The sequence below is a fragment of the Acomys minous genome (genome assembly GCF_964271855.1).
Source record: "Acomys minous genome assembly, chromosome: 18".
In the NCBI taxonomy this organism is placed as follows: Eukaryota; Metazoa; Chordata; class Mammalia; order Rodentia; family Muridae; genus Acomys; species Acomys minous.
In genome coordinates this window covers 48,623,017-48,765,850 of record NC_140501.1, presented here as the reverse complement: position 1 = coordinate 48,765,850, position 142,834 = coordinate 48,623,017, and the positions used below count along the sequence as shown (strand labels likewise).

The 142,834-nt window shown below is 48.1% G+C and overlaps 1 protein-coding gene and 1 long non-coding RNA gene across 4 annotated transcripts; one reads left to right on the top strand and one right to left on the bottom strand.

Moving 5' to 3' along the window:
• The first annotated feature begins 42,401 nt into the window (after positions 1 to 42,401).
• GFRA2 (GDNF family receptor alpha 2) lies at positions 42,402 to 134,404 on the top strand. 3 transcript variants are annotated; one of them, XM_084768135.1, is made up of 9 exons: positions 42,402 to 43,523; positions 48,511 to 48,825; positions 54,348 to 54,431; positions 77,708 to 78,062; positions 122,454 to 122,563; positions 123,267 to 123,407; positions 125,345 to 125,517; positions 131,852 to 131,905; positions 132,910 to 134,404. In XM_084768135.1, the coding sequence occupies exons 1-9, from the start codon at positions 43,484 to 43,486 to the stop codon at positions 133,030 to 133,032; spliced, it is 1,395 nt and encodes a 464-aa protein (XP_084624261.1). In that variant the 5' UTR covers positions 42,402 to 43,483; the 3' UTR covers positions 133,033 to 134,404. The 3 variants fall into 3 exon arrangements, with proteins under 3 accessions (XP_084624261.1, XP_084624262.1, XP_084624263.1); XM_084768136.1 differs by lacking the exon at positions 48,511 to 48,825 and having other exon boundaries at positions 42,403 to 43,523; XM_084768137.1 differs by lacking the exons at positions 48,511 to 48,825; positions 54,348 to 54,431 and having other exon boundaries at positions 42,404 to 43,523.
• Positions 63,010 to 77,811, bottom strand: LOC311589613. Its single transcript, XR_014776584.1, has 3 exons — positions 77,678 to 77,811; positions 76,479 to 76,689; positions 63,010 to 63,712 (listed from the first exon to the last, which is right to left on the bottom strand). It is a non-coding gene; the product is annotated as an uncharacterized lncRNA (long non-coding RNA).
• Positions 134,405 to 142,834: the final 8,430 nt, after the last annotated feature.

The window sequence follows — 142,834 nt, the reverse complement described above, 5'->3', positions numbered from 1 at the left end:
GTGGACATCACTATCGTCCTTCTCTGGTTTCAGGTGGGGCAGCTGAGGCACAGAGACATTGAGAGGCTTGTGTAGCTGATGTCAACTGGTACTCAGGGCCTTGAGCCAAGCCCCTCCCTTCTTCCTCTCCCTTAGGGGCTAATGTGCTGGGACTCTTATGAAACAGGACTCTTCGGGCAGAGGGATGGAGAGAGGACCCCACCCCAGGGAGTGAGCAGAGAGTGGGACTGAGAGGTTTGTTCTGGGTGTTCTGTGGGGCACAGGAAAAGGTTAAAGGCCTTGCATTACTCACAATAGAGCCTGATCCTTAAAGTATGGCCAAGGAAATCATATGGAGGAGAGCAGTAAGCAGAGCAGTACAATGGGGTGAGTTGTACCCCCCAAAATATATATGTCTGCAATGGAAGTCCGGTAGCTGGGTACATGGTTTCATTGGGAAACCAGCTCCTCTTTGTAGATGTAATGAAGATGTAGTCATCTCAACAGGAGATCATGTGGGCTTCAGCATGAGTCCCCAGTCCAGTGACTGATGCTTTCATATGAGAAAGGACAGGAGAGATGTAACAGAGAGGAAGGCTGTGGAAAAGTGGAGTGATAACTCCGAGGAGACAAAGAGGGTTGGGTGTTGCCATAAGAGGCAGAGCAGCTCTCCCTGTGAGCTTTAGAAGGGAGTTTAAGCCAGCCTATAACTTGATTTCTGACTTTTGGCTCCCATAACTGAGAGAATACATTCCTACTGCTCTAAGCTACCAGCATGGGAGGATTTACTCAAGGAGAGCTGTAAGCAGGCAGTTCAGGGGGTGCTGCTGTTTCAAGGGTGGATTAGGACTTACCGCTTTCCCTCTGAGCCCCGAGGCACACCTGGGCTTTCCACACATGATTTACACAGTAGTACTAGCCGATAATCCAGCCTCTTGCTCTTTCCTATGGGCCAGGAAGGACACGTGAATCCCAAAATAAGGATCTTCCGTGAATCCGAGGGTGGTACTTTTAGGAGAAAGAGAAAGCAGGTTCTGCTTTACTTAGGTAGTCAGTCCATAGCCCTGGAGAAGAGATTTTTCTAGAAATATGCTATGGTTTTGGATGTTGTTTGAGTCTTCTAAAGTTTATGCATTGGAATCGTGGGCTCCAGTGTGGAGATGTGGAGGGGTGGGGTGGGGCCTGACATGGGGTCAGTAGGTCATGGGGAGTATGCCCTTTGGTGGATGGTGATGCTGCCATGGTACATCTGGAGAGAGAAAGAAAGATGCTTCAGGGTGAGCGGAAAGGAGGACCACCATCTTCAACTTCTACTCTCCCAGAAGTCATCCCTAAGGCCGCTTCCTTGTGCATAACTGTGGGCTAAATAAAGCAAGGGTTTTGCTCCGGGCAAGAAGACTTCATCCAGGTCAGTTGTTCTGTAAAAATGAGTGGATTTTCCAGCTTCACTTCTTCCTCAGCTAACCTTAAATGACAAATAGGACTCGTGCCTCCAAGTATTAAGACCCATTTCCCTGAGTGGCTCTGGGATCCATTTCCAACTTGAACTTAAAGGGCAGAATTAATCAAGATAAGCCTGTGTTTTGTTTCTAGTGCTTAGGGCCGCTAGAAATCTCAGCGGGCACTGCTGACAGTGAAGAGAGGAGCAGTTTAAACACAGGGCCAGAAACGCAGAGCTCTGGGCTTGCTCTTTCTGTTGGAGACTGGGCACATGAACAAAAAGCAGAACAGTGGAAAAGGACCCCATGCTGGGCAAGAAAGGAAACTGTGGCCACCCTTCCTCTTTCTTGTCTGATGATTACAACTCTTTGCTTTTGTTTCTTCCTCTGTAGATGGTGTGATGATTTCCCACACACCCCTGCTCCAGAGACTTTTCCACTCCCAATGCTGGTTGAAATGGGACCCAGGCAAGCTCCTGGAGGCTTCTGTTTTGCTCCCATTTGGTCTTTTGTAGAGCCACGTCCAGCCAACACTTGCTCTGTTCCCCAACCTTCCTCCTACATCTGTTCATGTTCTTCCCACACCTCTCTTAGGACTAATCTATTGTAGCTTCCCCTCCTACAGCCTTACTTTTACACGGGCCTGGAAAGATCCAGCACACCCCTGGTGAGGACACTGAAGCTATCCTAGGTCCCATGGCCAGGACTTGGCAAAGTGAGGGCAGGTCTTGGAACCAGCCTTGATGAGGTGGGCTATGCATTGGGTGTCCCTTGAATAGGCTTTGCTAAACATCTGCTTTACACTTTTCTAGTGGGGCTTGAGCTGGCTCTCAGGAGAAGCGTTGGGGCACGTCTTTTTCACTAGGAGTGTATGGAGGGGAGCGACTAAAGAAGCACAGGTAGAGGAGGCTCCAGGTTACTTACCTGATGCACAATTATTTTGTGTGTCTTGCATATTTGTGTTCAGGGCATATGTACAAACAACCCGCCCCAACAAAGTCTGGTGGTACTGAAGCCCCAGGTTACTACCTCCCCTTTCTCTTCTCTGGAGCTCCCCCTTGTCTCTGAAGTCCCATAGCATCTCACTGTGTTCCAGAGTACAGGGTGCCATTAAGGGCTTCTCCCTCCAAATGTCACAATGACCTGATACTCACTGCAAACCTCCCTCCCTGGTCCCTGGCACCTGCTTTTCCTTCTCTTGTGGTCCTTCCTCCTGGCTCTCTCTGACTTTCTCTCCATCTTTCATCTCTCTGGCTTAGCATTTTGGCACTTCCCTTTCACTCCCTGTGATGCTTACCCCTCAGACCACCTGACTCCCCAAGTGGTGACAGGTATTGGTACCTCTGTACTCGAGGCATTGTTCTGTTCCCTTAGTTGACTCTGGCTGGCCACTGCCCTACTCCAGAGGCAGAGGCTACTGGCCCATTATATGGTTGCTGCTTTCGCCTGAGGTCTCCTCCCTGGAGGCTCACCCCCCACCCCTTCATGTTCAGTGTTGCATGTGAAAGCCTTTGCAGGGTCTCTAAGAACACAGGGCAATTAGTTAGGTCAATCCATTCCACCGTGAGTATATATTTCACTGTCTCCTGTTGCATACCTCAGGTATATACGGTTTTGGTCAATTAAAAAAAAATGATAAAAAATTAGTGGGAACTGAACTGGTGCAAATGAGAGGCATCCCCGTTCCTGTCTGAGCTCAGAGATAAGCTGGCAAGGAATGGCCTCAGGGCTGTCTGCAGCCCTCACCAATTATCCAGGGCCTAGGTCAGCTGGCTTTTTCTGTAAGGTGTCAGACAGGAAATGGGCTCCACATAGTAAAGGAAGCTCTGTAGCCACTTTTGAGGGTCCCATGCTCTGTCACAATAATCTGACTCTGTCACTATAGTGTGAAAACTGTTATGTCCCTCCAAATTTGTGTGGTGAAGTCTTGTTTGAGTACTTCAGAATGTACCTATATGCAGATAGGGCCTTTAATGAGGTAATTAAGTTGAAATGAGGTCACCATGACGGACCCTAATCCAAAGTGACTGGTGTCCTTACGGAGGAGATTATGACAATGGCAGGCAGAGAGGTAGGACCATGTAAGGACACAAGACAAGATTCCTGACAACGCTTTGACCCTGGATTATCAGCCTCCTGAACTTGGAGGAAAATGCGCTGCTAGTCTTCAGACTTCCTCGTCTATAGCATTTTGTTGTAGCAGCTCCAGTCTGTAAATGAGTGAGCACAGCTCTGCTTATGAACACTGAAATCTGAATTTTGTATTCTTTTCTTTTTCTTTTTTTCTTTTTGGATTTTCAAGACAAGGTTTCTCTGTGTATGTAGCCTTGGTTGTTCTGGACTCACTTTGTGGACCAGGCTGGCCTCAAACTCACAGTGATCTGCCTGCCTTTGCCTCCCAAGTACTGGGATTAAAGGCGTGCACCACCATGCCCTGAAAATCACCATTTGACCCTTAAAATAGAAACAAAAAGCACTCCCCCAAAAAACACTAATGACTGCTGTGGGGAAAAAAAAAAGATTTCAGGGCAAAGCTCATTCTTGCTGCACGAGGCAGGGTCTTTGCACTTCCACTTCCATTTTCCTGCCAAAGCTGCAAAGATGTGGGTCCTGCTGAAATTGTGAATGTTTTTCTCAGACACTCAGTTTTTTTCTCCATGGCCAGAACACTGCAATCATATCACTAGAATCTTGTCTCCAGGAACTGTGACCCCTTGTTCATGGACTGCCTCTCCTGTCCACTGTCTGGACACAGGACTAGAAGCCTTTTCTCTAAATGCCTAGAAATTAGGCTCTGTGGGTTGCTTGGAAATCTAAGATGGCACACTCCCATCCCATCTGTCCCTGGATGATGCTGTTTCTGGTCTCCCCTTGGTAGCAGCCTTCGCAGGCTGCTATATCTCTTAGCTCCGAATTGTTTGGGATAGAGGTTGTGAGTCAGGGGAAGAGAGAGGAGACTGCTCCCCTGTTGGCCCTTGTGTGTCTGAGTGCCATTTCTATGCTGGCCTTGGAGGTCTGCGTGAGGAAGCCAGCCTTGCTTGTATGTCTCGAGGCCTGTGAAGAAGACCAGTATCCGGGCCTTAGCCTCTTGAATCATTCATTTGGTTGGATAAAGCTGGCTTGTGGGAATTAGGAGCCAGGTAGACTGTTTCTCACTTCACTAAGGGAAGAAAAACCAGGCCAGAGAAACCCACAGCCCATCTGCTGCATGGCCAGAAGCTTGGTGTGGTCCCTTCTGAGGCACAGGTGTGTGGTTGCTGGATGCGTGGCCTCCTGAAGTGCTCTCAGGAGTGCTTTCCACAGGAGGAAAGGCAGACTACACAGCCAGTCACAGCCTCATCGGGGGATCAGGTATCCTTTCCTGACTATTTTGGGCAGAAAAGGCCTACTTCTTGTTTCTAAACCTTTACACCTTGCTGTTCGTGATGCTTCCAGCTCCTCTCCTCTTCTTCCTTCTGGAACACTGGTAGTTGAGGCCCCACCTGAGCTCTGGTTCTCAGAGGCCTTCCTCACCACTGAGTGTCTTCTTGACCTTATTTCCACACTCTGGGTCAGTGCTAAGCACACACGGTGTGCACACAGGGATCTGATGAAAGCGGTCAGTAATACACGGATCCCTGCAGAAGAGAGTGGGGCAGGAGCTGTCCTGTGTGTGCTGTGTGTGGGCGCTGTGTGGTGACTACTGCGTCTGTCAGGACAGGTGGAAGGAGAGAAAGAGTGACAGAAAGAGGGAAGAGGGAAAAGAGAGGGAAGAGGAAGGGAAAGAGGCAAGAAAGAAAAAAGAAAAGAAAGGGGAAATAAGAAGGGAAGGGAAAGGGGAAAGAGAAGCAAGGAAAAAGAAAAGTGGAAAGGAAGGGAGGAAGGAAGGAAGGAAGGCAGGCAGACAGAAGGAAAGAAAGAGAAAAAGAGGGCTCAATGCTAAGAGTTTATGTTCCTTAGCAGGACATAAGTTCTCTCTGTCTCTGTCTCTGTCTCTCTCTCTCCTTTTGTCTCTCTCTCTGTCTGTCTCTGTCTCTGTCTGTCTGTCTGTCTGTCTGTCTGTCTCTCTCTCTCTCTCTCTCTCTCTCTCTCTCTCTCAGCAGCCAGAGGTTACACTAGCTCTGGGAAGCTTGGCCTGGGAAAGCTAGTCCATGGTACCGGAGTATGTGTGATAGGTGAGGGAGGGCAGGAGAGACAGCCTGTGCCCCAGTCACACTGCTGTCTGTCCTTCTCTCGTATTCTCCTGCGTCTCTCAGTGACGTTGAGTGGAGACACTGGGGTAGAGGAGGCGGGAGCAGGGGCTGGCTGTTGATGCCTGTGGTGACAGGAGATAAATGAAGCCATTGCAAAGAGCAGCTCCCCTTCTGGAGCCGGAGCAGCGCAGCTCTTGACTTCACTGCCTGGGGGTTTTAATTAAATGTCAAATATAATTTCGAGCTGGCGTGCTGATGGGTGTGTGAACACCGAGTCCAATGTCTCGTCTTTGTGGGTCTCCCCTGGACTTGAGGAACTTGGGGAGATTAGTCTGTGCCCCATGAGGTCTTTGGTTTCCTCTCTTTCCTTAGCCTTACTTTTGAAATGATAACTAGAAGAGTTTTTTTTTTTTAAAGTTGTAATTTACATGTATGATATATATAGAGGAAGAGCCAGACTGGGATCTAGGTAATTTGGGATTTACAAAAGTATGTATATTTATCTGCAGTTTTTCTTCCCATATCAGGCTTATGGTGACAGGGCTATTGACCCGTACTTTCCGCAGCACCTGCACTCAGGGCCTGGGATCAATTGGATTCATTCTCTGACTTCCTGCTGGGCATTTTGTGGGACCGAGGAGGAAGGTGCCAAGACAACCTCTGAGGTGATGAGGGCAACTGCAGGGTGAGTTCCTGTGGTGCATATGAGGTCACTGAAGCTGGAGAGCAAGGTGACCTAGCTGAGGACTTAAACTGAGTTGGTGGCAGAATTTTTCTGAGGAATTAATTGTAGCCCCCATGAAGATAACAATGTGACTTCCTTTCAGTTTAATTCAGTAATTCTTAAATAAGGACTTCATTAGATGATGTAGATATTAGAAAATAGTGTGAGGCCCTACTCATGGAACACCATCTGTATCATTAATGGGGTATTCCAGCTTTTTCTTTCTCTGATGGACACAAGAACCTTTCTAAATGGGAATAGGATCATATTTATTGCTCCTTTGCTGAAGCCTGGAAACTTCTCTTTACTTCCTGTGAAACCCCTTTCCCTCTACTCTAAAGCACATACAGCAACCATCACCGGTGTGGAACCTGGCATGGGCTGGGACATGATGCAGCATACAACCATCACCTGTGTGGAACCTGCCACGGGCTGGGACATGATGCAGCATATAACCATCACCTGTGTGGAACCTGGCATGGGCCACAGGCACGATTTACCAGGCAAACCTCTTTTGGCTTGGAATCATCCCAGTGGGCTGGCTAGGGTTGCATTAAGCTTCAAAAACAAGCTATTGTAGTAAACAGAGTTTAAACCTTGGGATTTTACCTCCTCCATGTGAGAAGAAGACATTTGGGAATCTGTCAGGATTCAAAGTCCCCTCAGCCTTTGCAGGTCATGGTTAGTATATTAGCTTTTTGTCCTTGTGCTTAATATGTGATGCCTGTGAGATGGCTATCCTCACTTGAGGTCTCTTGCATCCAAGGCAGGAGCAAAGGAAAGGGTGGAGGTGGGGTAGGGGTGGAGGGAGAGGGGTGTATGGGGAGTCAGGGAGAATCCATCAGTACTGCTCCAGAACTCTTTTGAAGTGGGTCTGCACTTAGTTCTCATAGGTTGGGGTAATGTGTTTCCTGCCAGGTGCAAGAGCAGATAGAAACCTAATATTCTGAGCCGGGTGGTAGTGGTGCACTCCTTTAATCCCTGCACTCGGTAGGCTGAGGCAGGTGGATCGCTGTGAGTTCAAGGCCAGCCTGGTCTACAAAGCGAGAGGCTAACACAGAGAGACCTTGTCTTGAAAAACAAAACAAAAACAAACAAATAAACAAACTAATATTCTGGCAGATGGGCATAGGGTTCCTATGATGGGCATAGACTGGCCCCGGAGAGGCACTTGTAACCCAAGCAACTGTATGAGTCACTTCTTTCAAAGCAGTGAGGACACACTTGAGAGAAACAACTTAAGGAGGGATTTTTATTTTGTTATTTTTTAAAAAAATATATTTTATTAATTTATTCATAGTACATCTAAATTGTTATCCCATCCCTTGTATCCTCCCATTCCTCCCTCCCTCCCATTTTCCCCTTACTCCCCTCCCCTATGACTGTGACTGAGGGGGACCTCCTCCCCCTGTATATGCTCATAGGGTATCAAGTCTCTTCTTGGTAGAGGCAGGGTCTCTTGGCTCAGGCTGGCCTTAAACTTCCTGTGTAGTTGAGTCTGGCCTTGAACTCTTGCTCTTCCTGCCTCTACCTCCTAAGTACTGGGGTTTTAGATTTTTTTTCTTATACCACGCTGGCTCAGGAAGGAAGGAAGGAAGGAAGGAAGGAAGGAAGGAAGGATATATTGTGGCTTGTGATCTTAGATCAGTGGTTCTCAGCCTTCCTAACGCTGTGATCCTTTAATACAGCTCCTCATGTTGTGGTGACCCCAACCATGAAGTTACTCTCATTGCTACTTCATAACTGTAGTTTTTCTACTGTTATGGATCATAATGTAAATACTTGAAACGCAGGACCTCTGACATTCGATCCTTGTGAAAAGGTTGTTCTAGTACTCCTGCTGAGGGGTTGCGACCCACAGATTGAGAACCACTGTCCTGGAGGCTACCCCTCCAGGTGATGGAAATGGCTGGTAGCTGTAGCTGCAGGAACGTGAGGCAGCTGGTTACATCTACCAGCATCCAGGAAGCAATGGTTGACCTTCAGGATGCAGCCTAGATCTGATGTAGTTACCCGGAGAACCTGCTCTGCAGAAAGTGGGATGATGTACACTCTTCCATCTAAGCTGCAGTGCTCTTACCTTGACTGACGTTTCCCTGCATGTTGGTTCCTTCCTTCTCCTGCATGGTATCTGAAACCAATTGTCTGAGGACAATCTATCAGTTCCTGTTATAGCCCTCAGACTTTCCTCTCTCTGAAACCATTCCTCTGGGAGCTACACCAGTCAGGATTTGCATCTCTGTGTCTGAGAGGATTTTCTGGATGCTTCCTCTGCCAGCATTAGTGGGTGCTGGAAGAGCTCAGGCCATGCTGATGAGAGTGGGTTGATAAAGCCTTAGCTCCCTCCATCTGGGGTGGAGACCATTTTTTAAGGCAGGCTTTATCCTGTTTTCCCCAAGATCCCACACATGAATGTGAGTGTCTTTCAGACATCCACTGAAATAGGTAGTTTGATAATACACATCTCTGGGTCCCTTGTTCTTGCTTCTGGTGGCTGTTCTTGTGCCTCCCACATGAGTTCTGTACGCTTTGGTCTTTGACTCAGCTCTGCTTCTAGTGTGACCCCTGAACTGAGACAGGCGCTCTATCCTTTCTGCATCTCCGGGATCAACATAGAACTCACTGTAGAGCAGACTCCCAAAAGTCCTATAGAATACCCCTTCAAGCGGTTGGAAAGATGAGGCATTTGCAGAGTTTAAGAGAGCTAGGAATCTAGGTGGTGTTGCAGAAGTGGGCTCCTGCTGAACAGAAGCCTTCCACTCTGAGCCCTTGCACTGTCTACTCTCCTTGTGGGCAGGATTTAGAAGGGTAGGTCTGACCAGAGGCTAGGAGTAGGCATGGCATACGTTACCATGGGCAATGGCTGCGATTCTCTTGCCTGCCACAGTTCATGTGACAGGATGCAAGCAGGCTAGAGTTCTGAGCCCTGGCATGAAGGACAAGCCCTTTTTAAAAAAACATTATCAGATCACCACAAACGTCATATGAGAGGAAAATAAATTGTGGTAAGACTTCAATTTCTCTGTTATCGCAGGGTGATCTATTGCAACCTGCGCCATCCATTCGCCAACTCTTTACTTTTTAACTCGCGCTGCTTGGCTTTGATTGCTAGGGAGAGAGGGGTGCAGAGAGCCGCTGCCCTGCCTACTTACCACACCCATGCACCCCTACTTGTTGGCACAGTAGTGAGCAGTTCCAGTGGTGCATAACCACTTTCAGTTTCTTCGCCTGGCCAGCAGTGGCAGCTCCATCTTGACTTCTCTCCTTTGGTGGAGAAGCTAGGCAGACTACAGGTTCGTGGCAATGTTTAGGGTGGAGGGCATCAACACCCGTAGTTTTTAAATTCCTAGTTATGCATATATTTTCCACTGTATTAGTATGCAACACACACATATGAATATGGGCATTCTGCGATTAACATTTATTGCTGGCAATATCTTCTGATATCTTGTACTCTGTTTAGTTAGAGAACGCTCATTATGAGCCATTGAATTGATTTACAGGACCCTGCAGTGATATATGTCTTCCACCACTACGTCCTCCAGCTTGAAAAGAGCCGATACAGACATTAAAGACTTTAAGGAGTTATGTAATGCAGGTAAATATTGTGGGTTATGGTAAAAGGCTTGCGGGAGGAAAGAGCCCTTGACCCGCATCCTGGAGGTTGGGGAACAGGCTGGATCCATAAAGAAAAGCCACCATAGAAGAGAAGACAAGGCTTTGGAGGACACTTATAGATCTTTAAGTCTCTCTGTATAGGAACAGCCAAATGAAGGGTGATGGGAAATACAGAAACAGCTAACAGCTGGAACAGCTTGCATGCCTGGGTAGTGTGGACTCTGAGTTGTCAAAACACACACCCATATGATCCTGTCGAGCCATGGAGCCATTAACTGCCTGACTAGTACTTTGGAGAGGGGACAGGAAAGGGGAGAGGATACTGTGTGAATAGAGGTGGGCGTAGGGAGGGGTGGGGGTAAGAATGGCAGGATTGGCTCTGAAGTCCCTGTAAAACGGGACCTTTGCTCTTCTGTTGCTTCTTTAAAGTGTAGTCGTGGGCCAGTGAGATGGCTCAGTGGGTTAAGGCACTTTCCTCTGAGCCTGACCATCTGAGTTTGGTCCTTGGAATCCCGACATGGAAAGAAATAAGCAACTCCACAAAGTTGTGCTCCGACTTCCACATGTGCACTGCCGCCACAGCAGCATCGCACAGCTTGGGTCCCAGAAAACTGACTGGGAGCAGCGAAGGGATGAAGAAAAGACAGTTGCGTGGACACAGCAAAGCTGAGACTGGGGAGACTGAGGTCCTTGGTGGAGAAGTCTCTACAGCCTGGAAGCTCAGTGTATATTCTGTACAGTTGGATAAAGGTGGGGCTAGAACAGTTTCTGTACAATTGAACAAGGAGGTGGGGCTGGTACAGCTGAGCAAGGAGGCAGGGTTCTTGCATATGGAAAAAGAAGGAGTTAGGGTTGAACAAGGAGCCAGGTTCAGCTATTCTGTGTAAGGAGCGTCTGTAGGGGAGCAGTTCAATCCATAACCATCCTGGTGGGAGAAAGCTACATCTGACATTTTCTTCCCACACTCAGACCCAAGAAAAGCTTTGCTGTCCCTCGGAGCCTTACCCGAGGAAGGGGCTGAGTCACTGGTCCTTGACGTGGCTGTGCCCATGTCAGGCTATACACATTAACCCAGAACTTCAATTGCTATGTACATTGCCAATACAATGTCATGAAAAAGACAAACGTACAGTCTTCGCAGACACATGTATGTGTGGCATGACTTGGGCCAACAGTGAGCCACATATACAGAGATGATCTTACGGGATTATAGTAAGGCCGGGACATTTCCTTTACCTGCTAGCACTGGTACCGCATGTTGTAGAACAAGCCATTACTCTCATGCTTGTGGTAGAGCTGCATCAACAAGCGAGCTGCCATCTATTGAGACCATCTCACAGTTATGAACAACTCAGGGTACTTGATCATCATAACAAGTAGCTACTCCGCCGCCTTGTGCATTTACCATACTCTACTTTTTTTTTTTTGAGTGTTATATTCCACATTTAAGAAATTCACTGTGAAAAAGAGTGTCGGTGTTAGGCCAGCGACAGCCCCACACATCTTGTGATTATTGTGTCTTGATTGCATCAGGAGTCCACATAGAGAGATTGACCTGGGCTGTGTAGGTTTGTGTGTGCGCACTTGGTGGTGCTCCCACAGTGATGATATTGCTGAATGACACACTTCTTAGAAGGCATCCTTGTTGGCAAGTGACACTTCACTGTAATTTCCAGCTCCTTAAGGTGCTGAACATCTCAGCCTTAGCTGAGGGTCCTGCCAAGAAGAGCCATGGAGAGATGCATTACTCAGCAATGAGAAGTGGTGGCTGGCAAAGAGGACCCACTGTGTGTTCCAGGCAGCACACAGGCAGACAGCCTGTTTAGTAGTCTGTGCTCAGTGTCATTGGTGCAAGGGCTCTGAGGACAGTCAGGACATGCATCTTCATACAATCCCACAGACTTCTTTTACCGTGTGTTTAAAAACGTAATGTAGTACTGGGCTGGGGAAGATAGCTCAGTTGACAAAGGGCCGAGCATGTGGATGTGAGTTTGATCCCTGGAACCATGTTAAAAAAAAAAAAACAACACAGGTGTGGTGACGCACACTTGTAATTCCAGCTGTGGGAAGATGGAGCTCACTGGTCAGCCTGCCTAGCTTAATTGGTGAGTTTCAGGCTAATGAGAGGCAAAGATGGATGGCATTTGAGGAATGACAGCTGCCTTCTAGCCTTTTACTACATGAGCACACATGTGTACACACAAAATCGAATGAAGGAACTGTAACGGTGTCCCCTCCCCCTCCCTCAGTGGAGTCAAACCCTGAATGCATGCTGTGGAAGCAGGGATGTCCTAGCTAGATTTCTGTTGCTGTGATGAACACCATGGCCAAAAATAAACTTGGGAGGAGAGTGTTTCTTTGGTTTACATGTCACAGTCACCATCAGGATAAGTCAGGGCAGGAACCTGGAGGCAGGAATCTGGAGGCAGGGACTGAAGCAGATGCCACAGAAGAACACTGCTTACTGGCTTGCTCTCCATGGCAGGCTCATCTTGCTTTTTCACACAACCTAGGACCACCTGCTAGGACTGGCACAACCCGTGGGTAGGAGCCCTCTTATATCAATCATCCACCAAGAAATGCCCCCACGGACTTGTCTAGAGGCCAGTCTTATAAAAGTGTTCTCAATCGAAGTTCCTTCTTTCCAGAGGAACCTTGCTTGTGTCAAGTTCACAGCTAAATAACTAACTAACTAACCAGCAGATAGCGAGAACCACGTTGGCCTAGGAACTTGTGAATGGGCGTGAGCACCATTTGGGGTGCACTAGGGAATGTGTGTTTCTCTCCAATTTTTCCTAAGAAGTTGCATTTTTATTTAAATAACACCAATATAATGGAACTGTCCAAAGGACACGATCTCAGCAATGAAATTTGCGGGATCTAACTTATAGCTCTCTCAGCTTTACGATAGTGTAAAAATAAAAATTTTCATCAAGTAGAAATAAAAACAAAATAATACAATTGTAACATTTACTGTGCGCTGATTACTTGCCAGAAACTCTGCGAGGTACTTCCCATTTCATTTAATTCTCGAGAGCATCCTGTGCCGTGCATCCTATTATCATCCTCATTTTGCAAAGAAGAGCAATGAGAGAGTGGGTATAACTCAGCTTGCGATGACACTGCAATTGTTCCACCGCACAGAAAGAGCAGCACTTATAGTGGCACCCCTCCTCCCCGGAAACACGATAGTGTTGTTGTCAAGTCCCTAATGGCAAGGCATTATGGAACTGGACAATCCCACTCTCCTTGTATTGGTCGGCTTTTCATTACTATAACGGAATACTTGAGGCAAGATACTTATGAAGCAAAGAAGTTTACTAGCTTAGTTTTAGAGGTTCAGAATTCCAAGTTCTGGCTGCCCATCTGGCTTGGCCTGGTTTCACATCATTCTGGGGGAATACGTGCAGGAGCAAGTGGCCCAATTTCTAAGTAGGAAGCAGAAAGAAGAAAGGCAGGGTTACTTTTTTTTTTTTTTTTACTTTTATTGAATGTCTATGATTTACAAGTCATGCACCAAAATCCCTCTCCTCCCCCCCCCCAGTAAAACAAACAAAAAATCTTGTCACAGAAGCTGTAGTGTATCACTCACTGTAGCCTTTGCCCACATATGTTTACCTTCAAATGTTCATTGCTACGAATCATGGGTCTGGTTTGAGGCCTACACGATCATTACTGGATCCTCACTGGGACTGCTGTTGGATATCCCACTGTTGCCGTTTGTCAAGGAGATTCTTAATCTTTGAATCTGCAAGTTCATCCCCTTCATGTGTTCCAGCAGGTCATACATGAGGTAGATGTTGTGGTGAGGGCCCCCTCTCCTGCTCCCGTGTCCTCGGGGCAGGGACAGCTCCCCTGCTCCTGTGCTCTCAGGTCAGGTTCAGGTCTCTTGTTCCCATGTCATCAGGGTGGGGCTGGCTCACCTGTTCCTGTGTCCTCAAGGCAGGGCCAGCTCTCAAGCTCCTATGTCCCCAGGGCTAACTCACCTGCTCCTGTGTCCTCAGGGTCAGCTCTGCTGTTCTTGTGCCCTCAGGGCCAGCTCTGCTGTTCTTGTGTCCTCAGGGCCAGCTCTCCTACTCCCATTCAATTCGCCAGATTGTTGCTGGCCATCAAGGCCTGGATGGCCTCCTACTCCTGTGGGTACTGGATCTTGTGGGCCATCAAGCTGGTGGCAAGTGAGGCCCCTGAAAGTCTTCATGGTAGCTCACAGAAACCATTGATATTGGCCTAGCTCAGCTTCTTGTCCTGGGGAACTTGTGGCTATGTTGATTCGGGCCTCCCAAGTCTGTGGTTCCATAGCTTGCTCTATCCACCATGGGCTCCTGCCTTGGTGCTGTCCCTAGTATCCACTTCTGCATGATACAGCTCTTGGCCCATGAGAGGAGGTCTGTGAGGCTTGTGGTGTGGACAGTAAAGTCCTTGCTCGGGCTCGACTCAAACAGCACCCCCTCCTCGAACATCATCTCCTTGGCCTGCACTGCAGCCATCTTTTCTTGGATACCAAGGAGTCACATAAGAACTACCTTAATCATTGTTAAGGGCCTAACCTTTTTTTTCCCCCCGTTTTTCCAGACAGGGTTTTTCAGTGTAGCCTTGGCTGTCCTGGAATCACTTTGTAGACCAGGCTGGCCTAGAACTCACAGCAATCCGCCTACCTCTGCTTCCTGAGTGCTGGGATTAAAGGCGCATGCCATCACACTCTGCTGGGCCTTTTTTTTTTTTTTTTAAAGGGCCCAGTGACCTAATTTTCTTCCAACAGGTTCCTCCTTTTAAAGGTCTCACCATCTCACAACACTTACTCTGGGGATAAAGACCTCAACAGATAAACCCTAGGGGACACTCAAATCATATCCAAACCCAGAAACACTCTTCTCAACTTGTGTAAGGCTGTCTTCTCTACAATTACCTGTTTTCTTGTCCCACTCCCTACTCCCTTCTCCTGATTAGCCCTCTGCCAAAGCATCTTCCCATTTCATGTGTCCCTTGAATGCACCGGTATGCATGAAAGCATGCAACCCCCCAAACAGCGCGCACACACACACACACACACACACACACACACACACACACACAAAAAAAAAAAAAAAAAAAAAAAAAAAAAGAAAGAAAAAAAAAAAAAAAGAAAATCATTGATCTCATGAGGACTCTGCCTTGGGACCCAAATGCTGCCCCCGAGGTCCACAACCTAACAGTACAGAGCAAATATGTTTCAACATGAGTTTTAAGGAGACAATAAACTTCAAACTATAGTGTTCTCTCAAGTCTGGACAATGCTTTCTTTGGTTCATAACACAGAAGGAAGGTGGGCAGGCATTAAGAGGCTGAGATGAGCATCTGGGCTCCTTTGCTTTCACTACAGAGCCACCAATATTCAAGGGAAGTTTTGACTTGAGTGAAGAATGCCCCCAATAGTCCCAGGCATTTGAACCTTTAGTCCCCAGTTAGTGGTGGTATTTAGGGAGCTTCAGGAGGTGCAGCCTGGTTGGAGAAAGTATATCACTCTGCCTGGGCTTTCAGAGTGCCTTAGTTTGCTATCTATTGTTGTGATAAGGATAGTGACTGAATGCATCTTGGGAAGGAAACAGTTTGTTTTTGCTTATGGTCTGTCAAGAAATGAAGTCAGGGCAGGAACTGAAGCAGAGGGCATGGAAGAACATCTCTCTCTCTCTCAAAAAAAATTATTTATTATGTATACAACGTTGTGTCTGCATGTGCAACTACTCACCAGTAGAGGGCATCAGGTCTCATAGATGGTTGTGAGCCACCATGTGTTTGCTGGGAATTGAACTCAGGATCTCTGGAAGAACAGCCAGTGTTCTTATCCTCTGAGCCATCTCTCCCATGCCCTAGGAAGAACATTTCTTACTGGCTTACTCCTCATGGCTTTCTCAGCTTCCTTTCTTTTTTTCTTCTTTTGAGACAGGGTTTCTCTATGTAGCCTTGGCTATCCCGGACTTGCTTTGTAGACCAGGCTGGCCTTGAACTCACAGAGATCCAACTGCCTTCACCTCTTAAGTGCTGGGTTGACAGGCATGTACCACTACGCCTGACTCTCAGTTTGCTTTCTTATACAACCCACGACCACCTGCCCATGGGTGTAACTGAACACTTTGGGCTGGGCCCTCCCACATCAATTATTAAGAAAATGCCAATTTGGTAGCAGACAAGTTCTCAGTTGAAGTTACCTCTTCTCAGATGACTCTGGCTTGTGTCAAATTGACCAAACCAACCAACCAACCAACCAAAAAACCCAACCAGCTCCGAGCCTATATGGCTTCACCAAGTTCCAGTTTACTCCTGCTTGCAGGTGACGTGTGACCTCTGGGATTCCTTCTCTGGCTGTCCTGTCTGACTGCTGTCATGCCATTTTGCCGTGATGGACCCTTATCCTTCTGGAATGGGAAGCGTTTGGTCACAGTGTTTTATCACAGCGATAGAAAAGGAATTAACACAAAAGCTTATGTGTCTTTCTGTCTTCCCCTTGAGAGTCTGTCAAAGCCAAGGTCTTCCACGCCTCCACCAGCTTTTCTAGCCTCCCCTGAAGGCTCAGCCCAAGGCATTGTACTTGGTGTTCCTTCCTTTCGCACTCTGTTGACGGCTGTGCCTATCCGGTCTTCACTGCCTGATTGCGTGGGATTGTCTCTTTTAGTGGAAGGCAAAGAGACCTGTAGGCAGCTTGAAGGGCATTTCTAATGGGACACGTGCTCACAAACCTACCTGTCTTCCTTACTTTTCTATCGATGTGAAGAGACACCACCAATGAGGCAACTTATGAAAGGAAACCTTTAGAGGGCGAGGCCACGACCACCATGGCCAGGAGCGTGGTGCAGGCAGGGTTGGCGCTAGAGCGGTAGCTGAGAGAGCTCACATCTTATCTGGAAGTTGGAGGTAGAGGGGATGCGGGGAGCTGAGTGGGCCTGGTGTGGGCTTTTAAAGCCTCAAAGTCCATTCCCAGTGACACACCCCCTGCAAAAAGGCCACACTTCCTAATCCTTCCTAAAGAGTTCCACTAACCAGGGACTAAGCATTCAAATGGATGAGTCATGAGGGCCATTCTTAGCCAAATCAAGCACAGCTATCAGACTTGTCTCTTCCTCCTGGGCTTAGTGGAGGCTGACAAAGAAGAAGAATGGGATGGGTGTTTCTATCCCTCCACTGTCTCAGCGCAAACTTCAGATAATGATGATGGCTGTGAGAATTACACGGAGTGTATGTAAAGTGCTCAGCACAGCGCCAGGTGTGCAATGTAGTGGGGACTGAGCTCCTATCCTGGCTTGGGACCTTGTGGCTGAAAGGAAGGTTCCACTTTGTCCTGTCTAGTATATTAGTTTCCTCATATATAGAATTAGCAGGTATGTCTGGATGGAATTTGAGCCCTTTTCATGCCCAGGGCTGCTCTTGTCTCCACAAGTCAGGATGAAACACTTCCTTGTTCCCCCTCCCAGACTTGGCTTAAAATGCTAAGAACTAGAGTTCACCAGTGCTCATGTTTCTAAGGAACTCTAATGAACGGGGAACTCCACATTTATGAATGGGAAAAACAAGAGCCTTGAGCTCCCTACGGCTCAAGAAGAAGAGGAAAAGAGCTACAGGAGGGAAAGAGAGAGGTACCTTAAAAGCAGGACAGAGTGATCTTGAAGTTTGACCTCCCTAGCTGTCAGCCCAGAAATGATGGGTTATAGAAGAGGGCCTGGTGTTCTGCTCTTCCCAATTTTAATTACTATAATTCTGAGAGGATTCAAGTCTAGGCTTAGAATTCCTCCATGTTGGGCTGTGGCTTTGCTGCATCCACAGGCAAGGATGCTTGGAAACCAGTAGTCAACATTCCATCAACTCACCATGCAGGGAGGGCCACGCTGACAGACGGAGGTGTGTTCATGGCACGCCTCAGAGCTTCCCTGAGCACCCTCCCTGGTGCCAGGGCTCCTCTTTGCTGTTGATCCATGGCTGCTTAGCCAGTCTCAATTATATAGCTGGGTGGAGAGCAGAGGGAGGGAATAGGAGGGCAGAATTATTTTGAAAGAGGTACAAAGAAGGCAGATTTGAAAATACTGGGGAATGTTGGTTTTGGGCATCTCTGCATCCATGTTGGAGGGCACTTGGGGGTTCTATGTAATCTCTAGGGGGTACTGTGTGTGTGAGACAGAGAAAGTATGACTGTGATTGAGGAAGGCTGGTATCATTGGTAGGATCTACAGAAGCCTGGTGTGACGCCTCATCTTGGTTGTCAACTTGACACATCTTGGAAGAGGGGTCCTTAGCTGAAGATTTGCCTCCATGAGCTTGGCCTGTGGGCATGGCCATGGGGTGCTCTTGATTGATGATTGGTGGTTCTGTGGTACTGTGGACCTGGTCTGTATAACAAAGATACCTGAATGTGAGCCTGGCATGAGTCAGTAAGCAGCTTTCTATTCCTCTGTGGTCTCTGCTTTGGTTCCTGCCTCCAAGTTCCCATGTGAGTTCCTGCTCTGGCTTCCTTCCATGATGGAGTGTAACCCATAAATTGAAATAAGCCCTTCCTCCCCAGTTTTTTTCCTTAGTGTTTTATCTGAGCATCAGAAAACAAACTGAGGTACCTGGCTGTCACTTAATAGGACCCTTATCCACCCACTGGGCCCAGATAGCCTGCTACCTTCTTGAATGGGGATTCTTGGCGAAATTCGCAGACAGGACTGAAATGGGTGATCTATGAGTTCTTGGAGAAGAGAGATGATGGCTAGAAGCCAGCACAGGTCACTTAGAACGAAGCGGATCAGCCCAGTGCCTTTTCTTCTTTCTCATGGCTGTTTGATTGGTAAATCAGTGGAATGGAAAGTGCTCTGCAGGGGCTGCTGGGGGTGGTAGATCAAGACACAGTCCTGTCTGGAGGCTGTCAGTGCATTTGCTCCGTTTGTTCTGACCTCAGTCGGGAGCAGAGGGATCTATCCTTACACTGAAATACGACTGTAATGGTGGCTGTGGCTGAGGTCTATAGCAGGAAAGAACTGTGTCCTCCTTATGAGGTAGCATACAGTGGGAGGAGGGGCATTGATTCTAGCATCAGGGCTAATGTGGAACTCTACACAGGCCTACGGGGGGGGGGGGAAGCTACATATATCTGATTAAAGGTACATACAATATTTGGGTCCTGGACAGACTTAATGCCCAAACTTTCCCACCTTTGAGAGACATCCTGACCCCAAGTTGAGCAGGAATCTATAGCAACATCAACTAGTGAGGCTGGCATCTAAATGTCTGCTGTCTCTGTGGCTAGGAGCCAGGTAGTGTTGAGGAACTTACTGTGTACAACCCTGGGATTCCTCAGAATACCCGTGAATCAGGCCCTTGGCGAAATATGGGGACCCAAGACCACTGTGACTTGCATCTGAGAGGACATGAGACCTCTTTTTCTATTTTCAAGCTCACGAAGCCTATCGGGGTTAGTCTGTTCATGAGCAGGTGGTGTAAAATCACTCCTGGCAGCCTTGTGAATACGTGAAGAAGGGAAGTGTAGCTGTCAGCGTGCTTGGGTGGACTGAGAGCTGCAGAGTAATTCTCCCTAAAGGTTGCACCTCAAACCTCAATCTCCTCCATCGAGAATGGCCCCTCGCCTTATAGCTCTCTGCCCTGACCCTATTCAATTTCTTGATTCCATCTATGACGTGGATGAAGGCACAGAGAGCAGGATTATTAAATTTTTAGATGACAGTTAGAAGGGATAATTGAAGTCCAGAGAGATAGCTGAGTGTTTGAAAACATCCTGACAAGCTGAAATGAAGCCTGAAACAAACACGATGAAATTTAACAGGGACCAATATTAAGCCCTATATTTAGGTAATAAAAATGAATTATGTAGGTACACTATCGGGCAAGTATGACTTGGGAGAATTTCAAATGAAAATCCTATGGCTGCGCTGTTTGTAGTGTAGTTTGCCTGATGGGGGCAGCAGAGAGAGTGTAGACTGAATCACGCAGAGCGGGAGGGCTGGAAGGTGAGGAACTTAGCGAACAGCAAGGGACAAGGAATCTAAATGGGACAGGGCATCTGGCAGACCTGAGATGGGCAGGCAGAGGACCGGGCTGTGGCACTTAAGTATGTGAGTAACTGCGCCAGGATCTCTACACTAAGGGACACTCTGTCCCGATAGCCTGGACCCACCTTGGCTGTGAGGTGACTTTCAACGGCCACAGCTTCATGGGGGGGGGGCAAAGGCTGTTAGTAACTCAGTGAAAGGGAAAACAGACTAGAGTGTAGAGTGGGGAGGGTGAGAGGGAGGGTGTAGGGAATCTTCGACAGTTTTGGATTTGTTACATGGATGTGCCTGTGAGATACCCTGGCACAGACCTCACATGTACATTGTAGCCTAGCTAGTTCCTGGTTCTGATACTATAGTTCAGCTATGTAAACCGTAACTATTCCCGGAATGTGATCAAAGGGTCCATGACACTGCTTAGTACTATTTTTTTTTTTACAACCTCTTGTGAATCTGTATAGTTTTAAACGTTTAATTGAAAAAGCTAAGCCCTCCTCTGCAATGTCTGTGGAAGTGGTGTGGGGATGGAGGCAAACCTCCAGCCTCTTCTGGGGAAAACTGATTGTCAGGGCAGTCTGGATTCTGGGGTGGGGATATGTTTGTATCCAGGGACCCCCTGGCTCTTAGGTATTTAAAGAATTGTGACAAAGGAGCTTGGGCCTTGAGGACTCTGAAGACTCACTAAGAGGGCTGGGTATGGTAGCCCGTGTCTGTACTACTAGCTTTCTAGATACTGAGGCAGGCTTTCATGTCTGAGGCCAGCCTAAAAGACACTGAGTTCCAGGTGAGTCTAGCCTATATGGTGAAACCCGCCACAGAAAACCATCCTTCTTGAAGTCCACTGTTGTGGTTTGAATAAAAACGGCCCCCAATAGGCTCATAGGGAGTGGCACTATTAGGAGGTGTGGCCTTTTTGGAGTAGGTGTAGCTATGTTGGAGGTAGTGCATCATTAAGGGGCTGGCCTTGAGGTCTCAAATGTTCATGCCAGGTCTGGTGTGATACTCACATTCTGCTGCCTGTGGATCCAGATGTAGAACTCTCAGTTACCTTACCAGCACCATGTTTGCCTGCATGCAACCATGCTTTCCGCCATGACGATAATGGAGTAAACCTCTAAAACGGTAAGCCAGCCCCAATGAAATGTTTTCCTTTATAAGAGGTGCTGGTGGCCATGGTGTCTCTTGGTAGCAATAGAAACAAATCCTAACTAAGACACTCCCTCCATTCTAACCCCCTCCCCCCAAAACAATCTCAACATACAAACAAAAAACAAAGTAAGGAGACAAGGACTGTTTCCCCGAAAAGGCCAGAAGGTGCCAGGTGGGGAATAGGACGCAGAACACATTCTTGGGTTCCTGGCTCCTGCTGGGGGTGTTTGAAGAGGTGCTTTGAGAGTGATTCCTGGGAGGGACTGGTTCAATCTTGGCAAATTTTCCCAGAATTCTCTAATAAGAGCTCTTAAGACAAAGCTCAGGTTTAGGCTAAGGAACCCAGGAGGGTTCAGTGTCCAGGCAAGCAGCTCATGTATGTCTCTGCCCCTTCCTGCAGCGTCGTTGGCCGAGGTGAACCAGCTAGCAGGAGTCCTCGAAGGGAGGCTAAGCCTGGCTTCCGCTTCTGGGCGGCAGAAGATAATACGGAGAGACGCTGCCCGCTGTGCCTCCACTGGCTGAAAACAAAAACAAAAAACAAACAAATGCAGGAATAAAAGGTGCCTGCATTACCTTGCTGTGCTCTGACCCTGCCAGATGTGGCTCTCTGCCTCCGGGCAGTCATTTCCGTTTCCTCCTGAGCCCTGCAGAGAGCCGTCTACAGGCCTGTTTGCCAAGCCAGCGCAGTTAGAAAGTAGCTTTCCTGGAGAGAACGGAAGTGCCGGTGATGGAGAGGCAGCCCACCGCTAAAGCCAAGGTCCTGGCTGTGAGCCAGGCTGCTTTCCAGTTCCCCTTCTCTCAGGGTTATTTGGCCGGAGGACTGGAGCAGGGGCTTCTCCGGTCACCCTAGTCTGACCCAGGGCGTACATCTCACTTATGTACCTCTCACATTCTAGGGGCCTCTTCACCCTGTCTTTTTTTTTTTTTTTAAATCAAGTGTTGTGTGCGGGGACACACCTGTGTGTGCATGTGCCTGTGCACATGTGTGCATATGAGTGTGGAGGTCCCAGACTGACTTTGGGACTCTTTCTCCATGAATTGCTGTTTATTTTATTCATTGAGGCAAAGTTAATCAATTGGCCCAGACCTTATGAATAGGCCTACTGCAACCAAGCCGCTTTCTTAAAGGGGTTGACTTGTTTCTGTCTCCTGAGGACTGGAATGAACACACAGCTGGCATTTGCTTGGGATCTGAAGAGCCAAATCCCAGTCCTTATACTTGTTCAGCAAGCACATTAGCTGTCGAGCTGTCTCTCCACGCTCCTTTCCCTCTGCCCATTGTGTTCGCCACAGACTCCCTGAAGAAACAGGTCCTAAGCTGACATCCTAGTTACCATGCCACTGACCCATGATGATGTTGGTTTGGTCATGGCGAGCCTGGCTCTCTATAGGACAGCTCCTTTGACACTTTCATTTCTCTTAGTTCTGGCTGAGTGAGGCCTGCTGTGTCTTATTGTCCCAAGGCTCAGCTGTTTTGGATGCTCAAAATGTCAAGGAGCTGGTACCAAGTGCTGGTACAGTTTGATCTCTCCTGGCAGGGAATGTACAGAAAGGACTCTGCCAGGGGCTTGATGGAGGGATCATGTGAGGCCCACCTCCCTTTTCAGCTAGAGGGAAAAACCAAAGAAAGAGACACTGACCATACCCAAGCTGAGGCCTGCTGAGGAGGGGCTGAAAATGGATTGTGTGTAGGGTGACATTTCCACACCCAAAGTCCAGAGTGTTATGGATGGAGTTGAGTTGGGCTTAGCTTTGGGATACCTGTGCTCATCACAGAAGAATGCGGAGGTGAGACGGTAGTGGCTCAGGCGTGTGTGGAGAGCTGGGTCACAAAATTCTCTTCGTTGAGCTGAACTGGAAAGAAACCATGGCTAACGTCTGTAGTGTAGTTCAGACTCTGTGTTAGGGCTGGGTGGGGCAGCATGTGATCTAGTCCTGCTAGGTCAGGGGCAGTAGCAGCTAAAGGTTGAGGGCATCAGACTCCATCCAGTGGGGGCAAGGTGCTGCTGCTGATGGAGGGTGCATGAAAGTGTGGTGTGAGGTTCTGGGTCCCTATCGCTCTCCCACCCCTAATGCTTCTTGACTTCTGAAGGAAGGTGTTGCTACACCACACTTCCTGGGATAATGGGTTATAAACTCAGAGGCCATTGATGTCTAAACAAGTATGTTAACGTGCGGGTACCAATTCTGGGCATAACACAGAGGGCCATAGGGCCTGGAGGGAACTGTGGGAGTGCTGTGTCCCCCGAAATTGTTCAGGTACAAATTGTTCCAAACTTTGCTGTCTTCCCAAAGAAGTCCGTGTGCAGATAGAGCCCACCTTCTTCTCCTCTGGACATTTAAGTGATCTCTCTTGGTCCAGGTCCTCAGGGTTTCTCTGTTCTCCAAATCTAGGAATTTAAGAGGACAGAGTGCACTGAGCATCCCTGAATAGTGTTGGATAAATACTGGCCCCTCCCTGTCTTCTTTCACTCATCTGCCAAATGGGTATAATGTCTTTCTTAACCACTTTGAAGCATCTCTCTGAGGGGGAAGCTAGATAGTGCCTTTTTAAAATTCATACGCAGCTTCCTTCCACAATGCATTGGAGGCAGCTTCTAAAAATACCTGTGATAGAAAGAGATAAAAATAAATACTATATGAAATCATCCACAATTGTACTCTAAGCACGTTTTTCTTATTGTCACTCATAGCCTGGTGGAACTGATAATAAGAAGAGTCCTAAACTCGTTTCCAACTTAACCTTGGTCTTTGGGGCTCCAACTGAAGAGCAGGCCACATATGGGAATCTGAGACCCCAAAACTGACTAGCTATGTGGCCTCCCAGGGGTGTGGGTGGCAGACTGGGGCTCAACAGTGACTCTTAGCATCTCTGGGTGAAAGCTTTCCTTCGTTTTCCATTATCAGCAATGTCCAGTCTCTGTGCCTGTGACCTCTCTACCTGGCCCTGGGCTAGGTGCTTGCATACCGATAATTAAAATGTCCACATCTCTCCTACAGGGGACCAAGGGAGTCTTGGGAGTGAAAATCACTGACCAGGTTTAACCTGAGGAATTTGATTCGTTCCTTCTTGCTTTAATTCTTAGTCCATAAAATGGGCATAAAGATCTCCCCTCCTCCTTCCCAGCTCCAGCAAAGCTGGAAGGACCTGCTCAGACAAATTGTTATGCAAATGTGTAGAATCACCAGCACACTCCAGCACAATTGGAAAGGGATTTCTAAAATACCAGGGCCATTAGGATCTGGAGCAGGCAGTGACCTAGAGGCTTTTTCTTAACTGCCCCACCAGGGGTTTTCAGTTTCTTTGCAAGACTGGACATGCAGACCACCAAGTTTGGACCTTTTCATGGAGAACATGGAATGCCTGTCACTTTCAGAGCATGCACAGAGCTAAAAATATGCGCCTAGAACTGAGACTGGCAGTTCAGGACAAGAGCCCATCACAGGATGAATTACACAGCTCACATACGCATGTAGAGGTCTTAACCCCGAGAACTCAGGCTGCGACTGTCTATATTTGAAGATAAAATCTTTAAAGACGTGGTTGAGTGAAAATGAGACTGGACCTGGTGTTATAGGTGGGCCACTAATTCAGTGTGACTGTGGTCCTCACCAGCTCAGGAGACACTGGGGTTATACATGCATAGAGAACGGAATGTGTGAGACCAGGTGTGCTGCTGAATGCCTATGATCCTAGCATCGAGGAGACGGAGTCAGAGACAGAGAGATCAGAGGTTGGAGGCCGCCCTGTGCTCTATACTGAGTTTCAGGCCAGCCTGAGTTACACAGTCAGACTCTGTCCCTCAAACGACGACTACGACGACGATGACAACGACGACGACAACAACAACAACAACAACAACAACAACAACGGAGCATGTGTGGATACAGAGAGGAAGGCGTCTACAAGCCATGGAGTGAGCTCTGAAGAAAAACCAACCCTGTCCACACCTGAGCCTCAGACCTATAGCCTCCAAAACTTTTGTGATTTTATGACAGGTTGGGTAGACTAACATAGACACATATGGGAAAATATGAGCTCCTCCTTTGCTCCTCTAGTAACTACTTATGACACAGGAAAGTCAAGGATGTACAGGAATGATGTGTTTTCTGATCTCAGGAAGCCTGGAGTCCAGGGGAGGCGTTAGCTTCCTTCTAGATGTGGGGCTGGGATTAACACCATAATGGAACAGCATGGCTCCTCACTATGTATGTACATGTAATACAAGATGACTTTAGACTGCATGGAGTAAGTGATGACTTCAAATGATGGTAGCTTAGGGGAAGATGTCCACTCTAGGACACCTGGCCTTTCTCCAGGAGACTGTCTAGGACACAATTCCAGGCGAGGCAGCAGCCACCCTCTTGCTGTTCTGCAGTCGCTGGGGCTTGGCTGGGCTTTCTGCGGTTATTTGTTGCTGTTTTTCCAGGCAGATGGGGACTGCTGGCTGTTCATCAAGTTAGCAATTAACAAGTAATTCATTAGACACCTAATAAACAAATTATTAACCTGGCAAACCGTGTCCAGCCTCTGGCTGGGGAAAGAAATGGCTATTAATGAGGTCTTGGAGTGGCAGTTGTGGTTTAGTGGTTAAGGTACTGGGCAGGGCGACAGGCAATGTGGGTTCTGGTCTCTTGGGCCAAGAAGCTTTCCCTTTCCAGTTCTTATTTGACTGCTCATGCAGTAGGGCTAATAAAACTCAATTAGTGGCCAAATGAAGTGTCAGGAACAGTCTGTATGAATGTAGGACATTGGATTATATAAACTCAAGGTCCTCAGCCCACTCTATGCTATTTCTGAGCCACACCATAACTCCCATCTGGCAAGCATAGTCAGACCTTTGTGTCCTTGGCTTCTACATCCATCAGTTTTGAAAGACTGTAGACAAAATGTGTGTGTGTGTGTGTGTGTAATGTGTGAGCAAGATGTGTGTGCATGTGTGTGTGTATGTGTGTGTGTAGTGTATGTGAGTGCATATGTGCAGAGGCCAGGGGTCAACATTAGCCTTGAAGCCTTGAATGTTAACATAGTCAACAGAGGCCTTGAATGTTATTCCTCAGAAACCATTTATTTTGTATCACACACACACACACACACACACACACACACACACACACACACACATCTATTTAGTTAACTAGGGCCATTGGTGTGACCATTGAATTGAAACTATCCATTGGAGCCTAGTAGGGTCACTAGTGTGTGAACAGCTGAAGGAAATGACTCCCTCTCTCCCTCCATCTATCGGTAGCAAATAGTTCAGGAGTTAGGGGTCTCTGAAACCGTCCTCCACTCATTCCTGCCTAATGACAGGCCAGTTCTGTGCAGCTCTTGTGTATTCATATATAATATAATGTACACACACACACACACACACACACACACACACACACACACTTTTGTATGAAGTTTCTGGGTATGTGTCTGCCATGACGTGTGTAGAAGTCAAAGGACCACTTTCAGGAGCTGGTTCTTTTCTTCCACCACATAAGTCCTGGAGATCGAACTAAGGTTGTCAGACTTGGTGGCAAACACCTTTACCTGCTCCGCCATCTCACCAGCCCTTGTTTGTTCTTTTGAGAAGTGCTGTCTCGCTGGCCTGGCAAGCACTGCTTAGGATAGGCTGGCTGGTCAGTGAGCCTCAGGGGTCTGCTTGTCTCCCTCCTTCTAGCAGTGGGATTATAAGTGTGTACCAATATGCCTGAGTTCCCCCCACTTCAGTTTATATGCTTTATTTATTTACTTATTTAATGTGTGTGTGTGTGCATGTTTGTGCGCGCGTGTGCTCTCAGCATTGAATTCAGATTGTTGATTGGCAGCATTGTAATACATTCTGGTTACTGTCTCTCCACCCCTATCATTGCCCCTCTTCTCCTAACTTGTCTCCAGATGTGTGACTTCTGCTGTGTGACCCATTTAGTTAGCCAGGGCCATTGGTGCGACCACTGAATTGAAACATCATGCAATCCCAAAAAATAAGTGCAAAATGTCTAGCTCTGGCTAAGTTGTTACGTTGGTTATGCTAAGTTAGCTTAGGCTTGTTACAGCAAAGGAGTGCACAGTCTCAGGGGGGTTGTGTATCACGTTCAGTGCACCTTGGCCGACTCTGCTGCTCCAGAGACATCTATGCTGGTTGATGCATGGTCGTGAGTGCTTGTCTACCCAGAGTACGTGAGCTCCTCGATCCTGGGCAGAGGAGTGAGCGAGGGGACAGACATCAGGTCAGATGTGGGACCTATGTTTGATGTGTGATAGCCTGTTAGTCAGGACCCATTACATAGGCCCACTCACTAACATTGAGAGCAGTAGATGTGAGGACACAGAAAGGATGCCTGATGGCCATCGCAGGGGACCAGGTAAGGAGCCTGGTAGGGTCACTAGTGTGTACCCAACTAAAGGAAATGACTCCTCCTCTCCCGCCATCTATCAGTAGCAAACACTTCAGAAGTGAGGGGCCCCCGAGACCCTCCTCCACCCACTCCTGGCTAGTGGCAGGCCACTGCTGGTGCATACCTAACACAAGCACCCACAGCTTTTGTGTGTTCACGATGATAAGGGCTGTATCCCCATCTATTTCCAGCTCTTACATTCTTTCTTCACCATCTTCCATAGCTTTCCTTGAGCCTTAGGGGAATGGTATAAATGTCTTGTTTAGAGCTGGTCACTCATCTGTCACTTATTCTCAGCATCTTGTTGCAGCCACGGCATTCAACGGCATTCACTGGAAAGGGAAGCTCCTCTGACTAAGTAGCATTTGTACAGAAGTATTTAGAAGGCAGTTTGATACTGTCATTTTAGCGAAACAACACTATTCAGCTGGTTTCCTTCTAATGTCTGTGGCCTTCACCACCATGGGTTTTTGATTAGGTTATAGTAGCAGGCATGGTTTCCCTCCTGCAGAATGGACCTCAGATCCAAACCACAGAATGGTTGGCTACCCCCATAACAGTAGTGCCACTGTTATAATGGTACATCTTGCCTGCCTGATGGGTCTTGTGGGGTTCACAGCTGGGTAAAACTGTTGCTTTTTCTCTCTCAGCACTGGGTTAACAAGTGCATGCCACCACACCAAACTTGTTTTTAATGCGTTCTAGGGTTTGACCTCAAGTGCCATGCTTGCAAGACAAGTCCATTACTGATTGAGCTATCTCCCCAGTCCCTAGCAAATAGAATATGTATGTATGTATGTATGTATGTATGTATGTATGTATGTATGTATTTATATATGTGTGTGTGTGTGTGTGTGTGAATGTTCCAGAAGGTGCTGTGAAGGCTGCTGGGGGTGGGAATAAAGGCATTGTTGATTGCTTCTAAGCTTTCTTTTTTCCAAGATTGCTTCCGAGGTTTCAGTCTCTCACTGAACCTGGAGTTCACTGATTTGGCAAGTCTAGCTGGCCTGCAAGCTCCAGGGATTCCTTTGTCCTTGTCCCCCTAGCACTAGGACTGTTGCTATCTTTTAGTGTGGGTTCTGAAAATTTGAACTGAAGTATCCATGTTTGTGTGTAAGTATTTACTGATGGAGTCATCCCTTCGGTCCCACACAGCAGAAAGCAGTTTTTGACGGGGCTGAGAGCTCTAGACTTTCTCAGCAGAAAGAGGACTGTCAGCTAGGGCGGGAGGGGGAGAAGTTCACAGGAGAACATGGACTTAAAGTGTGACTTCATTGCATTTTTCTGATAATAGAAATAACGTGCGTTCACCCCTCCGTTCTGCAAAAAGGGGAAATTGGAAAGAAGAAGATAGAGATAATCTATAATCCTGTCACCCTCAGATAACTGCTGTTGACACTGTTGTGTGTGCCTGGGGAGGGTTTTGACAGGCAGGGACAATGGGAGGCCATTCTAGGTGGAAAGGAGTCACAAGCGAAGCATTATGGGAGGCCAAGGAAGGTGACGGTCACTTTGCAGGACAGATCTATGGACTAGTCAGGCTGGAGTTGAGGTTGTGGCTCAGACCGTGATTAAAGGCTGGAAGAAATGAGCAAGCGAGGAAGTGGTACCAAGGTTCAGATTGCAGGGATAGGAGAGTAAAGGGGAACGGGTGAGACTGGGAGCGCTTCTCTCTTCAACAACACCCATGATATGGTGAACTCATTGATATAGTCATCCCTCTGAGAGGCCCTGCAAAACCTCTGCAGGAAAAACAGACCGATGGAGGCCAGGAGGGCATGGGCCCATTCAGGTGTTCTCAGGGGACCAGAGGTCTGCCCTGTTTTGTTCTGATTCCCATCTAAGAGGTGCGACTTCCCTTCAGATCCTTGCCTCATCTCTTAGGAAGATGCGATCCACAGATACATTTTTGTGTCGTGGAATAAATAGCAGGGGGTTTAAGCTAACAAAACCTTTTTTTCCTATTAGACATCAAAGGGAATGAATGATAGCCATGTCACGTGGCCCTGTTTAATGGGTGAGGGAATTTAGGCTCAGAGAGGTGACACGACCTCCCCAGGGTCATGAGTCTAATGGGGGAATCTAGGCTGAGCATCTAGATCTTGGGTTTGCAAACTGTGTGTCGTCAGTGGACCAGTTCCATGAGAAATAGCGTGGCAAAATGGATGTGTTTTAATAGAATCCCATGTTATTTCCTTTTCTCACTAATTGAAGACCATGAAGAATCTGACACTTGTCCTCCAGTGTATGCACAGATCAAATGACTGTCTGCACAGCATTGTTGCTCTGCCCAGGCTATTGTGAGGCTTAAACGCACTAGTACAGGTGATATGGGTTTGGCACAGTAAATGCTCAATCAGTGTTATGATTATTGTGATAACTCTCTGCTCATTGGAATCTTAGAAGCAGCTGGAGCCTGGTGTTTCTTCTTCAGTTCTCTGCCATGATCAGTTGTTCTGGAGTTAGCAAGAATGCACATTCAGTCCCAGGTCTCAGCAATGTCTGGACCCCAAGAGAGTCAGCCTCAGATGTCCTTAAAGGACACTCTGCTTAATCAAACACCCACGTTCTGTGGGTCATAGAAAACCCTTACCTGGTCCCCTGCGATGGCCATCAGGCATCCTTTCTGTGTCCTCACATCTACTGCTCCCAATGTTAGTGAGTGGGCCTATGTAGTGGGTCCTGACTAACGGGCTGTCACACGTCAAACATAGGTCCCACTTCTGACCTGATGTCTGTCCCCTTGCTCACTCCTCTGCCCAGGATCGAGGAGCTCACGTACTCTGGGTAGACAAGCACTCACGACCATGCATCAACCAGCATAGATGTCTCTGGAGCAGCAGAGTCGGCCAAGGTGCACTGAACGTGATACACAACCCCCCTGAGACTGTGCACTCATTCGATGTAACAAGCCTAAGCTAACTTAGCATAACCAACGTAACAACTTAGCCAGAGCTAGACATTTTGCACTCATTTTTTTGGATTGCATGATGTCTTTATTTAGCTTTCTATTTGTTTTTTGTTTTGTTTTGTTTTTGTTTTTTTCAAGACGGGGTTTCTCTGTGTAGCCTTGACTGTCCTGGACTTGCTTTGTAGACCAGGCTGGCCTTGAACTCACAGCAATCTGCCTGCCTCTGCCTCCCAACTACTAGGATTAAAGGCGTGCGCCACCACCGCCTGGCTTTTTATTTAGTTTTTGCACAAATATTTTGTTCTGTTATATCTCTTTTCAGCTTAGTATAGAGTAGTTTTACACCCCTTATCTTTTCCTATGCTCGGAATAATTAACTTGGTAACCAAAACGTCCCCTATGTGTAGAGATTAGCAAGGTTTGTTTGTTTATGAAAAGTTGTCTCTAAAATTCTCATTTCTATGCATACTTATTCTCCAGTCAGCTTCTTGCCCTGTTGGGCCCTGGTTCGACCACTGGAGCTTTCAGATCAGATTGTGTTTGTTTGTTTGTATCTCTTCGTCTCCTTTCCGAGCTGGAGCCCTGAATCCTGCCATATTGAACACAGAGGCAACATCTTACACGTTTCGTCTCTCTCAGTATCAGTTTCTGTGTCTGGAGTTGAGCAAGTAGGCTCAAGTGTATTGTTCCACCACATACACTTAGAGGAGAGCGCAGGGCCCAACAGCTGGAAGGGAGGTTTGAATGTGAACTCTGACAGACCTGTGAAGGAGGGGGCTGGCAGGGAAGAAAGTGCCGGGGGGGGGGGGAGGAAGGGGGGGGAGGTTCTTCCATGGCTATGTGGATCTCCTGGGCCCTACTCAATGTCTGTCTCAGAGATTTACAAAAATGGCAGGGCGGGGCTGGCTACCCAACAGGTGATATTGTGCCAGGAAGCTTTCTGGCACACCTGCGTGGTCTGCATAAGCCTATCAGGAGTATGGTATCAGCTGGCATGCCTTTCTGCCTCCCACTTCTGTCTGTTCTCTGTGATCACAGGAATGATCTCGTCCCCTTGGCTTCTTAGCAGGGATTTCTTTTAATGAGCAGCCGGAGTCTAATAGGGGCGGTCTTTGCCCACGAACCCCTTACTTTCTTCCACCAAGGATGTGGGAACGCATTGTTGCCGCCACACTGTTCTTTTGTATGGATGGGCAGGTATAACATAGGTCAGCTTGAGTGGCATTTGAAGGATGCAGGGAACTGGTGTATAGTTGCCTCACAGCAGGCCCCAGATGGATGGGATCTCAGGATTCATGGAACTGGCACGCACAAGCGAGGGATGTGAACGTAGAAGGTTCAAGTGCCTTAATGAGGCTATTTTATGAGCCTCTATGAACAGTCTAAACTTGATCAATGAACCTCAAGTGTGTGGTACGGGGAAGGAGCAGCCCGAGAAGGTTGTGGATTCACTTCTTCATCTCATTCCAACCCTTTGTTTCTTTCTGGTGACTGACTTCACCTGCGAGAGAGCTGTTAGCCTGCATTAAGGCCTGGATCTGTTAACATTTCTTCCAACTGCACATGTTTTCAGGGAGAGGAGTAACAAGAAGGCACTGAAGAACCCAGTGATTGATTGCTATTGATGGCCAAAAAAACCAAACCAAAACAAAAAAGGCCCCTGATCAGCTTTGCAGGTTCTGGAGCGCACGCCGCACTGGCAACTCGAACTAAATAGATTATCACTTCGCTTTAGGATCTGTTTACCAGACTCACTCGCAAAGCTGCAGCTGGAGCAGAGGAAACAGACAGGAGTCATGTGATGTAAAGTGAGGTGGTAAACTCAAGATGTCCCTGGCCAAGTTGTTCCCTGCAATGGGGTCACCAGGGGGACATCAGATGAAAGAAGATAGTGACTGCATAACTCTTGATTTCTCTTTTACCTCACTGCCGTGCTGGCTGTGCAGCAAGGGGAGGTATCTCTTGCAGTGAACCCTTGCTCTCTGCACCGTTGCCAGTTTTCTGTGGGCTGTATCCTTTCCATCCATGTTGGGAGACTCATGTAGGCCCAGAACTTACATTGCTGCTTCTTTTTCCTTCTTCTAACTTAGAAAAACAATTATTGAGGTCCCTGGGCCAGAGTGCAGAGGCTGGAGGATTACACCACTAACATGTAAGAAAAAGGGGGCTCATAGGGTCAATCAGGAATTCTAAAGGCTTCAACTCCCACTAATGTGCTAAATCTTTATAGAATTAGACTTTAAAATCAGGAGCATAAGCCAATCTAGTTTGAATTAAAAGAATTTAAACAGTAAAAAGAAAAAAATCCTCTGGTAAGATTTATCAGTTTTTTTCCTATGGAGAACAGAACACGAGGAAGCAAGTACATTTATTGTATGAGTCAGTTAGGTCCCGGAGACTCCTAGGATAGGAAAGAGGAGGTGGCACCAGGTCCAGAAGAGGCATCAAATGTCCATCCATCCATTCTTTAGTTTGTCCATTTGTCTGTCTTTGTCTGTCCATCCATCCATTCATTCATCCATCCATCCATCCATCCATCCATCACCCACCCATCCATCCTTTAGTCTGTCCATTTGTCTGTCTGTCTGTCTGTTCAGCCATCTATCCATCCATCCATCTTTCAGTCTACCCATTTGTCTGTCTGTTCAGCCATCTATCCATCCATCCATCCTTCAGTCTACCCATTTGTCTGTCTGTCTGTCTGTCTGGCCATCAGTCCGTCCATCCATCCATCCATCCATGCATCCATGCATCCATCCATGCATCCATCCATCCATCCATGCATGCATCCATGCATCCATCCAGCATGTCTTGAGTACTTATGTACCAGCCTCTGAGGGTATGGTGATGATGAAGATACATGTTCTACCTATAGAGAGCTTTGGATTGAAGAGGTATAGACAAAACCACGAACCTTTTCATCAGGGTGTGAGGAGTGCTAAGAGGCTGTCACCCACAGTGGGACCAGCAAGCCTCTGTCTCTCCACCTGTAAAAGTGGGGGGCTCTTCTTTCCCAGAGAGACCCAGGTACAGTGAGTGTGTCAAACATCCTGAAACAGATGCTAGAAGGTGGGCCCCAGGACTCACTGCCTAAAACAACCTTCACAGTTTTTTGCCCCTGCAGGGTGTCATACATGCTTCAGAGTGCTGTACTGATCACCATCTCACTTGATCCTGCCTTGAGGTTGACAGGGTAGGCAACTACAATCCCAGAGGACCTAAGGCCACATGGTCAGCTGGGAACAGAGCTGGCTGCAAATATACTTTTCTGGCTCATTTCACAGGTGAATTAGCTGGTAGGCGGATAGAGAGCCTCAAGATGCTGCACAGATAGGCAAGAGGACGGAGCTTCTCAGAGTGCACAGACCCCCTCCATTGTTGTGAAGGAGACCATTTGATGGAAGAAGGAAGGCTTCATTATAGCTCACGGTTTTGGGGGCACACAGCAGTCCATTATGGTAGGGAAGGCATAGTGTTTGGGGTAGGTCTGGCTGTGGTGGGAGTTGCTTGTGGTAAACCTTGTTTGTAGTTTCTGGGATGCTTTCTGGGATGCTTCCTGAAGGAAACATTTCAGTTTCACCCTTCCCTTTTCTGGGAGATCCTTCTGAGGTCTCACCACATCACTGTGTTATGAGCGTTGTGCTACTCACATAGGGTACTGGCCTCCTCCACAGGCTGGCAGCAAGACAGAGCTCAAGCCCTAGTATGGGACTCTTTTCATGGTGCCTCATGGGCTAGCTACGTGTTGTCTCAGGACAGCAAGGGGATAAAGGGCTGGAGCCAATTCAGCATAAAGGGGCACTTTCATAGGGAAGTTTAAAAGACTGCAGGGTGCTGAGCTCCCATTGCTACCAAGAGTGAAGACCATGGTCCAGCCAGTTCCTTCCCCTTCCAGGAGTACGGAGACAACAGTTGCCTATAGTACTGAGACTGCCATCCTGGGGCCTACCTGACAAGTGTGGTAACTTCCTTATGGTAGCTGCAACCTGGAATGGGAGGTGATAGGGCAGCCTCTGTTGAAAACAAATGGTACATACATCAGACCAGCACCCAGGCAGCTGGCCCACCCACAGGGGCTTATATACCTCAGACCAGCACCCAGGCATCTGGCCCACCCACAGGGGCTTATATACCTCAGACCAGCACCTAGGCAGCTGGCTGCCACAGGTATGTATATATCAGACCAGCACCCAGGCAATTGGTCACCCACAGGTGTTTATATACCTCAGACCAGCACCCAGGTAGCTGGCGGCCCACAGGTGCTTATATACATCAGACCAGCACCCATGCAGCTGCCCACCCACAGGTGTTTATATACATCAGAACAGCACCCAGGCAGCTGGCCACTCACAGGTGTGTATATACATCAGACCAGCACCCAGGCAGCTGGCCACCGACAGGTGTGTACATACAGCAGACCAGCACCCAGGCAGCTGACTGCTGTAGGTGTATATATATATATCAGACCACCACCCATGCAGCTGGCTACCCACAGGTATGTATATACATCAGACGAGCACCCAAGCAGCTGGCTGCCACAGGTGTGTATGTACATCAGGCCAGCACCCAGGCAGCTGGCCATCCACAGATGTGTACAATAAGGGATGCCCTCTATACTCTCCTGTTCATTGTGGATATTATTCTTGCTCCTTATATCCCTAGGAGCCTTGGGCCTGAAAGCAGATGATGGTCATGGTTGCGCAATAGTGGTGCATTCTTTTGTGTTTAAACACTCGTTCTCAGGTTTCCTTACCATAGGAAACCCAATAAGATAGCAGGAAAACATCAGTTCAGGGGAAAATGGCATAAGGAGAAAGCTTCTGGATAATGGGAAAAGAAACCCTCAGAACCAAAAGGTCTGGGTGATGGGCTGGCTACGCAGATAAATGTGCTCACTTGATGAACCTCCACTCTGGGCAGAGGGAGGACACTTCTGCTTAGAAAGTGGCACCCTTGCTCTCTCGTTGTGTCCAAAAACCCTTGTGGGTTGCTTTTCAAGCCCTGGATACAGAGCTGGGGCCTTTGAGTGACAGTACATCTCAGACCTAGTGCTGATGCTCCACCTACCTTGCCAGGCTTGGCTATATAAAGACATGGTCCCAGTGGGGAGCCACTGGGGCTGAGAGCTCTCCTAGGGGTGCCAGGCAGCAGGAGCTGATCAGGAGTCTTGGCAGAAGCAGTGACTGCCCCATCTGTCTTAGCCTCAAGTAACCTGGCAGATGGCCAGTGCTTGAGAGAGGCTCCCGGGTTGCTCCAGGCAGCTGTGGCCTGTCAGATACAGCATTGGTCCTAGCACAGGGCTGGGTGTGGTAAATCCATGCCAGCCACAGGCTGCAGAGCAGTCAGGGAAACAGAGAAGGCAAGGTGCTGTCTGGGGTTCTAGCTTGCCATAGCTCTGCAGAAGGGCAGTCTCCACTTTACACTGTGATGGGTAAGAAAACAGGCAGTAAGGACAGACTGGGGTGCAGCCTTCTTTTGGAAGGCTGAAGAAACCAGTTGTGTGTGCCCAGCCTGTCTTGGATGCCATAAAGATGTGTCCCAAAGCACCTTGGGTACTTTTCTTTGCCCCCTTCCCCCAGTAGCTACCTGACCTCGGAGAAATCTTGAGTCATGTAGCACATCCCAGGCTGGAATCTTTCTTTCCTTCCTACTTCTGAAAGACTTACCATAAGGTGAGAAGGACCTACTTTCTGGTCCCAGATCTGAAACTTGCTGCCATTTATCGTGACCTTGACTATACATGACCTTAGCTGTGTCATGGACAGCCTTCAACCCAAGTTTGTCCACTTTGAAGGGAGCTAGTTTTGGTCTTCCTCTGGGATGCCATAAGACCTGGATGGAGAAGGTGTTCTTGCTGTGTAAGGTATGGTATCTTCACAGGCTTAAGACTGCAGTTCTGTCCTGTTCTCTCTCCCCCCCCCCCCCAAGAACTTGTAGCAAGTAGGTTCTTCCTTCTCTAATGGGCTGTGCTGGAGCTTGGGGTGGGGGGCTTCCTGAGCTGGGTGAGGCCACAGAGTAGTCCCTGGGGGCTTGGGAAGAGGCTTAGTAGAGATCCTACCTCTGCAGGGGATGTGAAGCACTGACTGAAATCAATTAGAGGAATCAATGCCCCTGAGTGCAGTATGCCTTTCTCCCTTCCTCCTCTGCTCTCACTTACCCTGCCATGAAGCCTGGTTCACGCTGCTTAGTGAACTGGAAGGTTTAGTTAACCCCCAGGCTCACTCCTTTCTTCAGGGCTGTGCCTTGGGATCCATAATGGCCAAGACAAGGCAAGCTGGGGCTCTGTTGTCGTTAGAGAGCAACAGGGACTGGAAGAGGGCTGGGCAAACTCAGGCATAGTCCAGGCTCAGGACACAGAGCTGGATATTATGAGATGTTTAACATGGACAGGATCCTTCTTAGATTCAAGTCTTGAATTCCAAGGATGAAGCTAGGCAGGTCCAAAGTGTAAGGAAGAAAAAGGATTTTGATTCTCGTGATTAAAAAAAAAACACAGACAGAATAGAGAGAGAGGGATTATCTTAGGTGTCCTTAATGCAGATACAGAATTTATAGGCCTGCAGAGCGGCTGTCACTTTGTTTATTTCCATGGAACCCAGAATGACCAACACAGGACCTTGAATCCCAGCTGCCTGGTTTTATCCCCGATTAGAATAAGAATTGGCATACGTTAAATCACTAACCTAGCCCATGGATTTATCATAAGAATTAAAGGGGTAAGCCCTATTCCCATTTTTCTGAGAAAGCACCAGATAGCTTTCCAAAGTGGTTGTACTAGTTTGCATTCCCACCAGCAATGCAGGAGTGTTCCTCTTTCTCCACACCCTCGCCAGCATGAGGTGTCAGTTGAGTTATTGATCTTAGCCATTCTGATGGGTGTAAGATGGAATCTCAGTGTCGTTTTGATTTGCATTTCTCTGATGACTAAGGAGGTCGAGCATTTCTTTAAGTGTTTCTCAGCCATTTGATATTCCTCTGTTGAGAATTCTCTGTTTAGCTCTGCGCCCCATTTCTCTATTGGGTTATTTGGTTTGGTGGTGTTTAATTTCTTAAGTTCTTTATATATTTTGGATATTAGACCTTTGTCAGATGAAGAGTCGGTGATGATCTTTTCCCAGTCTGTAGGCTGTCGCTTTGTTCTCTTGACAGTGTCACCAGCCTTACAGAAGCTTCTCAGCCTCATGAGGTCCCATTTATTAATTGTTGATGTTAAGGCCTGGGCTGTTGGTGTTCTGTTCAGGAAGTTGTCTCCTGTGCCTATGAGTTCCAGACTCTTCCCCACTTTTTCCTCTAACTGGGTTAATGTCTGTGGTTTTAAGTTGAGGTCTTTAATCCACTTGGACTTGAGTTTTGTGCATGGTGACAAATAGGGGTCTAATTGCATTTTTCTACATGTAGACATCCAGTTAGACCAGCACCATTTGTTGAAGATGCTGTCGTTTTTCCATTGAATGGATTTGGCTTCTTTGTCGAAAATCAGGTGAGCAAATGTGTGTGGATTCATCAAGACCCAGCTATTCCACTCCTTGGAATATACCCAGAGGATGTACTACCACACAACAGGGACATATGCTCAACCATGTTCATAGCTGCCTTATTCATAATAGCCAGAACTTGGAAACAACCTACGTGTCCCTCAACAGAAGAATGGATAAAGAAACTGTGGTACATTTACACTATGGAATACTACTCAGCTATTAAAAACAAGGAATTTCCAAAATTTGTGGACAAATGGATTGAACTAGAAATTGTCATAATGAGTGAGTTCACACAGAAGCAAAAAGAGCTAAATGGTATATACTCACTTATATCGAGACACTAGCCCAAGGTGTACGTCCCCATGAAAAACTGTACCTACCAGAATAATGGGTAAGAGGGGAGGACATCCTATTGAAACTTTAGGTGTGAGAAGCCTGGGAGAAAGAGGAAATGGAAGGATCCAGTGGGTCCTGGAAAACTACAGGCGAGTCTGGGCCCTGGGGTCCTCCGCAAACTGTGGCAACAGCCAAGGAAAAAATAGGCAGTAAAAACCTTGAACCCCTACCCGGACTAGCCGATGGACATTCTCCACTGTTGAGTGGAGAAGAAGATCTAACTCTCACACAAACTCTGGTGCCCCATATTTGATCATGTCCCTTGGATGGAGATGCCTGGTGGCACTCAGAGGAAAGATAATAGGTCACCAAGGAGAGACTTGATACCGTATGAGCATATTCAGGGGGAGGAGATCCCCCTCAGACACAGACATAGGGGAGGGGAGTAGGGGGGGGAAGTGGGAGGAAGGGAGGGATGGGAGGATACATGGGATGGGCTAACAACTGAGATGTAATATGTATAAATTAATAAAAATGTATTAAAAAAAAAAAAGAATTAAAGGGGTATTAATTTGTATTTCACCACCAAGTTAGTTACTTTTTTTTTCCTTCCCCAAGGCAGTGCTGGAGAAATGAGAGTTGGTGTCCTTATTCTAGCGTGGCCTTTCTTGAGGAGATGGTAATTGCCCTCCCTCCTTCACTGTGTTCAAGCTGTCACCACCATCCTGTTGATTCATCTTAGAATCCCCTAACAGCCATCCCCCTGTCCACGCCCACTGCCATCTCCTGTTAGGGACCCTCATTACCTCAGGCCAAGGCTGTCACAACCGCCTCCCAACTGATGTCCATCTTTCATACACTTGTCGTATCAGTATCACTAACATGATGATGTCACATACCTGTTCAGTGCCTTTAGTGGCTCATGTCTAAAGGCTGTGAGAGGTGCCACTCTACCATACCTCCCAGTTGGATCCTCCCACCAGGCCTGATCCACTTGTGCCCTTGGTTCCTCTCAATGATTGGTTGCCTAGGTCCGGTCCTTCCTTACCACAGCAGCTGAACTCATATCCTCCATGCCCGAAATGTCATTCGCCATACCTGTTCTGTCTCCAGAGTGAACCTCACGTCTGTGAACAGTGAATCCAGTGACCCTCTCTTTCCTCCTCTCACTGGAATCCAGCTTCCCCTTTGGGTTGTGCCCCCTCTTTCCAGAAGCATGACTAACTCCATTTCTAAATGCTCTCTCCCCCAAGAGACACCCCAGTCTTACTCCCACAGCCTTTGGCATGGTCTTGAAGACAGATAAGGCGTCGAGTAAGTTTGTTCTGGTTGGCTGATAGCGAACGTCCTGGCTTAGGCTGCTGTCCAATGGAGTACATCTCTGTGGTTCCTCGTGTGTCTTAACATTTTATTAAAAAGGCAAAGCAAAGCAAAGCATAAACAAAATCAAACCTCTTGATTGATTTCCCCTTGTAATGCAAGGGAGCCCCAGCCTTCTTCCTTATACCAAAGGAAGAGATTCTGGATTAAGTGTGGTGGTTACTTCAAGAGCCTCCTTACCCCCTTACTGCGCCTGCTCTTGAGAGAATCTTCTCCACAAGAGGAAGGAGAGAAGGCATTAAGTTTCATGTGTCCTCTTTCTCTCTCCATGCACATTTTGATCTTAGCCTATGTCCAAGGACTGGCCCCTCTGTGACCACCGAAAAAGGACCCAGGGAATCTTAGGTGTGAAAGTGTGTCATGTCTCACTTCCCAAAGGACATTCTTCTTCCGTGACTTCTTGCAAGATCTGCTCCCATCTTCTAGAGAGCAGGGTCGATCATTCTCAGTTTGGATCCAGGAGAAAGGGGGAGGGGGTGAGTCAGCCAGATCCACCAGCAGCTTTACGGGTAACATTCTCCTTCAGCTGATCCTGGTGAATGGACTGTGTGTGTGCCCTATCTGACAGCGGCGGGTGGGCGGCAGATGGCAGATAGGCAGAGGGTGATGGATCTTGGTGCTGATGGGAGGGAAGAGGGTTCAAGGTAAATGTGTCCCGTGGTGGCCACAATGAGCAGAACTGGGTGGTGGTACCCATTATTTCTCCTTGTCCCTGTGAGGCCTGGGTGGTCTTGAAGGTCTGAAGCATCACAACTCACTCACCTCTCACTACCTGAATCCCCTGTCCCTGTTCCCATGGGAACTCAGTAGTGCTTATCCCTGGCTGTCTTCTACTGCTTTCTCAGCCCACTTAACTATAGGTGGGGGTCGGGGGAAACAAAACTGATGTTTCAGAGCCCTTTCCTCCTTAAACTCAAGTAGGGTTAAATGAAGGTAAGATGCAGATATCTGGTCTGAGTAAAGGAGGGATTGCTCAGTAGTAATTTTGAAGCCTCTAGGGTATCCCCGAAGAAGAGGCCTTCGGGGGATACAAAGGAGTGGACCATCAGAAGGTCCTGGAAGTAGGTGAGTGAGTGAAAGAGGCTTTATTTGTTTAATGGTCAGGCTTCCAACTTCTGGCTTCTGGGCTAAGAGTCCCTAGAGGTATAACTCGTATTGTTTTTTCATCTTTTAGCCTACACTTGGTTGGCATCTGATCTTAATGTTCTCCATTTTTGGAAAGAACCTAGGAGACCTTGGGAAGTCATTTCGTAAAAGAGAAGTGGCCTGGGGGAGGGGCTGCTGCTTAGGTGCTGGGTACTGAGCGGTTCCCTACTTTGCGCGGGAACCCTCCACTACCCAGCTACCACAGTGGCGTAGGGCTATTGTCTCTCAGTGAACCAGATGGGACGCCTATTCTGTGCTTCCCAGGGTTGGAAAAAACCCCTGCCTTCCCGCCTAAATCCACAAGATGGAAGTTGCTCCCTCTAGCTTCACCACAAGCAGCTTAAGCCTCCTGGTTTTGTGAGTGACCCCTCTCTTCACACTAAGGAAAATTCGAGCATTTCCTCTATTCCATCGCCTTAATATTTAACAACGTATTTTAGATGACAATCCTAAATAAGCTTTGGACGTTGACACCTACTCGCTAGCCCCTTTTGGCAGCGTGGGAAGTTGATGAGGCACTGCGTAAACCTGGCCTTAGCACTCAGGGTGCGAGGAGCCGCATGTAAGGTATATGAGTGCAAAAAGCCAGGGCAGCCAAGGGTGTGTCAGAGAGAAGCATGGGACTAGGGTGCCGTGTGTGCGTGGGTTGTATGATCCCGAGAGCGCTGGGGTGGTATGCACCGCCCATCTGCAGCCCTGCTACCTCCGTCAGCAACCTTACTTCTCCTAACCAGCCAGATGCTTCTTTTTCGGTGCTTCTGGGCTTTTATTGTAAATTCCGTGACTAAAATATGCCGGTGAGCCGGGCCCAAAGACAGATGGATCAATTGTCCTCTTCCCGGCTTGGGGAGGAGTCCCCATCCGGAGGGGTCCCCACCCGCAGCCTCGGGAGCCGGGAGTGGCCACAGTTCCCTAACTAGCTCTGGGGAGCCCAAACGATCTCTGTCTGCAGGGTCGGGATGGGGAGCGGAGGCATGGGTGTCTTGTGACCTGGGGCTCCCCAATAGGGTGGGGTGCGAAGCCGGCCTGAATCTTTCCCGCGCGGTTCTGGCTGGTTCCCTGGCCTCGGAGGAGGTATTTGGGACGCCCAGACAACCTTCTCTTTGGTCCGGGGGAGGAGAGATCAACTGGGAAAGAGAAGTCTGGAATGGCTGCAAAGCTGGGACGTGTGTACGTGTTGGGTGGAGAGAGGCCGCTAGTAAGCGGGGTATCAGAGTGCGGTGAAAGTTCCCGAGCTCCGCATGCAGAACACACGTGTAGGAGCGCCGGGCTAGACCTAGGCAGACAGGCTGCTCTCTGGTTTGGAGGGCTGGCCTAAAGAGCATCTTTCTTTTCTCAAGTGCTTTGGGGAGCGACTCAGACCGGCTATCTACGAGGGATACATCAGCTTGCAGAGAGTAGTGCTCTCTCTTCTAGACCTGGACCACCAGGCCAGGGTTTGCCTACTGCCCTGCCCCCACGCCTTCTGGATGGCTCCAGCAACCCAGCCTCGGTGTCCCTCCAGCCTTTCTCAGCCTCCTGAGGCTTCCGAAACCTCATGGCCCTGGGGGTCCAGTGCGCGGGGTGGGGGTGGGGAACGGGCTGTGGCACTTGCAGGGCGCAAGCCCTTGCTTAGCAGAGACAAGACATTGCGTGGAGAGGAGGGGGCGCGAGGGTTTCGTGGGTTAGACCGTAGACACTAGCTGGGAGATCCAGTCAGTTTCCGGCCAAGGCAGCAGGCTGGTCCCAGGAAGGGCGGGCGGCTGAGCCAAAGGAGCCAACGGCGGAGCTCACCCCTAGGCCAGTGTACCCTGGCGCCAGCCCCTCCGCCGTGTTGCTGCTACCACCGCCAAGTCGCTGCCACCGCTGCTGCAGAGTGTCGCTGCTCCGCCGCGCTCCCGCGCTCCGCGCCGCCGGCCGCCAGGGAGCCCGAGCGCCGAGCCCCGGGCAGAGGAGAGGGGCGAGGCGCGAGAGCTGTGGCGAGGGAGCCGCGAAGGGGGAGGGAGCAGGCGGAGGGAGGAGCAGGGAGAGAGGGAGTAGGGAGGGAGCGAGGGAGAGCGGAGATCGAGAGCAAAGAGCGAGAGCGAGGGAGAGGAGAGAGGGAGGAGAGAAAGACACACGCAAGCACAGGCACCCTGGCACTGGAATTCCATTAGAAAAAAGTGAACGGAGCAAGGGTTAGCGGGAGAAGATTTTTTTTTTGAATCCTTTTCTTCGTCTTGGTGCCAAAGAAGCGACTCTGGTCTCCCGTCCTAGAAGCTCTTACTGGATTGCTCCTTATCCGTCGGTGGATTTCTTTCCTATTTGCATTTATTTTGACCCCCCTCCCTTGCTGCCTTCTCCCAGCCCTTCACTTTCAGATCTCCTCGCCCCCACCTCTCCAGTCCCCTCCTGGGAAGTGCAGGGAAATTGGACCCACGGGGACTCACGCCTTCCCGGACGCGGGAAGGGCTGGGCTGACCTCAGGACCAAGGCTGTTGGCTTAGAAGGCAGCCAGACACATAGCTACGTGTGTTTGATTTCAGTGGCAAGGGGGGACGTCGAAAGGCAGCCCACCGCCCGCCTCCTACCCCACCCCCTCCAGCCAACAGCGAGAATCCCTGGACTGAGGATCTTCATTCGGCGGCCCGGCGGGATCTCCGCATTGGATTTGGGGGTCATTATTATTGCTTGGCTGTTATTATTATCGTTGTTATTTTATTTTTATTTTTAAGCCTAAGGGAGAAAGACACACACAAACACATACACACAAACTGGGATTTATTTAACATGATCTTGGCAAACGCCTTCTGCCTCTTCTTCTTTTTAGGTGAGTACCTTCAGGTGGCGAGTCTGGGGGCCACTCGGGGCTGCGCTCGTTCAGGCGCCCACTGGAAGCTGGGCACGCGGGGGTGGGGTTGGGGGCTGCAGGCAGGATGCCGCGGGAGACATCGGGAGAATGCGCCGTGCTAGGAGCCGGGGCCCGGGCTCCGGGGATGCTGACAGCTCTGGGGAGCCGTGGGGTAGCTGGCTGGTTGCGCGGAGGACTGAGAAGGAGCCTTCCAATATTCAAACCATCTCCGCACGCACTCACGCGCTGCGCGCACACACTGACACACACGCTTACTTGCAGACCGTGGTAGCGCTCATTTCCCCCAAAATAATGGGTTCAATTTGCAGCAACTTAGGAAGAAAAAAAATTCAACTCTTGGTGTGTACTAAAGGAGGGAGAGGAAAAGCTGGCGCGGGGGGGGGGGCAGCTATCAAGCCAGTCCCTCCTTTTCTGATTGCTCTCCTTGTAGGTGGGTTTCCGCAGCAGGTCCTAGTTTGGGTGTTTGTGGGGGAGCCCCTGTAGTCACCACCCACTTGCCAATCAGCCTTAGGAAAGCACCCCGTTTCCCCACTCCTGGGAGCACTTTGCAAGTTTCTTCCTACCCATTGCCTCACTTTCCACCTAGACTCAAGCCAGATGTGTAAATGGGTGTTCAAGGCCCTCAGAGCAGCAACCCTGGGGCTAGTGGCATGGGGGAAGAGGAGGCCAAACTTTGCACCTTCGAAATGTGTGTGTGTGTGTGTGTGTGTGTGTGTGTGTGTGTGTGTGTATGAATGCATATAAAAGGGGAAACCAGATCTTAACAAACACCACTCACTGTTCATCCTGTAAGCCCCCTCCCTCTGTGACAGGGAGGTGTGGCTGCCTAGTGGCTCTGAGATCCAGCAGTGCCTCCCCACTCCCCTTATACTTTGTAAAATCTCAGCTGCTTGGGAAGCAAGGTCTAGGCAAAGATAACAATTTCCTCTTGCACAGGTAAAGAAAAGATGTTTGTGAGGCTGTGTGTGGACCCAGAGTCCCTAGACAAGGCATTCCGTGTTCTAGAAAGACTAGAGTAGGCATTCCATGTTCTAGAAAGTAAAATGTGTGTGTGTGTGTGTGTGTGTGTGTGTGTGTGTGTGTGTGTGTGATCTGCTTCAGTACAGGTGCTGGTCTAGCAGGCATGGCTTGCTGGTAGTCTGGAGTGAGCTAGCTAAGAAACAGGATCAGGAGCTCACCTTTACCTCCAGCAGAAAGGGCTCTGGAATACCCAGACAGGGAGGTAGACTTTGCCTAAGGAAGATGTGCATGGCCTAAGAAGTGCCCTCCAGATTGGTCCTGTGGATTTGTAGTCGGGGAGAATCAGTATTGGCTGTATCCTGGGCCCTTTGCCTACTCACAGACTTTCTACCTCCCAGTTAATGCATTCCCAGGGGACACAGCCCTGCCCTGGGGTGTGGCCTTCACCATGTTTGCTTTCTCCCTGTGGCAGGTAGGAGGGGAGGAGTAGGATGGTAGAAGATGCTCTGGGCTGACTTTCATCCTGCAGCCCTCTCCAGCAGCCTTGGGGAAGTGGACGCTCATTCTGAATGAACTGTCACAAAATTTGACCTTTTCTTCATTGATGGTCTGAAAACACAGCTTTCTGGGTCCTTAGAGTGATCAGAGCCAAGAAGAAAAGAACATCACATTTCAGGCAAAGCCAGCCAGACTGCCTGCTGTTGAGTTGTACCCCGCCCTCATCATCAGGGATGCATACTCCCAGGTATAGGGGTCCTCACTGAGGGCCAGTGTAAGAGAACAAGAGACCCCTCCAGTATCAGACCTCAAGTTGTCCATGGGGTGTGCCTAGCAGAGGAGGCTGAGGAGTCATCTCTCCTCAGAGGCGGCGCTGGGCACCCTTCCCATAATGGATGTGTGTGAGGATGCGAAGGCATGTGGGTGGAGTATGAGCAGAGGACATGGCCACCCCTGTCTGCTATCCAGGGGCTGAGATGGGAAGAGGGAAGAGTGGAAAGGGAGGGGCTCACTTGGCATCTCCTTGGGCCATGGCTCTTCAGTTCCCTGTCCCTTGAGAAGTCCCTCTCCAAAGCTGGCCAAAAGGTTCAACCGAATGGCAGACCAGGGAATTCTGCAGAGCTCTGCTAGGACAGGCCTCTTCCTGGCAAGAAGACTAGACTCGAGAGCCACTTGGAAAGTGTGCTCAGCTTGAAGGACACTCCTTAGCAGTTTGAGTTTGAAGTCTCAAGTCAGCAGTTTGGCTGGGGCCATGCTGAAGAGAGGCCCGCTCCCTCCTCCCCTTCCCTAAGGCCTTCAGGTGCCTCTTCAAAGGTTCTGAGTGAGAGCTAGTGTCTGAGAACTGGGTGGAGAGAAAGGGCTTTTTCTCTCAGCCATCCAGATCTCCGGTGTTGACAAGACATGGAGTGAATGCAATTGAAAGAGAGATGGGAGCAGAGTGGGCAGTGGTACCCCACCCCCCTGTGGCATTCTAGCACACATTCTGGCTTTTGAGGGGACACTGGACGCAGGAGGGCACTCTGGATCACCCTCATCTCCACTGTGCTCCCTGGAACTGTTCCACCCTGCCTACTCTCAATTGGTCTTGGCTTTCTTCCTCCAGGCCAGGAAGACAGCATCTCCTGGTCCTTGGCCAGCGGCTCCAGGTTGCTGTGATTCCCTTTTCTGGTTGGCCTTGGTTGCTGCTAGGAGTTTTGAAGGCGGGTCCCAGAGACAGGGACAGTCCTAGTCCTCTGTAGAACACGTCCTTGCCCTGTCATGAACATCAGTTGGCAGCGTTGGGAGGCCCTTGATATTTGGCATGGAAGCCAATGGGGACTCGTGTTAAGGACATCATGAGGCCTACAGATGTTGGGCAGGCAGACCGAGTTGCTTCCAGAGAAGCTCTGTCTGGACCATCTATCCTGATTTTAGATGTGCGTGAACTCTGAGCCCGTAAAAGGCCCAGGATGCCAACATGTCCCATTCTGTGTCCCCCTTAGACAGTTCAGCCTTTAGCTGAGTCAGGTGGAAGGCGAAGTCCTAGCGAAACCCTAGGAGACTGCAGGACTGTCTGACTGAGAGATACTAGCAGACAGGTGCAAGTTGGTGGTTCAGCTGTTCCTGTGTGGCGCAGAGGCGCTAGAGGCCTGTAAAAGGATGTGGGAATCTGCTGAGGCCTTGGAAGAAAGCTGCTACCTCAGCTTTTGTGGAGGACACATCTCAGGCTAGCGTCTGGGTAGACCTTGCTTCCAGTAATGCCCACTCTATACAGGTGTCTGCCTCTTGTCTCTGTGTGCTTACACGTTAAAGCTCTTTCTGTTCTGGGGCGGGGGTATATGGTGAGTGAGAGAAATTTTCCTTTGCTGTAACTGGAGCCTCCTCCCTCGGTGGTAGTCCAATTCCCCCTTCAGCTTCTTTGCTGTTTCCTACTGGGGAAGGCCTGAGGCCCTCTGGGAGTGATTCATCGCCTCCCCCTCCTGCCCCCCCCCAGCCCCCCGGGGTTCTGGAGAGTCACAGACTTGCTGTGCGCAGCTCTACCTGTAGGTGTCGCTGTCTCCCTGCAGTAGCTCCCCCATGAGCAAGGCTTCCTAGGGAGAAGGCCCGAGAGAGGCGGCTCTGGGCAAGGATGGGGTGGGGGGGATTCTGCGGTATTCTGAGGAAGGGGCTAATGGCCGAAAATTTTATTCTGTTTTGGAGTGGGAGGGAATGGATGAAGTCTCTCAAATTATTCTTTGGGTCTTGCACAAAAGACAGTCTTTGCCCTGAAGTGGTGTGTGCTTTTTGTGGGCAGGGTCTGGAGTTAGGGCTTTAGGAAAGACAGGGAGACAGGAAGATGTCCATATCTGGAGGAAACCATTTTGGGAGCTTGGCTTTGAAAGGGTCCAGTGGGCCAGCTTCTCTCTGCCCTTCATGTCCAGTCCTCAGTCCCCTTCCTTCTGAGGACACTGTGGGAAGCAGCTAAGAGGAGTGGGCTGGGAAGGCAGGGCCTGAAGGAGGGGGGGGGGTGTTCTTTCTTTTCTGTACTTGATTTATTATTTGGCTTTTGGAAGGAATTTCAGACTAGTGTAGGAAGGAAAAGGGATGAGGGGGGGGGAAGCACTCAAAGGAAAAAAGTGATGAGGTCTGTTGAGAACAGAACTCTTGGGGGGCAGGAAGCAAGAGAAGATGAGAGATGGAGGAGGGAGAGGCAGGTCGAGATGGGCAAGGTGCACAGGGAGAGCAGATGTGCTCCTGTGCTTGCCAGTGCGTTCCCTTCTGCAGGAGGGCTGGGGTGAAACGTGGCCACGCAGGCACTTTGTCGGGCCTCTGTCTGGTGTGAAGTTGGCAGATACTGAAAGGCAAGGCCTAAAGGGGCTCTCTGTTTTTCCCTCCTGGGCCTCCTGGACCACTGAGTTAGAGTTAGGCTGCCTTCTGGTTTTCTTCTAAAAGCCTAGTGGTGTAGAGTGATGAGACCAAGAGCTGGAGGGAGATTTTCTGCTTCTCTGCGTGTGACCTTGGGTTGTCTCCCTTCTTTGGACCCGAGTTTCCTTGGTATATGATGCTGAGGCTCGATTCCTGGGTCTGTCTAAGGTCCAGATGGGCTCTGAAGGTTAACTGACTTTTTGGTACCTTCAAACCTATGCCTTGAGTGGTGTGGAGTTTTGTCGCATGGGTGGTGAATTGAGATCCCTCTGCATAAGCCTTGCCACTCCTGGCTGAGGCCATGCCATTCTGTCTGAGCTATTGGCATCTCAGCCCGCCTGCGGTTTTCAGTGAAGACCTTCCTGGATTTATCGTGCTGTGTTCTGCGTGGCCTAGGATTGTGCTCAGGAGGAAATGAATGTGAGCCATGGCTGTAGGGGAGCGTGGCTGACTAGGTTGGGTCTGCCGTGGACCTTGGTCTTGGAGTACTTTGGTATCATGTGGGTGAGAAGTTCCTTCAAGCCGTAGGCCTGCGCTGGGGTCAGACTCTGCGGCGGCGGCACTCATTTATGCTTCTCTTTCCCCCACCCCCCCCAATACCCAGACGAAACCCTCCGCTCTTTGGCCAGCCCTTCCTCCCTGCAGGGCTCTGAGCTCCACGGCTGGCGTCCCCAAGTGGACTGTGTCCGGGCCAATGAGCTCTGTGCGGCTGAATCCAACTGCAGCTCCAGGTACCGCACCCTTCGGCAGTGTCTGGCGGGCCGGGATCGCAATACCATGCTGGCCAATAAGGAGTGCCAGGCGGCCCTGGAGGTCTTGCAGGAAAGCCCACTGTATGACTGCCGCTGCAAGCGGGGCATGAAGAAAGAGTTGCAGTGTCTGCAGATCTACTGGAGCATCCATCTGGGGCTGACCGAGGGTAAGCCGGGGTGGGCCCCAAGGAAGGGTGGTGGTGGTCGGTAAAGGGATGTATCTGGTTAGGGGGTTCAGAAGGGAGGACTTGGTAAAGGGACGGCCCGATTTGCTCTCTGTTTTACCCACAAGAGAAACTACAGTCCAGAGAAAATACTATCCTTCCTAGGAGGACAATGTTGATGGAGACAGGGAGATGACAAGGATAGAGAATGCGCTGGACCACCAGATGCAAGCAAAGGCAGCATGGAGTTGTGCCTAAGAGAGAAAGAGGCACCAGGCAGATATATAAGCGAGAGCAGGAGGTACCAACCCCTGCCACCCTGATGCCCTGCTCCCTGGAGCATTGCTTCCTTCATGTGGTCTCTGCATCCAATGGCTGACCTTGACATTTTACACAGAGCTGAGGAGCTCAGGACTGGACATGAGCAACAGGTCCTACATCTCTAGGCAAGCTCTCCTTAAGCCTGCCCAAGGCAGAACCTGAGAGCCCTTTGCCCGAGGACACCTCGTCAATACTCCTCAGTCTAGACAGGTGCTGGAGACTTGCATATACTTCAAGATGATTGGTCAGCCTGGCAAGATGCTCATTTACCTATTCAGCAAATATTTATCGAGAGTGCACTGTTGCTGTATGTTACTGGAACAGGTAGGTCTAGAATCTGGCGTAATCTTCGTCTTTGTGGAACTTATAGCCCGGGATGGGGGTATGGCAAGTATGGTGGCATTTGCCAGTGGAAGGTGCAAGTGTTATGATGGGAAGGCCTAGGACACAGTAGGAATACCTGAGAGGAGCGTCTAAGCCCTTGTAAAAAAATCTAAAGAACCTTCTGGGAAGATGCTGTCTCTAGGCTGGGATGGAGTCACCACCCAGAGGAAGGACATACTAAGACTGGACAGGTGGAAGGTTTGGTACCTCAGGATCAGGCCTGAGAGTTCAATCTTCATGAAGAACTGTAAGCAATGTCTACTGTAGGCTGGAAGGGTTGGGGGGGGCTAGAAGGAAAGAGATTTGGTGGGCAGCAGGAAGCCTGGGTGGTTTTAATTCAGATTTCAAGGGATCTTGTCAGGTTGGTGCTCCGCAGAAGCATCCATGTTGCTCTGGGAAGACAATCAGTTGTAGGGATTGTGACCTCAGGCAGGAATAGTGGTGGTAGGAATGGGACAGGGCAACCACAGGGAAGATGGTTTTAAGTGTTTCTTAAGAAGGTCAACTCAACAGGTTTTGGTAGCTTCTGCCTATGGGATGAGAAGGGAGAGAGTGGCCAAGGAGGAACTCCCTCCCAGAATCCTGTGCCTGCAAAGGCTTTAACTAGAAGAAGGCAGGGGCCATGGTGTTGCTCTGGGATTCCCTACCTGTCATTGGTCAAGTCCTGCAGACGCGTAGACATGGAGTTCAGAGGAGGCTATGGTTCTAGAGAGATTCTGGACTGTACATTAGCCTATGTTTGGAAGCTGGAGCTAAGCCAGCAGGTGCAATCACAGAATGTGGGCAGTGGAAGTGCCCCTGGACCACTGGCATTAAAGGAAAGGCGGGAGAGAGGACTATGCAGAAGTGGTTGAGAAGGTTCTGGAAGAGAATTGGGAGGACCATCCAGGAAACAGAGAAGACTCTCAACAGCTCACACACTTCAGATCTGTGCTGCCACTTGGGCAAGCCTCTTAGGTGGCTTCTGGGGGCAGGGCCCTGGTGAGGGACTGAGTGGAGGCTGAGGATAGGACATGATGGATAACTTCTCCCAGAAAGTTCTTGTGAAGAGACAAACAGAAGGATGACCTATTTTCTCTTTTAAAGATGTCTAAACCCCAAAGGAGGATGGGAGTGATGGAGAGGCTGGGGGAAGATGACAGGTGGGTTCTCTATAAGAACAGGGGGTGGGCCGAGATAAGAGAAGCGGTCCTTTGCAGAGCATCATAAGGAAGGATGAAAGGAGGGAGTAGAGTCCTGAGAGAGAGAGAGAGAGAGAGATTCCTGGAAGTCACTGAGATGGCTCAGATACACTCTGAACATATGGATAAGTCATACGAATATTTAGCAACGGTTTTACAGCCGTCAAGAATGGAATAATTCTGCAGGTTTAGGTGGCCACTTCTCCCTAGCAACTCCATTCCCAGAGTACTGAGGAAGGCAAGGCTGTCCTAACACACACATGTACTTCTCCATACATGACACGAGGAACTGCTTACCTAACGGTTTGCCTCTGTCATGCACACCATGAAGCCACCACTTCTGGAAATGGATCCTTTTGCCTTTCATTTCCATTTTTGAGAGCTTTAAAAAACATTTATTATTAATTATTTTTAATTATGTGCAGGTGCACGTGAGCGCAGGTGTGAATGTCTGTCTGTGGTTACGAGCACGTGAGTGCAGGTGTCCACGGAAGCAAGAGGTGTCTGATTCTCTGGGATTGAGAGTTACAGACAGTTGTGAGCCTGCTGGGAACTGAACTTAGGTCTTCTGATGGCTGGTAGAGGTGGGCTAGCCTGGGCTATGTAGCAGCCGACAGGGAGATGATAGGTCTGACTAGAAGTGTGTGGGCTGATTGGATTTCTAAGCAGGAGCAGCCCTGTCACCTTGGTGGATCCCTTTGGCCTTGTCATGCCCCTGTACAGGACAACCTGTGATGAGAAACCAGGGAAACGAGGTGTTCCAGGTGCCATGTGTATTTTTTTTTCACTACCATGGGATCTTCAAAGGCCCCTTTAGACTTGGAACTTAGCTCATTGCACGTAGCTGTTTCTGGCAGTATGTGCTGAGATGATCTTTGAGTTCATTTACTCAATGACCACCACTTAACACTATTTTATGCCTCAGGGTATTGGCCACACAGAAACTGTAGTACCTATGCTCTCCACGGGAGGCTTCCAGAAATACATTCTGTCTTGCCCCTTTCTACTGATGCTTGCCTCTTCTCTCTAAGGGGTTATCTCCTTCCCTAGATCTCAAGCCTGGAGACTCTCCATTAGGAGAAGCCAGGAGGCTTTTGAACAGAGGTTATAGCCCGTAAGTGATAAGTTCTACCTGAGAGTTAATTATTCATGGTAAGGTTGAGCCGTTTCCCCAGGGGAGGCTGTAGGTCCCTTCTCTCTGCACCTTGACAATACTTAGTAGTTGGGCTGGGTCTGGGTCTCACTGAGAGAGGAGAGATGGGGGAGGATGAGACCATGCCCCAATTCTTGGTTTCTCTTTGACCCCGAGGTGGGTGGCGCTCTCCAATGTTTTTGCTTCTTCTGTCCAAGGCCAAGACCTTACACCTGTAGCAGGAGCTGAGGTGGCACTGGGGGAAGGGGAGCCAGTGCAGCAGGCATATGGCCTCTGAGGAGGCGGCCACTAAGTTTAGGGAGTCAGAACTGTAGTACATTAACCCCGTTTCTAGGGGACACCAAGGCACAGCGATAGAATGGCTTTCCAGAGCGGAATCCAGAGCCCTCACCATGTCTTGGTTTCTTTTGGTTGTGCTGAGGGTAATTCCATGGCCAGAAGATGGGCAGGGGGAGTCTCTTTTCTCCTGTCACTAAAACTGTGTATGGTCACATCAGGGATGTTATCAATGGCTGCTCCAAAGCTGACTCTGAAATTCACGGTCCCTGATCTTTAGACCACGAAGAGCAAAGGCCCATCCCAAATCTTAGTGTCCAGGATCTACATCCAGGATCTGGAGTCAGTGGCCCAGGCTTGACATGTCCTGGCAAACCCAGCTGTAGGACCAGACCATGTCAATGATAATGACCTCAGAGAGGCTAAGTCCCCACTTAGCCAATGGTCTGGGCTGCCCTACAAACAGACGCTTGCCTGTGCTTCCTGCAGTTGGCCAAGGGGACAGTTGGGAAGTCCAGGGGCAGCAGAGCTCTGACCACAGGGCCTACTGCAGAGCCACAAGATACTTCGAAGGCTGTCGTAAAATGAGACAGCGTTGTGCTCTAGCGCCATTGCCCCAGGTTTAAAGCCAGGCTCTGCTGCTGACTGAGCAATGAAACTAAATCACTTTGGAGCAAGTTACCTATCTCTGTGCTCCTTGCTCCCTATCAGCACAATGGGCGGGGGGCGGCAATAGTGCCTAGTGACGGGGAGGCAAAGAAGAGAGTAAATCAGTGTGTCTGAACTATGTTTGGGCTGTGGGCATGCAGAAAGCGCAGCTTCAGTTTACTATTTATTCTAACAGCTCCTAAATTCCCACACTGTTTGGCTTTAACTCATGGTAGTGTCTGGGGGCCCAACCCAGGAGTCTCCCAGGGAAGAGTAAGTTAAGTCTTAGTGGGTGTTGTGAATGAAGTTGCAAGCAGATTCTAGGGGGGCACACACTGTGTGTGCTGGGTACTGCCTGCCACACAGCATTTCCCAGGGAGCAAAATGGAGGCTAGAACTCCTTTCTAAAGGAGGGGACAAGCTTCTTTGATGTTCTCTGGGTATCTTTGCTCAAGGTTGCAGGTACCTTCTCTGCAGGTAACTTACTATGAAGCATCCCAGAGCTAGCTGGACCTCCAGTACTGGTTCCCTGTGGCCTCTTGGGCTGATACAGGAACCTCTTGCAGGGACAGTCTCTGCCTCCTCTTGTAGGGACATTCTGCATAGATGCTGCTCACCCTGGCTTTCTGTAGGCAAGGGTGCCAGACTGTGGAGCTAGGCCCTGCTGGATAGGAAATCAATGTGTGAGGCTGTGGGTCACCCCCTGTCTGCCCCTCCCTGTCACCACACACACAGTCTGAGTGAGTTTGCATTGATTTCTCCTCACTGGTCAGGTCTCCTGAGGATATTTTCCTTTCTTGCAAGGTGTTTGCAGAGGGCATGGGATTCTTGATAATGTGGTGGGGGTTCTCCTGGGCATCCTGGGCCATTTATTTCCTGTCACTCACTTGCTTTCCTACTGCAAGCCTCCAATGCCCTCTGACGCTCTGAGGAGGCACACGAGGTAACAGGTAGAGGAGAGGTTAGAAGGGCGCCTCTTAGAGGCCGAGCAGACAGGAGCAGGGGTCAGACCTTTCACCTTGTGACTTTTAATCTCCCCAGCTAGACCCTTTCTGATGATGAGATGTGAGGCAAAGAGAGAATTCTGGGCAAAGTGGGTCTCCAGAAGACCAGTTAAGTCCTGGGCCTGCCACACAAAGCTGTGGGATACTCCACCCCCAAGTACACACTGCTGGGCTACCCCATAACCTTCTCTTGTGAATCAAGGAATTTGGACTTAAAAAAAAAATCTTAGTAGGACCTCTGCCTCTAGATTTCGTGATTTGCACTTGACCTTCTGAGGACTGGTGTTGTTCCCAGACTCCTTTAAAGGGCGTTGGTCCTTCAGGGAAGTTGCATGGCAGGCAGCCATAGATGCTTTAGTTGGTGAGAAATAACTTGCCTTTGTGAAACGTTCACCCATAACTTGCCTGCATAGCGTTTTCCACTTTGGCAAGGGCTGCCCTCTCTCATGTCCTAAATGGCATGGCGATGTGTGAGTAGAAGCTTCTTAGGCAGAGTTGTTATCTATCGGGAGTGCTCTGCCTGAGAGGAGCCGTGTCTCATGCTCACCTCTCTTCCAGGTGAGGAGTTCTACGAAGCTTCCCCCTATGAGCCTGTGACCTCACGCCTCTCGGACATCTTCAGGCTTGCTTCAATCTTCTCAGGTAAGTGCTCCTCGCTGGTGCTTGTCCCGTTTTTTCCCCTCTCATCCCCATGGTGTGGCCCACTCATCTCTTGGACTCAGCGGCTTTTCCTGGTCTTCTGTTGGGTCTACGTGTCATCTGGTTCCTGGCTTCTAGGAAGCCGTCTGGCCTCCTTCTTTCAGTAGGATTTGGAGTTAAGCACTTGCCTGGTTCCTTGGTGGTCACGGATAGGTCTTGAATCTGAAACCGGACGCCACGCTGATGTTTTGTTGCTCATCTCAACCCTGTTCCTCTTTCTCTGGCTCTTCTGTTTAACTAGGTTTCCTTGGCTAGGTTGCTTACCAACCTTTTTGTGCCTCAGTTTCCTTACTTGTGAAGTGAGGCAGGCCCTATCTGCTTGGGTTAGTAGTGAGTCAGTAGACTGAAAAGCGCACGGCATGCTGAAGGATTCTTGTGTTCTGGAAGTACTGGTCGTGTTTGTTGGTGTAGATTTAGGCTCTTTCATCCTAAACATTTAAACTGCTCTAAAATTTAAAATATGCTGAGTACTGAGACAAGGCTGCAGGGGCAAACTCTACAACTGACCTTATGTGATGGGGCATAGTAAAAAAGCAGGTGTATTGAAAGTATTATGTAAGATTCCCTTCAGGCTGTGTGCATCAAGTATGCACGAAACGATATAATTTTGTGTTTGGGTCCCATCTCTATGACATCTCATTATGTATATGCAAATATCTCCATACCAGTGACCGTCTGACATACTGAGCACGCCTGGTTCTCAGCCATTCAGATAAGGGGTACTCAGCTACACTAATGTCGCCACCATCCAGTCTATTCTGGGTTTTCCTTCGGTTGCTTGAGCCCCCAGAGAGGCATCTGAGGTGGGAACCTCCTGCTCCTGGGTGGGTCCCTTGAGGAATGAGAAAGGCCATGCTTTGCCTGCTGGCACACGCTTAAGAAGGAAATTAGGGCCAGAGGAGTGATTTAGGCAGTAAAACACTTGCTTTGCAAGCAGGAGGACCTGTGTTTGATTCCCAGCACCCATGTAAAAATGCTGAACATGGCAGTGCAAACTTATAACCACAGTGCTGGAGGGGCGGAGACAGGAGGATCCCTGGGGCTTCCTGGTCGGCCAGCCTAGCTTACTTGGTAAGCTTCACAGGCTGGTGAGAGACCCTGTCCCCAGGGTAAGATTCCTAAGGATGATGTCCAACGTTATCCTCTGGCCTCTATATGAACATATACCTGTACATACATGAAGACACATGCACACCTGTACATACATGAATGTACACACATATACATTGAAAACATTAGGAAAAAAGAGCTATATGAGATTTGTATTCCCTCTGGCGTTTGGGAGGCGCTCTATCTTAGATCTGTGCTTGATCTCCTGTGTGTGTGTGTGTGTGTGTGTGTGTGTGTGTGTGTGTGTGTGTGTGTGTGTGTTACAGGCTCCCATGACCAGCCTGGAGCTTGTTTTCTGAGTCTTTGAACACTGGGATCTGGGCTTCAGGCTTGGAACCTCCTAAGGTTCCCGTTACTCTGAACCCTGGTTCTGAGTAGCAGCAACGGGGGCACTGGCTTTGTCAGTGTCTTCTTGGGTATTGTAGAGTGTCTAGCATTGTCCTTGGAGTTGTCTCTAGATGCACTTAAACATTCCCAAGGTGTGAAAAACACACATGTCTCCAGACACTGCCAAATGTCCCCTGTGGGGCAGAACCATAGCTTGTTAAGAAACACTGCTCCAGACTGTGAGGCAAGGGTTCCTAGTCTCTAGAACAAGGCTCCCCTATTATCTTTATTGCTACCTCTTTAAGGAGAGAAGAATAATTCCCACAGGTAGAGAAATTAAGTACCAAGAAATAAAGCTTGTGTCACAGGTTGAGTTTTGGATGACTGTGAGCCACATGGAGTGTCTGTTTATTTTTGTGCATCTATCAAAGTTTGCTACTTTGACAAAATACCTTCCTCTCCACTGAAGATGTCCCCTTTAGGTGAACCTCGTGGGGGTGGAGTGTGTGTCCCTGGTGGGAGAGATCCTGGCCTCTCACCAGAAGGGAGACACTTGCTAGAGTGTTGGTTGAGTCCTGTCGCTATACAAAATACCTGATGGCGTTAACTCACTCACAGGAGAAAGGTTGCTGGTTCACATGTCCTGAGGTTTAAAAAGTTCATGACTGGCCCTCTTGCTCCTGGGTACCCACTGCAGTATGTTGTGACAGGTGTGGCTGTGGCATGGAGCCAGACTGCTCACTTCATGTCCGAGAAATGAAATAGCAGAAGAGAAAGAGGCCATGAATCTAAAGTCTCTCTGAGGGCAAACTCTCAAGGATCTAAAGACCTCCCACAAAGCCCCAACTCTTACAGTTTGTACTCCTTCTCCTCGTGCCAACCCGGGGACCAGGCCCTTCATATAGGAGCATTTGGGGCCATTTAAGGTTAAAACTTTAGAGCTCAGCACAGTGGCACATGCCTTCAATCCTGTTCCTCAGGAGAGAGAGGCAGGAGAATTGCTAGTTTTAGGCTATCCTGGCTACATAGTAAGTTTAAGGGCATCCTAGGTTAACAGAATAAGACCCTATCTCAACAAAACAAAACAAACAAAATATTCAAAATACAGTAGCCAGAGAGTGGCCCACTGGACATATCCTTGGGCCCTTGTGGTGCTGGGGGTTGGTAGAAGTAGATGGGAATCTCAGAGCTGTCCAGTTACAACACTCTGCTTTTGGCTTCCATTACTATGGCCTCCCCAGTAGAGTCCTACCTATCAGTAGTTTTGGGTTTAGAGTAGGCTTCCTCCTGCCTCTGCCACTGGGTACAGTGATAACGCTCTTGTAATTTTGCCCATCCTATGCAGTTGGGTTATGTGACTGACTGACTAAGGCCCCTTCCAGCTGACATTCTGAGTCTCGGTTTCTGCTTAGTTTGGAGTATGAATCGGTCCTTTTGAGACTGTGCTCTGAGGCTCACATGCAGGATATGGGCAATGCTGGTATATGCATGCTGTGGTAGGGGACATATCGGGGTTCTAATTGCATCCTGTGTGACTACTACCCATTGATTGAATGCCAGCTGATGACAATAGTGTGGACAGGTGCTTTTGGATTTGCTCTGTGAATGCTAGAGGTTCACAGTCCTTACCCAAACCCCAGATCCTATTGCTTCCTTGATCCAATCTTAAGCATCTTCCTAAGCAGAACATCTTTATGTAACAGACACTTGACATTCTGTGGGACAAGGGTGTGTACAAGACAAATGAGAAGATCCCTGAATGTGCAGCTTACAGAGCCAGCATTTTTCTACCTGCTGCTCAGTGATGACTGAGCCAGGTATGGCTCTGGAACTCTGTGTTCCAGTCCACTGCTCACCATAAGGACCAGGCATTGGAGGCTGTGGTACACCATTATAGTTTGGGCATGCCATGTTCCCCATAGGCTAATGTGTTTGAAGCCTGGTGGTGCTTCTTCTTTGGGAGGTTGCAGAGCTCTGTGGATAACATGGCTGGTGAAGGTAGGTTACTTTAGGCAATTCTCAAAATCTGGCCCTACTTCGAGCCCCACCCTTCCAGACTCCTGACCCACCCTATGGGAAACTTGTTATTTCAAGCTTCCATTGTCCTAGACTGACCCACTCCAGCCCCCATACATTCGTGCCACAATGGATTTGGAGCCTCTCAAACCATTAGCTAAAAATAACCCAATTTCCTTTGAGTGACTTCTGTCATGTATTTGGCCATGATGATAAGAAAAATAACTAATATATGGTCCCTTTGACTCTGTGGATGTATCACAGAGTCCTAGAGCCATATCTTGTCTAGTTATAACTGAGCAGCAGGTAGCAAGATGCTGGTTCTATAAGCGGCACACCCAGTGATCTCCTCATTTGTCTTGTCAACACCCTTGTCCCACAGAGTGTCAAGTGTCTATTGCATAAAGATTTTCTCCTAGGAAGTTTTGCCCACACCAGCCCTGATGTTGGGTGAGAGGGCAGCACTCACTAGAGACATAGCTAGAGAGGGGGGCCCTGGCCCTACTCCAAAAAGCCAAGGAAGCTATTGTGGGGCGTTCAGCAGAAGACGGCAAGAACCAGAATCAGGAGGCCAGACTCGTGTATGTTATGTGCCCCAAGTCCCCCGTGGGGCTGTGGGCACAGGGCTTCCTAGCTCCAGATCTGCGATGCTTTTTTCTTGAGGGATGAAGACATGAGGTTGATCTCCCTCATCCTTTGCCCCGCAATCTTGGACTTCAGCTGACATAGATCCCTGCCTGGCTCTCCTTGGTTTGGTGGGCCTTTGGGCAGGTTGACCTGAGATCCTGTACCAGAACACAGGGCTTTAGTTCCTGCTGCCCTGCAGGATGACATGTCGTTGATTGGATGTGGCTCTCCATGTCCATGTGTCTTTGCCTGGCTGTGTGCAATCCCTCTACCATTTCTCTGTGATGCCTGTGTTGTGGAGTACCGGCTCTGAGTGACCTCCTCTTAGTTCACCACCACCAGCTGGGGCCCTGTGGAAAGAGGGAGACTGCTGTATCTTTGGGGTCCTCTTGCCTTTATCTCTTACCATTTCCTATCTGAGGGTTGAGGCTGTGTTTGTTCTATGGACCCATGGAGCATAACTCTTTGTCTCTGCTGAGATTCTTGGAAAGTCCTTCTGGGATTCAGTTGGTAAGGAAGGCCGCCAGAATTCTTACAACACCCTCTGCCTGCCTGAGGCCCTGGGGAGGGCACAGCCTCACCCCTCCCCTCCTTTCTTCATAGTCTTACTTGTCAGGCTCTGGGTTCAATGATGGACCAGCCAGTCCCAGCCCAAGGCTAGCTAAAGGTAGTGTAGCTGTGACTGACAGACCAATAGCAACAGGGATGTTGAAGCTGCTAACATTGGAAATCTTTACTTTAACGTGAGAGGAGAGATTTCATGCAGAAGTTGGGCTTGTCTTGTTCTTTGAATTCAAGCTGTCCTTGAAAACATAAGCCAGACCTTTGGAAGAGGTCTCTGGTATAGGGGAAGAACATTGGCCAACAGTCCCCGGAGCAAATCCTGTCTTGGCTGCTGAATGTTAATTAGCTTTCGATCGCTGTGACAAAATATAAACAGGTTGGAAGGAAAAAAAAAACGTTCATTTGGGGTCATGATTTCAGCCCATGGTTGCTTGGCTCCATTGCTTTGGGCTTGTGGTAAACCATGGTGAGTGTGTGGTGAATGGAAGCTGCTCACCTGATGATACCTAGAAAGCCAAAAGAGAGAGGAAGGGGCCCCAGTCCTAACACCTACTCCATGAGCATGCTCTCGGGTCTAGCTTCCACCTTCTGGGCAGCATCGTCCAAAGGTTCTATCAGTTCCAAGCATCATCATCATCATCATCATCATCATCATCATCATCATCTGAGGATTCAACATCTGGGCTTTGGAGGACTTTTAACATGTGGATCATATCAGGCCATGTGTTCTTGGACCTCACCATGGCTTTTTTTTTTTTTTGCACTGGTTGGCTGCATCTGTGAACTGGGCATATGCTGTGTATCTTCAGTGATGTTGCAGGGGGTTTAGTGAAAATGGGTCAGGTAATGTTGCTTTTGCACATGGAGACCAAGTTGGGATTGCTAGTTGGTCATCTTCTCTCAGGAGTATCCGGGCAATAGAGGTAAGAGTTTTCTAGACAGGATGCAAAAGTTACAGTGCTGGAACTGAGTGATCTACTTGTCCCAGGGTTCTGTGACCCTCTAAATGCCACAGGGGTGGAAAAGGTAGAGGAGAAAGTGAGAGGTCTTAGGCAGAGAGTTTCTCTGAAAAAGGTTCTAAGAAGATGACCTGGAGCTAGCAGGTGTGTGGGCTCAGTGGAGAGTGAAGGACTTGGCTAGGTATCAATGAGCGAGGAGGACTGGATTGGGCAGGTAAGGGGGTCTCTGACAACTACAGAGCCATGCCTAAGGAACACAGACAAGTGATGGGTAGATGGTCCTTTATCATTAGGCTCTGCCTCTGCATGCTGGTTGAGATCTCTTGGGGAGTCTCCAGGGTCTACATCCCATGTGAGCATTGCTTGAGATAATAGGTTTGAAACATATTTGTGAATCAGCCTCACTCTCTGTTTTCTGTAGCTGGAAGAGAGCCTAAATACCAGGCAGCAAATAAAACTGAGGTTCGGAGAGAAGGGATAGATGTAGATTAGGGTTCAAGGTCCACTTTGAGCTCTGCCTAGCATGCCCTTAGAAATGTGTGTGGGCCAGCAGAAACACCTGTATTCCAGAATTTTTGCAAGGACCAAATGACATAATATAGGTAAGCACTTTGCCTGGCGTGTTGCATGGAAATATGTTTTTTAAAAAAAGGAAATATGTTAGAAATGGCCACAGAGTAATTTCCTCAAGGTCAAATGGTAGACGGTGGCAGGGTCAGCCTGGATAGCGCTTGAGAGATTGCTGTGCACCTCTTCTTGGCTTGACATTAACTCTGACAACAGAATGGTGCTTATGGGGGCTGGAGAATGGAGGTGACAGGGTGATGGTTTTAGAGGACAGTGGCATCCTGAGGCTCAGTTGACATAATGATAGCCTTCCAGGAACCAGGGGGGATGAATGGTGGCTGCAGAAGACCTGAGCTCAGGGGCTTGAGGGCAGAAGGTTGCCTGTGTCCACTGTAACTGGCTGTCTAGCTTGGCTAGATCACAGAGAGGGGTAGGGACATTCTTGCAGGTAGGTGACTCCATGGTGCTAATTCTTAGGTTTCTAGAATGTGTGTGAGCCTTTCTGTGCCTGCGTGTGCGTTTTTCTGCATACCTGCTGGCTACCTATCTGTGATCTTCCCACCTAGCACATGTCCTTTGAGAGTCCTGCAATGAAGGATGGCATGTGGACTTTGACATCAACTAGATTTACCAGTGAATCCTGGTCTTGCTCTCCTAGCTGTGTGACCTCTGGGCCACGCAGCTCTCCGGAATCTCATTTTTTCTCATCTGTTGATAGACTAGGTCAGTTGACTTGTGTCTGGTGAGAGCATAAGGTCATCTTCTCATGTGGTATGAGGCACACAAGAATGTTCTAGATGGTGACTGTTGGGGTCACTGTCTGGGCACGGAAGGAAAGAATGAAGATTCAGTAGGAGTGTTAGGTCTGCCCAGGAAAAGGAAACTGAGGGATTCTAAGCAACTGGGAGATGTTCCATGGGTGCTGGATCTTAGAGTTCTGAGGTGCAGAGATGGCGTATACCTTGCTGAGGCACAGGAAATGTTCACAGAGAAGGAGGGGATCAAGGTGAGCCGTGAGATTTCAGTCAGTCCATATGAAGTGTGTGCTGGAGACACATGCAGTCCACTTGTGTACCACACAAGGTGAGGCCTGGGTACTCATTGTACAGGGGGGGCATGCAGACACTCAGATGAGATACCTCATAGGTGGTTTACAGTCCATGTGGTCCAGGCCAGATGCTGCCCTAAGATTTCAGGGGGAGCAGAAATCAGCAGTGCCCAGGGATATCGGGGAATTCTTAGAAGATGAGGAAGGGGAACTTGGGAGTGACATTTCCTTGTTTTATGTTTTTTTTTTTTTGTGCATTATATATGTGTGTGTTATTTATATGTCTGATTTGTGTATAAGTGTGTGTATGTTGTTCATGTGTACATGCACTTGAATATATCTGTGTATAGAGACCAACCATCAACCTCAGGTGGTCTTCCATAGGTACCATGACCTTGCTTTTGGAGATAGGGACTCTCACTGTCCTGGAACTCTCTGAATAGGGCAGACTGCATAGCTCAGGGTCCCAGGGATCTGCTTGTCTTTGCCTCGCACTGGGATTACAAATATGTGCCAGCAATCCTGTTTTTTTTTTTTCCCCTACAATTGTTCTGTAGTTCCAACTCAAGTCCTCATGATTGTGTAGTTAGGACTCTACTGATCGGCCGGTCTTTCTAGCTCTAACAGTTCTGACAGCGTTATGGCTGGGAAGCCAGGTTAAGCTTGTGATGAGGGGGGACCCCAAGTTTTCTGAGCCTGGTGAGTGCAGAGAGCATTGAGTACTGAGCCTTGTGGCATGACGGAACTCCTCCTCGAGATAGCTGCTTGGTCAACAAGACTCAATCCCCAGGGAGGGTGAGCTGGGCCACCTCGGGAAGAAGGGATTTATCCTGAGGCTGCATAGCCAATATACTTTGGAGAGCACCCTGGTGGCCCTGGAGGGAAGGCTGGGCCCACTTTAGCTCTGCAGTATGCCTGGGGAAGCCCCTGTCATGCCAGCCTACCCATTCTAGCTTCCTGGTCATGGGGGTAGGTATGGACCATACAGCCTGGGCTATGAAGGGAGGTTCAGCTTTATTGTCCAGCAGCCAGGCTGTATGGTCTAGAGAATCCAGCCACAGAATGGACGACGTCTGCAGGTGGGTGGGCTGGAGGAGGCAGAAGAGCATAGCCCCTCCCCGCCCCCTTCACGGTGGCTCAGGCGATAAAAGGCTTATCCTCAGGTTGTCTCCCTGAGCCGAATGCAGAAGTGTGTTATTTAAATTTCAAAACCACGGTCCTCTTCTAACAGCTGTCAGAGACTCTGAGTGTCAACGAAAATTGGGCATTAGCTGTAGCTTTGTCACTCCCCCCCCCCCCCATTTTCACAGAGAACTCTGCTAGCCAGGGAGAGGAGGGATGGGAGAGGGCACCATTAGTTAGTTTGGCCGAGGGTGAGCGACCCTTGGCTTTGGCCATGCTGAAGGGTGACTGGGACCAGCAGAGGCTGAGCCAGCATCCCCACCTAGGAGTCCTGGGAGCTTAGAGATCTGTGCACACCTCTATTTTCTCTTTTCTGTAAAAGCTGAGAGACTTCAGGCTCCAGTCAGTGATGGAAAGATTTGCTGGTGCTGAGGTGTGATCTGGGTGTTGGTGACTTCATCTCTGGTTGCCTTTGTGTTCAAGGCAGAAATTTCTGGGAAAAAAGAACCACCAGAGAAGAAATTTAACCTACACAGATGCGTTTTAGTGGTAAAACTTTAGGTGCTTTGGCTTGGCTTGGACTTGTTGCGGGGTGAGAGTATTTTTCTTTTGATCCATCATCAGGCAGGCAGCCACCCGATTGCTTCTCTTCCTCACGATGGGCTCTGCTGGGGTGTGAGGTGGCCCTTGGCTGCACACTTTCTGCTGTCATCAGCTCCTGAGTTGGCTCTCCTGGGACTCTGCACTCTCCAGTTGGCCCCCTCTTTAGATGTTAACTGCACCTACTCTGGTTTGTCCTGGTTGAAGGCAGGCATGAGTGATGTGAGGTCCCACACTGGAGACCTTCCTTGCCACCACATCCGTTCATCCATATGCTGCTGTGCCTGCAGGGAGCACAGAGAAAGGACCAGAACACGGTGAGACTCAGAGTGGGGACAGAGAGAGGAGTGAGAGCAGGGGTAGTGTAGGTATGTGTGGCATACATGTGCGTGTGTGCATACATGCACGAGGTGTTGTATGCGGGCCAATGTATACGTGCTGTGTGTGTATGTGAGTGTGCTCATGTGGTGGTGTGTGCATGTGTTAGCCTTCATGGATGCCTATAGATATGCATGTCGGGGTACATGAGTGGCATGTACCTACTGGATATGTGTATGTAAGTGTGTGTGGTTAAATGTGAGTATATATGAATGTGTGGTGATAAGTGCTCATGGTGTGGTTTGTGTGTATGTTTATTATGTATGTGTGTGTGGTGATATGCACGTATAGTGATGTGTGTTTGTAGGATGGTTCATATGCATGCTTATTGTATATGTGCATAGGCTTTGTAAGCCAGTATGTGGGTGTGGCACATGGGGTGGCTTATGTATGTGTTTAATGTGTATGTGGGGTGGTATATTTGCAATGTATGTTAGTGTGTGTGTGATGAGTGTAGGCTTTGTGTGCAATTGTGCAAAAGGAGTGGGTTTAATGTGTATAGTTGTATAGGTATGAGTTAATATGTTGGGCCATTTGTGTGGTTTTATGTGGCTAGTATTATTATGCTTAATGTGATGTGTATGGGATGTTGGGTGTGTTTAACCTGGCCTGTAGTATGTGTGTAGAGGTGTGTGTAGCCATGTTTGTGAATTTGAGGTAGCAGCTTTCTGCCTGCAGACAGTCAGGGAAGGAGAGGAGGGGGCCAGAGTCAGGGAGGTAGACAAGTAGAGGCGGGAGACCTGGCTCCAGGTCAGAACAGAATCCAAACTGCTGCCCCTCAGGGAACAGCCACTCTTCCCGGCCCCCTTTCTTGTCTTTCTGGAAAGTTCTGAGAACATGGTTTAATGATGAAGACTGAGGAGCTTTAGAAAAGAGGAAGGCATTTTGGCCTGGCCTATAAAATGAACTAGACTTAAGCGAGTGTGTAATTTGAGGCATTCTCACCTGGAGGCTGTTTCCATGAGGCCTCTCCTATGAGACATTTGTTCCCAAATATTCCCAGAAGCCCCTGGTGTTCCATGCCCTTATCTAGGTGTAGAGGATGTACCCATAACTTAACCTCTCTGTTCTTATGGGGAAAAAGAAACAGGGAAAAATATAATTGTCACAAGTGCTAAGCTGACGCTAAAGTAAGATGTTGGATGAAGTGATCCTCAACATGCAGTTTTGAGTCACAGGAAGAACCTGACATGGGGGCAGGTTTGAAACAGATAGGGGAAGACCCCAGCAGTGAACCCATGTGTGGAGGTGGGACCTGCAAAAGCCATTTTCATCTGGTACCTCAGTGATGCCATCATTTATTAGGATGGTAAAGATGAGGCAAAGGACAGAGTGGGTAGAAACCAAGAATTCAGTTTTAGGGGCTGGAGAGACGGCTCAGTGGTTAAGAGCACTGCCTGTTCTTCCAAAGGACCCGGGTTCAATTCCCAGCACTCACATGGCAGTTCACAACTGTCTGTAACTCCAATATCTGACACCCTCACACCAATACACATAGATTAAAATTAAATAAAATATTAAAAAAATAAAAATAAAGGCCTGTGCCACCATACCCAGCACACATGTATTTCTAAAAAAAAAAAAATTCAGTTTTAGTCTATGTTAGGATTGACATGTCAGGTAGCCCTTCAACCTGGAAGTGCCAAAGTCAGGTGCACTCTATAGAGAGATACTAGTGTAAAGATGACATTTTGAGCTGTGGAAGCAATATAGTCTGAGACAGAGAGGAGGCAGAGGGTTAAGATGTGGGCTACGGGGGAGGAGAACCGGCTGGGAGTTGGGGATGGGGTGGGCCCTGGGCGTTAGAGAAAGAAAGTGAGGGTGTGCCAGGTATGGCCAAAGTCAAGCTTGACTAGAGAAGCCTGGAGCATGACCCTTGCCCTCATGGAGCCATCCCAGTCTCCTACTGGACCCTTAGAGAGGGTGAGATGGACAGATGGGTTTGGGAACATCACCTTCTCAGGCTTCATTATGAAGAGTAATGCTGAAGAATGGCATTAGTGGGCCAAAGGGAGGTTTTGCTCTGTTTGGGGACGAGTAATGGCCGTGTGTTTTGTTCTTTGTGCTGAATGGAACTTGACCAGGAGAGCTTGGAGGGCAGGAGAGGGGAGTGGAGGGGGCAAGAAGGATGTCCTTGAGCCATGAGGAGGGATGAGAGCCACATGGCACACTCGAGCACAGGAGGCCAGGTGGCCTTTGTCAGGGACACGTCTGCCTCCAGAGTAACAGGAGGCAAAGCTGGGCTGCGGGTGAGCAAGGCTGGTTGGTGCCAGAGAAGGAAGGTTAAAGGATTTTCTGTTCAGCACTTCTGTTCCCTTAGGAGGCCGAGTTCTGTGCTCGGAATGTTTCTGTATGCTCCACCTCCCACCCAGCTCATGCACTGAAATCTTAATTCTGAAGACGATGGTATTAAGAGGGTCTTCATTTATTATTTTATAAGTGTATGCATGTGTGCGTGTGTGTGCGCGCGTGTGTGTCTGCATGAGTTTATGGGCACCACGTGTGTGACGGTTCCTGTGGAGGCCAGAGGAGGTGGTTGGATTCCTGAAGAAACTAGGCAATGAGGGGTAGGCCCCCCTTGACTTGGGACCCCTCTTGTAAAAGATTGCGCAGAGAACCCCCTTGTCCCTTTGGACAAACAGTGGCACAGGGAAACATGCTTGTCCTTGATCTGAAAGTCAGTGCTTGCTAGACATCTTAGATGTCTCAGCCTCCTGGGGAGGGGGGGTGGCGAGGGGGTGGGGATCTACACTTATAGGCCACCTGATCTGTGTTGTTGTTGTTGGTCTGTTGTATTCATAGCAGCCTGGACATATTAAAACAAAGTGTTGTCAGGGTAGAACGAAGAGAAAAGAAACAGCCCAGGGAAACCGAGTCAGGAGGAGCTGTGAAATAGATTTTTAAGATAGGGGATTGGAGATGTGAGTTACAGGAATTTAAACCGAGACCAGTCATTTGGGATGGTGTGCCTCTGAGAGAACCTCAGCTGCTGGTGGAGCTGGATGGGTCTCTGCTTCCTTCCAGATCTGCGTGTTAGAAGAGGGGCTGATGAGGTGATGTGTTTGCCTGGAGGCCCGGAAGTTAAGCGTATAAAAGGAAAGTTTGAGGGTAAGGTGGGACGGTGGAGGAGGTGCTCAGGACAATGATCAAGTCTCAGGGAGGGTGGCAAATTTTACTAGAGTAGGACTATCTGAGAGGAAGTTGAGGATGTGGGAAGAAGGTGGTCCAAGGTTGGGGTGTTGGTACAGATCCCAGTGAGGACAAGGTGGGGAGCATGACTGCGGCACTGGGGGGTAGAAGAGTGAGTGGGAAGGTGTCATGGCGGCAGGAAGATGACCCATGTTGTAAAGACCATTTCTGTTGAGTGGAAGACACAAGGATGGCATGGGAAAAGGTGATAAACCAGACTTGAGATTCCTCCTACAAGGAATGAGGGGGGTCGATAGGTGACAGCCCTGCTGAGGAGTGGGGACAGTAGATTGGTAATATGACCTTCACAGGAGGACAGGTGGCACAGAAATATGGAAAGGAGAAAGGAAGATCTGCCATTGACCATGGTTAGCTGCCCAGCAGTGGGGCAGTGGCCTCTTCTATAATTAGTGTGTTAAATGAGCAAGTCACTGTTTTCTGTCAAATGTGTTATTTATCTACGCTTATTGCTTTGAATCATCTAAAAAGTTTAAGAGACTTGTGTTGAATGGTTTCCATGGCTTTTGCGCTTTTCGCAAATGTATTTTTAAGATGTATTTAGTTTATTTTAGAAGCTAAGGGTCATAAGTTGAGGTATATTTCCTGTGGCGAGAAAAGTCTATTTCATAATCAGTAAACAAAGTTCTAGTGTACGGACTGCAGCCTTATGCCAGCATCCATTCACCGCAAGTAAGAATGCTGACGGAGGTCAGCTGTGCCAACACAAAATTCGTCAGTTTTAGGTTTTTATACACACAAAACTAGAGCTGATATGCCTTTGTGGTATATATGAAAACCCCATGTTCCAGAAGTATATTTCAAACACGTAGAGATCTCAAACATGGCTTTAGAAGACCATTTGCATGGGAAAAATAAAACTTAAATTTTTAAAATTTCAGAACCACAAAATTAACACTAATCTGCCTCTTGAGGAATTTGAGAATAAATTTTAATTGTGGTTAAAAATTGTCAAAATATAACACGCTATTCAAAAGCATTTAAATTGATCTTTCTTGTTGACTTCGGCTGCATTTTGCCATCCATCAAGTTGACCTCTGGTGGGCTGGCCTGCTTTCAAAATGTCTGCTTCCTTTAAAGAGTGCTTGGATGGTTGTGGTTTTGTGTTGGGGTCACAGGGCTTGGATTAGCATGTCCCTCAGGACTCTGGGCTTTGGGTGACAACTTGGAGGAGGGGAATGGGGGTGAAATTCTGTAATTGCTTCTGTTGTATCTTTGGGGCGGGGAGAAACTAAGGTACAATTGATTAGGAGCTTCAGGGGTGGGGAGAGATATGAGAAGGGGTTGGAGGCCCTGCTCTGTCAGATTTTCTGTATGCAGAAGAGAAGCTCCTGAGATGGCCTTTTGTTCATGGAGCGGCAGCCTGAGGGGCCTTCTTTTCTTGGGGCACAGTGTATACAGGTCGGAGTGCATGGATTTGACCTTTTCTATTGGTGAGGTGTGATGGATGTAGTCCATCTCTAGACAGTTCCACCTTCCGAACTACTGCTAAGCCAGAGGACCCACTCTTAATAGCCAGAGGCTGAGAATGCAATCTAGGGGGCAAAAGGCAAGCTTTTGTTTGTCTATGATTCTCATCGCCTCTGCTCTGGAATGTGAGCTCGGGGCAGCTGGAAGCCTTCTCAAGACTTCCAAGTAGTCTTGTTGCCCCTGTTTGACCTGTGGTGGGCTAGGCTTCAGAGACTGCTGCTTGCAAAACTGAAGCTGCAGTTGGGTGGCCTCTTGAGGCCAAGAGGAGGTGACAGTTAGGTTACAGTATAGGCTCCTCACTTCTGTCTCTTCTCCTGGCCCTCTTGTTTCCCCTCTGTCTTTCCAGACAGCCATCAGGCTTTCATAGTTTGCTTATTCTCCATCTCATTGTTAACATACCCCTATTTGTGTGGGGTTTGCTGAGCATCCAGTTGATTCTCCTTCATGTTTGCAGCTCTTGGCATCATGAAACTAGACTCTCTTGATTCCTTCCAACTCAAGTTCCATTGCCTCTCAGCCTGTACTAGACATTAGCACTCATAGTTCTGTCTCCTCTCCCTTTCATCTTCATTCTCAGAATCAACCTAGGCTGTCTTGTTGAGTTAGGTTACGCCTCGTGTCAGTTATGACTAGTTTGGTGTCTCTAGCCCAGATTGCTCTCTGATCTTTTTGTCTTGTCACCATCTCCATTTGGTCACTTTGGTTTTCTCTTGTCATCCTGAAAGAATAAATTCTGCTTCCTTTCTTCCTTCCTTCCTTCTTTCCTTCCTTCCTTCCTTCTTTCCTTCCTTGTATTCTTGGTCTAATGACCTCATCACTATCTACCTGGTATTTGGAACTTGAGTCTTCTTGGCGTCTCTCTCCTCCCACTCAAAATACAGCCAGTCCTATTTTGTTGTTTCTCTCCACTTAATGTGCAGAATGGAATTGGGCTATAAAAACCACCTGCTCAAGCCTTCACCTCTCTGAATTGTTGTTGAAACAACCTGTCATTCATCTCTTTAGTGCATTTACCCATCTTTTTCTTTGTATACCAACCTTTCACATATTGATGAATGAGCTATTTGGTCTCCTCCTTCAAGTGCTTATCATCCTAGAGTAAAACCTAAAGTTTTTACCCTGCCCTACTAGAAACTTCGGCTACTGTCTATTTTTGATTGGGAACATGCCAACTCCATGCCTGTGACCTTCCTTCTGCTTGTGCCTCTCTGACCTTGGGTTTTTGTGTGTGCTGCACTCCTACTCAGCATCACCTCCTGGCAGCATCCTGCATCTCATCTCTTTACCATTCCTTCCTGAAGTTTCTTATTCCCTTCACTACACTTACCAACCCTTTACATCATTTTATGTGCGTGTTTTATGACCAGTTTTCTTGTTACTGGGGTGAAAGACCCCGAAGAGCAGGGATTCTTTCAAGGTCTCAGTGTGTAGTCAGTTCATGAAAATGTTTGTTTGACCGACCGCTAAGTGTCTCAGAAGGCTGGGCCTCTTATTTCTGCCAACTGTTTGTGGTCGGGAAATCTGCCTTGGTGGTGGAGGGTGGGGAGGAGATGGGACCGAAACATGCCTGAGAATCATCCTCAGGTGATGACCGAGCTACAAGCTTCCTTCTGCTCAGCTGGGACTGGTCAGCGGTGACCTAGGTGTACTAGAGGTGTGTGCCTGTGTGTCATCAGTGTGTATTTGGTCCTGGTAGTCACTAGTACCTGGGCCTCCTCTCTAGGAGTTGGGCTCAAACTTTGGAAAGCAGCTTAGAAACACAGGGCAGGTGCAGAATCCAACTGCCAAGCATAAAGCCTGTGATCCAGTGGGCCTTTGGATGCCTGAGTTTATGATGTTTGAGCACCTCTGCTCACAGCTAGTTGGCTTCTGAGTGTGTACACTGAGTAGCTTGAATACAAGATGGATACGACACACAATTATAAAGATGAAACTATGGCACCAGCCAAGGACAATATGTGCAGTAAACTTCGAACCCCTACCCAGATCTATCCAATGGACAGTTGAGTGGAGTGTGGGGTCTGACTTTCACCCAAACTTTGGTGCCTCATATTTGACCACATTCCCTGGATGGGGAGGCCTGGTGGCACTCAGAGGAAGGACAGCAGGCTACCAAGAAGAGACTTGATACCCTATGAGCATATACAGGGGGAGGAGGTCCCCCTCAGTCACAGTCATAGGGGAGGGGAGTAAGGGGAAAATTGGAGGGAGGGAGGAATGGGAGGATACAAGGGATGGGATAACCATTGAGATGTAATATGAATAAATTAATAAAATATAAAAAACTGGGAAAAAATGAAAGCAGTGGTTTTAAAAATGTGTCCAATCCAGAACTAAAGCATACATTGCCATGTGAGATATATATCTACATAAGGATTGAAAAACTTAAAGATTGAACCAATTAAAGAAAAACTTATATTTTCACTTAAGAATTAAGGGATTTAGCCTGGTTTAGTAGTTTTGGACTATAATTCCAACTGTGTGGGAGGCTGAGGCAGGAGGATCACGTGTTCAAGGGCTCTGGACCATAGAATGAGTTCAAGGCCAGTGTGGGTAACTTAGTTTAAAAGGCTGAGGCGATAGCTTGGTGGTAGAGCACCCACCCAACCCACGGCACCCCACCTCCACACGCGCGCACACACCCTTAACGTAAAAGAAAAAAATTAAGTATTAGTAGAAGTGATACTGTTAACAGGGCTTAAATTTGGTGGGCTGTGCTTGGGTGACTGGCTTGGCAAACTCAACTCTATGTTAAAAGCAGAACAGCTGTTTAGGGAACGTCAGTTTGAGGAGTGCCATGTGACCTGGGGACAGCCCGGTACTGTAGATAGAGCACTGGCTCAGGGCGGGTGCTCCTGGCTTGGGTGTGGGAGGCTGGTGTGGAGCCTTTGTGGTGAGGCCCCACCACCACTCTCCAGCTAGCCGTGTCCACGTCTCCTTTTCCTTGTCCTTTGCAGAGGGAGGAACAAGAAAAAGGATAAAGAAGCCGAGATATCTGTGATCATATGGTGGAGGAGGAGGTCCCCTCTGTCACAGACGTAGGGGAGGGGAATAGGGTGAAAGAGGGAGGGAGGGAGGAACGGGAGGATACAAGTGAGGGGCTAACAATCGGGATGTAATCTGAATAAATTCCTTAAAAAAAAAAAAAAGAAGCAGCCATTGTATGTCTCTGGGGGCTTGAGCTGCTGGCAGGAGAGGCTGGCTGAGGTTTTGGAAAGTGCCAAGTGCAACTGAATTCTGCCTCCTTTCCCCCTGGGCAGCTGTGTGCCATGTATACCTCGGCCTATCTCTGCTCCTCTCTCTACAGGCTTAGGGGACTCACGTAGGACATGAGCGGCTACATCTGTCAGGGATAGGCAGTCCTGGGTCTGAGGGCCTGGCATTCATTTTTAGCTCGCCTGTCTCTGTTGAGGTCTGTGTGGTCTCAGCTCTCTGCACAGGGAATGGGTGGCAATGAGAGGCCTAAGCTTCCAGAATCTTCATCCCTGGCTGCTGTACATTTTTGTTTTGGGGCTGTAGGCTGAGGAGGCTGAGGGACCCTGGAGGGAGAGTTTTGTGTCTGGAATCTTTCCACTTCTTCCTTGATGGGGGCTTACTTTCCAGGCATGAGGAGAGAGGCCTTGGGGTGGGATGAAACGTGGCAGGCTGGAAAGAGGCACCCGGTGCCACAAACCTGTCACCTAGGCTTGCCTGCACCTGGCTGTGTGCTGAGCCCCATTCTTTGAGCATGACAGATGCTCAAGTGGGCGGCTGGGCCAAGTCTTGAGGGGGTGGATTTCTCCACAATGGAGCACCCCCCGCCATCCCTTTGCCCTCCTCAGACTCAGAGGGGGCATCTTCCCAGTATTCAGGCAGTTGTTGTTCACACTGCTGCATTTCTTGATTTTTTTTTTTTCCTCTAGGAAATTTACCAAGTTGAGGCCCAGGGGTTTACATGTCCTACCCTGTAGCAAACACTTTCACTATTCAAGCTCCAAATGGAAGCCACTGGGGCTATAATTACACTGGCATTAGCTACGCACACTGCTGTGAGGAGGGGAACAGAGCACCTGGGGGGAACCTAGATGCAGCCACAGGCCTAAATTAGCTGCTGCTCTGCTTGCAGTTGTCAAGGGCTCCTCTGCACATGGCCCCTCCCACCTCCCCAATCTTACCCCTCCTCCCTGGCCCCAGGCCACTCACTCTGCTCCTGCCTGCTAGCAGGCCTGTAACAAGTGCAGGGAGAGCTGTCTGGTACGGGAGAACACCCCCACAGAGGCAGGCCACACCAGCCTTTGTGCTGACAGGCATCCTTGGGCCCTCACACAGCCTGCAGGATGGCTGAATCAGAGGATCGCTCCAGAGGTCAAGGCTCCAGCAAGGCCCAGTCAGTCCACTGCCTGGGCAAACCAGCACTCCCTTTCATTTCCTTGCTCTTTCTCCCCACCCCCCATTTCTGGGCATGATTTTCTTTCAGTTCTTCTAAGCCTTTGTTTGACAGTCCCCTCTGCCTGGCACTCCTTTTCCTACTTCCGACTCACTTTGTCAGTTTTAGCAAAGAAACCATCATGTCCCGTGCCCCCAACTCCAGACAGAGCCTTTCCTCTCTGCACTTTGACCTCTTCCAGAAGAGCTCAGCGTTAGCATTTGCACAGGTGTGTGGCTCCTCTGTCCTCAGCTTATTCAGCAAGGTGGCAGCCTAATGTCTGGGGAAGTACTTGGTATGTAGTATGTATGTATGTATGCATGCATGTATGTATATATGTATGTATGTATTATGTATGACTTTCTTTAAATTTATACGTGGTGCATGTGTATTGTGGTATATATGTTTCTCTCTCTCCCCCCTCTCTGTGCATATATAGACACACATACACAAGCACATGTACATGCGAAGGCCAGATCAACATCAAGAGTCTTCCTCAAGAGTGTCCTCCTCCCCCCCTCCCCCCCACCCTCACCCCGTGGGTCCTGGGCATCCACACTCAAGTCCTCATGTTTGTGTAGCAGACACTGTACCTATTTTACCTACATTTCCTCAGCCAAAAGCTGTCTATTGAAAATAAATTAGGAAAATGTATCTTGATTCCGTTCTGTCTTAGTTTCACTTCGGCCTGTTTCTTTTCTCCTTTTCATCTCCTCTCTTTTCCTCCTCTAACCCCCTTTGAGACAGGATCTCCCTCTGTAACCCATGAGGGCATGGAACTCACTATCTAGCTCAGGTTGACCTTGAACTCATGGCAATCATCCTGCCTCAGCCTCCTGAGTGCTGGGACTCAGAAGTGAGCCGTCATGCCCTGCTCCTATTCCGATGTGAAAAAGAATCCATGTTTTTAGGGCAGTTTCACACTCACTGTCCCCTCCCCACTGCTTACACCCTGCTCCAGGTGGTGCCTTGTTACAGCTGACAGCAGAGATAATCTGTTACCACGCAGAGATTATAGCCTGTGGCATCAGGATCCACTCTTGGTGTATTCCTTGGGCTTGGATACATGCACAGGGACCTGCCAACCTCTGCGGTAGCGTGTAGAATATTCCGTTGCCTTGAAAGTACCCTGTGTTTTGCCTACTCACTGCTCCCTCCCCCAACTTCTGATAGCCACTGATCTTTTTACAGTCTCTATTGTTTTCTTTCTTCCAAAATGTCATGTTCTCAGCGTCTTATGCCCTGCTGCTTTTCGTGAGTTTCTCATGGTGTGACAGCTCATTTCCTTTTATCACCAAATAATCTTCTGTTGCCTGTACTCCCTTCCTCTTTATTTCACTGCAAAGAGAGGGAACATTGCTCTCCCCAGTATTACAAGGTTGCTGATGGCAAAGCAGTGTTAAAGTGGATGGCTCACTTCTGCTCTCTTCCACCTCCACCTTCTGATTCCTTCTTGCCTGGGCCACTATTAATACTTGAATAAGTGTAATCTTGTCTGATGTTACCTGGCCAACTTCGCTTCCTTCAAAATACAAACAAACTTTCAAGTATTTACTATAAACCAATCATTGTTCTTGTTACATTTGTTCTTTTTTTTTTAAATATTGAATTCTTTTTTTTTTTAAATATTGAATTCTTACTAAGGATTCATGTATCAAACTTTTGATACATGGAGGATAGCACGCTCTTGGCATCTTATGCCTTATTTTGCCTTATTTTGATACAAGAAATGAGTTAAGTCTATACATTGTGGTTGCTGCTGATGTGTGCTGTGGGGGGAAAGTAGACCATTTTGGGGGTTAATGTAGTACTGTGTTAATGCAGTACTGAGTGTTTTGTGCCAGTTAGGTGAGAAGAACTCACAGATCAGCTAATGTTTGACCACTGTTGCTCTACAATCCTCGGGGGAAGAGAAGAGCCTTGTAGACCAGGGACGCACCACGTCCAGAGGCTCCAAGGCCAAGCCACCCCTGGCCTGTCTCTGGGAAGATCAAGGCGGCTATTACCACCGTAGAGTGACCAACAGGAGGAAGAGGAGAAGCAAGGTTAGACAGAGCTGTGCTGCTTAAAAGAAACAGTGCACTATGCGCTTGGGATTTTAAATGTTCTAATGGCCACGTTAGAAAGATAGGTGAAATCAATTTTGATATTGTTTAACACTGCATTCCAAAATATTATCCATCCAACAACAGGCAATCAAAGCAAAGAAATTATTACTGAGATACATTTTTTGCTTAGTAAATTTTTAGAATCTGGTGTGTGTTTCCTAATCTTCCAGTTCAATGTCCAGTGGTTACCATGCTGGGCAGTGCAAATGTAGAACCTTGTAGCTCACTGAGTGAAGCTCCGGGATGTACCGGAACACTGGAGTTACACCTCTGTGCCTTGGGTTCCTAAAATTCACACCAGTTTTTTTGTGATGAGAGACGATTATTGTGGGGTGCTATGAAAACCAGAGGGGTGGGCATTCCTGGGATAACTTTGAGGAAGGTGGTAGTAGCAGTGAGAAGCAGTGTATCCTGGGTCTGTTTTGACGGTAGACTTCCTGGTTTCCCTGATGTGTTTTGTGAATGAGGGAGGAGTCAAAGATGGAGTAAGGGCTTTGGTTGGAGCTTCTTTGGTGTGAAGGATGAAGCTGACTGTCAATCAAGCCATTGGGGTTCTGGGTTTGACACAAGGCTGTTGGGCTCTTAGGTAGCATTGTTGAGTAGAGGCAAACAGATGAGTCTGGGGTTTTTGAGAGAGATCTCAGGATATGGAAGCTGTTTGATGGTGTTTAATGGCATGGGATGAAATGATAGCCCCAGGTGCCCAGAGAGGAGGGCTGAGCCCTGGGGAACAGAGATAAGAACCAACAAGGTAACCTGAGCAGGGAGGCCAGAGTGAGAAAGGAGATTCAGGTAGACATGAGTGAGCCCCTGGGTCCAAGGCTGCAAATACACCAGCTGGAAAGGCTCGGCCTGAGGGTTCCTATCAGTGATGAGTGAGAAGGGCAGCTGCCAGGCTGGTGTGGGTCTGAGAGAAAAGGCAGGAGAACACGACACAGATAGGGGCGGGGCTGGGTGTGGGAGACAACTAGTGGTTTGCTTTAAAGGGGAACAGAAAGTGGGGTGGCAGCTTAAGGGAATCACATGACTATGAGGAGACCTCCCCCCCCCTCACTTAAAGACAACCAGCCACATAGCCAATGGGAATGTTCTAGAAGACCAGATAAAGTCATGATGCAGTGGAGACAAAGTTATGAGTGATTTCTCATGCTAACAAAGATGCTCTGTGGTAGGCTGCACTTTTGCAGACAAGGAAACTGAGGCAAAATGTAAGTTTGTCCCCACACACCTCGAGTAGTCGAGCCAGAACTTGAAGGCTAGCTCAGTGCTATAAGGCCTAGGCCTGGCCTGGTTCTGTCTCTTGGTTTCCTCTCTGGAGTGGCCGGCTTCTTCTTAATACTTTTATGTACAGAGTGGCACCCAGCAGAGGATGGTGCAGAGGTGAGAGTCTATAGATATTTAGCGGGCATGTGATCAGAGGACTGGGCACTGCATATGCAAATGCTGAATATCCAGGGATAGCCATGGGGGGGGGGGTCTTACCTTCTACAAGCCTGGTTTTGATTCTTCTCTACCCCCTGGCAGGCTCTCCTATATAGAGCGATACACAGAGAAGACTGAATATGGCCAGGTGGAAGGGCTCATCTCTGGCTTAGGGCGGTTGTTCTCCCTGGCATAGGATGGTGCTGAGTTACGGGCTTCAGGCTCGATAGCCGTGGCAGCCCCATAGTCACCCACAAGTCATTTTCTTTACCTGTAAAACACAGGTTGGGTTGGGTGATCACCCACCTGACTCCCCAGAAGATCTCAGCTGGGTGTGTGTATATTGGGGTCCTACCCTTCCCTATGGCTGTTATCAAGTTGGACGAGAGAGTCTCTCTAGGTGGGAACTGGCTGGTGGTGGAGTCAGATGGTTTCTATGACAGGTATCTCCTTGGCACAACTAAGATCTATGGGGCTGGGAGAGCCACTATAGAGCAGCCTTGTGATTCCTAGGAACCATGCTGTGTATCTCAGAAGTTTCCTCATTATATTAAATAGAAAGCCACAACATGAGAGCAAGAGACCTGGACTATCTGCCTTATAGCTGGCCATAAATCCATCAGTGTCAGGGTTCAACCTGGGGCAGCCTTCCCTGAGAGGACTTATGCTTCCCTTTTGGTGGCAGTGGCTACCACACCCCCTGGATACAGGACAGCAGTTTTGGAGGTTACAAGGTGAGGAGGGTGGCTGGGATACCACTTGTATCCTTGTTGGCAGCACTCAATGATGAGCGTCCCCCACTCCAAATGCCAGCGGTACCATTTCCCTGAAGTCCTGCTGAACTGTGCTGCTGGGGGGACAAGTAGCAGGGGCTCCTAATTATGTGGGCTTGAGCCGGACACGCTATTTGCTGCTCTCTTCCCCCATAAACAAGGCTGTGAAAACCCACTTCCATGGCTTTGAAGCGAACAGCCACTTCCAAGGGTTTGAGGCTGGGGTTGGTCTGTTGTAAGACTCTTGGCTGAGAGTCTCCTTCTGAGTCACTCCTTGAATTTGCAGCGTACACTTTCCCGGAACTCTCGTGTACTTTGGGCACCTGCATATTAATGTCTTCAGTGTGCCCTATGGTCAGACATTCATGGAAATGATCTTTATTCCGAGACAAGTAAACTGAGGCAAGGAGCGGGCATATATGGAAGCACACTGATCTTGAGTAGCTACGCATGTCCCACCTCCCCTGCCCCCGTGCCCATGTGTACCTCTGACACGTGTTCCTCTTTGTCTTCCAGGGACAGGGGCAGACCCTGCGGTCAGTGCCAAGAGCAACCACTGCCTGGATGCCGCCAAGGCCTGCAACCTGAACGACAACTGCAAGAAGCTTCGCTCCTCCTACATCTCCATCTGCAACCGCGAGATCTCGCCCACCGAACGCTGCAACCGCCGCAAGTGCCACAAGGCCCTGCGCCAGTTCTTTGACCGTGTGCCCAGCGAGTACACCTACCGCATGCTCTTCTGCTCCTGTCAGGACCAGGCATGTGCTGAGCGTCGCCGCCAAACCATCCTGCCCAGCTGCTCCTATGAGGACAAGGAGAAGCCCAATTGCTTGGACCTGCGCAGCCTGTGCCGTACGGACCACCTGTGCCGGTAAGAGCCTGCTGAAGCTATGGACGTCTGTTAAGGGTGCTGCTCATGTGGCTGGGTCCCTTGGATTATGACAATGAATAAGCCCAGCAGAAGGCGTCGAGAAGGTTAAAGCTGATTGGTAACAAGCAAAACCAGTCGTCACTTTTTCATTTTATTCATCCATTCATTTGTCCTTTTGTAATGCATTTATCTATCAGCCCATCACTCAGCCTTTCCATTCAGCATGGGTTTATTCATCTACTTTGTGTATAGCTTCATGCTAGATACTTCAAGGGAAGACAAAACAGACTGCCGGAGGAACTTATAATTTCAAAACTTGTATTTCTGACAGGAGGATAGGACCTTTAGCGGCTTTTGTTCCACTTTTAAGGGAAGCCTATGCCTATGTCCCAGCAGAAGAATGGAATCTAAGAGCCAGCTCTCTGCAGGCTGAGATCAAGGCCGAGCTAGTGTTTGGGTGAGGACTAGGTTCTGGAGTCCGACAGCGCTAAGTTCAAAGCCTGACGTGGCCACTTACAAGCTGTGTGGCTTTGAGCCAGTTTTTAAGATTCCCCAGTTTTTAAGCTTCTCCTGTGAAAGAGGAACAGAATAATATCAGAGCATTGTTGTGAACATGATTGCATGTCCAAACCTCAGCACAGAGCCTGGCATATAGCAAGCGTGTTTAGTAGGTATAGCCTAATTGTTAGGTCTGGGTTTTTAAGATTTGGTTATAGATACTTAAAATGTGCTTTGTTTTGGCAATTCGTCTGCTTTTCCATTTGGCTGTGTATTTATTAACCCTTGTCACGTGCTTGACACCCATTCCTCACCCTGCAGAGGAGAACACACTGCTCTCTGGGGAGCACATGTCCTGCAGGAGGAGAGGTGGTGCCAGTTCAGTGGAACATGGCTGTGGCTCCCAGAAAAGGGAGCACAAGGGACAGCCACCTGCCTAAGTCTGGGAGTCCTGAGGAAGGTCATTGAGTTGATGGAGGCTTGAGAACTGAGGAGGAGAGGGTCCAGGAATGAGTCAGTCTGAAGAGACTCGAGGGAGAGCATGGACTTATGGGAAAATTCAGTGGTGGATGATGGGAAGCTGATGGAGAAGGGAAGATAGCCATTGTTTCAATAGTCTACTGTGTTTCTGGACCCTGCTCTAAAGCCCTCATGCTTGTAACCCACCAACGCTGCAGAAAGCCACTGAGGTAGGCGCTGTTGCCATCTTTGAAGGAGAGGAAGACTCTTGCCCGCGGCCATACGACATCGACATTTTATAGATGGGATGGTGTAATACTCTTTCTTGCCACTGTGGCCATTAAAATGTGCAGCCCGCATGACAGCAGGCATGTCACCTCAGGCTAAGGCAGTGGCTGCAAGGATAAAGAGAAGTGGATCAAATCACTGAAGATGTAAATAGACGTGATGGGACTGGCTGTCTCTGCACCTCCTCCTGCATTCAGAGTGTGGCCATGGGGAATACTGAACAGCACACTAATTGGATGGATGTGTATCTGGCAATTGCTTGTTTCCTAGTTGAGCAATGATGGGACATTATAATTATTCTGTGGGGATGGTGTTGTAAATGCAGTGTTGGAGGGACCAGAGTGACCATCACTGTCCCTGGCAGCATCTGGGGTGCTTGTGCTGGTGAGTCCTGAACTTGGTCATGATGCTGGGTAGGAGAGGGGGGATATAGGCATTCTTGGGGACTTGATTATGATTAAAGTCTTGTCATGTCATGGGTAGGGTTAATGGAGGCCATGAGGGCATCCAGGCTGGATGTGCCCACAGTCTGTGGTCAGGAGATAAGTGGAGGCATTGGTGTGGGATGCAGGCTCGAGTCTACTAGAAACACCCATGCCATACATAAGAGAGGGACAAAGAGTACAACAAAAGACAGCGAGGCCGAGGAGGTTACAGGAAAACCAGGAAGCAGTGACTCAGAATCTAGAAGAAAGGCAGTTTCAGAAGGTGGGGTCTGCCAAGGCAGGTGCCTCACATTGTGTGCTTACATGTGTCTGTGTGTGTTGAAAGCCAAGTGCTGTGGTCCAGGCTTGGTGGAGAGCTGGAAGAAGAGGCACTGGGGTTAAACTGTTTCCTTCAGAAGGCAGAGGGCTGAAGCCGGAGCCTTCAGGAGGACATAGGATGGAAGATAGTGTCTTTTGGACCCTGGAGAACTGGGCCTGTGTACAGCTGGAACTGGAGGTTCCACTTTTGTTTGCTTTAGAAAAAAAAGCTCTCGAAGTGTTTAGAGAAGGGATTGAGCATAGAGCTAGCTGCAGGGCTCAGGGAAAGCCTTGAGAAGAAACAGACTTTTTGCATCTGCTTTTTTTTTTTAAGTGTACACTGGATGCAACAGATGAAGGAACCTGAAATCGGCCTGTGGCTACTACAATAGAGGGCTTAGTGCTGGCAACAGAGCCTTAGAAGACAGGAGCAAGCAAAAGCCTCAACTGCGTAGGCTGGCAGAGCTCTGAACATCAGTTCTGAGCTTCCTGGTGACTTAGATGAAGGGGAGGCTGGGTGGGTCATGTAACTTCTAAAACACCACAAAAGGGAACATGCTAACTCTTAGATGCAGATATAGTCTCCCCAGTGGGCTAAATGCCCAACGGAGCATGCCAGAGTCTGTCATACACAGCCACATGCAACAACAGAACCGAAGGACAGTAGAGCCTTCAAAGTTGCTGGTACAGAAAGCAGCATGAGTCCAGGCTCAGGACCCTGTGCCCGCAGGTAGGCCAGGCATATCCCAAAAGCCAGCAGGCTGTGGGGGGCCTATGCAGGTGTATAGAGTCAAGATACTCAGATGTCTGAGCTACGAGTCTCCAGCAGATAAGAGACAGGACTTTCGCTTGCTTGTCAGTATTTTTTTGAGGAAGGATGGATGGCCCACAGGACATGTGTTTCCAATGGTTGAAGTCACTTGCGACTGGAGTGTTTTGGTGGCTTCATCTATCTGTTTAAGGAAACAGAAAGATTTCTGTTTGCTTATCTTTTTTCTGGAGATGGGGCAGCCACAGTCAGGAGAATTGTGCGGGGAAACAGCATAGATGATTAAATACCATTAGGCATTGTGCGGGTCAGCTTGGAGGACTCTGAAGAGCGAAGAGCTGACCAAGAAAACGAGCCCCTTGCACTGGGATATAGACTTCGAGGACCACAATCCGTAGGGGTCCATAGACAACATTCATGAAGATTATTGACTGGGGGACATGGTCTGATTTAATAGGCTTCAGGTGGGAAGCTCATGTTGCCTCCAAGATGAGGCTATGTGAGCTTCTTTTCCCAGCCAGGGTGTTCCTTGAGCCATCTTTGCCTAGTTCCCACCCCACTCACCACACACTCCAGAATACAGATGTAACATGGGGTCCTAGAGAAAGAAGAGCAGAAATGAGGAAAGAGCCTGCATTTTAGGATGGGTCTGGCAGAGGCCCTGTGTGATGTCACAGCACAGCCAAATTCCCTACAGGGGCCTTGAACCTCAACCCAGAGCTGAAGCTTTCAGTGTGCAGGGAGACATGTGCTGGGGAGAACGCAGAGACAGAGATGCGGAGGGACAGGCAGGTGGTAGATGAAGTGGGTGCCACTCCATGTTGGAGCCCTCTCCATGTGGTCTCCTGAAGGGCCTCCTAGTGGGCTATGTCCTTTCCTGAGCTTCCTCGGTTTCTACGCTGATCAAGGCAAGGGATCTCTTGGGAATCTTTCCTCATTTCCCAGATTTGTGGGCTAGAGTCTTTCCAGGTGGTTTCCAGGATGTTTTGTATTGCTCCTGGGGCCAACCTCAAGGCCTTTCTCCTTTGGGTCTTCCCAGGATGGGCCTAGAGGGAAAGAGAGTACTATGTTCTGTCTAGCTCCCACAGGTCTGACCTCTGACCCATGTGACACTGCCCTGCAGACCCTGATTGGTGCAAATCTCAGCTCTATAAGGTTAGAGATGGCTCCAAAGGGCAACTGGAGAGCATCAAGTTGGGCTTGACCCTGCACTGTGCCCAGGAAGGCATTCTGTGCTCTTTCTTCCTCTGGCTTGTCTTTTTCTAGACTTCTACCTCCCAGAATGGGCACACAGGTAGAAAAATCTTATGAAAATAGTGGCGCCAAAGGTCCTGGGGTTTGGAACAGGAACTGAAGACCCTCTATTTCTTGGGTATACTAATTAAGCTGGTTAGATGAGGATAATGGAAAAACATCTTTAGGGATAGGATCTCTGATAATGGAGTTCCCAGCCCTAGGAATCCCCTGCACCTCCCTTCCTCACCACCATGACCCGCTTCTGTAGTATTCAGTCCTGACTCAGCCAGTCCTGTCTCACCTGCTGGTCTTCCTTCCGTGCATGGATTCCAGGTATCCCCAGGCTTCTTGCTCAGTCAGTCCTGGCCCAGGAGTTCTGGAGTGGAAGGAAGTAGCTTTACCAAGGCCTGGATGGCATGATCTGGGAGCCGATTTGCTGATTTGCTAGGAGACTGGCTTAGTAGCAGCCTTGAACTTTGCCTCTGTAGATTCTCTTAAATGTCACTATCAATGAGGCTTTGTAGGTTTCCCTTTGATGAAGCATTGGTTAAACAGGGATATCTGCTAGCCAGGCTTTAGGGTTACTGGAAGCATTTTTGAATCCTCCCGCTGCTCTTTGACCTGGGTCAGATGGAGCTTCTGGGAGTGGAAACTTCCCACTGTACTCACAGTGTATACACAGCTAGGAGGCTGGTCCCTTAAGAACGCAGACTCTGCTCTTTGGTTTTGTCCCATTTCCGCCCCAAGACTCAGGGCTGTGGACTTAAGCTAACTGAAGATCTAAAGATGATTTAAGGATCTAAAGAGGAGACATTTCCTTTAGAAGCATCTGATAGGGAGCCGGGGGAGCTGGGAGCTTTTTGGAACGAGTCTGTGGAATCTGACTGGATTGTCTCCAGGTTCCAGGGGTCATGAGCTACTTTTGTGTTTTTGAATGAAATTGTTTATATCTTCTCAGCTCACATGCATTTTAGGGATGTGCTCAGTTGCATGTGTATGTATGTATGCATGTATGCATGCATATGCACATGCTCATGCATATGTGTGTTTGTGGGAGTGCATGAGTGCATGTGTTGCTGTGGTTGTGAAGACGTGGGGAGGATGGTTGTTGTCTTACTAACTATCTCTTGTCGGCCACATTTGGAAACGGCCTCCTGAAGTGCTCTATTCCTCCTGGCCTGCCGGAAGGCTATAAATAACCTCTTGCTGGACCCATGCCATCTACAGAGCTGTGATTTAACCTCTGGGTGCTGAGGATGTGCAGAAATAGACTCCAGCCTGGGGCTACCCCATCAGTCCTGGGCCATGCTTGTGCTGTGGCTACTGTCTTTGTCCTGAAAGAGAGGATGGCTGGGATGTGGAGGGGTGGGAGGTAGCCTCCCTCTCTGAGACTGTCCTGAACTGGGGTTTGATCTTGACCCCTTGGAATGGGCTTCTTTTTGACTCCATTGATCTATTCGCTGGTGTTTTCAGCAGACCATCTCTAAACAGCAATAAAAGACTATTTCCAAAGGGGTAGAAAGGCTAAGGACTTCCAAACTTTTACTTCTCTTTAAAGAAAAGCCCTGTGTATCTGGTTGATATATCATGTTTTGTGTGCAAATTTTAGAGGGAACCTTACTGTGTCCATTAGATTCTGAGAAGGTTCTTACGTTTCCTAGAGATTAAGAAACTCCATCTTCTCTGGTAATACCATCAATTCCCCAAGGGTGGAGTCAGAAGTTCCCCCTTGATTTGGTAGCAGAAGGAGCTGTTACTGACTAGTGATGTCTGTCTCTGGCCTGGGAAGGTTAGGGTGGGAATTGCCTCTAGCAGGGAGAATGGGGGTCTTAGGACCACTCTTCATTCATTTCACAACGCCCTGTTGATCCTCTGTGTTGAATGTGGCATTGTGTTAGAGTTGGAGAGTTAATGACTAGGGAACTGGAGGTCTTTGGAGTCTTATAGCGTCACTGTATTGGCTGGCTCTGCAGAGAGAGAGAGTGGGGACCTCCATCTTTATATGAAGGCATTGGTCACTAGGCTCTTCCGGAAGCTCCGGTTTTTCTCTTTTACTTCCTAGGTCTACTCTGGTGGTACTGGAGAGCACCTCTGCTAGGGAGGGTGGGATTCAGTCTAATGAGAGTGTCTTTCTGGTCTGGATTGGAGAAAAGCTTCACAGCTGAGGTTGCCTGAGGAGGGAGGAACTGTGGGCCGGCACTATGTCTCCTTTGTGAAGCAACTTTGCTCCCGCGTGACCCATGCTGGCTCTCATGGAGGCCTTGCCCATCTTCATTCTGGGTCAAGGGAAGGGCTCTTCCTGGAACTTCCACTGACATGTTGACACAAGGCAGCAATGTCGATTACTGTTTTACAAAAAGCCTCTAGGGATACGAACTCACAGATGCTCAAGCCTGGATACCTAGATTGTATGATAGAGCCTGTGGAACTTCCTGTTGTGGTTGCTGTGGGCTGAGTAGCAAGGCGGTATTAAGGAGGGGGTGTCTTTAGCCTTCCCCTCCCGTCCCACACTCCAGGCCCCTGGGCCCCACAAGACTCACACCCAGTACAGATGAAGTATGGTCCCTGTGTAGCAAAGGCTCCCACTGAAGAGTAGTGAGTAAGGACCTAGCTCCACTCAGGGGGTGGGGAAGAGGATCCACTGGGGAGATGCTGCTGATGCAGGGACTGTCAGGATATAAGCCCTTGTATCTGCTCTCACCAGAGCCTCTCCTGTGTGTGTGCATGCGCGTGCACACTCATATATGTGTGTGTGTGTGGGGGGGCAGGGGCTGATTTTCTTTCCTATTAGGCCACTAATCCTATCACAAGTAGTATGTCCTCCTCATGACTTTTAATACCCCTCACCTCCAAAGCCTCCATCTTCAAAGCCCACACTAGGGCTTAGGGTTTCCACATAACACTTTTGAGACATAAATATAAGCTTTCAGTCCTAGTACTTCAACTGACCCTTCAGGAAGCCTGTCTCACCCTCATCTCTTAACCCCTTCTGGCAGCTGGCTCCTTGTGTGGACTTTCTCTTGAGCTCCTCTATGTCCTTCACTTGGTACTTGGTGTTTTCCTTCTTGATTAAATGGCCCTACCTTTCCATATCCTTAAGCTACCACTGTGTCGATTGACTTATTTAATGAGTCTGTGTTGTGCCTCTGCTCTGCCTCAGGCACTGTGCTGAATACAAGAGGTACCTTGGAGATCACAGTAGGGGTGGCCACACCTCATCGGAACGTCCAGTCTGATGGAGGAGACAGTGGATAAGCAAGCAGAGAGGTGTATCCAGGTTGAGCATCCCGTATCTGGGAATCTGAAATGCCAGATGCTCCATAATTGAGGCCTTTCTGAACAGCAGTGTGACTCCACAAGCAGAACATTCCATACTTGACCTCAGGAGATGGGCTGCAGTCCAAACCCAAGTATGCTAAAAATACCGCACAAAATATCTCCAGGATGTCTGTTTAGCATATACATGAAACAAAAGCAAATTTCCCTTTTGGACTTGGGTCCCATCCTCATTATGTCTTAGTATCTAAGTGCAAATATTACCAGATCTGAAGGCTGAACAGTTTCTGGTCTATATTCCTTAACAGAATAGCTGCAGTGAACAGGATATAGACACAGAGCATCATAGGGGCAGGAAGAGGGGGACCCTTATTGGGTCAGAAAGACTCAGAGGAAATAATGTTTGAACTGAGACCTCAGGCTGCTGAGATGGCTCAGTCAGTAGAGGTTCTTGCCACAAAGCTCAATGATTTGAGTTCTATCTCTGGTGGAAGGAGGCAACCTACTCTGCAAATTGTCCTCCAACGTCCACACATATGAAGAATGCAGATCCAGAAACAGACATAGAAGGAAAGGCATTCATGTAGAGGGCGTGTCATTGGCAGAGGGTGCAGTAGGCAGACTTAGCATTGCCAGAAGAAGGGATGTGCCTGGAGCTTAGTGGCTTGGGGACAGGCTTGGGGCAGCATGTGGGCCCCAGAGAGGAGTTCAGACTGATTCTGGGGACAGGTTGAAAGGTACGTTTTGATGCTGAACAGCAACATGACAAAAACTGAGTGAGAAGATGACTGATACCATGTGAGGAGAGCAAGAGGGGCACAAGTGACTGCAGGACACAGAGCACAAGTGATTTCCCCATCACCACAGCAGCAGTGATGGTAGCTCAGACCAGGGCAATGGTAGTGTTGGCAGGAGAAAAGCGGATAAGGTAGGGATATTTTAGAGGTGGGTTTGGGAGTAAGGGTGATGGACAAACCCCAGGATGACCCAAGGGACACATCTATGTAATTAGCATGGAGCGAGTCTTTCAGATGGGCAATATCTGATGTTGAAGGTAGACCAGGAATTCTATCTGGGCATGGTTAGTGTTTGGGTGCTTCCAGACATCTCTGGTCCTTGACTGGGTTGGTAAATTCTGAGGCTTATTAGCAGGGTGGAGATATTTTAAACTGAGGGATGGTAAATTTCTCTTGGGTAGAGAGAGTCCAGTGAGGGAAGAGGCATGGGGGATGCTCCTGATCTGCTAGCCACGTGATGATGTTTGTTATGCATCCCGTGAGGTCCAGGGTTCAGAAGAACATTTTCTGGCAAAAAGAAGTGGACAGCTGTGCTAGATGCTGCTGAGATGCCCACAGGATGTGGACACCCAGGGAACCATTGTATTTAGGAATGCAAAGGGCTGTGGTGATGTTTCCATAGAAACTTTGATAAATTGTTGATTCCAGAAACCTGCTAGTTTCTTCAGTGCTAAAGAAAGTCACCTCATTTGGTCCCAGCTCGCCGGCATAGAATAGGGGAGGGATACGGCAAAAAGTTTCCCTTCTGTGGAAGGATGGTTAAGGATACATAACACCGGATCTGGAAAGTGTGGCTGGAAATGGAGGTGGGCATGAGGTTTCTTCAACCACAGGTAGTTCCAGGTGTAGTCCTCTTCAGGTCCGAGGACTATAGGAGGAGGGGCTTAGCTGGAGCCAATAAGTAGTCCTGCTGACCCACAGCCTTTGGGTAGATGTAGGACCTTTTAGCTTTATAATGGTGCTTTACACACTCACTGGAAAATATCCTTTTAAGCCTGGGTTTGATCCTCTCTAATGATGCTGGCCTGTGGTTACTGAGCCACAGCTTCCAGTCATTTCTGGGACCACAGTGATGGACAGCTAACTTGGTCTTTGTTTTGTTTTGTTTGAGACAGGCTTTCTCTGTGTAGCCTTGGCTTCCCTGGACTCAATCTGTAGACCAGGCTGGCCTCGAACTCACAGAGATCCACCTCCCTCTGCCTCCTGAGTGCTGGGATTAAAGGCGTGCACCACCACGCTCAGCTGCTAACTGATCTTTTGATCAACAAGCCACATGAGGTATTCACCACTGTATTAGAAAACAGACTTTATGTTAGGTAATTGTGCCCAGCTGAAGGGTAAAATAAGTTCTCTGAGCACGCTTAAGGTAAGCTGGGCTAAGCTATGATGGTTTGAAATACGGGTTGATTTGTGATATTTCCACCCTATGACTGGCTTATGGGGATATAACTGCATTTGAAGTTGAAGAGCATGCATGTTTTAATTCAGATTCCGATCTAGGCTCCGAAGTTCCTTGATATGGTCCTTGCTGATTTTGCCTCTCCCGCTTCCAGGCCCAAGTCCTTCAGCTCTGGAAAACATCTGTCTCTGGGTCACTGCTCTAAGAGCAGCATAGGAGGCAGTCTCTACTTTCCAGCTCTTCTAGTTTTCCACAGGGAGGCATTTGGTGTTTCATTGAAGGGGTCTGAGGGATGTTCTGGGGGCTCCTGTGATGGGGTTTGTTTCATGGTGTTCCAAGGATGGCATGTGTGTGAATTGCCTGTGTCCAACACCGGGAGGGCTTTGCCTTTCTGTTCAGTAGCATAGCTGTAGCTTTCATTTCCTGAGTACCCTTAGCCTGCTGTCCTTGAGTTACATGCCAGCTTTCTCAAGGTCTCTATTAGTTGCTTTCACACTGTCATGATGCACTACTTGACAGAAACAAGAGAATGGTTTATTTGTCTCATGGTTTCAGAGCACTTCAGCCCATCATTGTGGGGGTGGCAGGATGGACTAGTTCATGGCTTGTGGACGGGGGTACACGTGGGCGGAGACTGTTTACCTCAAGCAGAGTGTTGGCAGGAACCAAGGAACATCACCCTTGAAGGCCTACCCCGAGTGAGCCTCCCAAGATAACGCTAGCAGCTGGTGAGAAAGCTTTAGAAAACACTAGCCCATGGAAGCGGTTTCAGATTCAAACCGCGACAGGGCCCTTCTAGAGGCTGCCTTGCAAGACTCAGAAGCCTTTCACCAGTTAAGTGGTACTAGGGAAGTCTCTCTGACTTGGCTTAGGCTGTTAATGACAGCCACCTGCCTGCTGATGCACGGGGGTTCTATGTGAGTCTCATATAGACACTTTTGCAGTCCCTGCTCCCATCCTGCCTGGACTTTGGGCACCGAGATCTGCTCAAGAAAAAAAGATCAGAGAATTAAATCATGAGTGAGACAGACAGCCCTGGGTTTTGATCACGAAATGCTTGAGTGTGCAGACTTTTTTTTTTTTTTTTTTAACATTGACTGAAGAGCATCTGTCTGGAAGGACAGCAGCTTTGTAGGCCATTTAGGAAACGGGTATGAGGATTTGGATTTCTCTCTGGGTATCTAAAGGCACTGCTAGGCTAGTAGGGGCTACAGGTGGAAGGCTGGCCCTCACAGCTGGCAGGGTCACTAGAGAAGCCCTTTTGGGGGATGATTTCTCTTCCCAGTTGGAAGATGTAGCTCTGTGTTTTGAGGCGCCCCTTCTGCTTCTTGCAGTGGCAATGCACCAAAGGACTGTTGCCGAAGAGAGGCTTAACTAGCCCATCTGTACTTTGCTAGCAAGTTTAACTCTCTCTGGGAGACAATGAGGAGTCATGATGCATTTAAGCGGGAGGATAACATGACCCAAACCATCATGTTAGAAAGATGCTGTGATGGAAGAGTTAGAGGCTGGAGCCTGGAGACGGGGGTCCCATAGGAGACCTTCCTGTGATGGGCTTGAGACAAGGGCAAGGCAGGTTGTGAACAAAGCGAAACTGGTCACAGGGATGGCATAGGGCCCTGAGAACTTACTGGAGGAAGACAGTGAAGGGGAGTCCAGGAGACTCTCACGGTCTCCAGCATGGTGACTGACTGACTGGTTGCTGATGCCATCACCTTGAGAAGGGAGGAGGAGAAAAAGGAGTTTGCTAAGATGGGGGAGGGATATTTGCGTCTCAGAGCTGTTGTTTGAAAACCTTTGAATGTGCAAGTGTCAATGTCAAATACAAAAGGTATTTGTTATCCGGGAGTTCAGCGGAGAGGCAAGGGCTTGGGTGGAGATGATGGGATTAAGAGAAATATCTCATGAAAAGGTGTGAGCAGCCGCCTGGTGCATAGGCACGTAGAAAACACGAGCTCCTTCAAAGGGCTCTAAGCTCATTTGGGAAGGCAGGCCTTGCCCCTGTGAACTAGCAGCCATGAAGAGGAGGCCTGGTTTAATTAAGAGTTGTGAGGATTAAACTTCGTGCTGCAGGCAAGCCCTGGAAAGCCAGAGAGGGCAGTGGAGAGTGGATCCAGCAGCTGGGCCAGGAAGGAGGGAGGATGCTTTAGGGCTGAGGCTTCAAGGGAGAAAGGGGCTGAGGAGGAAGAAGGGCGTGGCTAGCTGTGTGTGTGTGTGTGTGTGTGTGTGTGTGTGTGTGTGTGTGTATGTGCGCGCGCGCGCGCGCTCTCCTGTTCAGAGCAGAAAGGGCCAACAGAATGAGGAGAGCTTGCTGTAGAGGGAGGGAGGGTTTGAGGCAGTCTGTGGTACTCCTATCTCCTGTCTTTCTGGGAAGTGGCAAGGAGCCAACTGTGTGTCCCAGGATGATGCCTACTTCTTCCTTTTTACCTGAGGTTTCCTTTTAATTCTCAAAGGGAGATTCAGTTAGCTTTTATTTTTATAAAAGTGCTATGGACTCGGTGTAAGAAATAATTGAAAGCTGGGTGTGGTGGCTCACATCTGTAATTCCAGCACTTATGGGGGTAGAGGCATAAGGACCATGAGCTCCAGGCCAGCTAATGTGGACTACCTAGAGAGCTTGTCTCAAAACCCAAAATAGCAAACAACAACAACAACAACAACAACAACAACAACAACAACAACATCATCATGAAGGACCCTTCAGGCCTGACATAAATATAAATCATCTCTAATACAAATACCCTGAAATAAACTCTGCATGGCACTTTGGGGGAATGTATACTCTCAGACTCTATTTTAAAAGGATGCTCATACATTTTAACAAAATGATGTCATGTGTGCTGTTCTGCAAGCTATTTTGTGTTCTCTAAATATGTGGTCCACATTTTCCCATGTCGGTGCAGTATGCTGTTTTCCCCGTGTGAGCTGTGTCTCCATGTAGGCCTTTCACAGCTTGTCTTTCCCCTTGTTTATATGCTGTTAGTATCTAAGGAATGTGTACCTGGGTTAGACAGTAGGGGTAGCCATATTTGAGGCTATCCTTAGATAGCCTAGGCTATCCCTATCTGAGAAGGGATGCTCAGAGTACCCTCAGAGAACTCTTGGGACTGGTGTGCCACTTTCCCTAGGTGGAGAAGAGCCATGAGCTAGAATGGGGCGGCTGCCACGATCTTTACAGCAAGTGGGAGATTTTCCCATTTGTTGCTAGGACTGCTCTCTGCTTAGTGGTTGTTGTGGGGGGAGGGGTGCTGAGTCTGCTTCCCTCTGCAAGGACTGGTCTGAGCAGGTGGGCTCTGGAAAGATACAGAGGCCTTCTTAGCTACCACCCTGAGACTCTAGGAGAGATGATGTTCAAAGCAGAAGAGTTGAGGAGTATATCTGTGCGTTGACATCATTAAACCACCGACCGGCTGGTTGTGTCGGGAAGGGGTGAGTGAGAGGCGCGTTCAGAGGGTGAGAGCATGTTGGCCATGCTGGGCCTCTGAGGTCTGAGTTGTACACTTTCTTGGCTCTGCTTCCTCAAAGACTTTGCTTCTCTGGGAGTGGGTACTTTATTTAGTTTTAAAATTATTATTATTATTATTATGATGATGATGATGATGATGATGATGATGATGATGATGATGATGCTTTTGAATGTCTTACTTTGTAACTCAAGTTAGCATGGAACATACTGTGTAGTCCAGGCTGGCCTTGAACTCATGGCAGTACTCCTGCTCCAGCTCTCCAAGTGCTGAGATTATGGTGTGAGGTCCCTTAGCTCCCATCACCCACACTGGGGGCGGGGGGGGGGTCATTAAATGAGTGAGCAAAGATGGTTGCCTGTTTTTGGATAACTCTAGTTTCTTCAGGGACAATTTGAAATCCTGAAGACACCAACAAGTAGTAGCCACTGAGTATGATAGACCTTGAGCTTGGAAGAGGCCAGGCAACAGTTGTAGTTGTTAAGCTGTGGTTTCCCCTCCTGGAGGGAAAGATAGGCTGTTATCTCCCAGCAGGTGGGCAGGTGCGAAGCAGGCTGGTGGGAGGCATCATGTCCCTTCCTACCAGGTCCCCTCCCCATGGCTGGCATGTTCTTCTGGCCATGCTCCATGCTGCTTATTTTCTGCTTTTTTAATCTGCTGCTTTCATTTGGTCTTGGTTCTCTAAGGAGATGTGTGTGTATGTGTGTGTGTGTGTGTGTGTGTGTGTACGAGTGGTGAGATGGGGAGCCATAGCCTTTACTTCTCTGCTGTTTGTACCTAGACAATTCTGCCCAGTAGCCTTGGTTACTTGTGGGGTAGGGGGGATCGTAAAGGTGAGGCCTGTGTTTAGTCTTCTTCTTGCTAGGATAAGGTGTATGCTTTGTGGAAAGATGACAGCTATGGTGATGAACGGGACATGGTTATTCCTGAAACTGTGGCTTATGAAGACCCAAGGATACATGCCTGCTCCCTGTACAGGTTGAGGAGAAGGAGGAGAACATCCCAATAGAATATTATTTTATAGATGGAGATGCTGAAATCTGGAAAAGTAAAGTTATTTGTTCGAAGTCATGTGACTGAGAACACACAGAATCTGGACGAGAGGCCAAGCCTTGCCTCTCTGGAGAGTGCCCCATACTTTTCAGGCAGCTTGATATGGCAGAAGAGGAACCCAACAGACCCAAAGCTCTAGGCACCCTCCAGCCTTGGGAGGTATGACATTCGTGAGTTTTACTTCCTTTACTAAAAAAAAAAATGACAGAATTGGAGCAGGATGTACTGGTGCATGCCTGTAATTCCAGCACTTTGAAGGAAGAGGAACTGGGAGTTCAAAGGCAGCTTTAGCTACATAGTGAGACTCAGTTCAAAAACAAAAAGGACCTAAGTGACTCAGTCCTGTTCATCATATGAGGTTTAGAACTGGGGATGGTTGGGAAGGAACAGGCTGAGAATGCCTTATCTGAACTGCTGGGTCCTTAAGTGTTTCAGATAATTTATTTTTAGTATTTACATATGTATGCATATATATTGGAGGTGAAATCCACATCTGCCTATTGAGTTGGAGATGCGCTTACAGTTTCAGAGGTTAGCTTATTGTCATTATGACAGGGAATGTGGCATCAGGCAGGTAGGGAGGCATGGGGCTGGAAAAGTATCTGAGAGCTCACGTATGATACACAGGCTCAGGGAGAGAGAGAGCCAATGAGAGAGCAAGACAGAGAGGCACAGACACACACAGAGAGACGAAGAGAGAAAAAGACAAAGGGAGAGACAGAGACAGAGAGAGAGACAGAGACAGAGAGATGGAGACAGAAAAGACAAAGGGAGAGAAAAAGACAGAGACAGAGAGACAGAAACAGAGAGACGGAGAGAGAAAAAGACAAAGGGAAAGACAGTCAAAGACAGAGACAGATGGAGAAAGAAAAAGACAAAAGATATATCTATGTCTATATCTATCTATCTATCTATCTATCTATCTATCTATCTATCTAGAGACAGAGAGAGAGAGAGACAGACAGACAGAGGGAGACAGAGAGAGAGAGAGAGACAGACAGAGAGAGAGACAGACAGAGACAGATAGATAGAGAGCTAGAAGAGAGAAACTGGGCATTTTGAAACCCCCAAGCTCATCCCTTATGTTTTACTTCCTCCAACAAGGCCACACCTCCTAATTCTTCCTAAACAGTTCTACCAGCTGGAGACCAAGCATTTAACTATCCTATGATCCCATGTGGGCTACTCTCATTCAAACCACCACATTTGTAAACAAGACCTTCACTTATGCTTCACACCCCTTACATACATGTGTGGTCTTTTCAGTAACTTTTGCATGAGATAAACCTTCCTGGTGGCCCTTTTCCACTCTTGTTTCATGTTGATACTTAAATGTTTCAGATTTTAGAATATTTCAGATTTTTTTTTTGGTTGGAGTCTTTGAACAAGGTAATATTTTTTATTTTTCTTTACTTAAAAGCACGTGTGTGTGTGTGTGTGTGTGTGTGTGTGTGTGTGTGTGTGTGTAAGCCAGAGGTTGACTGGTTGAATATTCTTCTTCTATTGCTCTCCTCCTTATTTTCTGAGGCAATGTCTTTTTCTTGGGGCTCACCATTTTGGCCATTGAGCTGACCCTCTCAACTCTCTCTGTTTCTGCCCCATGCCTAGAGGTGAGGTTTCAGGCATTGCTGCTACAAATGCCTTTTAATTTCAGTTTTTAAAGGATGGCAGCATTTCATTTTCTTTTTTAAAAAATTTTTTATTTTAAAAATCCAACAATTACATCATTTCCCCCTTTTCCTTTCCTTTGCCCCATCTCTTCTATGTACCCTCCTCGCTCCCTCTCAAAATTATGACCTCTTTTTCTTTAATGTACACACACACACACACACACACACACAGACACACACACAGACACGTCTAAATACATAAATACAACTCGCTCAGTCCATCAATATTACTTGTATGTACATTATTTCAGCTCTGCCTCATTGGCATTGCATAATAAGCTAAGTGGCACGTCCCAAGGAAGCTAGTTTCCCCCCATTCTCCCAGCATTACTTAGTTGCCTGTGTTTCTTTGTCTAGGGGTGATGTTTCATGAGTGTCCCCTCTTCCGTGTTAGTATGTCTGTTGATGTTGTCATTGTTTGTTTGTTTGTTTGTTTGTTTTGACTAGGCAGCCATATTGTTGAGGTATCATGAATGTGTAGCCTCCCTGTCATTTCTAGGAGACGCATCCCACTGTAGGCTTCTTGGTCCTCTGGCTTTTAAAATCCTTCTGCCCCATCTTCTGCTGTGTTCCCTGAGCCTTGGGTGTAGAAGTTGTGTTGCAGGCGTACCAGCTGGGGCTGTGTATCCCACAATCATTTAGTTGCTGCTTTTTGACTAGTTGTGGTTTTCTGTAATGATCTCCTTCTGCTGCAGGGACAAGTTTCTTTTATGAGGGTGTAAGGATATGGTTTCAGAATGCGGTTATGAATTATGCTGGTTTCGTATAGTGGGTGTGGTGGGTTCTTCTCTAAGACTCATGGCCTCACAAGCCCCAGGTAGTTGGCTATGTTTCCCTCCTATTGAGTGGATCTTGAGTCTAATTACAGAGCTGTTGGTTCCTGCCAAGGTGTGAGCACCACAGTTGTACCCTCAGGGCTGTCATGCCTCGCTGGTCATTTTTGTTCATAGGTATTAGAGCTGGTTAGGAATCATCAGCTGCTTACCTCCCTGGGGAGTTTACGTAGCATCTTCCAAGTAGCCCTCCCCCATTTTTACCAGTTTCTTGTTTCAAATCTCTTGTATCCTGCTAGACTGCTCTCTAGTGCCCCACCTCATGGGCCCCTTTTACCTTCCTGTTTCTATGGTTACTCAGCATACCTGCCTTTCGCGTGTGTGCTGCAGATCCAAACTCTGGTCCTAAACCTTGTACAGTGAGCACTTTGCTCACGGAGGCATCTCCCCAGTTTGGAATGCTGCTTGGCCTACAGACCCAGCTCTGTCCTGGTGGGAATAGAGGGCAGAGGGCGTGGGTTGGGTACAAGCGGGCAGAGCAGAAAGGCAGGGAAGGGTTGGTGTTTGGCTGCACACAGAGCCCTGGAGGTGGCGTTTGGCTTCTAGCTGTGGGCAGAAGGTCGAAGACCAGTTGGACCTCAGGTCAGCCTGGGCCTGGCAAAGGAGATCATTTCTAGCCAAGTGAGTCCCTACAAGCCAGCCAGCCCATTGGGTGCTGAAGGCTGGGTGGGGGAGGGCTGGTGATCTCAGGGAACCAATCAGTGGGGAGAGGGGGGAGGGGGGAGGGGAGGGTCTTCAGCCCTCAGTCCCCTTCCTTTCTCCATGGAGGCTCAGGCCTGTTTTAGTCCTCACCTATTTCTCTCCCCTTTAGATCAAACCCCGGAGGTCAACAGCAGAAAGGAGGGGGTAAAGCGAAATGATGATGACTTTGATTTTTTTCCCCCCTTCTTGTGTCGGAGCCTGGGGAGGGTGGTTGTTTTGCTTCCTGGACCTCGGTGGCGAATTCTCTGCCAGACAATCATCGCTGTGCTTTCATTGCTTTCTGATGCTCCTCTAACTGCGCAGGGTCGGCTATTAAATGGTCATCAAACCTCAGCCTCTATCCCATCAATAGTCATAAAGTTGGGGAGATAAAAGCCATCAGTTTTCCATTATAGCTGAAAGCAATACTGTGGATGGCTATTTTCTGAATGCTGCAGATAGATGTATTTTAACTAGAGCACAGTTTCCAGTGGGCCCGGCTCAGCTGTGGTCCCCGCTAGACCTGGGATAACCTGCTAGGTGCAGAAATGCAGGCGTGGTTGGGCAGTTTCTTGATCAGTCCTCTTTCCTTGGAGATTCAGATGGGCTGATCCTCAGGGTGGGGATGTTGGGCGGAGGCCCCGCTGGTGCTGATGTGTATCCCCACTCTACATATTAATGAGCTATAGTGCATAGATGTGGAGAGTCCTGATAATGCCCAGCCCGATGGAAAACAGCCTCTCCGTATAGGATCCTGAGATTCTAAGAGGCCAGGGGAGGGTACCATGGAACACCTGCTTACCTGTGGGGAGCCTGGTGGAGCAGGCATGAGCTATAGAATGGGCCCAGGTGGACATGGAATGGTCCATCGTGAGGAAGCTGGAATCGAGGATGTGAGTACCACTGCTCCTGCCGAATACATGGTGCCTGTAGCATCTCAGACAAGCATGCCATCTGGAAACGGATTTTGCAATTACATAGCCTGGCAGTGAGCAACCACTGGCCATGTTTATAGAATGAATTTACACCCTCCCCTGCCCCAATCCCAGGGTCCTCGATGCAAGTTCCAAAAGAATCTGGGCTCTGGCAACCCTGGTCCACGTGCCTACTGCTGTTTATTTCTTCTTAAACATGTAACTCACCCCACTTTTCCAGTCTCTGGGCACTTGCAGGGTCAGGACCCCTTGTCTGGACGTCCCACTGGCTCAGTGGGAAGTCCCTAATCATATTAGAGTTTCTTTTCGGTCACCTCCTCTTTGTCCATCTCTGTCTTTTCCGGGAAGTTGCCTTCTCTGTTTCCTGCACCAGCGTACTCATGCTCCAGTCCCCATCAGAGCTATTCTTAGAGACATCACAGTTGTTGAGTGTGTGGCCTTCGCTTTACAATGCTCTGGGGTCATCTCATGTTTCCTGGTGTTTTTCCCTCTGCTGCAGTTGGCTCACTCTCCTGCCTAGCTATTGTGGTGCTGAAGATGTGGGTCTGGGGCCAGCAGGACCGTCCTAGGTGGTGGTCAGACTTCCGGTCTGTGCTTCTGCTCCCCCGGCAGCCTCATAGGGTTGGGGTCTTTTCCTGTGGACCTGTCAGTATTTGTTGAATACCCTGCTCTAGATGTTTCCACATGTGCCATGGCTGTGACACTCTACTGGCTTCAAATTTGCCTAGGGATGATCTTTTTGATGTAACAATTTTTTCATCTGTATCAGGGAGTGGACCTTAGGACAGCACAACCTTGAGCTTCCTCTCCCACACTGATGACCAGGCCATTTAGCAAGTCACGAAGAGTTTTTAGCTTTTGACTTGAGTTTTTGAGTCTTCTGAAAATTATCCTTTGTTTTAGCCTTATGGACACCTAGACCTTTCCGTCTCAAAATCTTACCTGTTTCCTGGAATGGTATGTAGGGGATGAGAAGAAAAGAAACCTCCTATGGTTTGTCCACATTCCTTTCTCTGCTACACCCTTAGGTAGGGAGGAGTCTGCCCACATGTGACTCTCCTCCTGGTGACACTATGTGCTCTGGACCTGGTGGCAGGGTGGCCTGCTCGTTAACCCCAGCATCTGGCACATGGCCTGGTGTGACAGAAGTGCAGTGAGTAAGCATGGGGGTCTTGGGTGCTCTGTCTCCTAAATGAGAGACTGTAGCAGGCATCCTAACTTATCTCCAGAGCTGGAGCTGCTGGGACACAGTTGTTTGTTTTTCTGTCAGATTTTCCTCTCTGTGTTTGCTTCCGTTTTTTTTCCCCTGAAGGGTTGTTTCCCTCCGGTGCTATTCCTTCTATCACCCAAGGAACAAGAGAACCAGATATCTGAGAGTGTGGGGATTGTATATGCTCTGGGGGATAGAGGCTTTAAGTGGAGGGAGAACCAATTTTCTTAGGAGCAAAAGATCTCTTTTAGTGGACAAACTTCATCTTGCCTCTCTAGGCAGCTGCCTTCGACTTGGACAGCTGCCAGATGAGTGACCTACAAATGTGCTGCACGGTAGAGCCCTTTTAGATTAAAAAACATATTTTAAGATGACTTTGGAAAAGGGACTAGAGAGCTCCTTGGACGGCTGGTGGGAGGGAAGCAGACTTGGCCATTGAGATGGATCAGGTTAGTAGACCCCTCAGATTCCACCATGTCTCTGTAGAACGGCATCGTCCTGAGTGTTCTCGGATGGCCAGTACTGCAATAACTTACTCTGTCCTTTCCTCACCCTCTGTGGGTCTAGGAGCCAGATCTCACTGGGTAGAGTAGTGGCATCAGCACAGATCAATGCCTGTTGCCTTGCCAAATGATGCCTGGGCTATTGGTAATGGTGACAATAACAATCATTCTACCCAAGGGTACCGTGGGGTCATCCAGAGATGCTGCACCATGAAGACTCCCATTGCAGACAGAAGAAGTGTAGGCTGAGTGAAGGCCAGCAGCATTGGAAGGGAAGAGGCTGGGTCAGAACAGCTGGGTCCTGTCTGAGCCTAAACCTGACTACCTCAAGCCTTAAAAAGATTAAAAAAAACCCCTTTATTATAAAAATTCAAATAAAAACACCACACACCAAAACTAATCAGACCCAAAGTCTATGCAAGTCAATGATTTTCTATACAATTAGAATAGACCTTCTAAATGGAAGCTGAAGGTCATGTTAAACTTTATACCTTTAGTACTGATTATATTTTGTGTACTAGTCTACCACCCCAAACCAAAACCAAAACCAAAACCAAACAAAACAAAAAAAACCCATGACAGAATTAGAACAAGAAAAACAAGCCGCTTACATCTACTTTAATAAATCATGTCTTTACCTGCGTTCAGTCCTTTCTCATCTACTTAATTTTAGCCTCTCTTGGCCCATTTTCGTCATGTTATGTTGCACCCACATGTACATTTGTTTAAGTATATACTTATATTATTGGCTAGATCCTGCATATGCGGGAGAACTTGCAGTTTTTTCTTTCTGAGACTGTAGAACCTCACTTGATATTATACATCCTAAGCCTATCCATTTCCTGCACTAAAACAAACAAACAAACAAAACAATACTTTTCTTTAGAGCTGAGTGGTATTCCATTTTATATGTATATACCAAACTTTCATGATCCATTTACCTACTGATGGACACATGAGTGGACGTCTCAGGGAATGAATGCATGCAGCATTTCAGCCTTTGTTCAACAGCAGATAACACCCTCCCCAAATTCTGTGCTTCCTGATGGAAGATTTGCCTAATTTCTAAAATTTGGGAGTGGGAGTGAGTGAGCATAGAATCTACATTATTTGTTATGTCTCCTTTCCGTGACTGAATACCTGGACAAAAGCAACTTATGGGAGGGGGAAGGTTTATTTTAGCTCATGGCTTGAGGGAGTAGTGACCACCATTTTGGGAAAAGTGTGGTGGAGTCCATGGTGATGCGGACATGAGTCTGGGACTCCTTACATCTTGGTGGTTCAGGAACGAGAATAAAGAGAATGTTTGGGTGCAGTTGACTTTCGCCTTCCCCCCCTTTTATTCTGTCTGGAATCCCATATCTTGATATGATGCCACCTTCCTACAGGTTGGTTTTTTTTTCCCCTTAGTTAAATCCAGAGGTGTGTCTCCCAGGTGGTTCTCTTTTTTTTTTTTAAATTTTTTTCTCCTTTATTAATTTATTCTTGTTACATCTCAGTGGTTATCCCATCCCTTGTATCCTCCCATTCTTCCCTCCCTCCCATTTTCCCCTTATTCCCCTCCCCTATGACTGTTCCTGAGGGGGATTACCTCCCCCTGTATATGTTCATAGGGTATCAAGTCTCTTCTTGGTAACCTGCTGTCCTTCCTCTGAGTGCCACCAGGTCTCCCCCTCCAGGGGACATGGTCAAAGGTGAGGCACCAGAGTATGTGAGAAAGTAATATCCCACTCTCCACTCTACTGTGGAGAATGTTCTGTCCATTGTCTAGATCTGGGTAGGGGTTTAAGGTTTACCGCCTGTATTGTCCTTGGCTGGTGCCTTAGTTTGAGCGGGACCCCTGTGCCCAAATCGGCCTATCATAATGTTTTACTTGTAGGCTTCTAGGACCCTCTGTATCCTTCTACTTTGCCATTCTCCCATGATTCTCTCATCTAGAGTCACACTAGAATGTCCTCCCCTCTGTCTCAGTTTCCTGGTAAGTTAAGGCTTTCGTGGGACATGCCCGTTGGGCTAATATGCAGATATAAGTGAGTATATACCATTTGAGTCTTTCTGCTTCTGGGTTAACTCACTCATTATGATCATTTCTAGCTCAATCCATTTATCCACAAATTTCGGGAATTCCTTGTTTTTAATAGCTGAATAGTATTCCATAGTGTATATGTACCACAGTTTCTTTATCCATTCTTCTATTGAGGGACACTTAGGCTGTTTCCATGTTCTGGCTATTATGAATAAGGCTACTATGAACATGGTTGAGCAAATTTTCTTGCTGTGTGCTGGAGCATCTTCTGGGTATATTCCAAGGAGTGGAATAGCTGGGTCTTGAGGAAGCCCTATTCCCATTTTTCTGAGATAGCACCAGACAGATTTCCAAAGTGATTGTACTAGTTTGCATTCCCACCAGCTCCCAGGTGGTTCTCAATTCAGACAAGCGGACAATGAAGACTGATTGCTAAACTCTTCAGAGGATCTGAGGAGAATCATGTGTTTTGAACCTAAGTAATAACGTTTGTTTCCCTACCCAGCCAGGTAGAAAAGTGAGAACTTCCGCATTTCACTGACATTCTGCGTAACTTGGTGATTCTGGAAGTTTGTGTAGGACTATGCGGATGGTGTGTGTTTGTGAGTACTGTGCCTGTGTGAGAGAAACACCAAAGGAGACATGAACATGGGGGGCAGTGCTTCAGGGGACAAACTATGAGGACAAACTCAGCATTCATGCAGGCTCTCGCTCTCACTCTCACTCACTCAATGGCAGGCAAGAACTGAAAAGGGGAGCTTGAGTTGCCCACTTCCCTTCTAGACGTAGCTTCTCTGTTTCTGGGGTAAGGAACTGGGCTAACTGATCCTCTATTATTAAGAACTCCAGGAAACTCCTTTGTACTCTATCTCTCTTCTGGCTAGGGTGTATCTGCAGCCCCCCTCTTCTTTGGACCTTCTAGGGTAGCGTAGTCATGACTAGTAACCTTTTTAGGGCATCCTGGGTTCTGCATCTCTGAGGTAATCAGACTTCCCATATCTTACAGCAGGTACTGGGGCCATCTTCAGTGTAAGCCCAGCAACATAGGAGCTGCTAAGTTAGGGAGAGATGTGGTACTAAGGCTTTTGGGCTAGAAGACCAGAGAGAGATTTTCTGGTGATGCCACCTATGTTCATGAAGACCATTGTGAGCACGTTGCCCTGAGGGAACCAGAGTGTAGAGTCTGTGAGAAAGGTTATCTGTGCAAGCATGTCTGTAGACTTGCCAATGTGTCTTCCCAAAGTAACTATGAACCGTTCAGTGTTACTGGTAAGGAAATGGCCCTGTCTTTAATAATCACAGTCACATATTACTTAATGGAGGGGGGTACACCTGAAAAGTGTGGTACTAAGCCATTTTATTTTCATGTGAGGGTCTTGGAGCAAAGTCATGCAGACAAAGGAGTTATGACGTCACTGGGTAATGGAATTTCGTTGGGACCATGTCCAGTTTGACTCAAACATTGTTATCCAATGCATCTTTATACTGAAGCCTTGATCCTTTGTGGTTATAGAAAGAGAAAGTCTGGAAGGAGGCAGAAGGATAGTGGCCGCCTAGACCTCAGTTTTATCTTCGTTCCCCAACTTAAGGATTGCTTACAGATCACCAGGAAACTCGTTGTGGACCTGAATTGGAAGGGCAGCCCTGGCTCCCTTTAGCATGTAGGGATCTACAAAGGGGTGCCTGCCTGAACTGTCCCGGGGCATAACTAGAATAGGCTGGGAGGTTTATTATTGCTGGGTCAAGGCTCAGGAGATGACGTGATAAACAGAGTGGCTGCCATACCCCGAGCCAGCCTTGCTGCAAGGTCCGACTTGCTCCTTGGGGCTGGCAGACCTGCACTTCGGGCCTTGATCCACTCTAAGCAGTGGGCAATGTGTGGAGTCTGCCCACTGTCTACTGACCTCCCTCAAGGTACATAGTTATGGCTGGGAAAGAATTATGAACAGGCACAATGTCCTTATAGCCTTTGCTGTTTCTCCATGCAAAGTCCATTGGGCCCAAACGTCAGTCAGCTGTGGTACTTAATAAACTCCTGATTCCAATCTCTCCTAAAACCTATGGAAACACAATCTCCGAGTGTGAGGTTTAGGAACCCATTTCCCTTTCTGCTTTATGGCCACTTTTCTTTCTGGAGAGGGATGAACCTTTATAGATCCCAGGGCTCGTTCCTAGAGTCAATGCTGTACTCAGGCTAGGATGGAAGCTCCCAGACTGGGGCCCAGCAAGCTCATCAATTTTCCATGATCTGCCTGTGATTAACTCCATCATGTCAGAATTTTCTAGGCGCCTGCCCCTGGTAGATGGAGTGTGGCCCAGATTTCCCCACCATCTACCTTTATGCACTATCCAGACTCATTTTATCATCCAGTTGGCATTTTCTCTTATTGTTCAAACAACCTCATTAGCATATCCCTGGGAAAATAATCAAAATATTTTGTGTGGGTCCAGACAGACCTTGGAAATGGAGTGTCACTGCGGATTAACTGTGTTGTGCTCAGAACAGATGGGTTGGCCCACGCCTCAAAGACTGAGCAAGGCCCATCATGGAGGCTCCAGTCTGTGGCCAGGCAGACAGTAACAGCATCTGCCTTTATTCCCTGGGTAACCACTGCCCTTGTCCTTCATGGTAAACACTCCTAACCTTGGGGGCTTAGGGTGGGAGTGTGGGAACATGGCTCCTCTTTGGCTTGTGTCTTTAGGTGTTTTGAAGGAAGTCCAAAGGTCAGAGTCTCACACAGTCTGCCTGGGAAGAACTCAGAGAAGTGGGGGATCAGAGTAGAATTTACGCCCCAAGACATCCCTTAGGCCTGATACCCTGGACCGCATCTTTGTCTCATAGTTGCTTAGAGTTCTCTTACAGAAAAGGGAAGTGGGGACAACACACGCCCTTCTCAGTTACCACAGGAAGCAGGCCCAATCCCGCGTGGGTAGTAGAGACTGCGTCCCTTGGAGAATTGAAGTTCTCTCCTGGATGGGAGGCTGAGCACACAGAAGGTTGAACTTAGATCTGATTCAGGATGGGATGGGAGAGAGATAGCCAAGGTCTGCCGGGATTAGGAGGGGATTCACAAAGTGGGTAGCTTCTCCCTAAAATTCGTGTCTCCCTTGAACTTCAGAACTTGGCCTTATCTAGAAATAAACTTTCCAGACAAAATCATTTAGCATGAGAGCATACTGTTGTAGGACGGGCCCTAAGTCCAGTGGCTGGTGTCCTTGTGCTGGCGAAGGGAGGAGGCAGGGACACACAGGAGAAAAGGCTGTGTGGCAGCAGGTCCAGAAATTGGGGTGATGGCACTAAAAACAATGGAGTGTGGCACCACCAGTAGCTAGATGTGGGAAGGATCTGCCATGGAACCGTCAAAGGGAGCCTGGCCTTGGAAAGGAGCTTGGGAGTCTAGCCTCCCAGGTTGAGAGGTCAAGGGCTGTCATTTCAAGCCACACAGTTTGTGATAATTTCTTAGGTTTGTTTCAGTAAGATAATACAGTGAGCCAGGGGATCCCATACTTCATGGAGTCACCAGGCACAGGTCTTGTTGTCACTGTGTGTTCTCTTCCTCAAGATGAAACCTGGCTACCCTAACAATTAATATGGCTCCAAGAGGCTCATGGGAGGTGCTGCGAGAGAGCTGGCGAAGGCCTTCCCGAGAAGGGGCGGTGGAGAGGAGGGATTCTTCGTGGAGTATCTTAGGTGGAGGAATGGCTAGAGGAAGCATTGTTTTGAGGGCAGCGATCTAGTGCATGTAGGCTGTCACTGTGTGTCACTCTCTTCATGATAAGAAACTCTCAGAATTTCCTGAATGGAGCCCAGATGTTACCCGAAGTCAGGAAGCTATGGATCTGCCTCTAGGACCATCAACCCCATCCTGGTATTTCATAGGATTCTGTTGCCATTACCCTGTTCCGTACCCCAAGGCAATGCTCAATGCGTGTCCAACAGCAGCCAAGCTGGCCCTCCCTGCAAAGAGCCAGCAACCTTGGCCCTGCTCCACTCATAGACCTGGGTTCCAGGCTAACTCCAGCACTTTGCAATGGAGCTGTGAGTCAGTGAGCAACTGTGTCACCTTTCTTCTCTGTCAACTGGGGCACTTTGCAGTACCTGTCTGTCTCAGGGTGTTTACTAGTATTAAACATATTAATGCTTTTAGAAGTGCTTAGCAGAACATAGTAAACACTCAAAATTGTTAGCTATGATTATTATTAGTTTGGTAGGTCTCTCAGCAAATGCAAAGGGAGGGCTAAAAGGAAATAATTATAGAAAATATAAACAGCATAAAAATACCAGTTTGCAAAGTACAGGTTTTAATCCAAGTACCTGGGCTGGCTCAGCCTGGCCTTCTCCCCCACCTGGCACTGGGCACTGAGCTTCCCTGCAGGCCTTCCACTCTGGCCTCCTCCTCCTCTTGAAGCCACTCAGCCTGTTCAGCCTTTTGTCATTGACCACAGCAGCCCATTGGTTTATAGCCAGAGCTAGATTTTTGGAGGAACTCTAGAATGTTCTTTGATATAGGTGGATACTTATCCCTGTCTCTTTGACATCTTCAGACTGGCTGGAGATGCTAGTGGATGTGGGTCTGGGAGTCAGGCCCTCCTCTGCTCTCTTTTGGAGTATGTCAATGTGATGTTAATCTTCTCCATTGTCAACTTGAGATCTACAGACACCTGGGAGACAGGTCTCTGGGTACTGTCTCTCATGTGGATTACATTGGTTAAGATGGAGAATTATCTTGATTAAGCTAATTGAGGCAGGGGAGACTCACTCATTGTGAGGGATACTGGTTCCTGGGATCAAATCTTGGACTGTATAAAAGGAGAAAGTGAGTTGGGCACAGCATTCATTACCAACCCCACCCGTGTTTCCTGATTGGATGCAATGTGACCAGCTGCCTCAAGCTCCTGCAGCCATAATTTTCCAGTCATCATGGACTGGACCCTGGAATTGTGGGCCAAAATAAACTTTTTTAAGTTAGTACAGCTGTATAAAAGTAACTAATGCAGACTTAAGCCAGAGCAAATCTTAATTTGGAAAGCTAGTGGTCTACGTCTAGGTCTAGTCTTTTACAGAGTATTTCTCTCTCTGTCTCTCTCTGTCTCTCTCTCTCTCTCTCTCTCTCTCTCTCTCAATGCCATTATATGCTCACTGGTATTTGACACAGTTCGGGGTTGTTCTGAGAGAATGTAACTTAGCAATTCCTAAGTGCCTAGACAGTATTATTCTTAATTTTATTTATGTTCTGTTTCTGTGCACATAGATCCATCCTGACCCTGGACCTGACCCCTTACAGATCCCTTTCCTGCAGGCCACCAGCTACCTGGCCTTGACTTGCCATCCCCAGTTTGTCTCATCATTCATAACTGGTCTATTTAAGGCCTTTGGCAATATGTTCATCAGCCCATTACTTGCAGATGTACTACTGCGGAGGAGTGTATCAACCAGGCATCTGGAGAACGCCCTTCTGTTAAGCCATGTGGCCGGCTACCTTCCTCACTGCTGCAGATTTTTGCGTATCAGAAGTCATTGCCCTCCAAGCCAGCATGATGATCAGTCAATTCTACTCTCGCTTTCCAACATGACCACTCCCAGAAATATCTGTATAAACTCAGGCTCCCTATTAGGACGTACACAGAAGTCCCGGTTGGGGGCAGCAAGAAGGAACTTCAGGAAATGCTCAGCTCCAATGGAGGACCATCTGTAGGGTCAGGCTCCCTCTCTGTGCAGGAGAGAGGATTATTCTCTGGGGCCTGACAGTCAGAGGTCATCAACCTGGTTTACTCCCTGCACCCAGCCCTCACCCCTGTGATATTGGGGACGTTGTCCATCTGTATAGGCCACCCTCTGGCTTCCCAGGTCTGGGCTAGAGTTTCTGGCCATTCTGTTTCTTCTGCCTCTGCTTCCTCTGTGGGGCGGCCCCTGCCTATTGCCCCTTGCCAGGGACTTCACTGTGGTTCTCACACTAAGATGTTATTTCTTACCTCATATTCTTTTTTAGAAGTGGGATTAAAGAACCTCTTTGTTTTACTGAAAGTGCCATTGTCCAGAAGAGTCAAGGCTTGGCTACTTGTCAGATGGTGGGGTGAGTGTCTTGGGATGTACCTTCTGTATCAATGTTTCTGTTGGGGTCCAAGGCTTTCTAAGGATTCCCTACTATGTACCTTCTTGGATATAATGAAAGCTGGTGGTGGGCACTCAGCCTAGCTGCCCTGTAAAGGCCTCTGCATACTTTAGGGCATCTCTTGATTCTTTTTTCAGGACCCACTCACCCAGACATTCTCATCACCTGACTGATTTCCAACTTTCTCCAGCCCCTTTGGCCTTGATGGTCTGTAGTCTCTCCTTGGGGCCCCACTCTCACTAGTGTCTCAGATTCCACTTAGGGTTTTCTTTCATTTGTACCTTGTATTCTTGTGTCCTGCATCTGTCCCTTAAGCCTTAGTCATGGCAGGGTCCTAAGCGGCATGTATGAAGAGCTCAGTAGACACGAGAAGCTTGCATGGTCCTTGAATCTGAAAACATTAAGATAAATGTATAAAGATACTTAATAGGCTAAGAGATTGCTGCCTTGCTCTGCCTTGCATTGTGTTACGTCAGTTAGTGGCCATCAGTATCTTTGGTTGAGGCCTTCTTGGCTGAAGCCAGATGTTGTAGTTCAAATCTTCAGAAGCTCCAGGGACCTGATACTTCATTCTGCATGGTAGAAGCTTCTAGATGACAAACTAGATGTCTAGTTTGAATGGGAAATGTCTCCCAAATGCATTTGAACAGTTGGTCTCCAACTAGTGGCATAGTTTTGGGAGATTGTCATATTCATCTATATAATACATATACACACATATACATATTCATATATATGTATGAATATGACTCAGGGCCATAATAGGTGGGCTTTGAGGATTCTAGGTCTGCCCTGATGATGGTCTAGTTCTCTGCCTCCTGGTTTGGTAACATATGGACAAGCTGTGCCACACACTTTTGATGCCACGGACTGACACATCCCAGTCACCATACCATCCCTGCCATGATTGACTATATTTCCTGAGCCAAATGAGTCCGTCCTCCCCTAATGTGATTCTGTCAAGGATTCATCACAGTGACAAGAAAACTAGCATAGCAATTGCTTAATAATCTACTGGGTCTCAGTGGCTACTTGCTGCCTTGCCCGCACAGTCGACTGTGGCCCCTATGATCTGCATCCAGTCCACTCTCTGATGAGAACTGACCATCAGTTGCCGGATTCTGTAGCTCCATGGAGCCATCACTATGCACACAGTCCATGGTGTTTCATGGGCCAACCTGGAGCCTTGCCATCACAGGGGGAATCTATAGCAGAGCTCAAGGGTAGCGATGGAAAGAAGGCTTGAGATGCAAGGCTTAGGGAAAGGGCTTGTGATTGGTGTGTGGTGGGGTGTGATATGGTGGGGGGGTGGGATGGGGTGGGGGTGGGGATGGGGTGGGATGGGTGGCATGGGGATGGAATGAAGGCTTTTGATCTAAGGGTAACCTTGCATGCAGGGCCGGCCTGTGTACATGCATGTGTTGAGTGTGTGCATGCTTGTGTGTATGTGTTGTACCAGGAAGAGGGGGGGGCACTTCCTGTGTGCAGGCAAACTGAAGGGCCTGCTCTCTATCCTGAATGCAGCCCTCTGTGTGCCTGACCTTATGCTCACAGGTGGGAAGCCCCCTAGTTTATAGATTTTATTTTTGTTTCAAAGCCCCTGTTTTGTAAAACACTAACCTCAGCGAAGGAGGAAGAAGGAAGAAAAAGGAAAAAAAAAAAAGCTGAGTTCAGCAGCTGCAGTTTGCTGTATTTTTCTTCTTGCATCAGCAAGTTGGGACCACAAATAATCGGGTCTTCTATGCTCTAGCGCTGCTGCTTAAGACTTTGCCCTCCCAAAAGGCAGCACTCCCAGGAGCCAGCAAATGCTCCCTTTCCCAGGCTCCTGGAGGTGGGTGGACAGAGCAGGGGGTCCAAGGCAGAAAAACAGTACAGAGAGGAGGAAGTACTGGCCAGCAAAGGGGTTGGCAATTAGTTTCTAAATGGTTTCTGGAATCAGCTAAACATTTCCTTTTAACCAGTTTCTCTAGCCTCACATCCTTTGTTAGTTCGGGAAAAAATATGTCATTTATAATGGATGTTGCCTTGATAAATTGCTCCCGAGAAGCACAGTGTTCTCATTAGTCTGTATAATGAGAAGGACGCCTAGCGGTGGCATAGCTGCCCTGATATTTGCCTGATTGGAAAATATTTGTTTATGCTGTTCATTTAAAAAGGCCTGAATGGAAGTCCAGGAGGAGGGAGGGGGCTGAAGGCTCAAGGGTCTCTGTACTTTCTCAGAGCGGACCCCAGCCATAACTGTTCTTTCCTGCTTCCTGGTGTCTCCATCACAACCGGAAGCTGCCTTGCACAGGCTCCTCCTATGCTCTGCCGTCACGTGTCCCCCTTCTCCTTCCTCCAACTTGCGCAGGGATCTTGCCTGTTCAGCCAGGCAAATGTGAGAAGGGAACTGAATGTTCTCTTTATACTACTCCTAGAAGGAAAGTGTGATAAGTGTGCACACGGTGCATTTCAGTTTTCAGAAGTGCTTTAGCGGATACGGTTGTTTTGTCCCCCAGTGTCTCTTACGGACATGTGTATCACAGCTCCCAGTCGTAAGAGGTGCTGTGATGCTTTGAGGGCTTGTGGTATGTAAGCACAGGTTTTTGGCCCCAATACTCTGCTCCATCGCTGGCCCCTTTGCTCTTCTGCGTGTTGGAGAATGGATACTTTAACTAGCCCTTTCCCCCCACAGGGACACATTGGCTTCTCTCCTGTAGGTCCCCAAGGCACTTCTTTATGTTAAGAGTGGTACTTAAGGACGCATGTTAATTCTTGTAGGCCACTGGGGTCTCCTTTAGTGGATGGCTATTACCAGAGATGGCAGAGAGACATTTCTAAGTCTTAACAACCACCTGGCAGGATCACAGGAAGGTGAAAAGAGGAACCCAATGCAGGGAGTATTTTGGGCCTAAGCTATGCTGGTGCCCAAGTAAATGCAATATTGATACACATTGCTTTGCTGGCAGCTAGAGATCTAACTGTAATCTTATTTCTCAAGGGAAACAGGGTTCTCAGATTTCTTGCCTCTTAGAGGAAAGGCCCCCCCTCCCCCGATTCTTTCATGTGTAGTCCCATTAATCAATCCACTCACCCATCATCTATCCATTCAGAGCTGTGTACCCACCCTGCTATCCTCCTGTCTCCACATTCATGCATTCATTCTTTCAGCTAGTACTCCATCCAATGCCTGGTGAACCACTGTTGCACATCAGGTATTCCTTTGGGCGCTGAAGATTCAAACGTGGATGAGACAATCTCTGTTCCGAAAGAACCCACAGTTAACAAATGAAGCATGAGAAATGAACTGTTAGTTGTGAAGAAGAGGCAGGAGGATCAGAAGTTTGAGGCTACCCTTGGGTACATAGAAAAAAAAATGTAAATTATGATAGATGAGACAAGCCATGGCTGGAGTTTATGAGACACATTCAGAGATAGACAAAGGTATACAGGCTTTCTGGAAGAGATGGTATGTGACCTGAATTTGGAATTTTCGGACCTAGAAGAGTTTTTAAGGAGGGCAAGCCTGGAGGATGGTATTTTTAGCAAGTGGAGTGATAAAGGAGATTTATGAAACAAGGTTGGGAAATGTAACACTATGTTGGTACATGGCTTTGGGGTGGGAGAGAGGAGGAGTTGAGGATAATAAGGTGATGGAGATTACTCCAGGTAAGGCTGGAGTCAGGGTGCTACGTGGTGGGCCATAGAAGTGCAGGCGTTTCTCTTTCATAGGGGTCTTACTCTCCGTATACAGAGGGCTACTTAGGAAAGCTGGGACGGGCACGCTAAGCATCAGTCCCAGATGCTCAGAGGCAGTCGCTGTTCCTCTTCTCAGAATCCACTAGCACTCTTACATGGATGCAGGTCCACTGGCAGGGCTGGGGTTTGAACCAAGGTGACGTGGGTTCCAGCAGCTCTTAGCTATTCTGTCACTCTGCCTTTCTAGCTGGCCAGAAGTTGAGCTGAGGTACCCACCTCTGATGTTGCGTTCCCATATTGAGTTTGATGTAAGGACATGTCTGAATCTTTGCACCTTTAAAACAATATGCTGTGGAGCGGTGGGGTTTGTACAGGATGCGGAGATGGAGAAACACATTCTGAGGAGCTTGGAGGGAGGGTAAATGCTGGGACTAACAAGGCAGGTGAAGGCTCTGGGACTTTGGGGAGGAGGCCCTCTGAGTCAGAAGTGAGAAGGATAAAGGCTGGGGTTGATGTACTAAGAAGAGAAGAATTGACTGGGTGAGAATTTAGATGTTAAGCTCTGAGGGTGAATTACCCATCCTAGAAAGACCATTTGAAAGGTCAACCACACAGGATCACCTGGGGTCCCCCCAGCTGAAGAGTGGTGGACTTGAAGTGCTTGCTCCAAGGCTGAAGTCGGGGAGGAGAAAAGGAGAAAGTGAACCTCATACCACTAGCAAGAACCGTATCAGCATTCAGAGAAAGTTAAAAGAAATCTTTCAGCTGGCTGGCTACCTAGCTCAAGGCTAACCACACTCTTAACACAATAATAAGTCAATCCTCACTGAATAATTAAATAGAGAGCCTTCATAAGTATTGACTTAATGTGACAGCAAGTCTATAGTGACTTGGGGTTTGCTTATGTAAACACAATCTCCTGTTCAGCTTACTTAGCAGTTCAATGAAATAGAACAGTCCTTCAATTAAAATCAAATGATGCATACATTTAATTCCTTTCTCCTCATACCCAGTAATAATAGGTTTGGAACACAGGTGAAGGGATGGGGAAGAAGTGTAAAAACAAGGGTATGTTTTTGAAAGGACACGAAGGGGGTGAATCTACTGACAACGTCTTGGAGAAAGAAGTGGCCCGATTGCTATACCTGGACATCCCCCTGTGGAGATCCAGGTGGGCTTGAGTTGACCTTTGCCCCACCTACGTCCTCCTGACTCATTGCAAGAGAAGGTGTGGATCCCTCACTGGGGTCGGCATATAGGTCTTGTGATGGTGGACTAGGTCTGACTGATTGTTTCCGGTTATCTGGAGTCCAGTGGCTGTAACCACAACCTCTTCCAGGCCTTATTTCCCATGGACACCTTCTTGGTGCTCCTGGAGGAGAGATGGTGGGCACTCTAGGCTGGATGATAGAAAAGGAGGAAAGTGCACCCAGTTATTTTCCGGCATGGCCCCAGGAGAGAACTATGTTTCTGTGGCTTCAGAATGTTGCAGGGTGGAAGTGAGGGGCCGAGAAATGGGGGAGAGCTATGGACTATGCAGCAGGGAAAACATATTGGTTTTGGAGTTTAGATTTGAACTTAAACCTCCTGGCTTGGTGCTGTCTTTCTAGGCTTCTATTTCCTCAGCTGTAAAACACCGATAAGGATGCTGATTTTGGAACACTGTTGTCAGAGTGCCATGTGGCAAGGCTAATGAAGTGCTGTGTGGTACCTAATGGCCAGGGGTACTGTGATGCTGGCATGGAGGAATAGAGCTCCTGCCCCGGTTAGTGGCACCCATCATATCCACCCCCACAAGAGCAAACCCTGGCAGGGAGCCTGCTGTGCCAGAATCTGTCCAGACACTTCCAGACCTTCATCCGACAGCTCACTGAGTCCTCCTATGGCCCACAGGAGCTAAGTGTTGCTGCAGCCTCCATCTATCAGGTGGGGAAAACGAGGTGCTTCGTTGAGTGACCTGAGTAGGTCATTGAGTGACTGGGTGATCTTGGCAGAGGCTGGGCGCTGTCACCGGCTCCTTCCACAGAGCACCTGGAGGAGAAAAGGGAGGTTCTTGGGCAGCTCCCATGCTCAGAATGGTTCAGCAGCCTCTCCAGGCTCAGCACCAAGTCTCTCTCCAGTGTGGTCACTCCCATGAACTGGGGCTGCCAGAGTGAAGAGCTGGCCCTCTTAAGACTGGGGCTTTGCCGGGTAGGCATGGAGGTGCACGCCTGTAATCCCAGCATTTGGGAGGCAGAGGTAGGCGGATCGCTGTGAGTTCGAGGACAGCCTGGTCTACAAATTGATTCCAGGGCAGCCAAATCTACACAAAGAAACCTTGTCTTGAAACACAAAAAACAAACAAACAAACAAACAAACAAACAAGACTGGGGCTTTCCTCTTCATCACAGGGTAGAATGGCATGAATTTGCTGGTACTTTCGGAGCTGAGAACATTTTCTGTAACAGAAGAGGCCTAGAAAAATTATTGTTTATAATAAGTCATGATTCCCAAGGCTTCGTTCGGTTAAACTTCAAGAAATAATTACAACTTCCAAGCAAGTTTATTAAAAGAGAGCACAATGAACAGTATCCTTTGAAATTTCCCGTGAGTTCCCGGGGTCCTCAGCTTAACATTGCTCCCTGTTTTCCCAGGGGGCATAAACTACTCTGGCTGCTGCTTTTAGATCCCTTAACATGCTTTTATATTTAAAATCTTTAGATACAGACACAGCCCACATCCTTGTCATTTTTGATAGCGGTGTGTCTTTCCTCGGTGTTCAGGGCTTTCCGAGTGGCTCTTCCCGGAGTAAGCTGGTCAGAGAGTGCCTGGTCCATGCTGCATTCTTGCGGAAGTCAGCGCAACGTCTACTTCCAAAACTGAAGTGCTCCTGGCATCCTGCTCTTTTGCATGGATCCCAGACCTCTGAGGGTTTGATTCCTGGCATGTGATCATTCTGTTTCCTATGCTGGTCCAAGACCTTGTTCACTCTACCAGTGCCACACCACTGACCTGTACCAGCATGTGAGCAGCTTTTATTTAATAAAGCTGTTCGTTGATAACTTAATACATGTATAGAGTGCATGCCGATTCTTTTTCCCAAACTGCCACACCCTTTCTTATATACCTCCCACCTTGGCCAGTCCCCTTCTTGACAAATCTGTCTTCTGTATTTACAGCTTCTTGTTTTATTTTATGTGAGTTTATCCAGGGCTGTCTATGTGGATATGGGCTTCGAACTATCCATCAGAGCCTAGCGGACTCACCAGAGGGTGTACGGATGTTTGTCATGACTCCCTTCTCTCAGAATCTGTTAGCTGCCAATAGTTTTAAGCAGTAGGAGATGAAGCTCTGCAAATTCTTTCCCCATCTGTAGCTGACTATTGGGTGGGCCTAACTTGCACAGGCCCAGTGCCAATAGGTGCAGCTGCTCTGAGTTTATCATTGCTGTGCCATGCTTAGAAGATAGCATTCTGTAGCCCATCTCCCTGTCTTAAGGCTTTTACATGACTTTTCCCTCCACCCCCCCCCCCCCCCCCACCGCCCAATGTTCCCTGAGCCTCAAGAGAATGCTACCTGTCCTAGTTTCATTTTGTTGCTGTGATAAATGCTCTCACCTAAAGAAACCTGGGGAGGAAAGGGTTTATTCGGCTTACACTTCTGGGTCACGGTCCACCATTGAGGTCATTCAGGTCTGACCCTAATCGAGGAGGGACACTGCTTGCTTGCTACTTTGCTCTCTGGCTCACTCAGCATTCTTCTTCAGCCTAGGCCCAACTGCCTAAGGATGGTGCCACCCACAGTGGGTTGAGCTGTCCTAAATCAATCAACAGTCAATCACCTGCAGACATAGGCACAGGCCAATCTGATCTGGACAGTCCTTCAATTGAGGGCCCCTCTTCAGGTGACTCCCAGCCTATGTCAAGTTAACAATTCAGGCTCACCTTTTTCTGTTTTTGTGGAATACTAGAATAGTTTTGGTTGTAATTGTTTTTCTGAGGTCTGTCTGGTGGAATTCTGCAGTGAATTCAGTTTGCAAGCGTTTTATTGAAAATTTTTTTTTATTGCATCTGTGTTAACAGGGGAGAAATCCTTGGAGTCTTCTGTCTGTTACTGCTTCTGTCTTATTGTTGGCTATAGGTTTGTTTAAATTCTTTATTTCATCTTGGTATACTTGTGGTAGGCGATACGCATCTGGAAATTCATTCATTTCTTTTGTATTTTTCAATATAAAAGTAGAACATAGATGTAATGGAATATATATGTTTTTAAGATATGCCTTATGATTTTCTGAATTTTATTGGTACCTGTTATGTCTCCTTCATTTTGATTTTATTAACTTGGGTGTTCCTCTTTTTCCTTTAGTTAAATCTGGCTAATGGTTTGTTAGATATGTTTATCTTTTCAAAGAGCCAGCTCTTTGCTTCACTCACTTTTTAATGCTATTTATATAATTTCTATTTCATTAGTTTTTGCTCAGATCTTAATTATCTTCACCTATTTTTTAATTTCGATTATTCTTATTTTTCCAAGGGTTTACAGTACATCATTAAGGTTGTTTTTTTTTTTAATTTGAAATCATTCAGAAATTTTGATATGGGCACTTAGCACTATAAACTTTCCTTTTAGGGTGGTTTCATGTCCCATAGGTATGTTGTGGTTTCATTTTTCACTCAATTTTAGGAAAGTGTTTATTTCCTTCTTGATGTTTTTCGTTGACTCAGTTATTATTTAATAGGGTATGTTTAGTCTCCCTGAGTTTATGGACTTGGTGTATTTTTCCTACTCTTGATGTCTAGATTTATGCCACTGTGTTCAGACAGAATACAGGAAGTTGTTTCCATTTTCTTTTATTTGTTAAAGCTCGCTTTGCATCCTGAATTGTGGCCTGTTTGGAAGACCATTCTATGTACTACTGAGAAGAATGTGTATTACTGACTGTTTTGGTAGGAGGCCTTGTAGATCTCTATTAGGTCCATTTGACCTCGGTGACACTTAATTCCAGTGTTTATCTATCTGAAGTTTGATTGCACGACCTGTCTGTTGATGAAACTGGGTTATCCAAGTCCCTACAGTTACTGTGTTGGCTTAATTTGTTGCTTTACATCTAGTAGTGCCTGGATTATAAAGTTGGGTGCACCTGTGTTAGGTGCATATACTCTTAGAATTGCTATCCTCTTAATGAATTGTTCCCTTGATGAGTATGAAGTGTCTTTATTTCTTGTGACCAGTTTTGGTTTGAAGTCTGTTTTCTAAGCTATCAGAATAGCTAGGCCTGTTTCCTAGTTGCATTTGCATATATTACCCTCTTTCCACTCAATAACTTTATTTCAAGGTGATGCTTCCCTTGATGGTAAGGTATGGGTTTTTTTGGTAGCAGCAAAAAGATAGATCTTATGTTTTAATTCAGTTTGCTAGCCTGTATTATTTTTATTGGAGAGTTGAGACCATTAATATTCAGAGTTATTATGGGAAGCTGTATATTAATTTCTGTAGTTTTGATGACTTTGTGATGTTTTCGTATTTTCTGCGATGAAATTGTCATGGTATGGTATATTTATCTCTATACTCTCTTGGATGTATTTATCTTCCTCTTCAGTCCCAAGTGCTCTTTCCAGCATCCTCTGTAGGTTGGCTTAATGGTCATAAATTCCTTTAGTTTGTTTTTATCACGGAAAGTTTTTATTTCTCTTTTACTTATAAAAGATAGCTTTCCAGAGTTTAATATCTGACTTGGAAGTTATGATTTTTCAGAGCTTGGAATATATCTTTCCTAGAGCTTCTAGCTATGGAAGCTTCTATGAGTAATCAGGTGTTATTTAAATGGGCTTGGCTTTTATGTGACTTGACCTTTTTCTCTTGGAGATTTTTAAAAATTATATTTATTTTATTTATTTGTTTTAGTGTTGTAACCATCACATATTGTGGATAAATATTCTTTTCTGGTCCTGCCCGTTCGGTGTTCTCTGGGCTTCTTATACTTGTATGGACATATTTTTATCAAGGTTTGGAAATTTTTATTTTACAATTTTATTGAAAATCCTTTCTAGGCCTTTAACCTGGAATTCTTCTCCTTCTACTCTTATCAGGGATAGATTTGGTCTTTTATGGCATCTCACAGACCCTGCATGGTCCGTTTCTGCATTAAAATTTTATTTTTCCATTTTCTTTGCCTGAATGGTTCAGTTCCTCTAATTTGTCTTTAAGCCTTAATATTCTGTCTTTCACGTGATCTATTTGGTTGGTAAAATGATCCACTGAACTTTTATTGGACTGGTTGAGAATTTTATCTCTAGCTTTGTTTCAGGTTGAGTTTTCTTCTTTGGTATTTCCACTTCTTCATTGACTTCTATTTTCATATCCTGAATGAGCCTCCTTATTTCATTCAGATGTTTGCTTGTGTTTACTTGGTCTACAATCAGTTTATTTCTGTCTTGAGTTCATTCAAGTGCTTGCGCTCTCCTTAAATTTCCTGGCCTCTTTGAGCATATTTATAGTTGTTCCTGCCTTCAATTTTATCTAACTTATTCTCCTTGGGGACCATGACTACCGGACTGTTTATTTTATTTTTTATTTTTCTGTTTTTATTGCCTGTGTTTTTCCGATGAGACCTGGGCATCTGGAGTTAGGTTGCTCAATGTGTTTTGCTAAGTGTTTTCCACCCACAAAGCTAGAGCCTGGAGGTGGGCAGAGGGCTGGGCAACTTGCAGGAGACAGGAGGGGGGTGGGGTCGGAAGGGAGGGAAGGGTTAGAGAAAAGCAGGTTATAGGATGGAGGTGTGCTTTCCTGGTCCATGCCAGGGTGAGCTGCTTCTAGCTGGTCAGCTGAGGGAGTCCTTCTGCCTGAATCCGTGCCAAGCCAGGACAGTTTGTGTAGGTTGGGTGGCAGAAGACTCAGAGTAGTGGGTGGCAGCTGTACAGTTGCGGGGGATGGGCTGCTTGTCTCGGTTCTGTCTTAAGTAATAGTTTTGCTGGAGCAGGCTTCTTGGGATGGCAGAAGGGTAAAACTGCCTTAGATCAGCTTTGCATTGGACTGTGTGCGGTAATTTGGCTGGAGAGTGTTCCTGAGGCAGGGGAAAGGTTGCAGCTGGCCGGGGTTGAGGTGTTGCCAGTCAGGGTCCATGCGAGGTTGGCCTGGGTGTGGTAGCTTTAGTGAAATAGTGGGCTCCCAGGGAAACTTCTTAAAATTAATTAATCTTGTTATTATTATTCTTTTTAAAATGTGTGTCTCTGTTTTGGGGATGACTGGGGGCGGTGCACCTGTGTTCATGTGGAAGCCAGAGGATGAGCTCAGGTGTCGTTGTAATCACGGACACTGCTGCCCTTCATCTGACAAAGAGTCTCTCATTGGCCCTTGGCTAGAGGCCTAAGAATCCCCCTGCCTCTGTATTCCCAGCCCTAGAATTACAAGCATGTGTCACCATGCCTAGTTTTTTTACATGGACGCTGGGGATTGGCAGCGGGTCCTCTTGCTCATGAGCAAGCACTGTGCCTGCTGAGCCATCTCCCTAGGCTTCTGTGTCACCTTTCCGTAGCGTGCATTTTCCCCTGATTGCTTCAAGCTTGGCCAGCAGAAGCCTTACAGTATCAGAGAGTGAAGCTAAGTAATAGTCAAATAAAAAAAATTAACTAGCAGAGATGCAACTAGGTTAAAAATTAACTGATTGGTTTACATTGGCTTACATTCTAGCCACATAGCAGGTACAATTTGATAGATGAAAGAACTGCAAGCCAGAAGACAAGCATTGGCCATTGTTGGAAAGTTCTGGGCATCTGGAGGAGAAATTCACCTCCTGTGTCAGTTTCTTTGTGATACTGTGACGAAACATCTGACAGAAATAGTTTATGACAAGAAAGCTTTATTTTCACTCATGATTTGTGAGGGTCTCAGTCTATCTGCTGAGGCAGGGGAGGGCGTGGCAGAATTCACGGTGACTGCATGTGGTAGAGGCTTCTCACTTCATTGATGGGCAAAGAGCAGGGAGTGGCCGGAATTAGGGGATCAGACTAAAACCTTCAAATCTTTGCCTTCAATCATCTGCTAGGTCCCACCTTCTAAGGCTCCACAGTCCCCCTAGATAGCACCTGTTGCTGAGGAGCCTGCACCCAAAGCAGGAGCTCATGGGGGCACTTCAGACTCAATGTAGCACTCGCAAGCAGACTTGGAAAGGTGTTATAGCCTGGGCCAAGACAAAGTGTCACTAATAAAACAGGAACATGTGCCCTTTCTTTTGGGTAACATCTCACACAAAGCAGTTAGAAGAGCATGTCCATATAATGGTGTCCTGTGTGTTTCTTTGGATGCAGAACTCTCTCTCTCTCTCTCTCTCTCTCTCTCTCTCTCTCTCTCTCTCTCTCTCTGTGTGTGTGTGTGTGTGTATGTATCTGTGTGTCTATGTGTCTACACATACCTGTGCATATACATGTGTATAGAAGTACACACATTCTTGATGCAACCACAACCCCCCTAGGGTTTTCTTTCCTCCACAGCTGGGGCATAAAGCAAGGATATTTAAAGCAGAGGCCAGAAGGCAGGATCTGCTAGGCACCCACAAGCCCAACTCAGCAGCCTGTGTAGATTGCCACACTTCAGACTGGAGCCTGCTACCCTATCATCTGGAGGCCTGATAGAGACATTCCTAACTCTGTTGCTGCAATTTCAGGGAGGGTGTATTTGGGAAGGAGCCTAGAGAATTTGTATGTCTAACAATTTCTGGCCACTGACAGTCTGCTTACCACACTTTGAGAAGTGCCCCGCCTCCCAAATCTGGGTGGGTGTTGTGTGTGGGTTGCTTTCTGCATACCCAGCTCTGCTCTTTCTCCTTTTGCAGGGTCACCTGTCCTAACTGATAAAAATATAGGATTCCCAGTAAAATTTGAATTTCAGATTCACAAAGCTTTTTTTTAGTATAAGTATGTCTGATATGTATAATAATAATAATAATAATAATAATAATAACAACAACAACAACAACAACAACAACCTCACACATTCATCTGAAATTCAAATGAAATGAGCATACTGCATCTAATACGGCCACCTTTCCATCTAATTAGGGTCAAGTGTTTCTCTTCTGCTGCTTCTCTGTGATTGAATAGGCTACAGCTATTATGAACCAGGCCCAAAGAGGGCTTGTGATTTTTGGGACGATCACCTGCTTTCCTGAGCTCAATTAAGAGCAGTTTGATTTGTGTACATGCTGGCTCTCTTCTCCTTTCTCTCTGGTTATCTGTCTGTTTTCCACTCTCACGACTTCTTTACAGCATCTCTTTTTGTGGCGGGGAAGAGGGAGCGCTTAAAAGTAGAGGTCAGCAAAGATCCGCTCTGGGCGTCAGGAACAGAACCCAAGAGACCGACCGGTGACATCCCAGGGTATGGAGGATGAGTGACAGTTTGCCCCAGAGGAGGTGGAGATCACCAGCTGGTACCCCACTTACAATGGGCTGGGCTGGAGTGCTCGTGGGCTTGGTTCTCATTGTCTTGGAGTTGGAGTATGTAAAGGGCTTGAAGGAAATTGACTCCACTTGGTCTCTTGTCCTGGCAGAGGAAGGCCACGGCTGTGGGTTTATCACGGATTGAGAGGCAGAAAGAAACTTGAGCAATCAAAGGCCTCCTGGAGACTTGGGCTTGGCAACCTCCTAAATGGCCCCATTTGTCCCTTTTGCTTGCCAAACTGCTCTGATGCTGCGAGTGGCGAGGATGGCAACAGAAGGCCTAACTGCTTCCCTTCCCTGCCGTTCCCCTCACCAACTGTCAGCCCAAACCCATGCCCTCCCTTTCCCTTTACTCTGAACAGTTTCAGGTCTGGGGTCCTGGCGCTAACCACCAGACTTCTCCTAGGACAGTCTGGAGCCACACGGGATTGAGATAGTGTTTCCCCCTGTACATTACCTTGGGGACTGGCCTTGGGGGCTCTGTGCACATTTCTAGTTTCCAGGGCCTGGGCTCCTCTCCCCTCCCCCAGTGTTCTTCATGGCATGGAAGGGGTCGGTGAGTTCAGAGGGGGCAGGGTCTTCCTGGGATCCAGCAAGCTGCCTCTGGAGCCCTCCTTTCCCTTGGCATGCTCACAGTTCCCGCACAGGATAAAGTGATGTGTTTTTCTTCTCCGTGGGTCAGGAAAAGCCATTTCCTGTTTGCACTTGCCAGACCCAGCCACAGTGCTGGGGAGGAGGCAACGAAGATGATGACTCCTATCTCCACTGGTGGCTTTGTCCAGTATCTCTCGCCATTGTATTGAAGCTCTGGGCGGGCACAGCTTCCTGTTTAAGTGGGGACACTGACTACAGAGACATGGCTAGGGAACCCCAGGTCACATGATAGAGGAAGGGACTGAGCACCGCCATGTGAAAGGTGGCTCTCCCAGCAGCTGGACTGGCTTCCTTCTTGCCAGCTCAGAAGCACCTCTAGCCACAACCCTTGGAGGGGTCTGTACTCTTTCACCTTCTGTTCCTTTGATTTCATCCCCACTTCTCCTGCAGTTCCTGGATGGTCTCTGGTTTACTAGGGAAATGTCCTAGTTTCCTTAAAGGACCTTTCTCATATTCTGTCAGTTGTGTTTCCACTCTTTCTCCAGCCTTTGAGTTGGTGACATTTTGAAAGGCTCCTTGGACTGCAAAAGCCCAGACAAAAGATACGCAGGGTTTCCAGTGTCATTTGATCTCAGAGCCAGAACTGTTAGAGAGGAGGCATCTGCTCTGGATGCTGGGGATGATTGGAGCAGTGGAGGAGGTTTCCAACAGCTGCAGGTCTAGTTGGAACTCTTAGATCAGGTTTGGGCAGATCATGCTGTTTTTGTAAGGAAGTGTGTAGATGGTGACATTTCACTAAAGCCCTGAGCCCTAATCTGGGGCAGTGGGGTGGGGAGCATGCTGCTTTGAACATGTTACTGGGGTTCCCTTCTGATGCCATGTTGACATGCTTATCATTCACACCTTGACCCTGCCAGCCACACGGCAGGGGATGTGATGCAACACAGCTGGAGCAAGAATGAGGGATAGCCAGCATCCCACGTTTAACAGGGCATTGGAGGACATGGATGAAGCAAGAAGTAAAATTGCCATGTTGGTGATGGATGTTCTCATTGAAGAGACTGAACAAGGTGATGCCAGCAAGTCTTTGTGCTATTGAGTTGCCTGGTCCAGATTTTCTGTGTAGTTGCACTGAGAAAGAGGACAAATCCATGTGCCGTATGGGAAAATACCTCTGTGGAGAAGGACGTGGGTAGCCTTGGGGATGCAGGAAGTTGGAGACAGATTCTATACATGCCTATATGGAGTTGAAATGGATGCAAGCATTTGAGTCAGAGGAGGCATTTAAACAATGTCATCGGGAATATGCTAACCAGTGATTGCTCACAATGTAGAAATCTTTAGGAGCTCCATTCTGCCATCATCATCTCCCATTGCCTTTGCTTCCTTCTGGAGGAAGACTAAAATGTAGACCAAAGTGGAGTTTTTGAAAATCTTATAGCGTCTCCCAAGGGATGGACTTGAATATCCCAAGTTATGTAGCTTAAGACAGAAATAGACTCTCTACAGTTGCAGAAGCCAGAGGTGTGAGGTCCAAATGTCAGTGGGACTTGGCTTTCTTTGCATTGTCAAAGACTCAGATGAGCTGATAAATGAGGTTACATAGGCAGGACCTTCTCCTATAGGAGGGCATAGTTGTCTTAGACACAGGAAGGGAAGCATCCTTCCTGGTCCAGGCGGATGGATACCTCTGTGGCCAGAGCAGTAGGGCAAGAGGGAAAAGGAAGGGTGTTAGACTTTGTGTCACAGCCCCACCTCTAAGGCTGGGGTAGAGAAAAGCCTGGACCTACTCCTGGCTGAGTGTGGCAGAGCCGTAGCACAGGTGGTTACAAAGCAATGTCACAGCTACTGACGGCAACGGGGGATGGCATGCTAGGCCATGAAGAGAAAACTTTAAAAGGTGGGCTCTGCCTGGTGAGCCTGGGGAGGCAGGAGAGGGGCAGCCTGTTGGCCTTTGCTCTGACATGATGCAAGAATGAGGAGACGTCTCACCCTAAGAAGACTCCTTCTCTCTGAGTCCAGAATTTTTGAGCTTCAGGCTAGGGTAAGGATCACTGGATCCACATTGGGTTGGGAAGAGCACTGTGTTCCAGGATTTGGCCAACATTCTCCAAGACCTCAACTGTCAGCAAATGGAACCTAGTTCCCCTCCCTGGTCCTGGGTACTGTTGACCAGCACACCCCCTCCCTCCGCTCTATTTTTCTGATAGCAAGATCCACTTAGAGAGCATTGCCAGCATCTTTTTTTATAGTCCCTTTTGCCCAATTGTCTCTGAGCTTTGGTTTTGCTCTTTTTTGAGACAGGTCTCACATCTTATTCCAGGCTGGCCTGGGACTCACCATGTTGCTCAGGTTGGCCTCAAACTTATGCTTTATCCCTCTAAGTGATGATATTAATGGTGCATGGCTTGGGCTTTTTTAAAATTGTGATATACCTGGAGGCTGGTGAGATGGCCCAGTGGATAAGAGCACTGCCTGCTCTTCCAAAGGACCCAGGTTCAATTTCCAGCAACCACATGGCAGCTTAAAACTGTCCTGCAGTTCCAAAGGATCTTATACCTTCACACTAATGCACATAAAAAATGTGCTATGCCTGGCTCTAGGTCACTCTTCACTTCCTACTCCCCCTTTCCCGCCTTCATCAGGTTCTAGAATCTGCAGTCTGGAGCTTCGGTGCCCCAGGTGGTGTGGAGGAGGCTGGAGCAGGCTGCCAGACTAAATTCTTTCCTTCTTGGGTCTTTTCCCAACACCAGGTCCCGCCTGGCAGACTTCCACGCCAACTGCCGAGCCTCCTACCGGACACTGACCAGCTGCCCTTCGGACAACTACCAGGCGTGTCTGGGCTCCTATGCTGGCATGATTGGTGAGTTCCCCCATGTATCCCTCCCTCCCGCCTCGCTGAAGTGGGTGGGGTTGCTGCAGCCCAGCCCAAGGCTGGCAGAAGAGACTGACAGCACAACCTTGCCTGAGGCAGATTCAGACAGAGCACGTGGGGAAAGCAGAGGAGGGCCGCCTCCTTATCAGGAGTGGCGCCCTGTTTCTCTATTACAGGGTTTTGGAAATTAAGCTATAGCCTTCTGGGTACTGCTTAAGCAGTCAGTGAGGACTCTTATATTGGAGCTTTCACTAAAGAGCAATTGATAGTTCTATTTCACAGGCAAGGAAACTGATGCTTAAGAGAAATTGAGTTCCTTGACCATGTTCCCTTGGTTGGTACATGCTAGCACTGAGATCCAGCCTGGAATGGAAGCCTTCATCTCTTTGAATCTAGAAGAATCACTCTGTATGTTTGTGTGATAGAAAGCAAGGAAAACTGAAGGCGGGGCCAGAGCTGCTGGGGTCTTTTCTGCTCTCCTGATGACACAGGCTGATGGCTCTCTAGGCCTTTGGCCATTCTGTTCTTGCTGACCGACCCCCCATAGTCACCAGGGGTAACTGTGCTCAGAGTTAGGATTGTAAGTTGGGGTATCTGTGTGTCTTTTGGGGATGGACAGGTGGGAAGACAGGCAGGACCTTTGTCCTCCTGTGCCTATGCATCTTCTTTTCCTCCTCTTTCTCCCTCCCAGGGTTTGATATGACGCCCAACTATGTGGACTCCAACCCGACCGGCATTGTGGTGTCTCCCTGGTGCAATTGTCGTGGTAGTGGGAACATGGAAGAAGAGTGCGAGAAGTTCCTCAGGGACTTTACAGAAAACCCATGCCTCCGTAAGTCTGGAAAAACATTCCCACGGCCTCAGGTCCCTCTGTCTCCTACCTGGCAGACATTTCTGCTACTTGGGAGGGAACCTGGAGCTGCCCTGGTCATTTTCCTCTCATCTTGTTGGGATGGCCAATAATACCTGTGGCTCTTCTGCACCTACAGGTCTCGCTACAGAGACCTGAAGTTTTGAGCTCTTGGAGATTTCATACCAGAACCATTGAAGGGCTGCCCTGAGTCTGTCACCAGAGTCTGTAAGCCCGTGGAAAGTCAAGACAGAAGGAATTTAGTTGGCTCTTCTGACAGCATCAGCCAGTTCCCCTTGGAGACCGAGTTTTCTCAAGAGGACCACAGGCACCCTCTCAATGTAGCGGGTCTTTCCTTTTGTAATTGGTGACTTAAAAAAAAAAGGACGTTTAACTGTTGGCCCAAAGGCTATAGGGAGAAGAGGTCACAGTTAAATCCAGCCTGCCTTTGGTCTTTCCAGCCTGACATTTTTTTGCTGATGATGCCACCTGCACACATCATCCTACTTTCTATCCTTTCTTCCTTCTATCCATCTATCTCTTTTTCTTACCCTTGTGTCTGGCACTGGGGATTCAGAGATAGATTCCAGTGCCTGTCATTAAAGGAGGTGTAGGTAGATAAGGTAAACCGAGGAGGTGACTGTGATCCCAGCACAGATGGAAGTTGTAGGGTACAGTTCTCTACGGTGTCAGAGTTCAGATACCCAAGTCCTCCCGCACAAGGGAGGGCTCAAAGCTTCCCAGAGGCTGTATCTCTTGAGGGTAGCTGGGTGTTAGTCGTTTTAAAAGTCTGCTCTGACAGGGTTTCAGGACTCCCTAGAAGAACATAGAGTGATGAGGAGGATGCAGAGAGTCTTGTCACATAGCACTGAAGGTGACCAGGGTAGCATGTATCTGGACTAGAACACAGTGTACTCCTCCTGCAGATATGAAGGCATTTGTGTTTCCTTTCTTGAAAGTCATGGTGGTGGGTGGTTAAAGAATCATGACCAGCACTTGGTGTTGGAATCCAGCCCAACCTAGCTGTGGCGTAGATGTTATTGCAGTTATAGATATGACTTGAGGGATGACCTAATACTGGGACTCCCACGCTGTAGCACATGCCTCAGGAAGAAGACAGTGATGACCTGGGGATAATGACTAGAGGTGGAATCATGAGATATCTGTGAGGTAGTCTCCTCTGACTTCCAGTGAGTGGGTAGGGAGGCACCATGAGCTACTGCCGCCTAAGGTTCGGCTTTGGAAGACTTAGGTATAGAAGACACCTTTAGTACTGGCAATAAAGGGGAGAGAAGCATTGTTGATAATAGGGAGACACACGAAGTCCACAACAACACAGAATGACTTTGAGGTAGAGATTTCTGTAGACACTTGTTGAGTTTTAGGGATGATTTTGTCCACGAAGCCTAATTAGGGTTTTTCACTGGATTAATGTTAGTTGGTGGTTGTCCAGGAAAAGTCAGTGATGTGGAGAGGGAATATGTCTGAGTTTGTGGTGGGGATCAGGTAGTACTTGAATTGGCAAAGGACCTGGAAGACCCTGTGCCTAGGGAGCTGAGAATGGGACCTTCTGCAAGATAGGTCTTCAGTGCTGACCACTAAGATGTTCCCCTCTTCTTGCCTTGGCCAACTGTCTCTCCAGGGCTCCCCTCTCCTTTTCTTTGTAGCAATTCTCATCATGTCACTTTCTTTCCATTTTGGTTTTTCTGTCTTTTCTAGATTTCCTCTTCTATCTTCCTCCCCAACAGAGAGATCATTTTAAGTCTGAAAAGAGCCTTAGCAAAGTCAAATTCTAACACCCTACCATTTTGTCTTCAGCTTCCAGGCTCTTTTGAGAGAGCCGTAGTTAGGAAGGAAGTTGAGGCAGGAATCATGGCAGTGGGTTCTGATTTTGCTGTTTCCATATGTCCTTTCTCCAGGAAATGCCATTCAGGCCTTTGGCAATGGCACAGATGTGAACATGTCTCCCAAAGGCCCCTCATTTCCAGCTACCCAGGCCCCCCGGGTGGAAAAGACACCTTCATTGCCAGATGACCTCAGTGATAGCACCAGCCTGGGGACCAGTGTCATTACCACCTGCACGTCTATCCAGGTGAGGAGTGTACCTCGGAACCTTGGGAGCTGGAGCTTGGGATGGCTCAAGATCTTGAAATGCACCATTGTTTTAGACATGATTTTAGAAACCACTCAACTGGGGCCATTGAAGAAACACCGAAGGTTCTTTGAGATTAGGAGCCTAAGGGGCAGGGAGTTTGGAAAGAACATTAAAAAAAACCCTCTTTATTCATTTAGGCACTTTCTTTGCAAATGTGAAAACACGTGTTGCCACAGTATTGTATTAGACATACCGGGCACAAGAGAAATGTAATAGTTACCACACATCTACTGTCTGCTAACTATCAGCCATTTTTCTGGCAGTTCTCATCTATTGAATTCACAATGAGGTGACAACATTCTTATTCAACATTCTGGAAACTGACCCAGAAGTCTTAGATGACATGCGCAAAATCATGCTACTGATTGTTGGTGGCATGAATTTCAAGCCTCCTTCATCTGACTGCAAAATTTATACTGTCCATTGGATGTCCATGCATCCACGCATCCATGCATCCATGCACCCATCCATCCATGCCATGTGGCTTACAGACTCAGTGCATACTGGGTCTTATATGAGCTTCTAGGGAAACAATGGTGAATGAGGTTGATACTGTAATGGAATGTACAGTGTGCTGGCTAGATTTATGTCAACTTGACACAAACTATAGTCATCTAAGAGGAAGAAACCTCAATTGAGAAAATTCCTCCATAAGATCATGCTGTGGGTCAGCCTGTAGAGCGTTTTCTTAATTAGTGGTTGATAGGGGAAGGTCCAGCCTATTGTGGGTGGTGCCATCCCTGAGCTGGTGGTCCTAGGTTCTATAAGAAAGCAGGCCGAGCAAGCTGTAGGGAGCAAACAGCACTTCTCCACGGCTTCTGCATCAGTGCCTACCTCCAGGTTCCTGGCCTGTTTGAATTCCTGTCCTGGCTAAATGGACTACAATGTGCAAGTGTTAGCCAAATAAACCCATTCCTCCCCTACTTGCTTTTTGGTCATGGTGTTTCATCATAGCCAGAGAAACCCCAACTAAGACATACCATCTTTATGACCTTGAGGGTCAAACAATGATATCCTTCACTATAATAGCTTATCTGCTAAAGAGGTTGATTCTAAGCAGGTCAGATGCCTACTTACTCACACTCATGTAGACATACAGACACACAGACGCACGCACACACACACACACACACACACACACACACACACACACACACACACACACAAACACCTAGAACAAAATATTCGGAAGAAAATCTAGTGTAGAATGTCAAAATGAGCAGGAGGTAAACAGTAAGGTATGTGTAGAACGAACAGGAGATGTTGCAGGCAGTTGACAGTGAGTGACTTGCTGAATACATTACTGGGATCTGGAGAAAATGGGTTAGGGCTAAGCCTACTTAGAAGGCTTGGGAGGACCTGAGATGGTGGGTGGTGTGCTTCTCCAACAAGTAGAATGTAGCATTCATAGCACCAAGAAGAGAACTCGAACAGCTCTGTGTTGGTGACCCTCATGCTTAGGGACCCTCTGTTCCTTCTGCTCCTTGCTGGGGTCTCATTACCAGTGACAGTTACCTGTAAATGCGTTCAGTTGGAGCTTTTCTGTTACTGCCTTCCTCCATTAAGTCACCCTCCCTGATTTGGATGCAGGTGGCCATGTCAGCTTTAGCTACCTCCTCATTGCACTGGGCATACCTGAACGGCTGCTGAGAGAGGGCTCAGGTCCCCATTCCATAGACAGCATCCACTCAATATCATGCTAATGTGGTTGACAACTAGGTTGGTTAGAGCTGTGTCACCTGCCAGAATACCAGGCTCAGGCAAGATTCACTTCTATGCCTTACATGACCCCAGAGGTTACCCTTGACCCCAAGTTTCTTGGGGATAGTTCACCTGTAGAAGAACCACATCAGTAGAAGGCTGTTGCTGCTATACCCTCCCTGTGATTCCTCTGGGCATGGAGAAACTCAGTGCTGTGGTGGAGCCCTCTTCAGTGTCTAATAACTCCCAGTCTCATTCTTTCTCCTTAGAAAGATCAACTCTTTACATACTGATCAACCAGTTACTGTTTTTGTGACCCTGCTGTGTATGATGTGTATACGCAGGTGCACCTGCCATAGCACATATGTAGAGGTCTCCTTCCACCACTGTGTGGGATTCTGGTGCTCAATCCAAGGTTGGCAGGCTTGCACATTAAGCACCTTTACTGGCCATGTCATCTCATGGACACCCGCCCCCATCCCAGTTGGTTTGCTTGTGTTTTTGGTTGCTAAAGCAACCTTGCTTAGTCACCCTGCCCCCACAACATGGGCTTTCAAAGGCTTCAATCTGGGGGTGCATGTCTTAGTCTTGATTTGATTCCAGGGGAGATGATGGACGAGCTAGCTGTATGGGAGATGGTGTGAAAGTGCATTGTATACTGAGAATGCTGCTCAAAGACTGAGTTTAGAAAGCTTGCGCGGGGTGGGTCGGCAGAGTGGGATGCTCTTTAACAAGTGGTTCTTGCAGGTGTGGCCACAGGGATTGTCAACCTGGAACCCATTGACTATGTCACTGAACAGGATACTGTGGACAGCCACTCTAGATGACAAGGAAGAAGATCAGGTCCTTAGGAGAGATCTGCATGCCATTCTTCCGAGTTTCTGCTCAGGATTGCAAAAAGAGTGCTTTTGCATCATCGGCTGGCATCTTTTTAGGGAACCTCTTTCACCCAGGCCAAGCTGCTCTGTCCTGGCTCAGCTGGGGGCTGGCTGGCCTGAGTGGTCTGCTTCTTCCCACCCTACACCCTTCTCCTGTCTATCACTGAAATTTGCGATCTCTCTGACTGATGGTGTCTATGGTGGTCCTGATACTGTCCATGAGAGTTCAGTAACACATGACTATAAAGAGTCCCTGAGTGAGGTCAGAGCAGGATGCTCAGGTCAGAATTGGGGGACACCTATGCACTCCAAAATACAGCTTGGAAGATTGTTTCCTATCTTCCCTCATCTAGCTCTCCTTCCTTGGGGAAACTCAAGGGGCCCCTAGAGATAGCAGCCTGATGGGAACCCAGCGAGTAGGTCTAGATGTTAAGACTGCAAGGATCCTTTAACATCCCTTTCCTAAATGGAGGGTCCTAGGGTGGGCAATAGCTTGTTTGTGGCCTCATGTGGCTACATGAGCAGAGCCGAGACCTGGGCCTCTAGTTGCCTTGTGTCTCCCCACTCTCAAGCATGCTTTGCCCAAAAAGTGGATGTGGGATTGAGAACTCTTGTTCTTATTGGAGGCCTGCAGGACTGGGATGCAGGAATTTATATAGCATATGGCAGTGCCGAACTGGTACTGGTACTTTGTCCAGCCTATCTTATGTAGACTCAGGCTGTTTATTAAAGACAACCCAACAGTGGCCCCCTTCATGTGGCCTTCTGGCTCTGGAACTTTGAGAACTTCTGGTATGTTCTGAGGTGGTCTCCAGCCTCAGGATCTGTCCATATCTGAACCTTGTGTAAATGTCCTTGTCTTTCCCTCCACCCTATGGGCGGGCCAGTCTTTGATAACCAAGACTTTTGTTTCTGAAGTCTGAGGCAGGAGATTGCCCCATCACCTCTTGGACAATTGGAAAGAGGTTTAGAGGGTTGCTCTAGCAGCCCTCACCTGACGTCTGAGGCAGACATTGCACGCAGTGACATTTCTCTCTCTTTATCCATCCCATCCTCTTGCTGTGTGATTGCTGTGTGGGTCTTTCTCCCAGGCCCAGTGGGACTGAAGCATGGGACTGGTATACACGTTGGCACATGCCTTTGCTTCTTAAAAAAAAAAACTAACTGCATATCACTCTATCCTTGCCACTGAGACTGAGAACCTCAATCAACCAGTACCCTCTTCTTCATAAGAGTGGGACAGACAGGGGTTTAGGGTAAGAGGGCTTGTATTGTGTGGCAGTGTAAGCTGAGGACTAGCCAGCAAGGGAAAAGCTGCTGGCAGGCCTGCAGGAATTAGAGGGACATTGAGTCCGAGTCCATGGTTTGGAGTAAACAAGGGTGTGGTGGGCAGAGGAAAGGGCCAAGCAGATGACTTAGGATGTTTGCATATTGTGCCATACGCAGCATCGTTGACAGTCATGACAGTCAATCTGGCTGCAAACGCCTGAAATGGAAACATATACAGACCCATGGCTTTGACCTGGAAGAAATACAGCTGTGTGGGGAGGAGTGGGTCCTGTATATGTGAAATAGGCAGAAAGGGATGAGCGGCGAGATCTTGATAAACTCTGACCTTGCTTGGAGCCAAGATTGTAGGGGTTTCTGACAACGGGTGGAGATTGGCAAGGGGGGAATACAGGAAGGCCTATTGGAAGAGTCCTGTGACACTCATAGTCCCAGGCTTGAAAAGAAAGCATACAAGTGAGAGAGACAGCCAAAGGCTTAAGGCTGGGGATGAGGCCTAGGAGGGAGCTGGCTCCCTCTGCTTGCCCAGCAGGCTGCCCACATAGTCACTAATGTGTGGACCAAACCAGAGAGACTCTTCGGACTTCAAGGCTTGGCTTTGGGAGGTAGCCTGGGGACTTCCTGCTAACTTAGTGGGTAGAAAGGACCTCCCTGGGAGAAAGTTCTAGAAGGGTGAAATGTGCAGGTGTGGGGGCCCCTTTCTGTATGTACCTGAACCTGATTTTTTTTTTCATGCTTCTGGTGGCTGTCAGGAGTTAGCTTTTTCCACATCTGCATTTGCATCTGTCCAGTCACGGAGCGCTCTGGCTGCCCCACCTTAGCTAATTGTTTATGTGAGTGGTTCTCTTAGCTCTTATTTTTCTTAAGGCAACAGACTATTTTAAAACTATTTTATGAGTACCTCTAAAATACACGAATAAAAGAAAGACAGGGTACCTTTGATTGGAATGAGACAAGGATCTTGAATCCTATGGGGCTGCCTGACTCTGGGATTTATATGGGTTCCATATTCAGTGAACATAGAAAGGGGTGGGGAAGGACACAGGACTAAGCCAAGGAACCCCAGAAGGCAGGCCAGGCTTGCCACACCTGATAATTAGAATCAAAAGTGATGCTGGGTGCAAGTAGATTCTTGGTGGTACACAGGAAGGACAGATGTGACATGCTGAGGCTTAGTGTAGCAGAGGGTGCCAGGTGGGAGACTGTGAAGACAGCACAGCTTCTGAGAGGAGGTGACATGTTCTCTCTGCAGTGGCTGCCCAGAGTGTGGCTAGAGTGGCGCTGTGCCTTGAGGAGGAGAAGCTCGTTGCTGGGGATTCAAGGGCTAAAGCCCATGACTCTCTGAAGAGACTAGCAGTTGGTGGCTTGGCTGGGCCAGATCGTGCCACCTGGGGACAGTGGGGACACTGTAGTCTTAAGCAGGTTCCTCCTGGGTCTGATTCTTCTTTTTCCTCCAGTCTGGATTATCACCAGACTCTCTTGGCCTTGGTTTCAGTGTGACAGCTGGGGCCTCACTCAGTTGACCAGATGCCCGGGATGATCGGTGGCCTAGTGTCCAAGAGATTATTGATAAATCTGGCCAAGAATAGTGACTTCTGCATAATTTCTAGGGCTTCCTAGGTGCTTCTCGTGGACAGAGTGTCCTCACAATTGCTGTGAGAACTAAGCTATCTGAAGCCAGGATAGACGCTCCATGTCTGTGGTTGTCTGTAGTTTGTTCTGACGGGTCTCTATCACAGGGTTGGTAACAGAACATCCTTTGTGATGTTGTGAACATCCTTTGGTTCTGCTGCCAAACTAGTTACGTCAAGGTAACTGGCTCAATACTAAACCTGACTTTTCTCTCATCCCTCATGGCGTCTATGCATTGCCCAGGTGCACACATCTGTTTGGGTGGAAATGGCCAAACACAGTTGCCAAATCCCTAATGTTAGTGACAGGCATCACTAATTAACCACAGCTCTCTTCTCTCCTGACCTCAGATGAGGGCTGCTAATCTTTTCCTCCATAGCTCTCCAGCAGCAATGGCCAATGATGAGCTGGTGCCCAGTGGCCATTTTTTTCTCTGTGGCATTTATTCATTTGCACTTGCATGCACTTAGTAAAAACATTAGCTGAGTTGCTGTTAGGAGCCAAACACTACTCAGCGCAAGGGAAAGACGTGTTCTCTGCCTTTGGGGAGTTGTGAGTAGTGTTCAGGGATGTGGAATGGCTGGTGACCACAGAATGCTGCAAACCAGAGATCCAAGTTTTCTGCAGGAGCCAGGGTAAAAACGGCAAGGGTTTCAGAGGGAGCAGGGTGCTTTGTGCTACATTAGACCCAGCCAGTGCTCACAGTAAGTGACAACACTGGATAAAACCTGGACCCAAGCAGCGTGGTAATCTGTCATGCCTTCTTTCCGTAGGAGCAAGGACTAAAGGCCAACAACTCCAAAGAGTTAAGCATGTGCTTCGCAGAGGTGAGTGGGGACAAAATGGGGGGTGGGTACTTGAGGATGGCCCAGAGGAACTGCTCTTTCGGTGACCTTTGAACTTAGAGCCCTTGGGTCAGCTGAACTTCTGACTTGACTTGAACGTGTGCAAGGACTCACTCTGCTGGCACGGCAGAGGCTACACAGCCAGAGCCTGTGGGCATCTCCTTGTGCATGACAAGCAGTCATTCTGAGCAGAGGCCCTCTCACACGTCCCTCTGAGACAAGTGGGTTGAGTACTTTCTTAGTTCTAGCTCTGTGATGGTTACAGGGCAGAGAAGGAGAGAAAGACCCAGACTCTAGAAGAAGCCTCTTCTTGTTTGGGAGTGTGGGAATGACTCATAGACCCAGGATGATAGCCCAGGTCAGAGGAGAAGGCTGGTGCAAGATTCTCTGAAAGGGAGAAGCTCTGTTGGATGTGTAGGGTGGGTGATTGATGGGGGAAGAGCATCCTAGCCATCAGGAGCAGGGTGAAGGTGGCCTTCTCCCCTCCCTGTCAGTAATCAGGCCCGTATGGACCTGAAGCTTCATCTCTTTGAAGTCTTTTTTTGTTTGTTTACTGGTTTTGAAATAGGATCTTACCTTACTGCCTTTGAACTCATTTTGTACCCAGGGCTAGCCTTGAACTTATTTTCCTACTCCTGCCTCCACCCCCGCCGAATGCCGGGATTGTAAACTTGTGCCAATTTTCCCATTCTTCTCTGGGGCACACCCCACCATTCCCAATGTAGGGGCTGCCACTTCGTTTACTGGGGACTGCTGCCCAGAGTCTTGAGGCTTAGAAGAGAGAAGCTATCATTTGCTCCTGTCCCTAGAGGCACAGCTCTACCCTTAGAGTGCCCGGGAGGCTCAAGAGGGTCTCTGAGTGGCTAGGGAGGCAGGCCCAGAACAGACAGTTTTTTGGTATGTCCATTTCTTTGTCTGACCACAAACTTTCTGATGCTGATGGGCTTTTGTTTATTTTGTATGTGCCTCCTCTGCCGTTGGACCAGCTCACGACAAACATCAGCCCAGGGAGTAAAAAGGTCATCAGACTTAACTCAGGCTCCAGCAGGTCCAGACTGTCGGCTGCCTTGACCACCCTCCCACTCCTGATGCTGACCTTGGCCTTGTAGGCCACTGGAACCCAGCACAAAAGTTCTTCAAGCAACCCAGATGTGAACCCCCGCCTGACAAAATGGAAACACACACACACACACACACACACACACACACACACACATTTGCACACACAGGTCAGACAGACAGACAGACAGACACACACACGTGTGCACACACACACAGAGGTCAGACAGACAGACAGACAGACAGACACACACACACACACACAAACACATACAAACACACTTTCCTTGCAAAAACAGTTTTTTTCCTATGTTGTCTCCGAACCTTTCTCCTCCCAAGTTTCTTCTCTGGAGAAGTTTTTCTAAACCAAACAGACAAGCAGGCGGGCAGCAGGAAGCCTGCCCAGAGATCCCTTGCAAGGGACACCCAGCATCAAGGAGGGCTCAAGGCTCTGGAGCGACTCTTTTCTCTCTACTGGTGTTTTCTCTCTGGACCAGATGAGATTCTACTGTGGAAGTGACTTTGCCGTGCCTGATGTGGACTGGGGAAAGGACAGTTGCAGCTGCCTACTCTGGGGTCCTGCCCAGGGCCTCACAGAGAGTCTCAGCAAGGAAGCAGGGCTGGCCACAAGGACCTTGTCACCTCTTCCTCTTGGCTTCAAAGATGGAGATGGTTTGCTGCCACCCTCAGCCCCCATGTGGCCTCGTGGGTCTGAGTGTGGAGTGGGGACCCCGATGGTTGCTCCATGCCGAGGTGCCTGTAGCATAGCTGGGGTTGGGAGCCCTAACAGGAGGAAGCTCCTTTGGGGGAAGGAGCGAGCCTTGGTTAAGGACACCAGCTCCAAGGTGCACCTTCCTCATTCTTGCCAGGAATCTTGAAGTCAAAGAGAAATGATCCTCTGTTGGCTTTTCTTTTGTTTTTGTTTTTGTTTTTGTTTTTTTTTGTGGGTCCATTAGGCGGGTCTCCCTTGGGAGAAGGGTTCTTGAATGGGGCTGGGGAGACCACTAACACTCTAACACTCCAGTGGGCTCCCAAGCTTTCCCCTTCTCTCGTCTCCTTGTTTCTACTTTCTCTTTCCTCATTTCTGCGACATTCATCCACTGTCTGTACATACTGGGCCTCCTTTCTCAACATATGTGTATATCCATATATTCTGTGATTTCCTCTTTCTTTGATTTTTTTTAAGAAACAAAACTATGGAAATAATACCCTACAGATGAGCGAAAATGTATTATTGTAAAATTTATTTTTTTTAATAATGTTGTCTATGATGGGAGGAAAGGTACCAGGCCCCCTGAGCTCTGGTCCAGTTGGGCTAATGGGGCTGTGGCCGGGGATTCCCGATTGCATTCACTCTTAACCAAGCTCCAATAAACGTACTAGGAAGCGAGTTGCCTTGTGCCTCACTCCTATGTGACTCCACCTGTGTGTTGTTCTTGGCCCAGTACCACCTACTGAATGCTCACCTGAGGGTCTCACTCGCCTGGGGCATGTTTGTATATATGTGGATGCATGTGCTGGCTGGCTTGTGTGTGTGTGTGTGCTGGTGTGTCTGGCCTGCATGTCCAGGTATGGGTGATGGATGGACCTTACATAGGAGATTATTATTATGTTTTAACTTGGTGGGTCTGGGATCTGGGGCTGTGTTGAGTCTGTGGGGTCTTGTCCCCTCCTGCCTCACCTTCCCAGTCAAGACTGATGTCTCTTGCCGTAAGATCTGAAGAGAATGGAGACAGAAGTGAAGTGGGAGGATTGAGAGAGATGCCCTGGCATCAATCAATTCTGGCTTATGTTTTTGTTTTTAAGCAGCCTGGGTGGCCTTGTCTACCTTATATATAATGTAGTGGTGTCTCCTTAGGATTTCTGATCTACCTGTAATGTGTCACTGGACCTTTAATCCTTGAATCTCACCATAAAAAGATGATGATTCTTAGTGTTTGGGGATCGAGATGCAAAAGAGCAAGCAGTTTTTCCCTCTCTCTCTCCCTTTCTTCCATCTTTCTCTATTTTTCACACAGACACTAGTTGGATCTGGGACTGCATATACATATGCATCATATATATGTATATATACACACATGTACATGTATACACATACATATATGTGTATATATGTATATACATATATGTGTGTACACACATATGCATATATACACACACATATACATATACATATGGAAAAACTAGCCTCCATTTTCAGGGCTGCCTGTGAACCTGCCTTGTCATCCCATTGGGTGATGTCATTTTCAGCTTCTCAGTCCTGGTTCTGCTCAAATGGCTCTTACTGATTGTACAAATGTTAGTAACATCTGTTCACAGTAGTGACACTGCCATGTCATGCTCCAGCTTCAGGCTGGAGGAAGGACGGCGAGCCAGCCAGCCCTCTTCCCTGCCCCCTCTGCCTTACTGTGATGGCCACTTGAGAACACATGGGTATTGTGATCATCAAAGACCGCACAGGTTTAGAAGGGAATTTCTGGAGAGCTCTGGGAAATGGAGGGTAACGTAATTGGAAGGGGACCCAAAGAAGACTGGAGCAGAAAGTAGCCAACATCTGAGGAACACTGGGGCCTGGACACTGAGATGGAAGCTGGGGACAGTTAAAGGCAAAGAAACGGTAGGATCAGGAACAGGCTGAAGGGACCCACATAGAGCAAGTTTAGGTTGCTTTGAGGTTATGTGATGACCCTAGGTCCCTGAGTGCTTACTTCAGTCACCAGACATAAGGACATTAGCATCTTTAGCTACTGGCTCCTGTCCTCACCCAGGGAATGAATCTGTCTGCAAGGCTGCCACAGCTCACGTTCCTTGATATTCAAAGGCCTTGGTAAGTCTGAAGCTACCTCTCAGAGCTTCCCCACTTGCTGGGGGAACATCTGTCATTTGTGGTTATACTCAGGCAAGAGCCGAGATGTGAGCTTTCTGTTGCCTCTTGCCTCAGCAGGCCTCCTTTCTTGCAGCGCCAGGCTAGGCTGAAGGGCTAAAGAAGCCTGCAGTAGGGGTATGAGAAGGTCTTCGTTCATGAACTCAATATCCTGGACACCATGGGAGCAGTGTTGCCTGCCTCACTCTGACCTTGTGGAAATCTTCACAGTCAAGTCTCTGCCTTGTGTTGGAACTAGTCACAGGGCCATTGTCTTTAATTCCTGAGTCCCCAAAGCCTGCCTTTGCAAAGGAAAAACAGGCTTCCCGGGGATGAGCTCAAACTCGATTTTACTGTTGCTTCCTGGAAACAAGTGTTGTATGGGATCTTAGGCCCTGATGTGTCCAAAAGACCCTCCTGATGCAGGCAAGCCAAGATGGCCCCCTTCTGCTGAGATGCCCACTGTGGAGTCTGGCTTCAGCTGTCCAGTGCCAGGCCTGCTGTTCCCTGGCACTCTGGTTTGATATGCCACTTGCTGTAGCCTGACTTTGTTCCAAAGCTGCTTCTTTATGCATGCATACGTGTGTGTGTGTGTGTGTGTGTGTGTGTGTGTATGCATGTATATATATATATCTTGGTTTCTAGTCGTGGACTGTCAAACGCTGAAATGAGACAGACTTTCCTTTGCTCCCAGAAGAGCGAAGTTTCAGGGTTGCCTCCTGGCTGGAGACATTTTTGGTCCAGAATTTTCTAATTTGTGGAGTGGATTTCAGTCAAGTAGCCCCTAGCAAGAAAGCTAGGATGATGCCAGGGGATAAAACCACACACTCCATGTTAATACAAGTGAACGTATTCATGGCCTGTTTCCCACTCTTATGATTCTCCGTGGGGGTTGGTGTTTATCTTCTGAAAATGATTAAAGTTTTAAGGAAAAGTCAAAGCCATTTGGAGTCAAAAGTGACAAATAAGACAGGTGATATTCTTCGTGGGAGGTGAAAGCAGTGGAAAGCAGCCGTTTGGTCTCTTATGGGGAATCTTGTCATTTTCTTCAACCTTGGTCGCCTCATCTACAAAGTTATATTAGACAAGCCCTTGGGTTGGTTCTTCTCAGCTCTAAATGAGCTCTGAAAGAGAGAGGAAAGGCACAGAGATGGACGGAGATGGACAGAAGCCAGTTCTTCTCCTGACCGGCATGTCTTCTGCTCCTTGAGGCACACCTCCAGTATTACGGACAAGGACTGCCGGTCCAGTTTGCCAAGGAATGGCATAATTTTTTTTTCTGAGACAGGGCTTCTCTGTGTAGCCCTGGCTGCTCTGGAACTTTCTCTGTAAAACCTGGCTGGCCTTGAGCTTGGAGACCCACCTGCCTGTACCTCCCAAGTGCTGGGATTAAAGGCATGTGACACCACCACTGGTGGCTTGAAGTTTTTAAATGTTTATCTGAAAACCCAGCTAAACTATTTCTTTGGGCATCTCCTCGATTAAAAGAGGTGAGTGAACAGAAAGGGCTTTGAGCTCTTCTTAAAGATGTTAGCAAAGGGCTGGGGGAGATGGCTCCTTGGTGTAATGGCTGCCAGGCATGCATAAGGACTAGAATTTGGATCCCCAACACCCACATTGACTGTGTGCGGTGGTGTAAATTTGTAAGCCAGAGTTAAGGTTGGGAAGACAGGTGGAGCCCCAGAGCTTGCTGGCCAGCTGGTTTGGCCAAGCAGTGGGTGCCGGAAACTTTGTCTCAAAAGATAAGGTGGAAAGTGATCAAGGAAGACATCACATTGACCTATGGCCTCTACCCACAAGCATATGCAACACACACACACACACACACACACACACACACACACACACACACACACACACACACACTGTAGAGCATCAACTCAAGGGAATGCCATTTACCGCATCCTGTTTTTAATGCAAAGTAGGGTTTTATGCTGTACCTTCTTCCATAGCAGAAAAAGACAATCTTGCATTCTGAAAGGATCCTAATGGGATTATTGAAAACAAAACCCCAAAACGGTGAGGAGGTATTTTGAAATATGCACACCTAAGATTTTTACAAATGCTCATGTGTTCCTGTGCAAGGTGCTATTTTGAAATTGTGTAAACTCATCTTTCCATCCATCAAGACTCAGGCAGGTTGATGCAGTGTCCCTGTTGCATACACTGAAGTAAAGATGCTTCTACCTTGCCTCAGATGTTGAAGAAGGTGACTCAGATTCAGTGGCTAGCACCAGCGGTGGGCTCCACCTGTCCTACCAGACAGCCAGCTTGAATTGAACCGCTGAATAGCTGCCCGGGTAGGGGTGGTTACTTCTGGGGACTTGTTGCTGTACCCTTTTCTCCTTACCAGAATCCTCATTATTTGTATGGCTATGGGTACCAGACCATCAGAAGACAGAGGGCTGAGTGTACCTTAAGGAGCCTGCAGGGCAATGGGGAGGGAGTTCTACAGTTTCATAAAATCAAGCATGATGTATACTTGAAAGAAAAGAGAAGGGGAAAGAGGTTGCAAAGGACTTTGCCCTGAGGCCTGGTGGGTGGGCAGGAGAGAGTGAGGCTGAGGAATCCATATCAGTACCACCAATCAGTACCACCTGGATAGATCAAGGCCTTGCTGGGAAATGGATTTTGTGGGACGATGCACCCATTAGGAAAGAAACTGACCATCTGAGGTCCTGCTTTCTTGACCTTAGTCTGTTCATGTCTTGGATTCCCTTAGCACCTGCTTTGATGCCCAGGCTTGTCTACTTGGGGGTCACCACTGAAGCATCTCCCCTCTCTCTCTTTCTACATCCTTAGGAGCTTTTTATGGAGTCCTTGGCAGAAATAGGGCTATGGCTGTCATTACACTCCAGGGCACAACTCTTGGAAGCCCTGCGAGTGGGGTTGGGAGGGCAGGGAGAGTGGGGAGAGCAGAGAGCAGACATGCTTGTATTATTTGTAAATTACAGTTGATTTGATCTGAGAGTCACCAGGGACCGTGGCTACAGAGCATTCAAATGTCACACTCTCTGGAGTCCTTTGATTGGCTGTCCCTCCTCCAAGAGTGAAGGCAGAGGACGCGCTGCCTGGGCAAGTGCACCAGCTCAGAACTGAGAACAAGAAGCATCGATTAGGCACAGAACTGAGCTCCTGGGAAGGTCAGTGCCTATGGGAGGCTGACTGTCCTGTGGTCCCTCACTGGGCCTGAGGCAAGGATAGAAATGTCTTTATAAGACTTTACAAGACTTTCAGGAGCTCTCGGCAGGGAGGTAGCCCAAGGGCTTCCAAATTCAGTTTCTGAGGGTTGGTTTGTGTGCTTTTCCCAAGTGTGGCAAGAAGGTAAGGTCTAAAGACATCAAAATAGTATGTGAGAAAGTAATATCCCACTCTCCACTCTACTGTGGAGAGTATTCTGTCCATTGTCTAGATCTGGGTAGGGGTTTAAGGTTTACCGCCTGTATTGTCCTTGGCTGGTGCCTTAGTTTGAACGGGACCCCTGTGCCCAAATCTGCCTATCATAATGTTCTACTTGTAGGCTTCTAGGACCCTCTGGATCCTTCTACTTTGCCATTCTCCCATGATTCTCTCATCTATAGTCCCACTAGAATGTGCCTCACCTTTGACCGTGTCCCCTGGAGGGGAAGACCTGGTGGCACTCAGAGGAAGGACAGCAGGTTACCAAGAAGAGACTTGATACCCTATGAACATATACAGGGGGAGGTAATCCCCCTCAGGAACAGTCGTAGGGGAGGGGAATAAGGGGAAAATGGGAGGGAGGGAAGAATGGGAGGATACAAGGGATGGGATAACCATTGAGATGTAACAAGAATAAATTAATAAAGGAGAAAAAAAAAGAAAAAAAAGACATCAAAATATCAGAGGATATTTTGTCCTTGAGGAATCTAGGACTTTCTAGAGTCAATCTTTAGTCAACCTTGGCATCCACTGGCTAGTGACATGAACTTGGCCAGTGAACTTTTGAGTCCCTTAAGAGTTTCCTTAGATTGTGAAAAATAAGTTAATTTCACATTTTATTTTTATTTTTATTTTTGCCCTGGGGATTGAACCTAGGGATTAGTGCATGCTAAGCAGGCACTATTTCACTGAGTTATATTTAATTAAAATTATTTTGAACCAGGTTAGGGACTCACTGAGTTGCCTAAGTTGGGCCTGAACTTTTTATCCACCTCAGCTTCCCAAGGATCTGGCATTATTGGACCATGTCACCAAGCTTGGCTAGCAATTTTTTTTCTATGATGGGCCAGAAAGAAAATATGACAGACTCTGTGGGCCATGCTATCTTCACTACTATAGCCCAACAGCTGTCACAGGCACTGTGTCAAAGACCAGACTAGGCTATGTGCCAATAAAACTTTATTTACAAAAGCAGACATAAGCTCCCTTTGGCCCCTGGGCTGTAGTTTGCCAATCCTGTCTTAAGATACTTCAGAGTGCAAGCTGTCAATCCAAAGCAGCTGAAACACAGAGTGACTGGTGGCAGATAGTGGCTGACATCTGTGCAGCTGAAATGAGCCTGGGGAAGGGATGGAGGAAGAGAGAAAGTGGGTCAGGTAGTATGGAAAGGAATGTGAACTCACTGGCATGCTGGCAATGGAGAAAGTGAGGATGAAGGGTGCAGTAGTGGGGCCAGGGGTGCACGTGTGAAAAAAAAAAAAACAGGAACATGGAGCTGGCTGCAGTTAGCACTGTTAGGCTGTGCCCCTATACTGAGCATTGGTCCAGTTGCGTGAATGGGACTAAAATCCAGCCACACTCAACTCACGCATCTGTGCACCTGCTCTGGGCCTCATGAGAGCGAGAACATCATTTCCTAGTTTGCAGAGGGCTTCTGTATGTGTTGGCACAGGACCGACTGCCTATAGCAAGAACAGCTGCCAGTCAGGGACTGGAGGGAAGAAGAGTTGCACACTCAGAAAGGGTTGAGTGTGTCTGCAAGGCTCTCAGCAAGTTACCTCCTGGACCTCACCTTCCTGGTTTGCAGAGGGAGAGGGCAAAGGGTGTGCTTGTTTACCAGGTTTCTTCCACAATAGGGTTCTGAATCTATGCCGCTAGCTCCTTCTGAACTCGTTGGTCTACTGCAAAATGACTCGCGAAGGGACAAAACTCATCTTTCTTTCAGTAAATAACTGGCATTCTGCTTGGCTGTTTCAGTTTTTATTCTTGAGCTCTGATGGGTGCCACAGTGCTCACTGTAGGTGTAGGTGACAATTGCACACATCACTTGCTGGCCTCTCCCTCCTTCTTTAAGATGGCTGTCTAAGGAAGCCGACGCTGGGGTCTCATGAAGCTGAGATCCACCTGAGCCTTCTGAGGTACCTTTCCCTGTGTGTGTGTGTGTGTGTGTGTGTGTGTGTGTGTGTGTGTGTGTGTTCACATGTTTGAGTTTCTATCTTGACCTTAAACTACCTAACAGCCAGAGGTCACAGTCTCTTGCCTGTGGCCCACACAGAGAGTGACCACTTCCCCTCACACATCTCTGTAGGCAGAGGTTGCACAAGACTGAGGTAAGCCTGTGAGTGTGACTCAGGCTTAGGAGCATCTGCAGCCCAAGGGAGGCTTCCAGGAAAAACATTCCTTTGTCTTCAGCCCTCTCCACTTCTTGCTCACAATCCGCAGGAGGTTGACAATTAAAGACCTGCTTTCACCCCTTTCTGTCTGAAAACCCGCATCCAGCCTGGTTGGCTGAACAGATCTCATGGGATGACACCTGCTGGCTCCATCTATCCTTCACTTTTATCCACCAAGGAAGATGAAAGGGCTTTCCGAGGGACCCCGGCGACCTGAAATTACTCATAATTCTCATTTTGTTAGAAAGCTGGCTGACGGTGAAGCCGCCGCAGCAAGTGATCGGCACATAGCGCTGCCTTCTGGGAAGTCTGTCTATAGCATCCAGGGATTGCTGAACCAACCCTCCCTCTCTCTGCAATGGAGGTTTGACCTTGTTGTCAGTTTGAAGTGGTCCAGGGGTGCTGTTGGATGATAACCATGACGACACCCTATTTAGTGCCTCAAACTTGTCTTTCCGTATCTTACTGTGTGGATCTGGGGTAGAGATGGAAAGAGCTCAGGCAATCTGAGGCATGTTTGTACGTGTAGTCATCCTTCTTAGGGGGTCCTGCTGTGAGTGGAAAGTTGGGTAGAACGATCCCTGTAAGACTTCTGCCTCCTTGGGTCTTAACTGACAGGACAGGACATCCGTATCCCTTGGGATCTGCCTCACTGAGGTTGCTTCTTGCAATGGACCCTGCCCAGACAGCAGGCCTAGCTGCTTCCAAATACCTCTTAGGGAGAGCCTAGACTTAAGACCTGGGCCTTTCTGTGTGGACTTCAGTATTTATAACTTCAAAATAGAATTTGACAGTGATAGGAATCGTAGGATCATCACCTTCTCCGCAACCAGTATGATTGACTGAATAATTTCTGGCAGCAAGGTGGCTTGCTTCCAGGGACACCTTGAATAAGGAATCACTCAGGGTCTGCGTGTCATTTGCTTTGAATATCTTGGTGGCTGCTACCCTGGGCAGCTTTCCTCTTGCTTCTGTCTTTCTGTATCTGCTGTTGGCAGGCCAGGCTACCAAAATGCTTAGGTATTCTTTATAAGGCATGGCCCAGAGGGATTGTGGGTATGCTGTGCGATCACTTCTCCTTTCTTTGCTGGGTCTTGTTGCAAAGTCGGTTCCGCATATACTCGGAATGCAATGGTTCTCTTTCTGGAGTTCTCCCTTCTGTCTTGCTCCTTTTGAACTCTGTTGGCCTGGCCCTCTGCAGCTCTCCGCTCTCTGCTGGAGGTGTTGTGTTCCCACCCAACGTCCTGTCTTGCCTCTGGCCACTGTTCAGTCCTACCCTTGGAAGGGAAAGGAGTCGAAAGCAGAGTTCCACAAAGTATGAATGTACATGGCAGGCCATTTGCCCCACCCAGTGCTTCCGTCAGTGATTGCTACATTTCTCCCAGTCTTCAGCCTCTTCAAATTTCACTATGTGCG

Bases quoted from the DNA above. Each gene is read 5' to 3' on its own strand.
- GFRA2 (XM_084768135.1), top strand. From the start codon at position 43,484: ATGATCTTGGCAAACGCCTTCTGCCTCTTCTTCTTTTTAG. The intron at 125,518-131,851 runs GTGAGGAGTGTA...TTCTTTCCGTAG, and splicing joins CCACCTGCACGTCTATCCAG to GAGCAAGGACTAAAGGCCAA. The intron at 131,906-132,909 runs GTGAGTGGGGAC...CCGTTGGACCAG, and splicing joins TAAGCATGTGCTTCGCAGAG to CTCACGACAAACATCAGCCC.